The 144,179-nt window shown below is 43.2% G+C and overlaps 1 protein-coding gene across 2 annotated transcripts; it reads right to left on the bottom strand.

The window, feature by feature from the left end:
• Positions 1-61,347: 61,347 nt before the first annotated feature.
• Positions 61,348-112,283, bottom strand: LOC122545961 (procathepsin L-like). Of its 2 annotated transcripts, none has more exons than XM_087985313.1 (8): positions 112,264-112,283; positions 83,773-83,914; positions 82,756-82,878; positions 78,334-78,513; positions 73,337-73,555; positions 66,214-66,379; positions 64,153-64,255; positions 61,348-61,745 (listed from the first exon to the last, which is right to left on the bottom strand). In XM_087985313.1, exons 2-8 carry the CDS (start codon positions 83,911-83,913, stop codon positions 61,646-61,648), a joined length of 1,032 nt encoding a protein of 343 aa, XP_087841439.1. In that variant the 5' UTR covers position 83,914; positions 112,264-112,283; the 3' UTR covers positions 61,348-61,645. The 2 variants fall into 2 exon arrangements, with proteins under 2 accessions (XP_087841439.1, XP_087841438.1); XM_087985312.1 differs by lacking the exon at positions 112,264-112,283 and adding an exon at positions 95,851-96,170.
• Positions 112,284-144,179: the final 31,896 nt, after the last annotated feature.

Raw genomic sequence — 144,179 nt, 5'->3', positions numbered from 1 at the left:
TCTCTCTCTCACACACACACATTCTCTCTCTCTCACACACACGCACTCTCTCTCTCGCACACACACATTCTCTCTCTCTCTCACACACACATTCTCTCTCTCTCTCACACACACGGATTCTCTCTCTCTCTCACACACGCATTCTCTCTCTCTCTCACACACACAGTCTCTCTCTCTCTTGCACACACATTCTCTCACAGACGCATTCTTCCTCTTACACAGACACTCGTTCTCTCTCTCTCACACGCATGCATTCACTCTCTCACACATGCACGCATTATGTCTCTCACGCACACACGCATTCTTTTCTCTCTTGCACGCACACATCCTCTCTCACACACACACACGCATCCTCTCTCTCACACACACGCATTCTCTCTCACACACACATTCTCTCTTACACGCACACATTCACTCTCTCTCACACGCACTCATTCTCTATCTCACACACTCATTCTTTTCTCTCTCGCACGCACACATTCTCTCTCTCATGCACTCACGCATTCTCTCTCACACACGCACACATTCTCTCTCACACGCACACATTCTCTCTCTCACACACGCATTCTCTATCTCTCTCACACACAAGCATTCTCTCTCACACATGCATTCTCTCTCTTACACACACATTCTCTCACACACGCATCCTCTCTCTTACACAGACACTCGTTCTCTCTCTCACACACGCGCATTCTCTCTCTCACACATGCATGCATTCTCTCACACACGCATTCTCTCTCACACACAAGCATTCTCTCTCTCACACAGGCATTCTCTCTCACACACACACATTCTCTCACACACGCATCCTCTCTCTTACACAGACACTCGTTCTCTCTCTCTCACACACGCATTCTCTCTCTCACACATGCATGCATTCTCTCACACACGCATTCTCTCTCACACACGCATTCTCTCTCTCACACACACATTCTCTCACACACGCATCCTCTCTCTTACGCAGACACTCGTTCTCTCTCTCTCACACACGCATTCTCTCTCTCACACATGCATGCATTCTCTCACACACGCATTCTCTCTCACACACAAGCAGTGTCTCTCTCACACCCGCATTCTCTCTCACACGCACACTCTCTCACACGCACACATTCTCTCTCTCACACACGCATTCTTTCTCTCACACGCACACATTCTCTCTCTCACACGCTTTCTCTCTCTCACACACGCTCTCTCTCTCACACGCACACATTCTCTCTCACACACACGCATTCTCTTTCTCACACACACACGCATTCTTTTCTCTCTCACGCACACACGCATTCTCTCCTTAACACACACGCATTCTTTTCTCTCTCGCACACACACATTCACACAAGCACGCATTCTCTCTCACACGCACACATTCTTTTCTCTCTCTCACGCATACACGAATTCTCACACTCTCTCTCACACACACGCATTCTCTCTCTCACACACGCATTCTCTCTCTCTCACACATATTCTCTCTCTCTCACACACACACATTCTCTCTCTTACAGAGACACTCGTTCTCTCTCTCTCCCACACACGCATTCGCTCTCTCTCTCTCTCACATATTCTGTCTCTCTCACACGCACACGCATACTCTCTCTTACACAGACACTCATTCTCTCTCTCTCACACACGCATCCATTCTCTCTTTCACACATGCATTCTCTCTCTCACACATGCATTCTCTGTCACATGCACACATTCTGTCTCTCACACACGCATTCTCTCTCTCACACATGCATTCTCTGTCACATGCACACATTCTCTCTCACACACACGCATTCTCTCTCTCACACATGCATTCTCTGTCACACGCATTCTCTCTCTCTTACACAGACACTCGTTCTCTCTCTCTCGCACACGCATCCATTCTCTCTCTCACACATGCATTCTCTGTCACACACACACATTCTCTCTCACACACACACGCATTCCCTCTCTCTCGCACACACTCATTCTCTATCTCTCACGCACAAACGAATTCTCTCTCTCACGCACACACGAAGTCTCTCTCTGTCTCACACACACTCATTCTCTCTCTCTCTCTCTCACACACACACGAATTCTCTCTCTCGCACTCATTCTCTGTGTCTCACACACGCATTCTCTCTCTCTCACACACACGCATTCTCTCTCTATCTCTCGCACACACATTCTATCTCACGCACACATGCATTCTCTCTCTCACACGCACACACAAATTCTCTCTCTCTCGCACACGCTCATTCTCTCTGTCTCTCACACACGAATTCTCTCTCTCCCTCGCACACACTCATTCTCTCTCTCTCACGCACACCCGCATTCTCTCTCTCTCACACACATGCATTCTCTCTCTCGCACACACTCATTCTCTCTCTCTCGCACACACGATTTCTCTCTCTCTCACGCACACACGAATTCTCACTCTCTGTCTCGCACACACATTCTCTCTCACGCACACACATTCTCTCTCTCTCGCACACGCATTCTCTCTCTCTCACACACACACTCATTCTCTCTGTCTCTCACACACGGATTCTCTTTCTCTCTCTCACACACATCCTCTCACAGATGCATTCTTTCTCTTACACAGACACTCGTTCTCTCTCTCTCTCACGCATAAATTCTCTCTCTCACGCACGCACGCATTCTCTCTCACACACATGCATTCTTTTCTCTCTCATACGCACGCATTCTCTCTCAGACGCACACATTCTCTCACATTCATGCATTCTCTCTCTCACACACACATTCTCTCTCTCACACACACACATTCTCTCACACACGCATTCTCTCTCTTACACAGACACTCGTTCTCTCTCTCACACACGCATGCATTCTCTCTCACACACACACATTCTCTTTAACATACGCACACACGCATTCTCTCTCTTACACAGACACTCGTTCTCTCTCTCTCACACACGCATGTATTCTCTCTCGCACACATTCTCTCTCTCACACATGCATTCTCTCTCTCACACGCACGCATTCTCTCTCTCTCACACAAACACACATTCTCTCTCTCTCACACACACACGTTCTCTCTCTCTCTCACACATACACATTTTTTTCCTCTCTCACGCACACGCATTCTCTCTTTACCACTCACCCATTCTTTTCTCTCTCGCACGCACACATTCTCTCTCTCACACGCACGCATTCTCTCTGTCATGCACGCATTCTCTCTCTCTCTCACACACGAATTCTCGCGCTCTCTCGCACACACATTCTCTCTCACGCACACACGCATTCTCTTTCTCTCGCACACACTCATTCTCTCTCTCTCACAAACACACGAATTCTCTCTCTCAAGCACACACGATTTCTCTCTCTCTCTCGCACACACTCATTCTCTCTCTCTCACACGAATTCTCGCTCTCTCACGCACACACGATTTCTCTCTCTCGCACACACTCATTCTCTCTCTCACATGCACACACGAATTCTCTCTCTCTCGCACACACGAATTCTCTCTCTCCCTAGCACACACTCATTCTCTCTCTCACGCACACATGCATTCTCTCTCTCTCACACACACGATTTCTCTCTCTCTCTCGCACACACTCATTCTCTCTCACATGCACACACGAATTCTCTCTCTCTCGCACACACGAATTCTCTCTCTCTCACACACACTCATTCTCTCTCTCGCACACACGCATTCTCTCTCACTCGCACACACTCATTCTCTCTCTCAAGCACACACGATTTCTCTCTCTCTCACGCACACACGAATTCTCTCTCGCTCTATCGCACACACATTCTCTCACACGCACACACGCATTCTCTCTCTCTCACACACATGCATTCTCTCTCTCTTGCGCACCATCATTCTCTCTGTCTCTCACATACACGCATTCTCTCTCTCGCACACACTCATTCTCTCTCTCACACAAGTGATTTCTCTCTCTCTCGCACACACATTCTCTCTCACGCACACACGCATTCTCTCTCTCTCTCGCACACACTCATTCTCTCTCTCGCACACACTCATTCTCTCTCTCTTGCACACAAATTCTCTCACACACGCATTCTCTCTCTTAGACAGACACTTGTTCTCTCTCACACACGCATGCATTCTCTTTCTCACACACGCACGCATTCTCTTCTCTCTCACACGCACGGATTCTCTCTCTCTCTCACACACGCATTCTCTCTGTGTCTCGCACATGCATTCTCTCTCTCTCTCTCTCACATGCACGCATTATCTCTCGCTCGCACGCATTCTCTCTCTCTTGCATCACGCATTCTCTCTCTCTCGCATGGAAGCATTCTCTCTCTCACACGCACACATTGTCTCTCTCACGCACGCACGCATTCTCTCACTCGCGCACACATTCACTCTTTTGCACCCACACGCACGCTCTTTCTCTTACACACACACATTCACTCACTCAGTCTTTCGTGCACCCACACACACTCTGGCATACATGCACTCTCTTTCTCTTACACACACACACTCACTCCTTCTTGCACCCACACACGTTAATACACTCACTTCCTCTTACACACACACTCAATCTTTCTTGCACGCGCGCACACTCTCGCACACATGCATTCTCTTCCTCCTATATACACACACTCACTCTTTCTTGCACCCATGCACACTCACACACATGCACTCTCTTCCTCTTACACACACATTCACTCCTTCTTGCACGCGCACACACTCTCACACACATGGACTCTCTTCCTCTTACACAAGCACACTCAATCTTTCTTGCACCCATGCACAGTCTCGCACACATGAACTCTCTTTCTCTTACACATACACTCACGCTTTCTCGCACCCGTGCACATTCTCGCACACATGCACTCTCATTCTGTTATGCACTCACACTCACTCTTTCTTGCACCCACCCACACACTCGCACACATGCACTTTATTTCTCTTACACACACACGCACTCACTCTTTCTTGCACTCACACACACGCTCGCACACATGGTCCAGAACTAGACAGCATAGGTTTAGTGTGAGGGGGGAGAGATATGATAGAGAACTAAGGGGCAACTTGTTCACTCAGAGGATGGTACATGAATGGAATGAACTGTCAGAGGAAGTGGTTGAGGCTGATACAATTGCAACATTTAAAATGCAGCGAGAAAGGGTATGTGAATGGGAAGGTTTGGAGGGAGATGGGCGAAGTGCTGGCAAAAGAGACTAGAATAGGTTAGGATATCTGGTCGGCATCGACGGGTGTAGTGGACAGCAAAGAGGGTTTCCTCATTTTACAACAGGATCTTGACCAGATGGGCCAATGGACTGAGAAGTGGCAGATGGAGTTTAATTCAGATAAATGCGATGTGCTGCATTTTGAGAAAGCAAATCTTAGCAGGACTTCTACCCTTAATGGTAAGGTCCTAGGGTGTGTTGCTGAACAGAGACCTAGGGATGCAGGTTCATAGCTCCTTGAAAGTGGAGTTGCAGGTAGATAGGATAGTGAAGAAGGCGTTTTGTATGCTTTCTTTTATTGGTCAGAGTACCGAGTACAGGAGTTGGGAGGTCATGTTGCGGCTGGACAGGGCATGGGTTAGGTCACTCTTGGTATATTGCGTGCAATTCTGGTCCCCTTCATATCGGAAAGATGTTGTGAAACTTGAAAGGGTTCAGAAAAGATTTACAAGGAAGTTGCCAGGGTTAGAGGATTTGAGCCACATGGAGAGGCTGAATAGGCTGGGGCTGTTTTCCTTGGAGGATCAGAGGCTGAAGGGTGACCTTATCAAGGTTTATAAAATCATGAGGGGCAAGAATAGGATAAATAGACAAAGTCTTTTCCTCAGTGTAGAGGAACCAGAACGAGAGGGCATTGGTTTAGCGTGAGAGGGGAAAGATATGAAAGAGACCTAAGGGGCAACGTGTTCACTCAGAGGATGGTACATGAATGGAATGAACTGTCAGAGGAAGTGGTGGAGGCTGGTACAATTGCAACATTTAAAATGCAGTTCGATGGGTATATGAATGGGAAGGTTTCGAGGGAGATGGTCCAAGTGCTTGAAAAAGAGACTAGAGTAGGTTAGGATATCTGGTCGGCATAGACGGGTTGGACCAAAGGGTCTGTTTCCATGCTGTACGTCTCTTTGACTGTATGACTCTGCGATTTTGTGACTCACTCCTTGTTATCTGTTATTCTGTATGTAAACCACCCTGAACCCCTCGATTAGATTCCAGGCTGTAACTCACTCCTGGGTATCTGGTTTGCCGTATATAAACCACCCTGAACCCCTCGATTAGATTCCAGTCTGTCCCTCACTCCTGGGTACCTCATATGCTGTATGTAAATCACCCGAATCCTTCGATTAGATTCCAGCCTGTCCCTCACTCCTGGGTACCTCATATGCTGTATGTAAACCCTAAACACCTCAATTAGATTCCAGTCTGGAACTCACTCCTGGGGATCTGTTATTGGATCTGTGAAATTATCCTTGTTGGATGTTAGACTGAAGACAAGATAAACTAAATGGTCAAATGTCACATTGGGAGCAGGAACACAGAAAGCTGCTGTTTCATTTCTGTCCTGTTACATATCTCCAAGTTTCAGATTGGGGCTGAATTTCTGTTACAATGGGGAAAGTCTCAAAAGCTATTTACTGTCCTGCTTGAATGCAGCATCATAACATGAATTCCCTTGCAAGATAGGAAATGGAGACAGCTTCTGGAAGGTGTCTGTATCTCTGTGTGTGTGATTCTGTGTGCATGTTCAATGTTTTGTATATTTTCAAACTGTATTGATGTTGCCAGTCTCTCTTGCTTTTCCTTATTTATAAACTCAATGTCATCGTTTTGCTGATATAAAATGGTGGCTGTGGACCAATCTAAAATGTCTGCCTGACTGATTTGTGTCAGGAATACATTCAGCAAGGGAGAGGGGGCAATGTGTCAAAAGCCATTTCCATTCATTGATGCTAGCAGAGATAGGAAATGGAGACAGTTCTTTGAAGGTGATTAAAATGCAAATCCCAGAACCTGTTTACAGTGAATGCGGAGAGACAATGTGACATTCCAGTAAGATCTGCTTTACTTTCCAAGCTCCTAATATATGAGAGAAACATAATATACAAAAACTGAAAGAGCTCAGCCACTGAATTGTAGATTTGCAGCGTTGGATCAGAATCCTGCCTGGCCAGGCCTCATCCCAAATTGAAGGGTTTCTCAAATACCACGCTGACGTTCTGTGGGTTCAAATTGGGAATCCATTGACGAGATTCAAGGCTGTAAATCACTCCGGGCTATCTTTTTTATTCTGTACATAACCACACTGAACCCCTCGATTAAATTCCAAGCTGTAACTCAATCCGGGGTATCTGTTATTCTGCATATAAACCACACTGAACCCCTCGATTAGATTCCAGGCTGTAACTCACACCGGATTACCTGTTATTCTGTATAAAAATCACCCTGAACCCCTCAATTAGATTCCAGGATATAACTCACTCCGGGCTACCTGTTATTTTGTACATAATCCACCCCAAAATCAGCGATTAGATTCCAGGCTGTAACTCTTTCCGGCCTTTCTGTTATTCTGTATATAAACCACCCTGAACCCCCTCGATTAGATTCCAGGCTGTAACTCACTCCGGGGTATCTGTTATTTTGTATATAAACCATATTTAACCCCTCAATTAGATTCCAGGTTATAACTCACTCTCGGGAATCTGTTATGTTGTATAAAAACTACCCTGAACCCCTCAATTAGATTCCAGGATATAATTCACTCCGGGCTACCTGTTATTTTGGACATAATCCACCCCAAAATCAGCGATTAGATTCCAGGCTGTAACTCTTTCCGGCCTTTCTGTTATTCTGTATATAAACCACCCTGAACCCCCTCGATTAGATTCCAGGCTGTAACTCACTCCGGGGTATCTGTTATTTTGTATATAAACCACACTTAACCCCTCGATTAGATTCCAGGTTGTAACTCACTCTCGGGTATCTGTCGTGCTGTATAAAATACACCCTGAACCCCTAGATTTGATTCCAGGCTGCAATCATTCCTGGCTATCTGTTATTCTATATATAAACCACTCTGATCCACTCGATTAGATTCCAGTCTGTATCTCATTCTGTGGCATCTGTTATTCTGTGTATAAACCACTCTGAACTCCTCGATTAGATTCCAGGCATTAACTCACTCAGGGCTATCTGTTATTCTGTATACTAACAAGCTTGAACCCCTCAATTAGATTCCATGCCTTAACTCACTCCAGCGTATCTGTTTTTGTATATAAACCACCCTGAACACCTCGATTACATTTCAGGCAATAACTCACTCCGAGCTATCTGTTATTCTGTAACATAAACCAACCTGAACCCCTTGATTAGGTTCCAGGCTGTAACTCACCTGGGGATATCTGTTATTCTGTATATAAACCACACTTAACCCCTCGATTAGATTCCAGGCTGTAACTCACTCTCGGGTATCTGTTATGCTGTATAAAAACCACCCTGAACCCCTCGATTTGATTCCAGGCTGCAACTCATTCCGGGCTATCTGTTATTCTGTATATAAACCACTCTGAACTCCTCGATTAGATTCCAGGCATTAACTCATTCAGGGCAATCTGTTATTCTGTAAAAAAACAAACCTGAACCCCTCAATCAGATTCCATGCCTTAACTCACTCCAGGGTATCTGTTTTCTGTATATAAACCACCCCGAACCCCTCAATTACATTCCAGGCTTTAACTCACTCCGGGATTTCTGTTATTCTGTCACATAAACCAGCCTGAACCCCTTGATTGGATTCCATGCCTTAACTCACCCTGGGCTATCTGTTATTCTGTATATAAACCACTCTGAATCCCTCAATTAGATTCCATGCCTTAAGTCACTCCGGGCTATCTGTTATTTTGTATATTAACCACCCTGAACCCATTGATTTGATTCCACTTCCTGTCATGTTAAACTCATGTTGCCAACACAATCTAATCTCAATAATGATCAATGTATCGCGGGTTCTCCTATCTGCTGGCACTACCATCATGTTAACTTACTGATGTTTACGTACATGAGCAGCTGTAGCATCTGAACAATACTGTTTCAGAATTTCTCATCATTTTACACAGAAACTTTCAGCTTTTTCTATTCTTATTGCAAATCACCTTCCAGAATATTCTCTTGCACCTGCCAATGTTTTCAATATAATTCACAAAACACTGACAGCAAAGTAGATGACATGACGGGATGTAGCAAACTGTTACACTCAGTACCTTCATGTTGCAATGTAATAATATCCAGTCAGAAACCTGCCCTGGGTCAGGGACAAAACCTCCCTGGGTCTGGAAGTGGGGACTGGGCAGAGAACGGGGTTTTCGTCTGTCACTGAGTTAGTTTGGAAATCTGTGCTGCACATGGACATTTCTCCACATTATATTCAGTTTCTGTGTGTGGGTGTGTGTGTGTGTGTGATGGAGAGAGTTTAAACAGAGTTTAACTCTGCGTCTCTGCTTAGGGATTCCCTGTCCTTCAGATATTTGACTGCAACATCATAGAGAGTGTGGGTATCTGCCTGTTTCTCTCCCATCTTTCAGAACACATGGGAACCTCCACATACAGCAGTTGAATGTTGTGTGACTTAGCTCATTGTTGAGTTGGTCCATGGTGGGAACTTTCTCCTCTGCTTTCTCTCCTCTCGTATCCCGTTGCTCTGTCCATAAATCGCCCAATACCCTCAATTTGGATGCAATCTGCAGTTCACTCCTGGGTATTTGTTATTCTACACAAAATCATCCCAAATCCCCTTGATAAAATTCCAATCTGTAACTGACTTCCAATTTTAAGGGGCTCTGCACATTAGCCACCTCAATCCTTTGATTAGATTCCAGTCTGTATCACACTCCTGGGTGGCTGTTATTCTGTATATTAACCATCCAATCCAAACCCCGTTAAAATTGCCCATGGTATTCAGGGATGTGTAGGTGAGTTGCATTCGTCAGGGGTAAATGTTGGGAAATGGGTCTGGATGGATTATTCTTCTGAGGGTCAGTGTGGTCTTGTTGGGCTGAAGGGCTTGTTTCCCCACTGTCGGGATTATGATGAATCACCCGGAACCCTCTCGATTAAATTCCAACGTGTAACTCACTTCCATGTATGTGTGACTGGCATGTTTGAAAAACACCCCAAAACCTTCAATTCTATTCCACTTCGATAAACACGAGGTGCTGCATTTTGGGAAAGCAAATTTCAGCAGGACTTACACACTTAATGGTCAGGTCCGCGGGAGAGTTGCTGAACAAAAAGACTTTGAAGTGCAGGTTTGAAGCTCCGTGAGAGCAGAGGGGCAGGTGGATAAGATAATGAAGCCAGCGTTTGGCATGCTTTCCTTTATTGGTCAGAGTTTTGAGTATAGGCATTGAGATGTTATGTTGCGGCTGGACTGGACATGGGTTAGGCCACTTTTGGAATATGGCGTGCAATTCTGGTCTCCTTCCTATTGGAAGGATGTTGTGAAATGTGAAAGGGTTCAGAAAAGATTTACAAGGAGGTTGCCAGGTTAGGGGACTTGAGCTACAGGGAGAGGCTGAATAGGCTGGGGCTGTTTTCCCTGGAGCATCAGAGGCTGAGGGGTGACTTTATCGAGGTTTATAAAATCATGACGGGCATGGATAGGATAAATAGACAAAGTATTTTCCTTGGTGTAGGGGAGTCCAGAACTAGAGGGCAGAGGTTTAGTGTGAGAGGGGAAAGATATGAAAGAGACCTAAGGAGCAACTTGTTCACTCAGAGGGTGGTACATGAATGGAATGAACTGTCAGAGGAAGTGGTGGAGGCTGGTACAATTGCAACATTTAAAATGGAGCGAGAAAGGGTATGTGAATGGGAAGGTTTCGAGGGAGATGGGCCAAGTGCTTGAAAAAGAGACGAGAGTAGGTTAGGATATCAGGTCGGCATGGTGGGATTGGATCAAAGGGTCTGTTTCCATGCTGTACATTTCCACGACTGTATGTCTCCATGGTTTTGTGACTCACTCCTTGTTATCTGTTATTCTGTGTGTAAACCTCGCTGAAGCCCTTGATTAGATTCCATTCTGTAACTCACTCTGGGCTATCTGTTATTCTCTATATAACCCACCCTGAACCCCTCGATTCGATTCCAGGCTGTAACTCTCTTCGGGCTATCTGTTATTCTGTAGAAAACCACCCTGAACCCCGTGATTAGATTCCAGACTGTAACTCACTCTGTGCTATCTGTTATTCTGTATATAACCCACCCTGAACACGTCAATTCGATTCCAGGCTGTAACTCACTCCGGGCTATTTGTTATTCTGTATATAAACCACCCTGAACCCCGCGATTAAATTCTGGGCTGTAACTTCCGGTCAGAGATAAATAGGCAAAGTCTTTTCCTTAGTGTAGGGGAGTCCAGAACTAGAGGGCATTGGTTTAGCGTGAGAGGGGAAAGATATGAAAGAGACCTAAGGGGCAACTTGTTCACTCAGAGGGTGGTACATGAATGAACTGTCGGAGGAAGTGGTGGAGTGTGGTACAATTGCAACATTTAAAATGCAGTTCGATGGGTATATAAATGGGAAGGTTACGAGGGAGATGGGCCAAGTGCTTGAAAAAGAGACTAGAGTAGGTTAGGATATCTGGTCAGCATGGACGGGTTGGACCAAAGGGTCTGTTTCCATGCTGTACGTCTCTTTGACTGTATGACTGTGCGATTTTGTGACTCACTCCTTGTTATCTGTTATTCTGTATGTAAACCACCCTGAACCCCTCGATTAGATTCCAGGCTGTAACTTACTCCTGGGTATCTGGTTTGCCGTATATAAACCACCCTGAACCCCTCGATTAGATTCCAGTCTCTCCCTCACTCCTGGGTACCTCATATGCTGTATGTAAATCACCCGAATCCCTCGATTAGATTCCAGCCTGTCCCTCACTCCTGGGTACCTCATATGCTGTATGTAAACCCTAAACACCTCAATTAGATTCCAGTCTGGAACTCACTCCTGGGGATGTGTTATTGGATCAGTGAAGTGATCCTTGTTGGACATTAGACCGAAGACAAGATAAACTAAATGGTCAAATGTTACATTGGGAGCAGGAACACAGAAAGCTGCTGTTTCATTTCTGTTCTGTTACATATCTCCAAGTTTCAGATTGGGGCTGAATTTCTGTCACAATGGGGAAAATCTCAAAAGCTGTTTACTGTCCTGCTTGAATGCATCATCATAACATGAATTCCCTTGCAAGATAGGAAATAGAGACAGCTTCTGGAAGGTATAAAATGGTGGCTGATATAAAATGGTGGCTGTGGACCAATCTAAAATGTCTGCCTGACTGATTTGTGTCAGGAATACTTTCAGCAAGGGAGAGGGGGAAATGTGTCAAAAGCCATTTCCATTCATTGATGCTAGCAGAGATAGGAAATGGAGACAGTTCTTTGAAGGTGATTAAAATGCAAATCCCAGAACCTGTTTACAGTGAATGCGGAGAGACAATGTGACATTCCAGTAAGGGGTCTGCCTTACTTTCCAAACTCCTAATATATGAGAGAAACATAATATACAAAACCTGAAAGAGCTCAGCCACTGAATTGTAGATTTGCAGCGTTGGATCAGAATCCTGCCTGGCCAGGCCTCATCCCAAATTGAAGGGTTTCTCAAATCCCACACTGACTTTGACGAGATTCAAGGCTGTAAATCATTCCGGGCTATCTTTTTACTCTGTATATGACCACACTGAACCCCTCGATTAAATTCCAAGCTGTAACTCACTCCAGTCTATCTGTTACACTGTATATAAACCACACCGATTCCTTCGATTAGATTCCAGGATGTAACTCACTCCGGGCCATCTGTTATTTTGTATATAAATCACGCTGAACCCCTTGATTAGCTTCCATTCTGTTCCCCACTCCGGGGTATCTGTTATTCTGTAAATAAAGCACCCTGAACCCTTCAATTGGATTCCAGACCTTAACTCACTCTGGGCTATCTGATACTCAGTATATTCTCAAATGTACCAGCAGATTTCTGTGTTCCTGCTCCCAATGTAACATTTGACCCTTTAGTTTATCTTGTCTTGAGTCTTATATCCAACAATGATCACTTCACAAATCCATTAACCCATAACCAGGAGTGAGTTCCAGACTGGAATCTAATTGAGTGGTTTATGGTTTATACACAGCATATCAGATCCCAGGAGTGAGGGACTGACTGGAATCTAATCGAGGGATTCGGGGTGGTTTACATACAGAATAACAGATATCCAGGAGTGAGTCACAAAATCGCAGAGTCACACAGTCATAGAGATGTACAGCATGGAAACAGACCATTTGGTCCAACCCGTCCATGCTGACCAGATATCCTAACCTACTCTCGTCTCTTTTTGAAACACTTGGCCCATCTCCCTCGAAACCTTCCCATTCATATACCCATCGAGCTGCATTTTAAATGTTGCAATTGTACCAGCCTCCACCACTTCCTCTGACAGTTCATTCCATTCATGTACCACCCTCTGAGTGAACAAGTTGCCCCTTAGGTCTCTTTCATATCTTTCCCCTCTCACACTAAACCTATGCCCTCTAGTTCTGGATAATGTGAGCGAGAAAGAGTGAGTGTGAGTGCATAAGAGAATGAGAGTGCATGTCTGCGAGAGTGTGCGTGGATGCGAGAAAGAGTGAGTGTGTGTGTGTAAGAGAAAGAGAGCACATGTGTGCAAGATTGTGCATGGGTGCAAGAAAAATTGAGTGTGCTCCTGTAAGAGGAAGAGAGTGCATGTGTGTGACAGTGTGCATGGGTGCAAGAAAGAGTGAGTGTGTGTGTATAGAACGAAGAGAGTGCATGTGTGTGAGAGTGTGTGCACGTGCAAGAAAGAGTAAGTGTGTGTGTAAGAGGAAGTGAATGCATGAGTGTGTGTGGGTGCAAGAAGGAGTGAGTGTGTGTGTAAGAGAAAGAGAGTGCATGTGTGCGAGTGTGCATATGGGTGCAAGAAAGAGTGAGTGTGTGTGTGTAGGAGAAAGAGAGTCCATGTGTGCCAGAGTGTGTGTGGGTGCACAAAAGACTGAATGAGTGAGTGTATGTGTAAGAGAAATAGAGTGCGTGTGGTTGCAAAAAAGAGTGAATGTGTGCGCGAGTGAGAGAATGCGTGCATGCTTGAAAGAGAGAGTGCGTGCGAGAGAGAGAAAGGGAATACGTGCAAGAGAGAGAGAATGCGTGCGCGTGAGAGAGTGAAAGAGAATGTGTGCGTGCTAGAGAGATAGAATGCGTGCGTGCAAGAGAGAGAGAGAAAATGCGTGTGTGCGAGAGACAGAGGGAATGTGTGTGAGAGAGAGAATGCGTATGTGTGTGAGAGAGAATGCGTGTGTGAGAGAGAGAACGAGTGTCTGTGTTAGAGAAAGAATGTGTCTGTGAGAGAATGTGTGCGAGAGAGAGAGAGAATGTGTGTGTGTGTGAGAGAGAGAATGCGTGTGTGAGAGAGAGAGAGATTGCGTGTGCGGGTGAGAGAGAGAGAATGCACGTGTGTGTGTGAGAGAGAGAGAATGCGTGTGTGAGAGAGAGAGAATGAGTGTGTGTGAGAGAGACAGAATGCGTGTGTGCAAGAGAGAGAGAATGCGTGTGTGTGAGAGAGAGAACGAGTGTCTGTGTAAGAGAAAGAATGTGTCTGTGAGAGAATGTGTGTGCGAGAGAGAGATAGAATGAGTGTGTGTGTGAGAGAGAACGAGTGTCTGTGTAAGAGAAAGAATGTGTCTGTGAGAGAATGTGTGTGTGAGAGAGAGAGAATGTGTGTGTGTGAGAGAGCGAATGCGTGTGTGAGAGAGAGAATGCGTGTGTGTGAGAGAGAGAATGTGTGTGTGTGAGAGAGAGAATGAGGGTGTGTGAGAGAGAATGCGTGTGTGTGAGAGAGAACGAGTGTCTGTGTAAGAGAAAGAATGTGTCTGTGAGATAATTCGTGTGTGCGAGAGAGAGAGAGAATGAGTGTGTGTGAGAGAGAACTAGTGTCTGTGTAAGAGAAAGAATGTGTCTGTGAGAGAATGTGTGTGCGAGAGAGAGAGAGAGAATGAGTGTGTGTGAGAGAGAGAGAATGCGTGTGTGCAAGAGAGAGAGAATGCGTGTGTGTGAGAGAGAGAACGAGTGACTGTGTAAGAGAAAGAATGCATCTGTGAGAGAATGTGTGTGCGAGAGAGAGAGAATGCGTGTGTGCGAGAGAGGGAGAGAATGCATGTGTGCGAGAGAGAGAGAGAGAATGCGTGTGTGAGAGAGAGAGAGGGAATGCGTGTGTGCGAGAGAGAGAGAGAATGCTGTGTGCGAGAGAGAGAGAGAATGCGTGTGCGCGAGTGATGGGATTGCCTGTGTGTGAGAGAGAGAGAGAGATGTGTGTGTGTGAGAGAGAGAGAATGCGTGTGTGTGAGAGAGAGAACGTGTAACTGTGTAAGAGAAAGAATGCATCTGTGAGAGAATGTGTGTGCGAGAGAGAGAGAATGCGTGTGTGCGAGAGAGAGAGAGAGAATGCGTGTGTGCGAGAGAGAGAGAATGCGTGTGTGAGAGAGAGAGAGGGAATGCGTGTGTGCGAGAGAGAGAGAGAGAGAATGCTGTGTGCGAGAGAGAGAGAGAGAATGCGTGTGCGCGAATGATGGGATTGCCTGTGTGTGTGAGAGAGAGAGATGTGTGTGTGAGAGAGAGAGAATGCCTGTGTGCGAGAGAGAGAGAATGTGTGTGTGCGAGAGATGGGAATGCCTGTGTGTGTGAGAGAGAGAGAGAGAGAGAATCCGTGTGTGAGAGAGAGAATGTATGTGCTTGAGAGAGAGAATATGTGTGAGAGAGAGAATGTATGTGCGAGAGAGAGCGAGAATGCGTGTGTGTGAGAGAGAATGTGTGTGAGAGAAAGAATGCATGCGTGAGAGAGTGAATGAGTGTGCGAGAGAGAGAATGAGTGTGCGAGAGAGAGAATGCGTGCGTGAGAGAGAGAATGAGTGTGTGAGAGAGAGAATGCGTGCGTGAGAGAGAGAATATTTGTGCAAGAGAGAGTATGTGTGCGTGAGAGAGAGAATGAGTGTGCGAGAGAAAGAATGTGTGCATGAGAGAATGAGTGTGCGAGAGAGAGAATGCTTGTGTGAGAGAGAGAATGAGTGTGCGAGAGAGAATGAGTGTGCGAGAGAGCGAATGCATGCGTGAGAGAGAGAATGAGTGTGTGAGAGTGAGAATGCATGCGTGAAAGAGAGAATGCCTGTGTACAAGAGAGAGAATGCGTGCGTGAAAGAGAGAATGAGTGTGCAAGAGAGCGAATGCGTGCATGAGAGAGAATGAGTATGTGAGAGAGAGAATGCATGCGTGAGAGAGAGAATGCATGTGAGAGAGAGAGAGAGAGCATTCGTGTGTGTGTTACAGAGAGAATGCCTGTGTGCGAGAGAGATAATGCGTACGTGAGAGAGGGAATGAGTGTGCAAGAGAGCAAATGCATGCGTGAGAGAGAATGAGTGTGCGAGAGAGAGAATGCTTGCATGAGAGAATGAGTGTGCGAGAGAGAGAATGCGTCCGTGAGAGAGAGAATGAGTGTGCAAGAGAGAGAATGCGTGCGTGAGAGAGAGAATGAGTGTGCGAGAGAGAGAATGCTTGTGTGAGAGAGAGATTGAGTGTGCGAGAGAGAATGCGTGTGTGAGAGAGAGAGAGAATTCATGTGTGTGTGACAGAGAGAATGCCTGTGTGCGTGAGAGAGAGAATGAGTGTGCAAGAGAGCAAATGCGTGCGTGAGAGAGAATGAGTGTGCAAGAGAGAGAATGAATGTGCGAGAGAGAGAATGCGTGCGTGTGAGAATGAATGAGTGTGCGAGAGAGAGAATGTATGCGTGACAGAGAGAATGCGTGCATGTGTGAGAGAGAGAGAATGCCTGTGTGCGAGAGAGAGTGCATGCCTGAGAGAGAGAATGAGTGTGCAAGAGAGCGAATGCGTGCGTGAGAGAGAATAAGTGTGCAAGAGAATGAGTGTGCGACAGAGAGAATACGTGCGTGAGAGAATGAGTGTGCAAGAGAGCGAATGCATGCGTGAGAGAGAGAATGAGTGTGCGAAAGAGACAATGCGTGTGTGAGAGAGAGAACGAGTGTGTGTGTGTGTGAGAGAGAATTTGTGTGTGTGAGAGAGAGAATGCGTGCGTGAGAGAGAGAATGCGTGTGTGAGAGAGAGAATTCGTGTGTGTGTGAGAGAGAGAATGCCTGTGTGCGAGTGTGTGCATGAGATAGTGTGCGCGCATGAGATAGAAAATGTGCGCATGTGAGTGAGAAAGAGAGTGAGCGTGTGTGAGATATGATGTGCTCATGCATGAGAGTATGTGTGAGTGCGAGAAAGAGAGTGTGAGAGTGAGAGGAATGTGTGAGTGTATGTGAAAGAGTGAGTGCATGCGAGTGTGTGTGTGCATGTGAGAGAGAGAGAGTGCACACGTGAGAGAGAGGGCATGTGTGAGAGACTTTGCAAGTGTGTGTGAGAGAGAGACAGAGTTTTGGAGAGAGAGAGAGCGAGTGTGTGAAAGTGAGCATATATGAGATGGTGAATGTGAGTGTGTGGGGGTGCGTGTGTCAGAAAGTGTGTATGAGATTGTGTGTATAAGAGTGTGTGTAACTGAGAGAGTATGTGGAAGCGAGTATGTGAGAGAGAGAGTGTAGAGAGAGAGAATGAGTGAGTGAAAGTGTGTGTATGTCAGAGAGACAGAGCGAGAGAGTGTGCAAGTGTGTATGTTTGTGTGTGAGTGTGAGAGAGATTGTGATAGTGCGTGTGAAAGTGTTTGACTATGCATTTGTGAGTGACTGCGTGTGTGTGTGTGCATGCCAGTGTGGATGTCTGCAAGTGTGTGAAAGGGCATGTGTGTGAGGGACTGAATGTGGTGGTGAGGGTGTGTGTACACGTGTGAGAGTGTGAGTAAATGAGAGTGAGGGACAGTGTATGGTTTGTGAATCATTACTGGGACAGGGACATAAACACGTGGTTTATACACAGTTACATTATGGAGGGATAGCACTGACACGGAAACTGGGCACTCTGATGGAAACACACACATGGTCTCACTCTCACACACACACACACACACACACACACACACACACACAGAGGCTTGGTCTCACTATCTCACACACACACAGAGGTATGTTCTCACTCTCTCTCTCTCTCTCTCTCTCTCTCTCTCTCTCTCTCTCTCTCTCTCTCTCTCTCACACACACACACACCCCCCCCCAGCATGGTCTCACTATCTCTCTCACAGACACAGAGGCACGGTCTCACTATCTCTCTCTCACATACACAGGCATGGTCTCACTATCTCTCTCACACAGAGACATTTCTGTGATGATACTTGAGCTCAGACCCTCACTGACTCTACCCCCCAGACTAAATCTGTGCACAGTGCCCATGTCCTGTGTTGGGGTGTGTCTGTGTGTGTCGGTGCGTGTGTGTGTGTGTGTGTGTGTGTGTGTGTGTGTGTGTGTGTGTGTGTGTGTGTGTGTGTTTGTGTGTGTGTGTGTGTGTGTTTGTGTGTGTGTCTGTGTCTGTGTGTGTGTCTGTGTGCGTGTGTCTGTGTGTCTGTCAGTGTGTGTCGGTGTGTGTCTGTCGGGGTGTGTGTGTGTCTCTGTGTGTATGGGGAGGGTGAAGGCAGGGGAGCTGTGCAGGTGAAATGTGGGTGTTGAGGGGCAGGCACGTGATCTATGATTTAAATTCCCAAACTCGGCCAATATTTTTGAGAAAGGGAAAGGAAATAAAAGACTCAAAATCAAGTTAGAAATGGCTGGATGTAGAGCAGGGCAGGGAGAGACAGAAAGAGAGAGAGAGAGACAGAGAGACAGAGAGAGAGAGAGACATACAGGGACAGAAAGAGAGAGACAGAGAGAGAGAGACAGACACAGAGAAGAGAGAGACACAGGGACAGAGAGAGAAGACAGACAGAGAGAGAGAGAGACAGAGAGTAGGACACACAGGGACAGAAATAAAGAGAGAGAGAGAGGGACAGAGACAGAGACAGAGAGAAAGAGAGTGACAGACAAAGACACACACAGAGACAGACAGTGACAGAGACAGAGATTAATTCTAGGAATCACACATACAGCCAGAAAATCCCAAGAAAACCTCAGCAAATATCCCCCTCTCCATTCCCAGCCCTGTGTGTCTCAGGAAGCCTACCTACAGTCAGGCTCTGAAACGCTAGTGTGAGAGTAATTTTTAATATTTTCAAACTGCACTGACACAAGTAATAAGGCTTCAATAAAAAAGAGGGTTGAAGCAACTGGGAAAGATGACACTTTGTTGCCCCAGAATTAACATCTCAGTGGGCAGCAAGATCCCACAAGGCTCCTGTCAATCAGACAGAGCCCTCCCCAGGGAGCAGACTGACAGACGATGAAACGTGTCTGAGAGGGCAGGGGTAGGCCGCACTAACCCCTCACCCAGAATAAATGTGCGCAAGGGATTGGTCAGATTCATTCTCCAACCCTGTTCTCTCTCTGTATGGGGAGTGAGCAGCCCTCCCTGTCTGGTTGTGACTGTGTGATAGTGTGTGTGTGTGTGTGTGTGTGTGTGTGTGTGTGTGTGTGTGTGTGTGTGTGTGTGTGTGTGTGTGTGTGTGTGTGTGTGTGTGTGTGTGTGTGTGTGTGTGTGTGTGTGTGTGTGTGTGTTTAATAATGTTTCAAGCCTCTGGTTAATTGCTTTCTTATGATTTGTTTGTATTTTGATGTTGCTGTGAAGTTATGAAATGCATTGGGGATGGGGGAAGGGAGTGGTGGGATTGTGTTTAAATTGGGATCTTGCTGTGTAATTTTGCATCACACTGCTCTCGCTCCCCCGCCCCCCCACCAACTCATCTCTTCTTTCTTTTATCCCGAGGAACTTTTGTGGGAAAATCAGGAAAGTGAAGATCCAAAATGCCTGGGGTGGCAGGAAAGCCTTGGACAAGAACAACCTCCAGAGGGCGGGGAGCACAGGCCTGAGGTCTGTTGGCCAGGCTGCAGCCCGTGGGGCCCAGGTGAGGGGGGTCTGTTTCCTTCCCCGAGGTTTCATCTCCTCTGGAGGTGGGGTGGGGGGTGGGAGCCTGGTTTGTCGGGACCTCTGGTTAACCGGGACCTGTCAGATCACAGGTTTGAAGCCTGGGGTTAAAGTAACCGGGGCATTGGTGACACAAACAGGTGAAACCCCCAGGATCTGGGAGAGGGGACTCCCTCGGGAGGGAACTCTAACCCAAAATATCTGAGCCTCTGGATAGAATTGTCACACTGTCAGAGGAAAGTGGGTCATAGAGAGGGCAGGATGATCGAATTGGACATGGAGAGAAAGAGAGTGAGAGAAAGAAATGGAAAATGGTGAGAGCAAAAGATACAGGAGAGAGGGGGCAGTGTGGGATTGTGAAAAAGCTGCAATATTTGATTCTGGGGTGACAGGAAATAATTAAACTCGAAATAAAAATGATCAGTTTATCGAGCTTCTGCAGCACTGTCACTTGTGGGATCTTGCTGTGCGTCAATTGCCCTAATGCCATCGTTGCAGGCAGTGAGTGGTTTTAATCGGCTAACCCGTCATTTCAAAAACTTTTCAACATGAAAACTCAACTCATCACCCGACGTGCTGGTGTTTGGATATTCCTGAGAAATTGTCTGCCTCACTGAGAGGGGAAAAGCTGGGATCTTGCTGTGCTATCTCCCTGTGAAAGATTTTCCTGCTCGGCCTTCCCATTAATGCTGGCTCTTTCCTCGCAAAGGGATCTTCCTGGCCACCTGAGGATTTGAAACGTGTGTGTTTCGGAGCAGGAAACCATCAAACAAGAGCTTCCTCCAGAGGGGGAACGCAGTCCTGAGGCCTGTTTGACAGGCTGCATCCTGTTGGGCCCAGGTGAGTTTTGTCTGTGTATTCCCCTGAGCTTTAATCTCTTTTCTCTGGGGAGGGGGGCTGGCTTTTACCAGGACCTCTGGGAAACCGGGTCCTGTCGGATTGAGGCCTTGTCGTTTTTGAACAGGTTTGAAGCCTGGGGCTAAGGTAACTGGGGCCTTGGGATTTGACACAAATAAGTCAACCCTTAACCAGCATCACCCATGATGTGTGTGGGATTAGATTGCTGCTTGTGGGATCTCGCTGTGCGTACCTGTTTATTAATGTTTCAAGCCTCTGGTCAACTGCTCTGCGGTGATGTCTGTGTATTCCAATGTCACTGGGATGGTCAGCAATTCATTCATTCATTCTGCAATAATTAAACTGAACCAGGGTCACGTGGGAGATTGGGGAAGGCAGAGAGAGCTGTGGGATCTTGCTGTGCTTTTGGTGCCACAGTTGTATTTTATTTCAAATTGATTTGTTTTTATTTCTGTGTTTCACCCCCCACCCCCCCACTCCCCCTAACCCTGAGGGTGAGGAGGACATTGGATCCAGGAGCCGAAGCTCGGGACGACGCAGAGACAGAGAGAATTAAATCACTTCTGCCGCGAGGAATCATCAGACACAGAGAGAGAATAATCAGAAACTGTCCTGTCTCCTTGTCGTTCATTTACACACACACACGGGGAAAAGAATGGTGGGGTTCAGACTGTCTCTGGGAATTTTACCACAAGGGGGTGTGTTCTGGTCTGGACTGGGGGAGACAAAGGGGGGAAAAGATGGAGGGGGAGCTTCTGCACAGTCTGATCCCACAGATGTCACTGCCTCCCTCTCTCTCACTCCAGCTCCAGGGACAGAGAGAGGGGTGGAGGGAGAATGGGGGTGTGAAGGGGGCGACAGAGAGACAGAGTAGTGAAAGAGAGCACTGACTATCCCATTGGAAGGTTCATTTGTTTAAAATGGATTTGAGGCCTGGGGTTAAAGGAACCAGGGCCTTGGGATTGTGACACAAACTGGTTACATCCCCAGGGTCTGGGAGGAAGGACTCCCGGAGGAGGGAATGAATATCTTATCATGAGAAACTCTCTCCAAAGCCCCATTCTAATGTCAGAGTCATGTGCATACGCCAGGGGATAAAATGTGAGAAATCTGAGATGCAGAGAGAAAGATCTTCGAGATGGAGACAATGAGAGGGGGGAACACAGAGGAAGAGATTTCAGAGATAGAGGGAGAGAGGGGAGGAACAGAGACATCTCGGAGATGGAGAGAGTAAGGGGAGAAAACAGAGAGAGGGAGGGAAGAGAAATCAGATATGGAGACAGTGAGAACAGAGAGAGAGAGAGATCTCAGATGGAGAGAGCACAAGACGGAGATCAGAGAGTGCAGGACACAGAGCAGGAAGGGGGAAATGTTTGGAATTTGTTCAACAGGAGGATTGCTCCCTCTTGTCCAGGACAGAATCAAACCCTTAACCAGTATCAGAGACACACACGATCTGTCTGTGGTTGCACTGCTGATCATGGGATCTTGCTCTGTGTGTTTCAAGCAAGCATCTGGTTAAAAGCTCAATGGTGATCTTAATATTTCGATGATGGAGTTGCCAGTGTTGGACTGGGACAACAGCACGTTATCGTGTAACAGGATTCTCTGAAAGCTAGTGTTGTGTGATATATGTAGACACAGAGGGGAGGAGGGGCTTATGTATTTTTGGGGGCGTTTATGTGAAGGTCCTGTTGTATTTGGATGGAGAATCGAGGGGGGGGGAGATGTCGAGGGGGGATGTCGAGGGGGGGATGTCGAGGGGGGAGGATGTCGAGGGGGAAGATATCGTGGGGGGAGGAAACTAATGTGCAGCGAAAATGAACCAAAATGAAATGCATAAGTGGTTTCATTGAGAATGACTGCGACAGCTTCTGTCGCCTTCCCTTTTAATCTCATGGTTAGGAGTTGGTGCACTCTCCGAAGGGGAAAGGGTGATTCCTGGTCAGTGAACGGGCGATGTGTTCTGCAAAGATATCTTGCTAACAGTATTTCTGACCGAGTTTCTGAAGCCGTCAGGTCATTGGTTTTGTCTCAAACGTTGTTAAGAATAACATGAAACAAAGAACTGCAGATGTTTGAAATCTGAACCAAAACCAAGATTTGATAGAAAAACTCAGTAGGACAGTGGAGAGAAACAGAGTTAATGCTTCATATCGGCAGAGCGAGGTTACTTCGACATTTCTGTATTATATTTTTGGTAAAATAATCAGTTTTCCCTGTCAGGGTATTTAACAAAATCTTTCATTAGCTTACAACGTCAATGTTGAAAATCCAAAATGATTTTGTTGGCTGTAAGAATCCTTCCGTTGCCCGGAGCTGGTGAAAGGCTGTGCTTAATAGTTCCCTTTTTTATATTATTTGTTTCTGTCAGTCAGCAGCCATGTCGATTGGAGAATTGGCTCTTTCAGTATCTCCCGCAATATGCGTCTCCATATTTATTTCTTTCTGTGTGAATGCACCTGACCCTCTTTCACATTCTCGGTCTCTCGGTCTGCCCATTTTCCTCATTTCCCATTTCTGCTCTTTGAAAAGTCTGACATTCGGAGACAAATTGAGAGTGGCCCAGCTAACAGGCTTTCTGCCCCCTCGGTAGCATGTGGGGGATTCGGCTCACATTCTCCGAATAATGTGTCTGGCCCTTATGCCTGAGGTGAGGAGTCATTCCTTCCTCCAAATATTATGATCCTTTCGAGATGTAAATAGACTTCATAATCCACAAGAAAAGAAACCGCAATCACAGTGCAAACCACAACGATAGGAGTACAATGAAGTATTTCCTGTTGGTGTGGAATGAATGAATGTTGACAGCAGAGAATTAGGGTGAACAGCTCTTGGTGTCTGCGCCATCACTGCAACATCACTGCAAGTCTACCATGTCTCCTGGCTCACCTCGTTATTCCCAACAAACTGGAAGTGAACGAGGCGTAATGAAGGAGGAGTAGAAGCAGAAGTTCTTGTCAAACACAGGAAGGAAACTCCAGATTGAATTAATAGTTCGGAAGTAACTATATCTACTGGGTGAGCTAAACCAAGGAGCAGATCAGGGTCACAAAACAGGCTGACACTCAAACAGGACGCATGGTTGTCTGATGAGCAACACTGACTTGGGAGATTTTGAAACAACGATGCATTTGGTAAAATACACAGGCACCATTCCGATGTGAAATCTTGGTGGGCTGTTTATGATGTATTCTGGATCAGTGGTGCTGGAAGAGCACAGCAATTCAGGCAGCATCCGAGGACAGGCAAAATCGACGTTTCGGGCAAGAGCCCTGCATCAGGAATCAAGGCAGAGAGCCTGAAGCGTGGAGAGATAAGCTAGAGGAGGGTGGGGGTGGGTAGAGAGTGGCATAGAGTACAATAGGTCAGTGGGGAAGGAGATGAAGGTGATAGGTCAGGGAGGAGAGGGTGGAGTGGATAGGTGGAAAAGGAACTGGGCAGGTCGGACAAGTCCGGACAGGTCAGGGGATCGAGTTGCTGTTGGTTAGAAGCTAGGATGAGGTAGGGGAAGTGGAAATGAGGAAACTGTTGAAATCCACATTGATGACCTGGGGTTGAAGTGTTCCGAGGCGGAAGATGAGGCGTTCTTCCTCCAGGCGTCTGGTGGTGAGGGAGCGGCGGTGGAGGAGGCCCAGCACCTCCATATCCTCGGCAGAATGGGAGGGGGAGTTGAAATGTTGAGCAACTGGGCGATTTGGTTGATAGGTGCGGGTGTCTCGGAGATGTTCCCTAAAGCGCTCTGCTAGGAGGCGCCCAGTCTCCCCAATGTAGAGGCGACCGCATCGGGAGCAACGGATACAATAGATGATATTCGTGGATGTGCAGGTAAAACTTTGATGGATGTGGAAAGCTCCTTTGGGGCATTGGATAGAGGTGAGGGAGGAGGTGTGGGCGCAGGTTTTACAGTTCCTGCGGTGGCAGGGGAAAGTGCCAGGATGGGAGGGTGGGTCGTAGGGGGGCGTGGACCTGACCAGGTAGTCACGGAGGGAACGGTCTTTGAGGAAGGCGGAGAGGGGTGGGGAGGGAAATATATCCCTGGTGGTGGGGTCTGTTTGGAGGTGGCGGAAATGTCGGCGGATGATTTGGTTTATGCGAAGGTTGGTAGGGTGGAAGGTGAGCACCAGGGGCGTTCTGTCCTTGTTGCGGTTGGAGGGGTTGGGTCTGAGGGCGGAGGTGCGGGATGTGGATGAGATGCGTTGGAGGGCATCTTTAACCACGTGGTAAGGGAAATTGCGGTCTCGAAAGAAGGAGGCCATCTGGTGTGTTCTATGGTGGAACCGGTCCTCCTGGGAGCAGATACGGCGGTGGCGGAGGAATTGGGAATACGGGATGGCATTTTTGCAAGAGGTAGGATGGGAAGAGGTGTAATCCAGGTAGCTGTGGGAGTCGGTGGGTTTGTAGAAGATGTCAGTGTCAAGTCGGTCGTCACTGATGGAGATGGAGTGGTCCAGGAAGGGGAGGGAGGTGTCAGAGATGGTCCAGGTAAATTTAAGCTCAGGGTGGAATGTGTTGGTGAAGTTGATGAATTGCTCAACCTCCTCGCGGGAGCACGAGGTGGCGCCAATGCAGTCATCAATGTAGCGGAGGAAGAGGTGGGGAGTGGTGCCGGTGTAATTACGGAAGATCAACTGCTCTACGTAGCCAACAAAGAGATAGGCATAGCTGGGGCCCATACGTGTGCCCATGGCTATCCCTTTGGTCTGGAGGAAGTGGGAGGATTCAAAGGAGAAATTGTTAAGGGTGAGAACCAGTTCGGCCAAACGAATGAGAGTGTCGGTGGAGGGGTACTGTTGGGAACGTCTGGAGAGGAAAAAACGGAGGGCTTGGAGGCCCTGGTCATGGCGGATGGAGGTGTAGGGGGATTGGATATCCATGGTGAAGATGATGCGTTGGGGGCCGGGGAAACGGAAGTCTTGGAGGAGGTGGAGGGCGTGAGTGGTTTCTCGAACGTATGTGGGGAGTTCCTGGACTAGGGGGGATAGGACAGTGGCGAGGTAGGTAGAGATGAGTTCAGTGGGGCAGGAGCATGCTGAGACAATGGGTCGGCCAGGGTGGTCAGGCTTGTGGATCTTGGGAAGGAGATAGAACCGGGCAGTGCGAGGTTCCCGGACTATGAGGTTGGAAGCTGTGGTTGGGAGATCTCCTGAGGTGATGAGGTTCTGTATGGTCTGGGAGATGATGGTTTGGTGATGGGGGGTGGGGTCATGGTCAAGGGGGCGGTAGGAAGAGGTGTCCTCGAGTTGGCGTTTGGCTTCAGCGATGTAGAGGTCAGTACGCCAGACTACCACTGCACCCCCTTTGTCGGCTGGCTTGATGGTGAGGTCAGGATTGGAGCAGAGGGATTGGAGGGCTGCGCGTTGTGAGGGTGAGAGGTTGGAGTGGGGGAGGGGGGTCGACAGGTTGAGGCGGTTAATGTCCCGGCGGCAGTTGGAAATGAAGAGGTCGAGGGCAGGTAATAGGCCATCGCGGGGTGTCCAGGTGGATGCAGTGTGTTGGAGGTGGGCGAAGGAGTCCTCGGAAGGTGGGCGGGAGTCCTGATTATGAAAGTAAGCTCGGAGGCGGAGGCGACGGAAGAATTGTTCGATGTCACGGCGTGTATTAAATTCATTGGTGCGTGGACGGAGGGGGACGAAGGTGAGTCCTTTGCTGAGGACTGACCGTTCGTCCTCAGTGAGGGGGAGGTCTGGGGGGGATGGTGAAAACTCGGCAGGGCTGGGAGCTGGGAGCTGGTGTGGGTGTAGAGCTGGGAGTGGGGTCGGAGCCAGTACCTGGAGTGGGTGTGATGGTGGGGGGAATGGGGGTAGAGTCATGAGCAGGGGTAGTGTTCCCCTCGGGGTTCTGGGGGGTGGGGATAGTGACAGTGGGGTCTGTGGGGGGCGTGTCAGCAGAATGCAGGTGAGTGGCGCTGGTGTGGACGGAAGTGGTGGCAGACACGGCAGTAGGGGTGGCGGAAGTCACTGAGCGTGTGGCATCGGCAATGATGTGAGGGCCGGAAGTGGCTGTGGGAGTGGCCATGATGGGGGCAGAAGTAACATCATCAATCAGCGTGGGGGTGGTAGCTGAATCAGCCGCATGGCTAATGGTGTTTCCGAGGCCAGGGGAATCTTCTGGAATGTTCAAGGAGCGCTGGTTATGGAGCTGGGTAGATAAAAGTTTGTTGTACTTACAGTTTTTGATGTTTGAGATGGAATTGAAATACTGTTTGTTGAGAGTATGAATTCTCCTGAGGATGTTGTACAGAGTGGGTAGGCAACTTAACAAACTGAGCCACGGCACCACACCACAAGTGGTTTTCTCATCCCAGTTCCTTAACCAATTGATAACAGTAACTCGGAATTGTGTGTTTGCTGTATTAATGTTGCTCAGTGAGAATTGCATTCACCCCCCCCCCCCCCCCCCCCCTTTTGCAAAGACAGTTTATGGCTGAACGTTCTGCACTGAAATTGTACCGGTGTTGGACGAGGGTGGACAAAATTAAATAATCACACAACATTAGGTTATAGTCCAACAGGTTTATTTGATAGCACTAGCTTTTGGAGCGCTGTTCCTTCATCAGGTGGTTGTGGAGCAGAGCATCACACGACACAGAATTTATAGTAAAAGATTACAGGGTGATGCCACTGAAATGACATATTTAAAAATAAAAGTGCATTGCCTGTTCAGTCTGTATACCTTTAGAATAACCATGTTAGATTTTGTTCTTTCATATGTAAACCGTATGTAAAAATAGCTAAATTCTCAGGTAAATCTTTAACAATAGGTGCCACCTCAGCTCAGATTCAGCCTTGAAGGTGTGAGGTTGAAATCTGCCTGTGTCCCAATGTTCTGTCGTGGCAGAAGCTGGGGGTACCCTTCCTCATGGCTTTCAAGATGCATTTGACATCGGCAGTGAGTTTCACACATCGGGTCCCATTGCCTAATATGATGGGACATCCTGGTGTGTTGGCTTTGTGTACCTTCAGAAGGCAGTAGAAGTCGCCTGTTTGAGAAGTGCATGATATGAGATTGATGGAAATCTGAAAGAGGGCATTTCAGTGCTCAGATCAGAGAGGTGCTGGAAAAGCACATCAGGTCAGGCAGCATCCGAGGAGCAGGAAAATCGACGTTTCGGGCAAAAGTCCTTCATCAGGATTTCGGAGGTGCCGAGCACAGAAACAGACCCTCCATTCCAGCTAGTCCCTGCTGACCAGATAACCGAAATTAATCCAGCTATATTTGCCAACAATTGTCCCTTACCCCTCCAAACCCTCCCTGTCTACATCCCATCCAGATGCCTTTTAAATACAGTCATAGAGATGTACAGCATGGAAACGGACCCTTCGGTCCAACCTGTCCATGCTGACCAGATATCCCAACCCAATCTAGCCCCACCTGCCAGTACCTGGCCCATATCCCTCCAAACCCTTCCTATTCATATGCCCGTCCAGATGCTTTTTAAATGTTGCAATTGTACCAGCCTCCACCATTTCCTCTGGCAGCTCATTCCGTACCACCCCCTGGGTGAAAATGTTGCCCCTTAGGTCTCTTTTATATCTTTCCCCTCTCACCCTAAACCTCTGCCCTCTAGTTCTGGATACCCTGACCCCTGGGAAAAGACTTTGTCTATTTATCCTTTCCATGCTCCTCATAATTTTGTAAACCTCTATAAGGTCACCCCTCAGCCTCCGACTCTGCAGGGAAAACAGCCCCAGCCTGTTCAGCCTCTCCCCATAGCTCAAATTCTCCAACCCTGGCAACAATGTTGTGAGTACACCAGACTTTGGTAAATCATTCCGCACACCCAAAACTTTCTGTGTATAAAAATTGTGTCTCAGATCCCTTTGTATGTACCTGTGTCTACCTCCAGCTTGAAACCCTCATTCCCCTTTACCCTGTCTGCTGTCTCTGAGCCAATGGTGTATTCATTCTGTTACTGACCCTTCAGTCCCACCGGCATCAATTTTTCTCACCATTCCAATTGGAGACCTTCTCTCATCCACGTGAAGGAATTGGACCCTGACAATTCCATTTACACTGTCTCCCATCAATCTTCATAGGATCCATATCGCAGAGGTTAGACAGTGCTCCCAGCAAACACTCCCAGGGCAGAGGGAGCACAGGGTTCCATACAGCGTAAAGCTCCCATTAAACTATCCCCATTTAAATATGCAGGGCAGGTAGAGAATACAGTTAGATGCAGAGTAATTCTCCCAGTACACTGCAGCTTTTCACATTCCCAGGCCATGTTCAGCATGTCGTTAGGCACTGATCAAATCTCCCACTTCCCCCATCCTATTCACATCAAACACACTCAGGGCAGTTCCATCACTGGGTTAGATACAGACTATGTGTTCAGCGGCAATTTCTCCATCTGAATCTCCCAGAGTCTGGGGAGAGTGGGGTTCGATAAAGGGCCTGTGCCCGAAACGTCGAATCTCCTGTTCCATGGATGCTGCCTGACCTGCTGTGCTGTTCCAGCAATAAAGTTTCAACTTCGATACAGAGTCAAGATCTGTCAATATTGCTCATATCGGACACTCCCAGGACAGGGACAACATGGGGCTACATACAGAGTAATTCTCCCTACATACTGTCCACGTCAAATACTGCCCCTCAGTAACTCTGTACATGTGTGCGTGTGTTTGTCTGTGAGGGAGAGAGAGAGAGAGAGGGAGAGGGAGTGACCGGGGCCCTGCATTCGTGGGTCAGGTCCTCTTGACTCCAGTATTACACATTATTTTCTGGATCCCTGTACAGAAATCACAGAAAGCTAACGTGATGTTCTCATCAAATATTAGGATGGTTTGCCAATTATTATCAGGACATGGGACTAGGGAAGTGAGGAAGCCTTGCTGTGTCTGCAGACTCAGTCTGCAGGGGCAGTGAGTGATCAGGAAGGCAAAGGGATTGTTGTTTTCATTCGTTCATGGGATGTGAGCACCACTGGCTGGGCCCAGCATCTATACCCCATTCCCATCAGCCCTTGAGAAGGTGGGAGGGAGCTGCCTTATTGAACCGCTGCACTCCATCAAATTAATGTTTCTGGAGAAACAGAATGTAGCAGAAATTAAACTCCAGCTTTCTCTGTTCCTGCTCCCAATTTAATATTCAACCATTTAGTTTATACTGAGTTAGAGACTGGAATTTCATCGATGGTCTCAGCGAGTTTATGTATTTCAGAACACAACAGGGAGTGAGTTTCAGTCTGAAATCTAACAGGGATTTGGGCTACTTTCTATACAGAGTAACAGGTACCAGTGAGTGAGTTACAGATCGGGGTATAGTCGTATGGTGCAGAATAACAGATACTCATGAATGGTGTACAGACTGGAATGTAATCAAGGGGATTGGGGTGCTTTACATGTGTACTAACTGAGAACCCAATACTCTCTCTCATGCACAATCTCACTATTTCTCTCTCTCATGAAGAATCTCATCATCTGTCTCATACATAATCCCAGTTTCTCACCCTCTCTCATACACAGACTGACCATGTTTCCCTCTCATACAGAAACTATTTCTCTCTCACATGCACAGTCACACTGTCTCTCTCTGTCAAACACAATGTCACTCTTTATCATACTCAATCTTGCCAACTCTCTCATAGACAATTTCACTCTCTCTCATACTCAATCTCACTATCACTCTCTCCCACACACAATCTACACCATTATGTTCTCGGCAGACAATTCATGTAAGCACAGCACGAGCATGGACTTTACAAAGAGGGAAAAGCAAGAGAGACGAGCAACATCAGTACAGTTTGAAAATATTAAACATTGGTCCCACACTAACATGTAAGAATTTCTCTCCCCCGCCCCCAGCCCGACACAGAGGACTTGGCAGATGGTCGGTTTATTAGCTGAGGGTTTGTCTCAGAATATTCTTGCTGCTCGTGTGACTCCCAGATATAACTCTCTATATCCATCTTCTATTTCTATATTTCCATCAAATGTGCCTATTTGTGTCTGTGTATGTGTGTGCGTGTGTCCGTCTGAGTGAAAGGTTTGAGTGTCAATGATTTTATGATGGAACTCCTAACTCTCTCTCACATACATACACAATCTCACACATGAGCTGACACCTACACAAGCACTAACACATGCGTTAACAAACAGTAACACAGAAACACTCACACATACATGCTCATACACTCACACGCTCTCATACACACACGTTTTCACACACCCACACACATGCACACTTACGTTCTCTCACTCGTTCTCACTCACTCTTCCACTCAGTATGGGTTCAGGAGGTCTATAACTGGGGTTCTTTCTGGGGACGGTGGGACCTCTATAAACAGGATGGTCTACACCTGAACCTGAGTGGCACCAGTATCCTTGGGGGGAGGTTTGCTAGTGCTCTTGGGGGGGGGGGGGGTTTAAACTAACTCTGCAGGGGCATGGGAACCCAGATTGTAGCTTCAGGGTGCAGGGCCTGGAGTGTAGGGAGGTTAGGAACATGGCATCAATTTCCAACGAGGGTGTCTGTAAACAGGAAAGTGGCTTGAATTGTGTATACTTCAATGCAAGAAGGATACGAAATTAGGTAGGTGAACTTGCAGCGTGGGTTGGTACCTGGGACTTCGATGTTGTGGCTATTACGGAGACATGGCTAGAACAGGGACAGGATTGGCTGTTGCAGGTTCCAGGATTTAAATGTTTTAGTAGGGTCAGAGGTGGGGGTAAAAGAGGGGGAGGTGTGGCATTGCTTGTCAAAGATAGTATTACAGTGGTGGAAAGGACGATGGATGAGGACTTGCCATCTGAGGTAGTTTGGGCTGAGGTCAGGAATAGGAGAGGTGAGGTCACCCTGTTAGGAGTCTTTTACAGGCCTCCTAATAGTCCTAGAATCATTGAAGAAAGGATAGGGAAGGTGATTCAGGAGATGAGTGACAGTAATAGGGTGGTTGTTATGGGGGACTTTAACTTTCCTGATATTGATTGGGAAAGCTATAGCTCAAGTTCGTTAGATGGGTCAGTGTTTGTTCAATGTGTGCAGGAGAGTTTCCTGACACAATATGTAGACAGGCCAACAAGAGGTGAGGCCATACTGGATTTGGTTCTGGGTAACGAACCAGGCCAGGTGTTAGAATTAGAGGTAGGTGAGCACTTTGGGGATAGTGACCATAATTCGGTGATTTTTACTCTCGTGATGGAGAGGGATAACTGTGTACTACAGGGCAAGAGTTATAGCTGGGGTCAGGGAAATTATGATGCGGTGAGGCATGACTTAGGATGTGTGGCTTGGAAAAGTAGACTCCAAGGCAAGAGTGTAAATGATATGTGGAGCTTGTTCAAGGAGCAACTATTGAGTGTCCTTGATAATTATGTACCTGTCAGGCAGGGAGGAAAGGGTCGTGCGAGGGAGCCGTGGTTTAATAAGGAATTGGAATCCCTTGTTAAATGGAAGAGGGCGGCCTATCTCAAGATGAGACGTGAAGGTTCAATTGGGGCGATTGAGAGTTATAGGGTAGCCAGGAAGGACCTGAAGAGAAAGCTAAGAGCAGCAAGGAGGGGACATGAAAGCTCCTTAGTCGGTAGGATTAGGGAAAACCCTAAGGCTTTCTATAGGTATGTTAGGAATAAAAGAATGACTAGGGTAGGAATAGGTCCAGTCAAGGATAGTAGTGGGAAGTTGCGTGTGGAGGCGGAAGAGATTGGGGAGACACAGAATGAATACTTTTCTTCAGTATTTACTCAGGAACAGGGCATTGTCGTCGATGTGAATACTGAGTCACAAATAAGTAGAATGGATGGCTTTGAGGTATGTAGAGAAGCGGTGTTGGAAATCCTGGAAAAAGTGAAAATAGATAAGTCCCCTGGGCCTGATGGCATTTATCCTAGGATTCTCTGGGAAGCAAGGGAGGAGATTGCAGAGCCATTGGCCTTGATTTTTATGTCCTCTTTGTCTACTGGAGTACTGCCTGAAGACTGGAAGATAGCAAATGTGGTTCCCTTGTTCAAAAAGGGGAGTAGGGATAACCCTAGTAACTATAGGCCGGTGAGTCTCACTTCTGTTGTGGGCAAAGTCTTGGAGAGAATTGTAAGGGATAGGATTTATGCACATCTGGATAGGAATAATGTGATCAAGGATAGTCAGCATGGTTTTGTGAAGGGCAGGTCGTGCCTCACAAACCTTATTGAATTCTTTGAAAAGGTGATGAAGGAGGTTGATGAGGGGAAAGCGGTAGATGTGGTATATATGGATTTTAGTAAGGCGTTTGATAAGGTTCCCCATGGTAGGCTACTGCAGAAAATACGGAGATATGGCATTGAGGGTGAGTTGGATGTTTGGATTAGGAATTGGCTGGATGGAAGAAGACAGAGGGTAGTAGTTGATGGCAAAGTTTCTTCATGGAGTGCCGTCACTAGCGCTGTTCCGCAAGGATCTGTTTTGGGACCATTGCTGTTTGTCATTTTTATAAATGACCTGGAAGAGGGGTTAGAAGGTTGGGTGAGCAAGTTTGCGGATGATACGAAAGTCGGAGGAGTTGTTGACAGTGAGGAAGGATGTGGCAGGTTACAGCAGGATATAGAGAAGCTGCAGAGCTGGGCAGAAAGGTGGCAAATGGAATTCAATGTAGCGAAGAGTGAGGTGATTCACTTTGGGAAGAATAACAAAAAGATGGGGTACTGGGCTAATGGTCGGATACTTGGTAGTGTGGATGAGCAGAGGGATCTTGGTGTCCATGTACACAGATCTCTGAAAGTTGCCACCCAGGTAAATAGTGCGGTGAGGAAGGCATATGGCGTACTGGCTTTTATTGGTAGAGGAATTGAGTTCCGGAGTCCTGAGGTCATGATGCAGTTGTATAAGACTCTGGTGCGGCCGCATCTGGAATATTGTGTGCAGTTTTGGTCGCCATACTATAGGAAGGATGTGGAGGCACTGGAACGGGTGCAGAGGAGGTTTACTAGGATGTTGCCTGGTATGGAAGGAAGATCGTATGAGGAAAGACTGAGACACTTGGGGCTGTTTTCATTCGAGAAAAGAAGGTTTAGGGGTGACTTGATTGAGGTGTACAAGATGATTAGGGGGTTAGATAGGGTTGACAGTGTGAACCTTTTCCCGCGTATGGAGTCGGGTATTACAAGGGGGCATAGCTTTAAATTAAGGGGGGGTAGATATAGGACTGAAGTTAGGGGTAGGTTCTTCACTCAGCGAGTCGTAAGTTCATGGAATGCCCTGCCAGTAGCAGTGGTGGACTCTCCCTCTTTATGGGCATTTAAGCGGGCATTGGATAGGTATATGGAGGATAGTGGGTTAGTATAGGTTAGGTGGGCTTGGATCGGCGCAACATCGAGGGCCAAAGGGCCTGTACTGCGCTGTATTCTTCTATGTTCTATGTTCTATATATCAAATAACAGATACCCAGGAGTGAGTTACCGCACGTAACCTAATTGAGGGTTCCGTGGGGACTTACACAGAGAGTAACAGGTACCGGGGCTTGAGTACAGACAGAAATCTAATTCAATTCTGGGCGATTTATATATGGAATAACATAGAGTTCAGAAGAGAGTTACAGACAGGAATCTATTCTGTGTTGGGGTGGGGAGTGGGGAGTGAGGGGTGGGGTGATGTGGGGTTCGGGAGTAGACGTTGTATACATGATGACAGATACCGGAGAGTGAGTTACAGACTTGGATCTAATCGAGCTTTGGGGGTTGGTTCAGTAACTGATGCCTGGGAATGAGTTACAGGCAGGGATCTAATCAGGTGTATTGGGGATGGTTTATACACAGAGTGTCAGATACCCAGGACTGTGTTACAGACTGGAATCAAATTGAATAGTTCATTGTGGTTTTATACAGAGTAACAGTTATTCAGGAGTGAGTTATCGAGATGATAGAAATTATAGAGTCATACAGCACAGAAACAGGTCCTTCGATCCAACTGGTCCATGCTGACCTGTTTTCCTGCACTGGGCTTACCCCGTTTGCACCATTTGGGGTGTTTCAGAACAGGAAGCACAGACTTATGGAAGTGAGTTGCACCTTGGAATCTAATTGATTGGGTTCATGGTAGTTTTTCTACAGAATTAAACATACCGAGCCATGAATTGCAAAACAAAATCTGACTGAGGATTTGAGGTGGTTTATGTAGAGAGTCGTAGATAAATGGAAATCAGTCAAAGATTGGAATTTAATCAAGGGGTGCGGGGTGTTTATATGTCGCATAACAGATCCTCAGGAGTGTGTTACAGACTGGAATCAAATCGAAGGTTTTTGGGTGGTTTATAATTGGAATAACAGATAAACAAGCGTGAGTTACAGATTGGAATCGAATTGATGGATCAAGAGGTTTAATTATAAGAAGAACAGATATCCAACTATGAGTTACAAACTGGAATCTACTTGTGAGCTTTGAGGAGGGTTATATGTAGAATAACTGATACCCGGGAGTTACGTACAGGCTGGAATCTATTCAAGGGGTTTGAGATGGTCTACGTAAATAGCCACAGATACATGGGAGTGAGTTATATATTGGAATCCTATCGAGGAATTCAGGATGGTTTGTATATAGAACAACAGAAACCCATGATTGAGTCACAGTTTGGAATCTAACTGAGGGTTTTGTGGTGATTTGTGTATAAAATAACAGAGACCCGAGAGTGAGTTACAGACTGGAATTAGTCAAAGTAGTCGGGCTGGTTTACACACAGAATACTAGAAACGCGAGAGTGTGTTATAGACTGGAATAGAATTGAGGGGAGTGGGTTATTTATATACAAACAACTGGATATGAGAGGGGAGAAATCAAGGGAGAAAGAACCCACCATTGACCAACTCAACAATGAGCTGAGTCACACAGCATTCAACTGCTGTATGTGGAGGTTTCCATGTGTTCTGAAAGATGGGAGAGAAACAGGCAGACCCTCAAACAGTGAGCACCAGGCAGGAAGGGACAGAAGGAGATTCGGATTTCCAAATGGCATCAGATCAGGACAGTGTTAGATTTAAACATTGACTCAGCAGAGATAACTTGGAAAGGGAATTGGAGAGACGTAAAATCACAGGAAGTTAACCTGCTCGTTCCACCAACAAATGATGTGTTCCCTATTTTACCAGGAAATAGAGTGGGACAATGACGAAAAGTTATCAGGTTATTGTTAGTCTGCACTGAGACATTTTAATTGATCTGTGATCAGTTTCCTGTTATAGTCATAGATACATAGAGATGTACAGCATGGAAACAGACCCTTCGGTCCAACCCGTCCATGCCGACCATTATGTCTTGAAGTCAGAAACTTCACTACTTTAGGTGACTCCCCACTTGCCTACTTTGAACACCGTCCCCCTCAGTTTTCCACATTCACTGAAGATATTAATATCCTTTTATAATGGGGCGGAAGTGAGAACTGCAGATGCTGGAGGTTGAAGTCAAGGAATTCCTGATGAAGGGCCTTTGCCCGAAACGTTGATTTTCCTGCTCCTCGGATACTGCCTGAGCTGCTGTGTTTTTCCAGCACCACAATCTCGACTCCTTTTATAATGACACTACCATGCTGGTGACAGTGCTGTCTATCTCGCACTGTCAAATTTATCTTCAATCCTGTGTAACTACAATGACACCAACAAACACACAACGTTGCATCCTACAGCTTTGTTTATTTGCAGATGCATTATTTTCTTTTATTTGGAGACAACACACAATTTGAACTCCCAGCAGGTCAGAGTGGGATTTGATAAACACTTGATTTAGGGATGGGGCCTAACCACACAGGATTCAGGCATGGAAACGGCTTTTGACACATCCCCCTCTCCCTTGCTGACAGAATTCCAGAGCCAAATGAGTCAGTCAGACATGTTAGGTGTGTTCCCAGCAGTCAGTTTGTGTTAGCACAGCACTGACGTTGACTTTATAAATGTGGAAAAGCAAGAGAGACTGACAATATCATTACAGTTTGAAAATATTGAACATTGGTCCCACACTAACATGTCAGATTCTCTGGGTCTTTTATTCATTTGTGGGACTTGGCCGTCTCTGGCAGGGCCAGCATTGATAGCCCATCCCTATTTGCCCTTGAGAAGGTGGTGCTGAGCTGCCTTCTGGAATCACTGCAGTCCACTTGCTGTGGGTTCAGCCACAATGTCGATAGGGAGGGATTTCCAGGATTGTGACCCAACAACTGTGAAGGAATACCGGTATATTTCCAAGTGAGGGTGGTGAGTGGCTTGGAGGGTAACTTGCAGCTGGTGGTGTTCCCAAGTACCTGCGGCCCTTGTCATAGAGTCAAAGAGATGTACAGCATGAAAACAGACCATTCAGTCCAACCCGTCCATGGTGACTGTATATCCCAACCCAATCTAGTCCCACCTGCCATCACCAGATCCATATCCCTCCAAACCCTTCCTATTCATATACGCATCCAGATGCCTTTTAAATGTTTCAATTGTACTAACCTCCGCCACTTCCTCTGGCCGCTCAGTCCATCTCACTCTAAAACTATGCCCTCTAGTTCTGGACAACCCCACTCCAGGGAAGAGACTTTGTTTATTTATCCTATCCATGCCCCTCATGATTTTATAAATCTCTATAAGGTAACCCCTCAGCCTCAAGCACTGCAGGTAAAACAGGTCCATCCTATTCAACCTCTCTCCGTATAGCAAGCCAACCGTCACAACATTCTTGTAAATCTTTTCTGAACCCTTTCAAGTTTCACAACATCTTTCCGATAGGAAGGAGACCAAAACTGCACGCAATATTCCAACAGTGACCTAACCAATGTCCTGTACAGCCATAACATGACCTCCCAACTCTTTTACTCAGTAATGTAATGTAATGTAATCTAATGTACTCTGACAAATAAAGGAAAGTATACGAAACACCTTCTTCACTATCCTATCTACCTGTTACTCCACCTTCAAGCAGCTGTGAACCTGCACTTCAAGATCTCTTTGTTCAGCAACACTCCCCAGCATCTTACCATTAAATGCATAAGTCCTGCTCAGATTTGCTTTCCGAAAATGCTCCACCTCACATTTATCTAAATTAAACTCCATCTGCCACTTCTCAGCCACTGGCACATCTAATCAAGAGCATGTTGTAATCTGAGAGAACCTTCTATGCTGCCCACTATACCCTCAATTTCCGTGCCATCTGCAAACTTAAACTGTACCTCTTATGCTCACATCCAAATCATTTATATAATGAAGAAATGTAGTGTACCCAGCAACGATCTTGTGACACTCCACTGGTCACAGGTCTCCAGACTGAAATAACAACCCTCCACCACCATTCTCTGTCTTCTACCTCTGAGCCAGCCAAATGACTAATTCTTCCTGTATTCCATGAGATCTAACCTTACTAACTAGTCTCCCACTGGGGAACCTATTGGACTGCCTTACTGAAGTCCATATAGTTAATAACTACTGCTCTGCCCTGATACTTATTCTGATGCTGATGCTGCCAGGCTTGCTGAGCTTCGCCAGCTATTTCTGTTTTATTTCAACCCAATTCAATTGGTGATGATGCCGGTGTTGTTAAGTGTGTTTGAGAATAGCGAGCACCCAGCTGGCAGGGGGATGGGGGAATAATGGGCAGCATGGCTGCCTTCCAAGCAGTTGGTATGGGTTCGGATCTCAGCCATCGCACGGTGGCACCTTTGAAGTGATGTTCAATGGAAAACCCCGAGATGAAGTCAATGAGATCCATCTGTCAGAAGTTTTCCAAATGTTTTAGGATGGGATACCAGCTGCTGTTACACTTCCAGAGCTGGCAAAACTCTGAGAGATTCTCTAAATGGTTGTTTCAACAGTGAGTGATTAATCCAGGAGAGTCAGCATGGGTTTCTCAGTGAAGGTTGTACCTTGCTCAATTTGAGAGAATTTCATTGAAAGATAAAGATTGATCGATGGAGAAAGTATTTGTGATGGGGATAAAATGGATGATAGGAATCGTGCTGCATTTGCGTGTCTGGAAGAACTCAGTGAGGGGAGTGTTAGACCCTCCGATCTGAGCTGGTTCAAGCATCCTTCAGGCACAACGTTGATGGGGCTTCACTGAGACAAACCCGAAACGCCGTGTGGCTGCTTTCCGTGCTGTCATCTGTCTCCAAGTCCCTGGCTCTATCTGACAGTGTGTTCAACAAGGGAAACTGACAGGTTACATTGATCATGGTGAAAGGTAAGGACGGACTGGTGATGCCTGACAAAGGAACAAGTTGTCAATGAGGAAATAGGATTTGTGCCACAATCTGTCCAACACTGATATTTGCATTCTCCTTTTTTAGCATCGTCTGGTTAATTCATTGTCACAGAATGCAGTGGAGGCCGGGATGCTAAATGTCTTCAAGGCAGAAATTGATAAATTCTTGATGTCACAAGGAATTAAGGGCTACGGGGAGAATGCGGGTAAGTGGAGTTGAAATGCCCATCAGCCATGATTGAATGGACTCAATGGGACTCGGAGTGGACTCGATAGGCCGAATTGCCTTGCTTTCGCTCCTATGTCTTATGGTCTTAACTCAGGGAAATAAAATGGGGAATTACCGGAAATTAGAGCAAATTTAATGAAAGGTAGGTGGTGAAATTAGCCAGGTTGTCAGTGCAGAGAGCCCTCACAAATACAATGTGTGTATTAGTTTGTTCAATACTATAACAGCTGTAGCATTCTATGATTCTGAATTATGATGGATTGTTCCACATCTCCACTTCCCCTTCAACTGCTGTAACGGGCTGTAATTTCTCTGTTCCTGCAGACACAGTTGGAACTGAAGGAATTTGGGCAATTTCAAAAGGCCACATCATGACAATGTCTCCACTAGGGTGAGGTGTTTCTGGCCAGATTGATAACAATGTTAGCTGCCAATTACACAGAGGTAGGGTTCTATTGAGCATTTTGGCACAAAGTCAGAGTGAGGTCATGGTGTTCCCAGTGACTCGCTGATGGGAACAGATCAAATAGTACATTGTGGTGCACTGTGTGTGGCAGTTTGAGAGGAACCACTCCAGCAGAATGACACATTCCCCGGTGACAGTGTCTCGACCTTGAAAGCCCACAATTATGTGTGAACCCGAGCCAGTGCAAAGGCTGTCCCTTACATTCCAATTGACCTGCCAGTCTGAAACAAGTTAATTTCTGTCACTGTTGTACAGGGCACCAAGTGTGTCTCCATCCTGTCCCATTCCCAATGTGGTTCAATGCTATCCGCTTCTCCCGAGGCTGGGAGAGATTCTCTTTGGTTTCTCGGCTTCTGGTTTGGGACATGGAGGTTCCATCTGTGGTCCCAATATGACCTGAACTGCCAAACATTTCTGAGCCAAGACTGATGTCAGCAACTGCTTATGAATTGGGGCCCTGAAGTACTTGGGGATATGCTGCACTTATTGTGTCGCATACAGACCTGAGCACCGAACTTTCCAAGGGATGTGTGAACGCTGCACATCTTTAAAAGAATTGTCCCAGGAATGTGGATATCAGCTATGTTGATAGTTTGGAGAAGCTGGGCACTTCTGTTTCGTTTGGAAGTGATTTTATTTAATAGGTGTCCTCAAAATTGTGGGTCATCTGGCCCAATAAAATGGAGTGAAGCGAACTCCCTCCCAGAGACGAGGAAGGCAAACGGACACTCAGATTATTGTCAAAACAGCAAATGGCAGAATGAGATGATTCCAAAACAAAAACATAGAATACTTTGTGTGGAGCTAAAATGATCCGTCTGAGCCTGGTTTGGAACTTGATTATACCAGAACGGTATTGAGTCAGCAACTGGGAAAAGCAAATCCATGCCACGGCAGGAGGGTGACAATGAGGGGACCTGAATTTCTCCAACACAGAGATGGGACGGACATGGTACAACGACAGGTCAACTACATTCCTACAAGTAATCTAGGATATGGGAATTATCTGAGACATGGATAATGACAGCCCATGGTAGAGCTACTGTAGAGGGCTCGCTAATGTCAGGGATTCATACAATAAATGGTCATGACTGACATCACGGAGACAATGTGAGGTACATTCCCTCAACACCAAGCTGCTGGACAAAAATCCAACACAAATTAGAAAGCAAATTTCGATGTTAGCGGGGCATTAAGGAAGGGGAAATTAGGGTTGATGCAGCAAACAAAATGGCATCCATCCACGAGAAAGCAATGTAATCTCTTTATGTGATGGCAGCATTATTACAACAGCAGGCTGCCTCTCTGCTCATAGGCGAGAATTACGAGTTTTTCTAATTAACACAGATTCCAATGATGATTCTTCCCTCGATGAGGTTATCCCTTCCCTGTCACAATCCAATTTCAGTGAGAAACATCTTCTACCAACTGGGAATGATAAAGTTGTCATCATCAGAGCTGCAACACCAATCTCCCAGTGGAGATCACACAGAATTTCATGGAAACACGCAGAGAATGTAACACCGCAGAGTTTAATGCTTGCATTTTTATGTGCAGAAATAAAGGATTGCCACTCTCAAGGTATGGTAGGAAGATCGTATGAGGAAAGGCTGAGGCACTTGGGGCTGTTTTCATTGGAGGAAAGAAGGTTTAGGGGTGACTTGATAGAGGTGTACAAGATGATTAGGGGTTTAGATCGGGTTGACCATGAGAACCTTTTTCCACGGATGGAGTCAGCAATTACGAGGGGGCAAAGCTTTAACTTAAGGGGTGGTAGGTATAGGACAGATGTTAGGGGTTGATTCTTTACTCAGCGAGTCGTGAGTTCATGGAATGCCCTGCCAGCAGCAGTGGTGGACTCTCCCTCTTTATGGGCATTTAAGCGGGCATTGGATAGGCATATGGAGGATAGTGGGCTAGTGTAGGTTAGGTGGGCTTGGATCAGCGCAATATCGAGGGCCAAAGGGCCTGTACTGCGCTGTATTTTTCTATGTTTCTCTGATCCAAGCCCACCTATATATACTCAATTGTTTTCCCCAGAGTAATAGAAGAAATATAGTACATTCCATAGTGATGTAATTGCTCCTTTTTGGTTTGTTTTTATTTACTTTTAATTGAATAACTTCACTTGAGGAAATTCCTCATGTTTTATCATTCTGTCCTCGTGGACATTTATCACTGATCAATATTATGACTTGCTCTCCAATTTTTACTTCTTCTCTGTATCGCTTGAAGCCTGTACATTCTGGAAAATTGACGTACCTATCCCTCTGCTTGCCTTCAGTGACATTAATGACTTCAATCCCTGTCTCTTAACTTGTGATATCAAATCCTTCGTCCTTGTTCTTCAGACCCGTTGCTTGAAAATCTTAACAATTTCAATTCCGCTTCACCGTTACTGGCTTTCTACATATTAGAACCACCTAATGTCTTTCCGGACTGTCTTTTCTCGATCTTACTCTGTATCTCCCCCTGATGACTCACCCCTCGGGATATCTCCCCCCCTTCAATCTTAGTTTCATCCTGCCCCAACAGAATGAACAATCATTACCGGAGGGATTCAGTTCTCATTCTACTTAAGGTGCAACTAGTATGGCTTTGCTACTACCTGACCAACAATTGTCACAATATCCCAGAAAGCAAATGCACCAAGATAAATTTCATGCATGCTTAAAACAAAAGTATGGTTTGTTCTTATCGAGGTTTGCAAAACAATTTAAGACAAATATAAATAAAATCCATGAGTGGTACAAAGACATCCAAAGGACTTGAGAGATAAGAGGTGCGTCAATGAGAATGATCGGGCAATATTCATCCCCGTAGAGAAGAAACCAACTGTAGAATCCTTAGAAAAAGGATTCTTGAATGAGCATCAGAAAAACCATGACATTCAAGTCAATGGATCACATGCTCAAAAGTGGGAAGAGTTGATAGACCGTAGTTTAGGCAGAGTAGCCTCGATGGTCCAAAGGCCTTATTATTTAGTGGGTGATTCGATGATTATGTGCCTTATGACACGAGGTAAGCCTCCCCCCACCCCTCCGCCCCGCTAACTTAAACGAGCAAGACAGATAAGATTTAATCCATGCGGTAATAAGAAAATTTGAGATGCAAAGAACTATCCCAAAATTCACTATTTAAAGTAAATATTAGCATCTTTGTTTAAAGTCGATCAGGGAATATTAACAAACATCTAATTACAACTCATTTATCTAACCCTATCGATTACCTTCCCCTCTACAATACTGGATGATAAAACACCTGATTAAGGTTTGCTGAAAAATTCAAATTTCAAAAAACAGCCACTGTTGAATCTTCTCTTGGCATCTTCCTCTGTAGGTTTGCTCTCCGGATCGGTGTCGATCTTCTTTTGCTGTGCAACCTCCTTCTCCAGACAGGTAACTCTCAGAGAGTTCTGATGAGCAGCCTACATTTATTATTATTTTGGCAATTCTCTCTCAACTGATCAAGTTTTTTTTCTCCTGGTTTTATACCCCAAAACATTGCATCGCTTCATGGATTTGATATTGTCAAAATACCAAATTCAAATTTGATTAGAATGTGGTGTCTTGGGGCACAATGTAAACTGACTGGTTGAATTTGCATTTGCTTTTGTCTCACAGCAACTCAGCCAGTGCTACCTGTTCTGACCAAGCGTTACATTGTAATCTTGTTCTGGGCTCTGTGCCTCTCTATTTTTGCTAGCTTTCAACTATCTTAAAGTTACAGCACCCCTTACGTCATTAATGATTGCAAAAGAATAAAAATCGTTACAAGTCAATTATTTTTTCAGAAATGTGGAAAACCACAATATTACTCGCTGAAATCACAGAAACCCAAGCTCACACGGACGTTATGTATCATACATCATATTTAATATAGCACATAATTTATTCAACATGTAATACATGTCACACAGTTTACATTACAACATCTTGCAAAGGTGTCCAGCACACTGGCCAGCATCTTGAAACAGCACACTACGTTTCAGTGATGTTGTGAATAAAATATATCAATTTGCATTTCAGCTTGATGAATCCCCATTAGAACTGGAAAATGATTGAGATGTCCCTTTTTTAATGTGGAAATGGAGGCACGAAGAAACTAGTAGAACAAAGGCAAGAAAAGGGCACAAGGCTCTGGTAGGAAGAATGTTGCTGGTGATTATGTGTGGTGAGGGATGAAAACACAACAGAAATATCTGGACAAAGTAATATTTTCTGGAATAGATAAAATTTGCAGGATTCTTTCCTGGAACTACTAAAGGGTGAAGTGAAGTTTGATACGTCCAGTGATCATCTGTGTCACAGGGGAACTTGTCTCATAAGATTCTTCTTATCGAGAAAATGGCATTGTATACATCATTACATCTGTATCATTAATGCACGTCAGAATTGAAGTATGCAGACAGTGTGCCTTATGAGACTTGACAATCCAAAAATCCAGTTTCAAAAACACATTTTTCATAACCTTTGGTTTTTTACAAATACCATGTAGTCACTTGGCAATAATTCATCTTTGGTCAACATAGAGCTCCGTTTCATCAAAGTTTTCGTCATTTCTTTCCACCCAAAATTTGTAAGTTCTGAAACAAAACAACAGATTCATGGCCTATTCCACAGGAGAATATAAAGCTTAGAACTTGGGCTGGCATGATGGGTCAGGGGTTAGCATTGCTACGTCACAGTGCCAGGCAGCTGGGTTCAATTCCCGTCTCGGGAGACTATTGGTGTAGAGTTTACACATTCTTCCTGAGCCTGCAAGGGTGTCCTCCCGAAATCCAAAAGATGGGCAGACCAGTTGAATTGTCCATGCTAAATTACCCGTAGTGTGAGGTGCATTAGTCAGGATTAAATGAAGGGATATGGGTCTGGGTGGGTTTCTCTTTGGAGGATTGGTGTGGGTTGTTGGGATAAATTGCCTATTTCCACACTAATGTACAAAAATACATGAAGGCCCTTCAGACCACTGTGTGCGTGCTGTCCATGTCGTCGTAATAAACATACACCATTTGTCTGCACATGGTCCATTTGTCAATTCGTTGGCTTTTCATGCATCGATCTGAATGCTTTTAAGGTGCCTCTATCGTATCCATTTACCCTGGCAGCATACTCCAGGCCCTGTTCACGTGCTGTTTAAAAAGATTTTTGTGTTGCAAATCCCCCTTAAACTCTTTACTCCCCCCCCCCCCCCCGCCAACTAACATCAAGCTCTGCAGCCCATTATGTGACATTTCCACCCCGGGAAAAAGGCTCTGACTATCGAACCTATCAATTCATCCCACCATTTTCCAATTCTATCAGGTTTTCCTTTGGCCTCTGAACCCTCTTGAAGTCATTAATCCAAGTACATCCCTCTTCTACTGATAACTAATGGATTCCGATCCATGAAATATCCAGGTAAACCGCTTTTGCACGCTTTACAATGACTTCATATCCTTTCCTATATTTGCAAACAGAACTGCACGCAATACTCCAATGTGACTCAAATCTTACATGCTTACAATATTACTGGCCAACTATCGCAGTGAAGGATCACACCGATGTCAAAAAAAACATAGCATTTTCCTTCTTTACTACCTTATGCACTTGTGTTGTCACTTTCGGGTACAAATGGTATTTATCCCACCTCATACTTCATCCACAATGAAAAAGAAATCTGAAGTAAGTTTGGAAAGCGTCAAATTGAATTCGATAAAATCTACAATTAAGTTTAGATTTAATTAAAATTAAACTAGTTTGATGGATATCATGTAACTATTTAAACCGCTGGAAATAACATCGAGTTTACGATCATGCTTCTTCGAAGGAAATTTGCCTGTCTTACCGGGCGCAGACTACATGTTATTAAAGAGATATGAACAATCCGGTTAATTCTGAAATGGTCTTTGAAGCAGATTCGGAAGCCAGTCATGTGTGTAGATAATTGTGAAGTAAAATAGGTTTTGAATTATCATTGAGAATTAAATTATTCATTTCTCTTGTGTGGTCATGTATACATATCACCTACGCATATAAACATAAAAATCAATGTACTTCTCGGTCACAGTTAACTGTCAGAATCAACATAGTGGGATGATTAACCATCGTAGCCCCAACTTATTTTGAATAGTATTACGAGCATTATTGGCTTCGTCGGAATTAATTATTTTCTGACACTTTTGTCGTGTGAAATTCATTTGAAAATTATCACTTCTAATCTGGAAGTTGTGCAGCTCATTAAGCACGCGGACATGGTTTATTAGGGTTCTGAGATGTCACTAATATCGTACAACCTTTGAACATCATTGGTCGAGGTGGACAAATGTGATAATTCCACATTTATTAAGATGTAATGCATCACTTGTTATGGTTGGTCTGAGCACACTGGGCTGAGGAACACCTGAATTGGCAAGGTGTGATAAGTGTACATCCCTATCAAGCATAACAAACTTGTATGATTCCTGCTTTGACAGTCCTGAGACTTCCCGCTGGCTGCAATTGATTTCAGATGCATTTGGATTCTTCGATGTTGTGATTATTCAATAACTTACTCCAGGTCATGGGGAGTTAGCCATAGTATGTGCATTTCCTGATCTCGCTCATCCATATGAGCCAAATGGAACAGAATTTGTTCCTTTCAGCAAGTTCTGCAGAAATTGAGCATAGTTGAGAGGATGGAACGTTGATCAATTTTGCTGAGACCTCGTATAAATGTTACTAATAGGAAACAATTGGACAAACTGATCTTGTCATATTCTTTGTCAAGTAATTGTCATCTTTCCCCAACAATGCACTGCTGCAGACTTGGGCAGTAAGCAAGTCACCCTAAACAATACTTGAGACAATGGGATTGATGCAATTTTCTGCTGTCAGGTCTAAAGCAATTGGAAGATTGACCTCTGTATTAGATGACATGCCTGCACTATTTATAACGTCTGGATTTGCACAAGTTGTTCGGAGGACTGGGTTCGTTAACGGCCATATGTCTGTTGAACATTATCCCATTGTTGGAATTTATACATCACAGATTCATGTCAGGTGGATGTGAAGGTGGTTCAATTTCAGTTACTTTGCTGAATAGTTTGTATCATTGAAGAACCTCTATGGTTTGGTGAATCATTACAGATTGGGGGATACTCTGGAGTTGAACCTCAAGCACTGGTTGGAGAATGTCTGTTTTTTGGATGATATTACTCAATATATATTAGATTGAGGGACTGGGCATTCAACTTACAATCTGATGTGTTGGGGTCATTTGTGTTAATTATACTCATTTCAAAAGTCGAATCGACTGTATTGTTTGAAACATGTGCTTCTTGGAACTGAAGTTCATTTGAAATGTTTTATTGCCTCGAACCTCCGTCGAATCCCTACACTGTGGAAACGGGTCATTTGGCCCAACACATCTATAACGACCGTCTGGTGGGTATTCCACTCAAACCCATTTCCCGACCCCATTTATCTACATTTCCCCTAAAGCACCTCACCTACACATCCTGAACATTATGGGAAATTAATCTGATCTGCACATCTTTGTATTGTGGTAGGAGATTGGAGCACATAGAGGATATCTATACAAACACAGGGAGAATGTGCAAACTCCACACAGACAGTCTCCCGAGGCTGGAATCGAGTCTGGTCCCTTGAGCTGTGAGGCAGCAGTGCTCACCACTGAGGCTCCATGCTGCACGAGGTAGAGATACTGAATGAGTTGATGTCATAGAAGTAGATTCAGATTTTCATTGAGTGTCTGTTTCAGTGTGTGCATATGGAGAGTGTTTGTTTTGTGTGGTTGCAATTGTCTTGCACAGTTGTGAAAATTGCTGCCTCAGAGGACAGCAATTGCTGGAATGAACAGAACTTGACAGGCCTGGAGACAGTGTTTAAATATAGGTTTGTGAAATTGTGAAATAATTCCACCCGTCCACACAAATTGTGAAGGCAGGCTGATTGTAAATATATTCATATCAAAGAGGAGATTTAATGTACTTTATAAATCTGAGATATGAAGCAGGCATCAGTAATATTGATGACAATGGTATGATGGAATAAACATCGATTTACAAAACTGCGGATGCTGTGAATCAGAAACAAGAAGCACAGATATTGCCGGAAAGGCTCAGCAGATCTGGCAGCATTTGTGGAGAGAAATCAGGTTTAACATTTCGTGTCGACTGACGCTTCCTCAGAACTGTTGACTCCTCGGTCAGCTTAGATGCAGAAGATAGTCTGAGGGAGGGGGTAAGGAGTAAGGGAATATAATCCGAAGGAAGAGAAGGAATGTTCAACAAATTGATATGGCCCAGGAAACTGACTTGCAAATTTAGAAACCTGCCTCGCCAGGTCAATCAAGCAATTCTGATAGATGTTGAAAATGTTCTTTGCTTGTGTGATTAATGATCATCAGGTTGTCCATATACACCAGACAACCGAGTAATCCAGAAACAACTTCCTTGGCAAGTCTTTAAATTGTGGCTGATGCAATTTTCATGTCAGATGGTATGTCTTTAGATTGGTATAGTCCGTTATATGCCACAAATGCCAAATTGTCTTCTCTCTTTAAGTTGAAGGTACCTGACAGTACCCACTGAGTATGTCCAGATTGTGTTGCCGATAGAATGAAGAGAGGAAGTATTGCGAATTAAATGTCTTTAGTCATCCAGGATTAAGGAAGATTCAGGCCAAGAAATAGAAGCATTTTATTGTTTTGGATTGTGCTAAGACGCCGTTGAATTTTTCTGTACCTTCATTATGTACCAAGAAAGGCATAGGTAGAAATAAATTCATAGCCTTTGATGTCAATTCCCACATTTCAATAACCTTTAGACGGGTTATAATATATTGTGTACGTCGCCGAACTAAAAACAAAAGTGGGAACCAATATTTTCTAATTGTAATGGGTGTGTCTACCAGGCTTCCAGAGACAATTCCACGATGGAATGTCAGGGCATAAAGATTGTGGCGGAGCTGCTTGCTTTACATAGGAAGATTCAGTCAGACTAAAGGTTCAATTTTACTGCCGAATTCTTCAAGGAGGTGATGGACAGTTCAGGCATCAGTCACTTTACGTCCAGTGTGCACCATCCTGAATCTCAGGGAGTATTGTAAAGATGGCAGCAGGCCCTAAAGCTCACTTGAGCACTTACTGCCAGGATTACCAAATGATCCTATTTATATTATTTACTATTAGGGATGCTTCACATGAAGGGACTCCGTTTACACCACTCGAATTGGCATTCAGACAGAAGTAAGAGGGCATTTAAAATTAATTATGGAAAAGTTGGCAGTCCGAGGTTGAGGTTGGATTAAATTTCTGAGGTGAGAGAAAGATTCAAAACAGTCGATGAATTAGCTAGACAACATTGGACGGTGGCACAGCACCGAATGAAGCACGAAGCAGATAACAAATCTAAAATCCGTATGTTTGACGTTAAAGATAAATAATTTGTGCTGTTAGCCGTGGTAGGAGATTCTTTCAGAGCAAGATTTAATTATCCCTATCAGATTGAGAAGAATTTAACTCAGATCAATTATCTGGTAAAGATACCAAATAGAAAAATAGACTTTCAAGGATATTGTTTGAGCATGGTGGAATTGTACTATGGTATCAAGGAAGCAGGTATTGTTTCCTGCACTCAATGTGAGTAATCCATTAGTGATGATTTGGATTTTGATGTGCCACCGAAAAAGATTGAAGGATGAAGAAGTCCTGAGGGAATTTGATAGGGTAGAGCTCTATCTGTCCCAGGAGAAGAGAACTATATTGAATGATTTTTGTTACCGTGCTATGGGCACCTATGCAGAAATGGAAGAGGGAGGACTATGGCCATAGTCGATGAGGCTGACAAAGGGAAAAAACAACAACCGTACAGGTTCAATCTTTTGAAATAAACGCAGCTTCAGAAGGAAGTGGAAATTCATTGAGATGAATTAAAGCAAATGTAGTTTGCCAAACCTGTTTACGAAATTTGAAGTTATTGAACTATTCTGCTAAGACTATCTGTAGATCAACGCTATGACTAAATCTGACTCACAATCAATTCCCAAACTGAAGATTTGTGTGGAGAAATCTGGACATGACATCACAAAGTTCGACTTCTTTTGTGATTAGGGTCAAAGTCAGAGAGAACAAAAGATGTTTCTGCTTTTGTGATCCCAAACGGGCTATGTTAATTTAAAGTTTTGAAATTAAAACTGCAACAGCTACTTTTCAAAGTCTTGTGAACAGACCTGTTGTAGAGTTGACCAATTGTGCTGACTTAGTGATATTTAGCCATTCGTTGAAATATCACATTGAAAATTTGGTAGAGTTCTTTGAAAGACTATGGCAGGGACGTTGATCATAAACTTGCAAAACGAGGAATTGTGAAGGTGGAAATGGCATTCTTCGGGCACAGCAACGGAAGTGGGTGATAACACTGAGGAACATGAAGGTGAAGTCCATCGAGGAATTCCCAAAACCATCCTCAAAGAAGGAAGTACTACGAGTTTTACAATTGAGCGGATTCTACAGGAAAATTGTTCCAAACATTACTAAACTTTTAGTTCGTAGTTAGGGGGACAACCTCCACTTCATAATAACGTGGATTTCACTCCTGCATACATTACATCATCTGTGACATAGCTACCATTGAAAGCAGCTGCAGCATCACTTTCGCGCTCTTATTCACAAAGGCAAGTATACCATTTGCCTTCTTAACGAGGTCACCCACCTGTTCTGATCACAGACTTCTTATGCAGCACCATTCAAAGCAACGACGTTGACAATCTGGCAGCATAAGGGCTGTCTCACGTTGAAACACTACTCTCTACAATTTCCCCACCACGCCATTATCTAAAACTTCCGTTGTTCTCTTGAATTGTTTCCTGTATTCTGATTTGGTCTATCTTTGCTTGCAGTTGGGTTGCTAGTTCATCATCATGCTTTGGTATACATGGTGAACTGTAAACTTATGCTGGACCAGATAGCCTTATATTTATCTGTACAGTAACTGCAGAAGACAAGTTGGATTGATTCATGTGCTAATCCATGTTTGTACTGGTCCAGGTTCTAATTAGCAAAATAGAAGGACTATACGAAATCCTCAGAGAAAGTTGACAATACTTGTTTAATTGACTGCCAAGACTTTATACGTAATATTAAGTAGTTATTTATTTTGCATTTGAAGAAGATAATCTCATTTCAGACACCAAGAATGCAAGCCCTCTTAGAACCACTGTCTCACACACACACGGTGCACATGCACACATGTTTTCACACATACTCTCACACAAACTTTTTCAAACATTCTCATTATATCAAATACACTAACTCAAAGTCACACACGCAGTCTCTCTCGTTCTGTCTCACTGTCACACACAAATGCAGAAATGCAGAAAGACCCGCTCACTCTCTCCCACATACAGTCACTGACGCACATGAGCAATTCCTGCCTCGCATACATGCGCTGGTCTTTATCCAGGAGTTCGTGTTTTCATTTTAATACTTATATTTTGACGGTTCATGAAGACGTCGGTGCAGCTATAGGTCTTTAAATAATTCTTTGCGGTTACAGGCATCTGGTCTGCTCTCTGTGTCGAACGAAATCTAATTGATCAGTGAATTGAGACAATTTGTGCACTCAATGTGCAATTCAATGACAATTTTCTGGAATAACGGGACTTTCATTTTCAAAGTTTCTCCCTCTGAGGGGTAACGCTACAATACTTTGCTGAGGATTGTGGACTATCGTGGCTGTTCGGGCCATGTGTCCTGTCAGCAGAGTCTTCAAATCTCTACCCTCAATCCTTCACTTCTGGTCTTATTAGTTGAATGGACTTCCGCACAAATTGACAAAATATTTAATTTGTATGTTGATTGCCAGAATTGTGAGGGCCTTGTGGGAAATCATTGCAATTTGAGAAAAAATTATATCCTTCACTCTCAGAAGAGTTTTTCGGTGCTGAAAACAGTGCAAAACATAATTACTTGTCAGTGAGTGCCTCAATGCATAGAGGAAAATGAGAGAACCAGGGCAAACCTATATCAATTTTAGACAGGTTAAGTAAACTAATTATGACAGGTGAATATTCGAAGCCAATGCAACACCAGACACTCTTCGACCTCTGAGAGAGGTTTACACCCTTGATGAAAGTCAAATCTCACCACCTGGAAAAGTATTCAAAGCTGATGCATTTGTAACTGCTTAGCCGGAGAGTAACCCCCTGCTGGTTATGAGTTATTCTCTGAAACTAAATGCTTTAGTTTTATGTCCAGCTCATAAATTGGAAACGAAGCTGGGTACATACAGTGAATGATTGGCAGTTGGCTGAACTGCAATACGAACAAAGGAATATTGTAGTTGGAAACCGGAGTAGGGAATTCATTCCTCTGCCACTCCTCTGCTCGCTCTGCCATTTAATATTTTCAAGGCTGATCTTATCCTGACCTCACCTCCACTATCCTACCAAATGCCTATAGCCCTTTATGATACATTTAATCAGAAACACATCTATTTCTTTCTTGAATCTGTTGATTGATTCTGTCTCCACTTAACTCTGGGGCAGTAAGTTCCATATTAACAAACCCCTGAAAAATTAGTTTCTCCACATCTCAGTGTTGAAGGTGCCTCCTCTAAATCTATCACTATGACCTCATTTTCGAGACTCTATCACAATGGGGAAAATCTGATCAACATATCCAGCTTATAAATGCCCTTTAGTATTTTAAATACCCCAATCAAATCGGCTCAATTTATTCTGAACTGGATGGAGTACAAGCCCGAGCTATTTAAACCCTCATCGTTTCACAGCCCTTCCATCCCTGGGAAATAACCGGATGAACCTCCTCTGACCGGCATCCAATACCACCACATCCTTCCTCAAGCGAGGAAACTCATTTCTGAGTTGATCATTAGTAATGATATCCGAAGGTCCAATATTTGCTTCCACTATTCACTTCCTGTTTATACGCTTATAGAGGCTTTTGGTATCAGTGCTTATGTTTTCTGCTAACTTAGCTTCTCTTAGCTCGATTGATTCTGCTCTGAGTGAATCTTTGCTGACATTTAGAATACTCCCACTGCTCCAGAGCTTCACTAACCTTCACCAATGAAATGTTTAGTGTTTATGCTCTCATTGACTTCCTGGATGATTTTGAACTATTTTACAATTCATATACTTCAATTGAGATATATTTAGCACCTCCCTCAGCATTTGCCACTGTTCTTCAGCTCTTCCAGAGCTTCATTTTTTCCCCAAGCTACTCCGACCAACTCCTGCCTTAGGCCTGCATAACTGCTTTTTCCCAACACTAAAAGTCTCATATAGGACTCTGTCTTCACTCGAGTATGACGAGGTCACTCCCTCCAAGTGGATTGTAAACGACAAGTTCATTTACCAATGTTTCATCGTTTCACAATATCAAATCAAAAAGTGCCAATTCTCTCGTTGGCTCCGTGACATGTTGCTTTAAGAAATAGCACCTTACACTCTGAACATGCCGTCGAGGCTCCCCTAACCACGTTAATTAATCCTATCAATACCTATGTTTAAGTCGCTCATAACGGCCATTGCGCCTTTCTCAAAAGCCCTCCTTTTTTTCCTGGTTTATGTCATGCCTTACTTCATACGTACTCTTCAGGATTATGTAAATTATTCCTATCAATGTGTAGGAGTACCTTGCTTTTTTATTTCCATACAGACAGATCAACCATTTTTGTCCCTCATGTCAATATCAAATCTCAATACAAACTTGATCATATCCTTCATCAATATAGCAACTCCCCCTTGTTTCTTCTTGTCTATCCTTGCAGAATGTTGAATATCCTTGGATATTTAACTACCAGTCCTGATCATCCTGTCACCATTTTTCAATAATCCCAACGAGGTCGTACCTAGTTGTCTCTATTCGTCTCGTCAGCACAAATGTCTCCTTCTGTGCTGCATAAACAAAGCCCTGGGTAGTTGCCGCTTGGAGTACTGTGATTAGATGTGGTCAGTCCACCTTGGGAAGGACATATCGAACTTGCAGGGAGTACAATATACACGTATCAGTCAAAACTAGCCATCTAACTGTTTAAATCCCGTGTGCTCATCCATTGGCCCACAGTCTTGGCATTGTAAGTGCACATCTGAATACTTCCTCAATGCTGTGTCGTTCAGGCATCTAAGAAGGAGTATAGCATAGACTTATGACGATGTTTCTTAAACTTCATGGATCAAGCTATTTCAGGAAAGCATATCGAAATTTTGTCCTTTCCCTGCGAATTTGAAAAGTTATGTTGTGATAGATGTGCTGTAAAGTTTCAAGATATAATACGGAAAAGACTGGGAATTTAGAGATAGAACATCTCCATATGTTGGTGATTCTCGAACTCGGGAGCATGGTCTGAGATTTCGCACCAGACAAGTCTGGGGAGACATTAGAAAATGCATTTCCAAACAAAAGGTGTTCACAACTCAATTCCACAAATGGAAGGGAATAGAATATAGAACATAGAAAAATACAGTGTAGAACAGGGATTTTGGCCCTGTATGTTGCGTCAACCTGTGAGCAAATCTAAGCCAATCCCCCTACACTATCCCATTATCATCAACATTCGTATCCAAGGACTGTTCAAATGCACCTAATGTCACTGAGTTAGCTGCATTGGTAGGCCGGGAATTCCATGCCCTTATCACATTCTGAGTCAATACCTGCCTCTGCGTCTGTCTTAAATATATCCCCCTTCAATTTGCAGCTATGGCCCCTCGAACAAGCTGACACCATCATCCGAAGAAAAAGACTGTCACTGTCCATCCTGTCTCATCCTCTGAGCATCTTGTATGTCTCTTTTAAATCCAATCTAAGCCTTCTTCTCTCCAAAGAGAACAGAACCAATTTCCTCAGCCTTCTCTCATAAAACCTTCCCTCCAGCCCAAGCAACATCCTGGCAAATCTCCTCTGCAACTTTTTCAATGCCTCCACGTCCTTTCTGGAATGGGACGACCAGAACTGTACACAATGTTACAAGTGAGGCCACAATAGCATTTTGTACAGTTGCAGCATTACATCATGGCTCTGGAAGTCAATCCCTCTAACAATCTAACACACCGTATGCCTCTTAACAGCGCTATCAACCTGGGTGGCAATTTTCAGAGATCTATGTATTTGGGCACCAAGATCCTTCTGCACAGCCACACTACCACGAATATTTCCATTGACCCAGTATTCTGCCTTCCTGTTATTCTTCCCAAAGTGAATTCCCAAAGTGAGTCATTTATCTGCATTGAATTTCATATCTACATTGAAATCCATGGCGTTGGAGATTACGGAACTTGATTTTGATTCCTGAAGACGTGAGTCTCCAAGAGGAGGGCTTTGCAGATGTACCAGCACTATGGACTATAGAATGTTGGATAAGTTGTTAATATTATATCTGAGAGAAGGATTCAAATGTTGTTCAAAGTTTAAAGGGGTCTCAGCCAAAGACACTTGCCATTGGCATATGGAGTTAGAACAAAATGCTGAAGAAACACTTTAGGTATGTCAACACCTCTAGAGAGACAACAGAGTTAACTTTTTGAGTGCAGTGATGCTTCTTCAGAACTGGAAGCAGCTTGGAAAATGAGGAATTTCTGCTGCTGATGCGTCGTTGGATGCGGGTCTGGTGGGTGGGAAAAGGAACAATAAGATAAGTAGTGAGGGAGCCGAGAGAGAGAGAGAGAGCGAGATCAAACGACAGGTCGGCCAAGGCAATTTTGATGGTAAGCCAGGCAAGAAGACAAGCTGTACTGGTTACAATAAGCTCTCTGAGTTGGTAACAATGAGTTGGTACCAATGAATGTAACCCATTTCATGATAGTGTGCGTAGTGTTGTTCTACCAAGGAATGGAGAATTAACACTTTGATATTATTGAACTCGATTTTGAATCCTGAAGTCTTTAGGGTCTCCAAGTGGACGGTTGTTTGCAGCTGTACCAGCACTATGGACGATTAAGAAAATTAGCTTTGACAGAAATAGGTTTTATAGAGCGGTTCTCTGATTGTTTCCTGGTTGGTTGACATCTTGTTGGTGTGAAAACTTTGAGGAGAAAGTGAGGTCTGCAGATGCTGGAGATCAGAGATGGAAATGTGTTGCTGGAAATCTGCTCCCAGGAGGACCAGTTGCAAAAACCCACGTCCCAGATGGCCTCCTTCTTCAAGGACCGCAATTTCCCCCCCGACGTGGTCGACGATGCCCTCCACCGCATCTCTTCCATTTCCCGATCCTCCGCCCTTGAACCCCGCCCCTCCAACCGCCACCAGGACAGAACCCCACTGGTCCTCACCTACCACCCCACCAACCTCCATGGACAGCGCATCATCCGCCGCCATTTCCGCCTCCTCCAAACGGACCCCACCACCAAGGATATATTTCCCTCCCCTCCCCTATCAGCATTCCGCAAAGACCACTCCCTCCGTGACTCCCTCGTCAGATCCACACCCCCCACCAACCCAACCTCCACTCCCGGCACCTTCCCCTGCAGAGGTGCAAGACTTGCGCCCACACCTCGCCCCTCACCTCCCTCCAAGGCCCCAAAGGAAACTTCCATATCCGCCACAGATTCACCTGTACCTCCACACATATCATCTATTGCATCCTTTGCACCCGATGTGGCCTCCTCTATATTGGGGATACGGGCCGCCTACTTGCGGAGCGTTTCAGGGAACACCTCTGGGACACCCGGACCAACCAACCCAACCACCCTGTAGCTCAACATTTCAATTCCCCCTCCCACTCCACCAAGGATATGCAGGTCTTTGGACTCCTCCATCGTCAGACCACAGCGAAACGACGGTTGGAGGAAGAACGCCTCATCTTCCGGCTAGGAACCCTCCAACCACAAGGGATGAACTCGGATTTCACCAGTTTCCTCATTTCCCCTCCCCCCAGCCTGTCTCAGTCAAATCCATCAAATTCAGCACCGCCTTCCTAACCTGCAATCTTCTTCCCGACCTCTCCGCCCCCACCCCAGTCTGACCTATCACCCTCACCTTGACCTCTTTCCACCTATCACATTTCCGACGCCCTCCCCCAAGTCCCTCCTCCCTATCTTTTATCTTAGCCTGCTGGACCAACTTTCCTCATTCCTGAAGAAGGGCTAATGCCTGAAACGTCGATTCTCCTGTTCCCTCGATGCTGCCTGACCTGCTGCGCTTTTCCAGCAACACATTTCCATCTTGTTGGTGTGCACGGTGTAGGAAAAGCCTCTTGAAGCAATGAGGTTGCACTTGTCGAGAGCAAATACTGAAGTATTCCCATCCCATATTACACCAATTTTATCCCTGTCCATTGCCGCCATTACTTCAGCTGAAAACTCAATTAAGTTGTCAGATACGACCTCCTCTGAACGAAGCCATCTCTACTATCTGGTATTAACTTACCATTTTTCCAAGTGGATATTGTTTACCTTGGTATCTCAAGTCACATCTAAATGCTTCTTAAATGTTTAAAGGGTTTCTGCCTCAATTACCCTCACAATCACTGTCATGGTATTACAGAAGTAAGTAGGTCAGACGAGGTCCTTCGACCCAAATCTACTAAACTGACAAGAAATACTTACTAGAAATGTAGCCGTTGGGCTACACAAAACTTCATTCTCAAAACAAAATGTGTAAGTCGACACTTGCCCCACTTTCATGCACTAGGCCGATAATTGTGAACTTTCTGACATTTCAAGTCTTCATCTGAAATACTTTGAAATAATCTGAAATGCATTCTCAACTACCCTGCCGGACAGTGCATTTCTGACCGCCAAATAACCCTATATATTTTGTAACATCTACTGTCATTCAAGTTCACCTGATGCTCCCTGGTGCAATTTATCTCCACCACTTTCCCAGGTAGTGCATTCCAAATTCTGATAACTCATTGTGTAAAAGCGTTTTGCTATTACGAGGGGGCATAGCTTTAAATTAAGGGGTGGTAGGTATAGGATAGATGTTAGGGGTCGGTTCTTTACTCAGCGAGTCCTGAGTTCATGGAATGCCCTGCCAGTAGCAGTGGTGGACTCTCCCTCTTTATGGGCATTTAAGCGGGCATTGGATAGGCATATGGAGGATAGTGGGCGAGTGTAGGCGAGCTGGGCTTGGATCGGCGCAACATCGAGGGCCAAAGGGCCTGTCCTGCGCTGTATTCTTCTATGTTCTATGTTCTATGTTTCTCATCAACTGGCTCTTGCTGACAGACTTCATATTGTTATCAGCAAGTTACTAATTATAATTGGAAAACGATATCATTCTTTACACTGTCAAAATTGATCATAGGTTTAAGCATTCCAAACAGGTCACTTATTAATGTTCTCTGCCTCAAGGAGAAAATGACTATTCACTCTATCCTTTCATTGGATCCAGAATTCCTCCATAATTCTTCTAAAACTCCATTTCACTCTCACCTGGGCATTAAGATGTTCCATACTGAAGCTGCCCACAGCTGAATATAAAACTCCAAATGCGTCTTCCAGATAGTTTTTCTAGGTCTGTCACCGCCTCATTGCTTTTATCTTCCACGCCTCGATGTAAAAACCGTAGTATTCTATTCCTTTCTCAATAACTGTTTCACAGTGCCTCACAGCACCAGGTACCCAGGTTCGATTCCAGCCTTGGGCGACTGTCTGTGTGGAGTTGGCACATTCCCCTCCTGTCAACGTGGGTTTCCTCCATGTACCCCGGTTTCCTCTCACAATCTAAAGATTATGTGAATTAGCCATGCTAAAGGGTTCAGGGATGTTTAGATTAGGTGCATTACTCAGGAGTAAATATAAGATAATGGAGTAATGGGAATGGGTATGAGGGGATTTGTGTTTCGAGGGTCAGTGCAGACTTGTGGGGCTGAAAACTCTGTTTCCAAATTGTAGCGATTTCATGATATTCTATGATGTTTCAACTTCCCTGGCAACCATCTGAAATGCAAGCACATTAACCCTGAAGTCTCTCTGCTCCTCTACGTCCAGCGAAGTTGTACCATTCAGTCTGTATTGCCTCTCTGTTCTGTCTATCAAAAAGCATCGTCACCTGTACCTATTTATTGCAATTTATCTGCCAGGTGTCTGCCGATTCTGCCAACATACGAATATTCATTCGAAGATGATCAGTGTCATCCTCATTACTGACAAACCACCTTATCATTTGCGAATCCATGTTCGAGTATTATCCTCTCTGTTGCGTTTGAGATTCTCTTCCTTTTTCTGACAGCTATTATTATCGTGGCATGCATCACATGTCAATCATTTCCTTCCTTATTTTCTCATCAGTATAGTTAGTCATCCAAATTCCTACCATTTTGGATGCCTCAAATTTATTTCTGATGGGCATGCAGTAAGCATGCACACTATCCAACTATATTTCAACTATATTATCCCATTTTTCATGCATTGTTTCTTATCAACGTGCTCCAATTTAGAATTTAGACCCATAACATCGTTCATTTTCCAGATGCAATATTAATCATTGAGTGGTGTTTATATACTTTGAACTGAATATCGAAAATGATTAAGTTGTTATGCTATTGCCTAACTGCTTCTCCACTCTGATGCTCCGCACTTGGCCTGTCTCAGTTTTGTAGGATCAGATACAGTACTGCCCCGTTCTTTGTAGGACTAGAAATGCTCAGTTCTCGGAAGTTCTCCCGCGCACTTTACAGGATTTCACCCCTTCTGACAGCGCACACTCCTGTAATCTATCAGCCACAAAAACAGCCATCCAATCAGATGGAATGCCGGCTGGCGCCAGTGCATGAACTCGTTGCTCCTCACCCCCGCAGCAAGTTGGTCCACAGCAGAAGACAGTTTATTGATCCTTCACGTCCTCAACATTACTAGCCAAAACACCACCTGCACCAAAACCTAGAGAGACTTCCAGACCGACCACTTGAGAATCCATAATGGTATCTACACTATTTTTGGCCACAAAGTCTACCCATCATTATCCTGACCCAGGAGCTGTTATGTTGTATATGCGGTTCAGTGCCATTTGCATATCATTTCCAGTCTGTCCCTTTCCGACGCCACCATATCACAGGAAGCGAAGCCTCACCAATCTTGACCTGGTTCTCTCCATCCTTTCACCCAAATATGCAACCACTCGTTCTAAATAAAAACTCATCAGCTGGCCTCCACCTTGGAGTAGGTAACCAACGACAAGCTGAATGCCAAAACTGTTGGCATCCCCAATGTGACCCTGCAAAACTGGATGATCCAGGATTATCTGCTGTTCGAGAAAGTGGGCGCATGCACCCTCATCGTTTCCGATTGCTGCACTTTCATACCCAACCCCAGTGAGGACATCAGTAACCCAGCCTGGCATATCCAATGCACTACCGCAGTACTGCTCAACCAAAAACCAAAATGGGACCTATGGAACTGGGCAAGAACTGTGGCAGTTTTCCTGATGCACAGCCTTGCTACAGGGATTCATATTGCTCATTACTATCAGCGTCGATATCGCACTTCTTGCATGGCTATTAAAATGTGTTTAAATCGCCAGCGCTTGTGCTTCAAGGTGCTACCCACGTCCCCTTACCATGCATCAATGAAGGCCCACTCGAACAATAACTTTGCAACCGACATGGAATAGGCAGTTTTGGACTCGGACTCCAAATACTACCCAACTGATGCTGGCCCGACCGCGTCAGATAACCCCCTGGTTCTTGCGACACACACCCTTCACCTCAAACCCAGTTAGCAGACAAAAACAAAAAAAGAAGGAATTGTCAGAGAAAAAAAAACTACTCTGCCTGCCCACTAGTTGTTTGCAGAAGCCATGTCGGTTATTAACTAACCACAACATACGCAAAATGCCTCAACTTGACCACAATCAGCTAAGTAACAAAACAGCTAAACAAGCCATTTTCTAAACAGCTTCCAGATTAAATGAATACACTCCTTAGATGATCTGACAAAAGTATTCCTAGCTCACAATAGCATCATCTCTATCGAAGTAATGCAAGGACATCTCCAGTCTCCTCAAGTACTGAACCACACAAAGCCAACCTAGACTGAGTGACACCTGATTCGACGAAGATTGCACACCACCCTGCATAAGCATTGAAACGAGGATACTGGAGATGAGCACCTGCACCAGACGAGGAACGGACAACCCTGTTACAATTACATTCATTTTCCATTCAATATAATTTAATTCATATTGTCTTGGCATTAACAATGCACGACTGGAACACGGATGTAACAGTATGCAAACTATTTATATCTACAACACGGGATAGAGAAACCTGGAATTATCTGTGCAGTGTGTCCATGCTGTACCATTCCTAGCAATTTATCCTGCCCATGATATCGTCAGAAATAAACTAGTATTCGTCTATTTCTCAGATCTGTGTGTGACCTCTTTTAGTCATTGACGATTCTCCACCAATATTGCTTTGCAATACTTAAAATACTCCGTTTACCAGTTTTTCTGTTCAGTTCCAATCAATGGATGAAATTACATTTTCGCATTTGTCTGAACTGAATCTCGTCGGGACACTCCCAGTCTACAGTCAGGCAAGCTTAACCTGTTTCCAGGAGGTTTTCTGGTTAGACTCTGTTCAATTAAGCCTTATTTTCCTCAACAACCCCACTGCATTTATTCAGTCACTGTGCTGGTGTCAAAGAACACAGACTCATCAAATTTTCTCTGCATTTGTTTTCAACGTGGTTTGACAATAGATTTCATAGCAGACAAGACAATTAATTCCGCACAAAGACAAATACGTTCCTTTGGAACAAACAAGCTCTGAAAATGATTGCTGACAGCCTTTATTATATTGTTGGACATCAGCAGTACATGCAGATTATTGTCTTCTACAAGCTGGAGAATGTATTCACTCTATCATTTACAGTGGCTATATGTATCAATCAGACAATGCCATTGGTTTTATATGAAGCGATAGAAATGTGCAAAAATCGTTATTATTTCACTTTTTAAATTTGCAGCAGACAATTAAAGCAATGTCCTTGAATGAGTCAGCATTAACAGAAATGATCCGGTTTATTATTCAGCTGGGATTGATGAAGCTCTGTCTTATCAGTTGGCTCGTTACACGACAGGGTACTGCACAAAACTGGCAATTTCACAGTGATTCCCTCTATCCTTGGCAATTTTGATGTACCCGTCTTCACCCCAGTCTGTTCCCCAGCTGGAAAATAAGAAAATCCGTTGGTGTTGGAATCAAAACGCTAATAAACGAGACATGTTTGGAGAAGCATCTGTTTTAACTCTGGTATACAATTGGAATTATTTTAGGGACTGAATTCTGGAATTACTGAGCTAGATAATTAGATGTAAAGAATAAGTTGCATCAGGCTGGAAAGAGTCAATTGTTTTATTTTACATCAATTGCTGATCTGTACAGTCCGTATGGACTCACTACACAATTTAAAATGGCATGAGGTGAGATCCTTATAAGGGATAGGTCTGCAGCTGGAGTAGATATGAAGGGGAAAGTGAATAGGGACGAGTGAGAGCAGTATATATGGCCTCCTGGAGATTTCCTTCTTGCCGTATGGAGGAGGAGATTTTCTCAGAGTTTTTTTTGCCATCATCGTTCTGAGAGTGCCTGCTACAGGATATAGTCTGTGCAGAGCATGAGTTGATTTGGGCACAGGTTACCCAGTGTCTCCTGAACTGCAACGATACCTCGGCCTTAAAATTTGTTCCATATCCGGTTAACCTGCCCAAATCACATTTCCAGCTTTACCAAACGATTCCAGCACCCATTACACTGTAATACTATCTACCTAATTAAACAACAATGTCTATGCTTTTCTAAGCCACCCACATACTTTTTCCTCTGGGAAATCATGTAGAAATGTGTGTATGTGTCAGTGTGTGTGTGTCTGTGTCTGTGTGTGTGTGTCACTGTGTGTGTATATTCACCCGAACCATAGAACTTATTTAATCAAACATTTTGTATCCAATCTCGCCCTGAAGATGTGACTGCTTCTTCCAAGCCTGACTGCCGTGATTGTAATAACGACAGCCAGCGACGCCTCATGGAATAAATCACTGAAAGGAGTCAGACGGTAGTAGTTGATGGAAAATATTCATTCTCGAGTTCAGTTACTAATGAAGTCCTACAAGGATCAGTTTTGGATCCACTTTTTTTAGTCGATGTTTATATAAATGAACTGAATGAGAGCACAGAAGGATGGTGGATTAATATGCGGATGACATTAAGTACATTAGAGTTGTGGATAGTTACTAAGGATGTATGGATTGCAGAGATAAGTAGATAAGCTGAAGAGCTATGATGAAAGGTGGCGAATGCAGTTTAACGCGGAAAAGTGTGAGGTGATTCGGTTTGGAAGGAATCCAATGTAATGGGCGAATAGTCAGATTCGTGCTTGTGCAGATGAGCACAGAGATCTCGGTGTCGAGGTACATCGATGTTTGAATGTTGCCTCCCAGGTTGATAGGGTTATTGAGATGGCATATGGTGTGTTATCTTTGATTGATAGGGGGATTCAGTTTCGGGAGTAGGAGATCATGCTTCAAGCCGGACTAAACTCTGTTGCAACCACACTCTGGGTAATGTGCACAGTTCTGGTCACCATATTACAGGAAGAATGTGCATGCTTTGGAACGGGTTCAGATGAGATTTACTGGGAAATCGCCAGGTTTGGAGGGAGATATTAAAAGGAAAAGCTGAGGGAGTTAAGGCTGTTTTCGTTAGGAAAAAGTTTGAGAGGTGAATTAATTGAGACACAAAAATTAATTAAAATATTTGATAGGTTGGATAGTGAGTGGCTTTTTTTCCTTGAATGGCGATAGCTGGCAGGAGGGCTTTAGAATCAACAGTGATAGATATTGGACAAATGTCAGTGGTAGTTTCTTTCCTCAGATTGTTGTAGGAGCTTGGAACTCTGCCTGCAACAGTAGAGGTATTGCCACATTTCAGAGTATTTAAATGGTCATTGGTCAGGCATATGGACGAGAATGGAATAGTGTTTGTTACATGGGCTTCAGATTGGTTCCACAGGTCGGCCCAACATCGAGTGTTAAAAGGCATGTACTGGGCTGTAAAGTTCTATGTTCTATGTTCCATAATTGGGGCTGTTAATCTGATCCCATCAGTGCTCTAGTGACAAGTGATTCGAGGTTTGTCATTGTTTCCCTGTGAACAGGTTGTACAGTTGGGTTTGGGATCTGACTTTTCCGCCCATTTCCCGAGTAAATTGTCTTTTGTTGTGTATAGCTGTTAATTTTAACCGTATGTTTGTAATTTGTACTGGTAAGTTTAAAAAATGGTTGTGATTCAGGGATAATGACACTCTGATGCCTGCCTCTGTATGAAGCAATCCTTCAGTCAAGAACCGTACACTTGTAAGTGCAGCGTTACTTGGTGATGGGATACCTGCCTCAGACGTGTTTTTAGATATCATCTCAGACAGCACAACCATTAAGCATTCACTTCCAGATAAACACAGTGTTACGTGCTCGCTGAACAGATACACAGTTTGCAGCACAGAGACAGGAAATTCATTCCATGTCACTGTCCCTTCTCCATCTATGATCAGGTGTTTATTATTTCATACAGTACGGACCTGTTTTTAACCAGCCAATAGTTCATTCCATCCTCAATTCCAAAACCAACCACCAGCACTTCATTGGTTACATATCCATTGCAATTTTCATCATAGTAAACTCCTGTAAGGAGACACATATTAAATGGTTTATCTGTGAAATATTCAATTCGTGTTAATTTAGCTTTGATTAATGAACACTGACATGTCTGTTTTTACTAACTGTCTTCAAATTGATCGTCCTCACTCCGCACCATTACATCTGTTGACTTTAATCAATGTTTCCCAATGACATTGCCTCTGCCATTCTCACTTCCTCTCGGCACATCCTTCAGAGTCATAGAGTTTTATAGCGTAGAAATGCTTCGATCCTTCGATCGAAATCGTCCATGCTGAGCACATAACCTCAACCAATCTAGTCCTATTTTCCAGCACTTGGCCAATATCCATGTAAACCATTCCTGTTCATGTACCCATCCAGATGCCTTTTCTAATGTTGTATTTGTATCACTCTCCACCACTTCCTCTGGTATTTCATTCCAGACACGTACCATGCTCTGTGTGCAAACATTGCTCCGTAGATAACTTTTAAACCTTTCCTTTCTCACCTTAAACATATGGTCTCTCGTTTTGGACTCTCCTTCTCTTTATTCGTCCCATACCCATTATTGTTTATGAACCTCCACAAGCTCACCCTTCAGTCTCTGTCTTACCAGCGAACAAGGCTGCAGCCTTCTCAGCCTCGGGCAAAAGTGAGGACTGCAGATGCTGGAGGTCAGAGTCCAGATTAGACTTATGCTGGAAATGCCAATGTCCTGTGCAGCTGGAACATGACATCCCAAAGCATATACGCAATGCACTGACGAATGCTGCTTTCACTACCCTGTCTCCGTGTGACTCCAAAATCATGTAACTATGCACGCGGGCCCCGAGGTCTTTTTTTTTAAAATAACACTCCCTCAGGCCCTGAAACTTACTGCATACATTTCTTTACTTTCTTTAATTGTCTCCATTCCTTTCCTGCTGGCACTGGACCACCATCCCTTTTCTTAATTAATTTCCTTGTTCCACCCAATCACAGACTCTCAGTTTTTCAATTGAAGGTCCGACCTTGATTACAATCTTCCATTTTTTAATAATTTTTGCTGTTGTTTTTATATCGATGATTGATATAGTATCTTGCTGAGATTACTTTCGATGTAGAAATAATTTACCAGACATTTGCAGAACACACTGACCATGGTATCTGACCGTGTGAAACATCGGTTTGCTGCCATGTGTGTTAACACATTCTGTTAACTTACAAAATCCTACACCTGGAGTAATGAAGGAGCTCCACTCTGCAATCAGTATTTTCCAGTTTGTCTCCAATTGTGGGTTGTACAGTAGAAGTGCTTTGTGATTTGAAATGTTGATGAAGTCAATAGGGAATAGTCCTGCACATGGAGACGACCTGTGTCATAATCACAAGGAAGCTATGCAGGCGTCCACCTCCCTGTTCAGACCACCGTCTTTGCAAGTCATCTCGCGTTGCCACACGAGAGGACATCAAGAACAGAATAGAAACAGCTGCTGAGAGAGGAGGTGGAGCAGAGAGTGAAGGACTCTCAGCAGGACGCGAAGAGATTTCAAGTCGAAGGTCTCGCCCTTCCTCTTAATCCAGATACAGTGAGTGTAGCGTCTTCAGTTTACAATTAATAAAACGCTGACTTGTGCAGACAGTCAGCAACACATCAGGACAGTTACACCTCACTATCAGTTCTCTTAGCTATAGCACAACGTTTTGAGCTATTTGCATTACTCTGAATGGGAGCAGGTCCATTTCTCATTACCATTCATGAGCTCAACTTGTAGCATGGTCTAGCTTTAACTCGATGATATCTGACAGAACTGGACGGCATGTAACAGGGGGGAGTGTAGGCAGGAACAAGGCTAAGGTTCATGGTCCATGGTGAACCTTGCATTAATATTAATACCAAAATAGTGACAGTAAATGTATCTGTAGATGTATGATTTCTAATACCTTTTCTTGAACAGTCGATAATCTGATTCAAAGACATCATCCAGTGCTCTGCGAGTTACCTCCTTTATAATGTTGAAAGGATTTCAGACTTGCATTAATCACAACAGACATCGGTCCTATCTCTCTCACTGCTTGTTCCAATGCTGCCTCGCCTCCCCAAACCCATTTGCGGTCAGTGATTTTAGCAGCAATTTTATCTGGCTGAAATTTGCAGTAGCGTCCATGCTATAATTTAAATAAGATGTTCAAAATGAATACTCATTAAGATCATAACAAAACTAATTTTTCTTTGCTTGACACTTTACTGCATTCTGACTTTGGCTGCCAATTTATTTTCCCAAACCTGTGCGATATTTGTTCACTATTTGTTTAGAAAAATGCACATTTTGCGCGACTTTGCACGAAACAAACCGTTTGTTCCAACTCGTCCACACCAGTCACATATCCTGACGTATTGTCGTCCCATTTTCGACCACTTGGCCCTGAACATTTCCAATCCATATACCCATCGCCGTACCTTTATAACTTTGTAATTGTACCAGCCTCCACCACTTCTTCAGGCAGGTCATTCCATACATACGTGATCCTCGGTGTGAGACAGTTACAACTCAGATCATTTTTAGGGTTTTCTTGAGTCAAACTTAATATTTATTGCTCAATGTATTCGAAACATTCTACAGTGAGACCAAGCAATGGTATTACAAATGACTTGAAATGTGAGAAAATAAAAAAAAGTACTTTGTCTTGACAACTCAATATCCCAATCAAGCTCACCATCTAGTTAGCTCATACGGAAACTACATTAGAAAGAGTTGAGCCTCTTCACAGTTTTCAGTCGATTCATCTGAAACTTGTGATCATACAGTTGTGAATTAAATTCTTCACATGCAGATAAACGTTTCCCAAACCGTCAATAATTACACCATTAGAGTCATTGGATTACAACTAATTCGTATTAGTCTCAGTATCTATTCAAATATTTCCCCATTCATCTTCAGGCTCTGCTTTCTAGGTTTGGACTCTGATCCCATGGCTAAAACATTTTGCTCTTCACCCGCTTCATGTATGTCATGATTTTTTAAACCTTGATAATGTCACCCCTCAGCATCTGTTCCTCCGCTTGGAGAAAAGCCCCAGACTATTCTGTCTCTCCCGATAACTGAAACCCAATCCCAGCAACATCCTTGTCAATATTTTCTGCATCCTGTGAAAGTTAACAACATCCTCCCTTTAACAGAACAACCAAACGTGTGTACAGTTTTACAAAAGTGGCCTCGCCAATGTCCTGTACAGCTGCAATATGACGTCCCAATACCTGTACCAATGTTTTGAACAATAAAGGTAACTGTGCCAAATTCCTCCTTCACCATCCTATCTGTCCTCGGCTCGACTTCCAAGGAACTATACACCTGCACCCCTCGGACTTTCTGTAAATTCTTGCATGTTGGAAATGATGGAGTATATTGATTGTCTAAAGTATGGCCTCGATACCCGTATTTAAACGGAAATTGGAAAATTATAAATGTGGTGACTTTGCTACTCTCTGATGGTCAATAATTTTCAATTACTTCTCACCAATGTTGCAGTTACTTCAGTTTCAGGACACAGGGCAGAACATGACGCTAACTCTGGGGTGAGATTGATACTGGGAGTGATATCGAAATGGGTGGGTGTGTGTAGCAGGAGGAAGTGCCACAAACACCGAGATTTAATTCCAAAATGGATTAAAATGTCGTTGTGGCATTCTGTGTCAGCGTTCATTCAAACTTGGCTTGAAGAAGATGTGATGAGCTGCCTTCCAGAACATTTGCAGAAATTTTGATCGGTCCTATTCTGTCGAGAGGGAGTTCAAGGCTTTTGACCCAAAGTCGGTGATGGAATGACAATAAATTTCTGAGCAGGAATGGTGAGTGATTTGAGGTGATGTTGCAGGGAGTGGTGTTAACTGTATCTACTATGGTCCTTGGCAGAAGTGGTCTTCGGGTTGGAAGGTTCTGTCCACAGTCCATCGGTCAACTTCACAGCTGTAGCTCGTGGATTGTATATACTGCTATCACTTTGTGATGATATTGGAGGGAATAAATATTTGTGGATTTGATGCCAGACAAATGCAGTGAATGTCCTGGATGGTGTCAAATCTGCTCAGTGTCAAACATAGAACATTGAACAGTGCAGCACAGTGCAGGCCCTTCGGAACCCAATGTTGTGCCAAACATTTATCTTAATCTAAGATCAACCTTTATACACACCTCTCAAATTGCTGCCGTGCATGTGCTTGACCAGCAGCCGCTTAAATCTTCTTAATGTCTCTGACTTTACGACCAAAGCTAGCAGTGCAGTCCACGCATCAAAAACTCTTTGCGGAAATAACCAACCTTTGATATCTTCCCTTTACTTTCTCCAGTGACCATAAACAAATTACCTCTCCTGGCAGCCTTTTTCCTGGGTAAACGTCTCTGGTTACTTTCCACTTCTTTATCCAACCCAATTATAAAAAAGCAACAATCCTTAATCAAAAATATTTCTCCATACAATCCAAAATCATATATCTGCGAACATTTTTCAGTACCTTGCTGACCACAGACGTATACCTACCTAGACAATAATTTCCAGGTTTTTTCCCTATTTACTTCCCTGAAGAGAAGTACAATATATGCCTCCCTCCAAACATGAAGAACTACCATGGAGAGGTTGGATTCAAAGATCATTGCCAGAGTTGCAGCAATCTCATTCCGCACTTCTCGTAGGAAATGTGGATATATCTGATCCGGCCCTCGAGATTGAGTCATACTCATGCTTTCCAGAATTTCCACCATATCCACATTCTTAATATGAATCTGCTCAAGCCTATTAAGCTCTTCCCCAGTATTCTCTCTAACATCAAGCTCCCTCTCTCTCATGAATACAATAGCAAAAAACTCATTTTGCTCCTTCTCTATCTCGCCACGCACAGTGCTTAAGTTTATCCACTGGCTTGGATCCAGCTTACGCTCTCTCAGACCATTCTCTTATTCCTAATGTACGCGAGCAAAACATTTGGATTTTTCCAAATCCTTTCGCCAAGGCTTTTTCATGCACCAACCAGCTTTCCTCAATCCATTTTTGAGTTCTTTCCTTTCGACCCTGGAATCTTCAAAATTTGCGCCAGATCCCGCTCTTCTGCTCTTACCATCCAGGGCTCCTTTTCTTTCCAATTCCACACCGGTCTCATTGGGACAAAGTTATTCAACACAGCAAAAAGATGCTCCACATTTCTGTTGTGCATTTCCGTAAAGCAATTATTCTTAATTTACACTCCACAGGTCCTGTCTAAGAGCAGTAAAACATCCCGTCCCCAGAAAAATATCCCTCTCATCCAGTCAGTTCCTATTCCTCTCCATGACGACCGCAAAGTTGAGGCATTTATGCTCTCTGTCACCAAAATGCTCGCCACCGAGATATCTGACACCTGGCCTGCGAATTGCCTCGCACCAAATCCAATATGGCCTCCCCAGTCGGCATATCGACTTCTTGCGTCAGGAATACTTCCTGGAAACACCTAACAAAATCATTTCCATCCAGATAATCTGCACCACGGATGTTCCAATTAATATTGGGGAATTTCAAATCACCCTTATCAGCAATTCTGTTCTATCCGCTCGTTTCCAAGATCTACTGCCCAATCTGTCCAATGGCTATAGCAGACAACCAATAAAATAACTGTTTCTTTCTTTGTTGTCGGAGCTGCAGTCATCCAAGGAAGTGCAAGTATTTCACCATATCCTTGGTTTTTGTTTAGTTGATGGAAAGGCTTCAGAGATGTTGATAGTGTGCGATTCAGTAATGGTTAAATTCTCTCCCATGTTGGATTATGTCATTGTCTGGCACTTGTCTGGTGAGAATGTTATTTGTCATTTATCTTCGCAAGTGGAGATATTGTCCAAACTTTGCCGCATTGTACACAGATTTCATCAAAATGTGATGAATTCAAATGGTGCTGACAATCGTGTAGATTTTCCCTCTGCGTACCTTTTGGATAGAAGGCCAGTGACGAATCAGCTGAAGATGGTTGTACCAAGAAGGCTACACTGAGGAACTCCGATCGACATGGCCTGAGCAGAAAGATATCAAATAACTGCAAACACCTTCCAGTGTGTTCGATATAATTACAACTAAAGGAACCTTTTCTTCCAATTCCCATTCACTCCAGATTTTCTTGATGGAAAGGGGTGTCATTCACACTGTAACTCTTGAGATCATTTCGTTTCCCCAACTGTGGACTGTAAATTAGGGACTAAAGGTTTAATGAAACACAAGCCGAGTATTCGTGCTGGACTCCAAACTGAGGCTGCCAAATTGGCAATTTATAAGACTGAGCAGTTCTGATCCCAATGCCAATATAATTCATTCAGGGGTGAGGAAGGTGCTCAACATGAGAGGAGAGGACAACGATATGCAAATGTGTTCAGCATTGTTTGTAGATTTAGGGGTCGGGAAATATCAAGTACCAGTTGAGGAAGAATACACCTGCTGATATGTGACCTTACTGCACCACACCCCACCCCAGCCAAACACACCCCTACACAAAGCTGTGTTGTGATCGTCACCTCCCCTCCTCACTCAATCACTTACTGTTGGTCTGTTACCCAAGCTCAATACCAGCCCTCAGATTGTTGTTGTACTGAATGTTACTGCATTCCTGTTGAGCAGGGCCACTGGCCTCTGGCTGGTAATGACCACTCCTTGGGGCTATCATTTGTGCAGAGCCCTTCTCTTGTCCAGCTTCGTGCCCGAGTGACAATACGTACACTGGGGCTTCATGAAAAGAGGAGACTCTGTTCATGTTGACTCGCCAGCCAGTGAGTGAGAGGCCATCACCTCCATAAAACATAGCCAGAGAATAGGTTTAGTTTAGAGTGATGCCCAGTCACCAGATCACGTACGCCTGTCACATGAAGAGAGTGTTTCTTTCATTCAGTTGTCTATTTGGCCAATGAAACGCTGGATTTTGGAGAGCAGAGTGGATGGGCAGACAATGAACTTAAACTCTGCGTGGCCTCAGATTACCACAGGAACAAGTAAATAATGTTGACACAAACCCAAAACAAAAGCAACAGCTGTCCTGGATAATAACGCACAAGTCATCTACAATAATCCAGACATGAGAGTGTGGAAGAGCTGGGGTAAGGACTTGAAGAATGAACTGAAGAACAAGCTGAAACTGTGTGGCACTGAGACAAAGAGCTGGGATTTGCTAGCAAGAGGCTGATCCCAATCAAATCCAATACTCGGGGAAATTGTGACGTGTAGAAAGACAACAACAGCTTCTGGTGGAACAACATCAACCGTAAAGCCACTTACACAAAAAAAGTCTCCTGAGTAAAGATTCAAGCCAAGTTTCTTAATTACACACAATATGCCAAATGTCAACCCAGCAAGTTGCACGGTAAATGACATTCCTAAAGAGTAAACACCTCTCTTAACAAAGGACCATATTTACACACAGACCTACCAACGACTTGAGCACATAATTCGAAGATTTCTCATCAAACGTTTATAACTTCTTATAGCTCACACTCCAAACGTAAGTTGTTCCATTTCATGTAAAATTGCAACTTATATTAGAGTGACTGACCAGCCCGATGGGGCATATGGGAGAAGCAGACAGACTAAAATAATTATCTTTATTCCTGACTCTTCAGATCTGTACTTCGCAGTGTTAGTACGTTACTGTTATAGTGGATGGTGCACGTACCCGTCTGAAGGACAGAACATGCTCAATGTTACGTTCATTCAGCTGAACGTCACATCCACATACTAACTCACAGTATCAGAGAATACTCAGAGTGTAGAAAGTGCCCATTCGGCCCTACCTTTTCCTAGTAATCCTGCGTCTCCCATGGCTTGCATACCTAACCTATAATTCCCTGCGCACTATGGTTAGCTTAACATAGACAATCCCCTAACCACCACATCTTTGAACTGTGGGAATGGTGAACATTAATTCACAGAAATGGAAGTACTCTTAACTCCTCAGACCGATTGTCTGAGGGTACGAGGTGTAGTGTCAAGATGTAGGAGAGCATTCCAAGGTCAGGTTGAGATGACTGGGAGTGCTGAAAGATTATATAGTCCTTGCTAAGTGCTCCATCATGAACATGCTGGTCAGGCATGTGTCCCGTTCTCTCTCACCGTCGGAATGAATGTCGCCCAATCTTTGGTAGCATCTTGACTCCGCTGATGCCTTGGTCACAAAGAGGTCTTGATGTACCTCAGCAAAGTAGATGCCACTGATGCTGCTGGGCTTGACATTGGTCCAAACTCGATTCTGTTGTTCCCACGAGGCTGCTTTAGATATCGCTTACTAATGCAGCCACTGCAGTTGCTGCCGGTTCTTGTACTGGGCCGAAGCTCCATTGCTATCTCCATGAATCTGTGATGGCGACATGCACTGACAGGAACCCAAACTCACCTTTTCCAAATCTCCATGAATCTGTGCTTGATACAGATTATGACCGGAACCCGAAAAAACCTTTCCCCTCTCTCCATGAATCTGCGCTGGATAGCGATACTGACAGAACCCAAACTAATCTTCACTCTGCCTCAATTAATCTATGATGGATGCAGTAATGACAGGAAACCAAACTCACCTTTTCTGCCTCCTTGAATCAGAGCTGGATACATATACTGATAGGAAACAAAACTCACCTCCGCTTTGCCTCCATGAACCTCTGCTGGATACAGACACTGACAGAAAACTGACCCACTTGCACCCTACCTCCATGAATCTGTGCTGGATGCTCATGCTGCCAAAATCCTAGACTCACCTCCACAGCTAATTTTGTGAATCTATGATACATACAGATATTATCATGAACAAAAACAGAGCTCATCTGTTGCCTGCACGAAACTGTACTGAATATGGACACTACCAGGGACGTAGACTCATCACCGCCTGAGCAGCCATGAATTAGCGTCAGGACAGGAGCCATCAGGAACCAAAACTCTCTCGGCTATCTCCGTTGTGAGTCCATGCTGCTCGACACACTCACAGATTTCGCTGCTCTTCACTAAGAGGTAATTAAATTAAAAACCCAAGAAAATTTACAAGCGAACGCAGACAGGAGAGAAGAAATAAAATAAAACGAAATGAGAATGAATCCCGACTCCACCACAACCTTACTAGAAGTCTTGGGGATTTACCTTTCCTATGTAAGGGTAAGTTTCAGCAGAGTTGATGCCTTGAAGTTGAATCACCAGAACAAAGGCTTCCAATGCGGTTGAACCAGAGCATCCAATAGGTCCTTTTCTACAATCAATCAGATTCTGTTCACTGAGAGAAATCAGTTTTCCATGCCTTTTTGCCCACTGTCCTTCTATGGCACCAGTTGCACTGAAAGCCCAGTCAGAATGACATTGACCCTAGTGTTGACAGAAACATAACCACATTAAATCATATTGATCTAAAAACGATATCCAGTTTGCATCTACATTCATATGGAACACAGTCTCACACTCATGTTCTTCGTCTAAATGTTTGTTCAAGTTTCTCAGAATTACACAGAATCTGTGAATATCGGTGTGCCTCGGTTCGGATTTGATTCGATTTATGCATTGTCACGTGTCGCGAACAACAGTGAAACCCTTTGTTTATGAGCAATATAGGCACGAGGATGCGAGGATGAAGTAGACGAGGATGAAGAGATCAAAAAAGACTTGGAAAATGGTACATTGCAGAGAGTGGGCACAAGGCAAATTCAATGTCAGCAAGATCAGTATGATTTGAACAAGAGAGTCTCATAACCGTCCAATAACAGCTGGGGAAAAGCTGTTCCTGCACCTGCTGGTGGATGTGTTCAAGCTTCAGTGTCTTCTACCTGACGGAATGCATGTAAGGAGTACATTACCGGGGTGAGTTAGGTCCTTGGTGATGTTGCCTGCAATTTCGTGGCAGCGAGATGTGTAAGTGGAGTTCATTAATAGAGTATTCGATTCCATAATGGCCTGGGCTGCGCACACAACCTTTAGTAGTTTGTTATGATCCAGAGCTTCGCAATTGCCATACATGGCCTTCCGGACCCAGACAGTATGCGCTCAAAGGTGCAACTGTCGAAGTTAGTGAGGGTCCTTATGCACATGCCAAAATTCCTGAGCTCTCTGAGGAAGAAGTGGCGTTGTTGTATATTTTCCAACGGCACAAACACATGGTATTTCCCGGAAAGATTGTCCATTATGATCAGTCTAGGAAATTTGACATTTTCCATTCTCTCAACCTCATTCCCATTGATGGAGATGGAAGCGTGTTGTTCTCCTTTCCTTCTGAAGTCAATTATGTGCTATTACATTTTACCAAAATTGAGAGAGAGAAACGCTATTCTCATTGCACCACGTCAAGGATCTCTCTATCTCCCTTCTGTCTTTTCATTAATCGTTGTCAAATTTCCCTCCTGTTACAGTGCTGTCGTCAGTGAATGTATAGATGGTGTTCGTTCGGGATTCGTGGGTGTAAAGGGAGTACAGTAACTGGTTGAGCACTCATTATTTGGGGGACGCAAGTGGTGAAGGTTATTCGGGAGAAGGTGCAGTTGCCTTTCTTCAATGATTGGTATCTGTGGGACAGACAGCTGCGGATCCAGTTGAAGAGGATAAAATCATGACCAATGTCACAGGGTTTTGAGTTCAATGTGGAGAGGATAAAATTGTTGAAGGCAGAGGGGTAGTCAATGAGCAGGAGTCTGACAAAAGTGTCCTTTTCCAGATGTTCAAGGGGTGCAGGGCGAGAGATATTTCACCCACTGTGGACCTGTTACTTTAAAAGGCAAATTTTAAGTGACCGAGGCAGGCTGGGAGAATGGAGTTGATGTGGACCCTCACCAGCTTCTCGAAGCACTTCATGATTATTGTGCTCAGGCCACTGGTCGGTCGTCATTAAGGAACAATGCATGAGTTTTGTTTCCTCACTTACGAAGATGATGGTGGTCTTCTTGAAGCAGGTTGTGACTTCAGCTTGTAGAAGAGAGAGTTTGAAGATGTCGGAGAATTTCCCGCTAGCTGGTCCACACTGGAGCTGAGTTCCTGGCGGGGACAGTGTTTAGGCCAAGCAGCGTCCTTAGGGTTATTCCCAGGAGGACTGATCTGATTTCTACAGCAGTGACTAACAACTTGAAGCATTGACATGTAAGAGGATTATTTGATGATGTAAAGTATCCTTACTAGCAAAACTTGTCCCATTATTCAATTTCCCCTCTTGACAAATTCACAAAATGCATTGGCTATCTAGGGAACATGGCATGGCTCTCAGAGAGGGACAGGATGAACGCTGTTTCCGATTTGTTACAAACGACCATGGTGTTCGATCAGACCAAATAGCATCTCAGGGCAAGATGCACAGGCTCCTGTTGTATGGGCCTTGCCCATGAACTTTGGCATCTGGCATTTGTTTGTCCACAGTCCAGGGATCGACCATAGTCTGGTGCGGGGGCGGGGGTGCGGGGGGCGGGGGGTGCGGGGGGAGTTGTCTTTGCGTATGCAATCCAGAGACTTGGTTTCAACTCCAAAGTGACCAGTTACCAGTTCGGGGATTGGGAACTGTTGTCACAGGAAGAAGAGTTTGAAATTCTTCACTTCTGAGGGCTGTGCGTTGAGAAGTCTGGGAGATTGCAGTTGTGAGCGAGGATGGGTGATAACACTAGATGCAATGGTGAATAAAATGAATCTTGGATGGGAAGGGATTCCATAAAGTTGTTGGATGAGGTGTGACGGTGTTAGCAGCACAGCCTTACCTCTGCAAACCTTGTTCCTCTACCTTCAACATGCGACACCAGGCTCTCAGTACACACATTGATCCGATGTAACCATGTCATTCGGCATCATGGTGCTGCAGTTATATTAAGCCTTCTCTCCACCGAGAGAGAAACAGCCAAGTGGAAGGTCAAGCTGATACCACTTATCGAAAAGGATCAAATAACGTACGAGGTTTGTCACGCTTGCCACGAAACCTCCCTTTCCTTCATTGTTTCAGATTTAATGAATACCGGTTACTGTGTTGGGCAGGAAGGATCGGACTCCTTGTTGCTGCCTGTTAGCCCTGCAGTGGTTTGTTCAGTCAGCCTCGCAGCATTTCTGTCTGGCGGGGGTGAGGGAGCTCTGGCAATGCTGAGAAGAACTGGGCAGCAGTTTGCAGGTGGAGACTCAGCCACTTCTATGACATCTTGAGTCTGGGTCTTCGGAGTGACCTGTATGTGCTTCCTCCTCCAGCAGGGCACTGTCCCTATTACTTGTGATTAGAAAGTGGCACCTCGACTACAGGCCTGTGGAGCAGTGGGCGATGGGGTACAGCTTTGTGGCCATAGCCAGCAGACTGTACGGGTGCTGGGTCTGCTTCTCCATTGCAACTGCCAAACTGTCCTTGGAGGTTAGATGATTCATTGATTGGGATATCTGGGTTGCTACAGTGTATCTGCATCCCTGTCGTCTTTCAAGTGTACATCTCTGTCTGCTGCATCTGCTGTTCCCTGGTAAATGTCGATGTTTGCCGACACCACGGTCTCTTCTGCCCGTACCGGGTCGCTGGCAGCCCTCCGAGTGCTGTGGGAAATGACACAGTGAGGGGCTTACCAAACTGTGCTCCCACACCCTCAACAGCTCATATTCCCAGGGAGCTGAGGGTGTGTGCTGGACGCAGCCTCACTGATATTTCCTCTGAGACCACAATACTTTCATGCTCAGAGAACGAGGAGGTGTCTTCTTTCCCTGCGGAGCGAGAGGAGATGCTGACGGAACCGACAGAACACGAGAGACAGAAGTTTCAGGGACCAATGCAAAGAGACACTGAAGAATTAATGAGACTGACAGAGCGCAAACAAAGGAGTGATGAGTGGTATTTACTCGCTCAGTGGAATGTGAGTGTATCATGTTTTCTTGTGAGAAACAGGAATCACTCCTCACAGGTTGAGGAATCTGGTGTCAGACACCTCTCCACCAATCGAAGAGCTTTCTGCCCTCCAGTGTTCTCTCATCTCCTGGAATGCCAGAAAGGGAAGGATTGAGTGAGAGATTTAAGTTTTGCATGGCTGTTGGTGTTGGTACATGCGGGAGGTATTCCGAGGTAGTGAAGTGGCAAAGCCGATGTGATGTTGGTTTTGAAGATGAGGAAGACGTCAGTGACAGCATGAATCTGGGTAGGAGGGGGTGCTGGGGCTGGGATAGAGTGTGTCGGAGGGGGAAGGTGAGTGGTCACAGCGATTCTGACACATAGCATTTTTATGGCAATGTTGGTTATTTTTCTGTACCATTCTCTGGCATGTTCGAAAGCATTCCTATCTGAGCAGGGCAAGGTTACCATGCTCGTGCTCATGTGGGTTCACAGCAGCTTTTTCATAATGGCCCAGCTCCCAGGATATCGGGCGCTAATCAGGAATCTATTGAATTGTTCCGGGAAGAATGTGTGGGAAGATTAGACTCGGAGCGGATATGCGGGATGTTAAAGCTGCATTGACATAGCTAATGATAACGGTAGTGAGAAATCTCACTGAGCCTCGTGGCGGTATCCCTCCCAAACATTCAATGCAACTGACATTTAGTGAATTACAGTATAATACGATCTTTTACAACTCCCATTTGTACACAATACTTCATATACTTACCAGCAGGCTCTGCTCTCCTGTCGATCAGCCTTGCCCAGTTTGAAAGAATGATTGAGAGAGGTACAAGGCCCAACAGAAGTGAACTGTGAATGTGGTTTTAAAAGTTGCGGTATCGAGCATATGATCGAATATTCTTTGAATAAGACTGGACACGGTATCACAAGGAAGCTTGGCACTGCAGCCTGCAACATTACCATTGTTGAGTTGTGCCAATTTACATCTGAGCTTATATTTCTTACATCGGAATTGTACCTGTAGACTTCAATTTTACAATTTAATCTAACCATTGAATATGATTTTGAAGTAAAAATTCTCTAGATATTATGAGTAAAAGCACGAACATTACAATTGACACATATACCATGCTCCCTTGCCTGACCATACCAATACCAGGAAACAAATGCAACAAGAAAGCAGGAGAAGCAATTTAGATTAAAAATGATCTACCGAAACGTAGCCTTTCCTAAAATTCCTACAAGCTGATAACAACGTCCAATCCTGTTGAGAAGTTAATGTCTGCACTTAATAAACTTGAGAGATTTTTCTGATTTTTACCTGGTTTTTCACTGGAGTAACTAATCCTTCTCTCCGCCAGTCAACAGTTGCAGTTCTCAATTCAATGTGACTTTCTTCAGATTCACTACTTTCATCTCTTTTATCAGTTTCAATTTCAGTCATGTTGACAGCTTCGATTCGGAGAGGTCCATTCACGAGCTTATTGAACTCTTCATTGGTCTGAAAATTCAAACACATTGGTGAAATGATTGACTTTTAGTGGTGATTATGTCGGAGAAGTGTCAATAACGTAAGAGAGCTACATTCTACATATTCGCTGACTTTAGCATTAAGTGCGGGGAAAGCAATGAGGGCACTCGCTCCTCGTGTTTAATCTTTGACTGATGAGTAGCAGGCAAATAAGTGGCCATCCATTTCGTCCCAATCCAATATAAAGCTGTGTGAAAATCCTCGAGCAGCTCAAATATCTCTGCTCGATCGTTCAATTACCAAAATGGCAGGGGCTTTATAATGTGTTTCATTTTGCAAGAATCAGTCTTCTCCGATCATTAAAACCTGACAGGTCAATTTCATCATGGAAGGATAGGTTAAGTCACCTCAGATTGGTGGGATTTATTGGTGTTTGAGATGAACCTTCCCAATCAGGAGGATTTCAAATTTCATCACCGGCCTGATCTGATTTCCGGATAACACGTTGGTCTTGAGATGGCCTCATGCCCCTTGGACCATTAGATTTAGATGCGAAACTCAGATTGTTCATTTTCATGAAGATACTGGATTGGAATGGTTAGAAAAGGACCAGATTTGATGCTATCCATCATCACATAACTTATCATCCGCAACTGTGGCTGTCTGCATATCAAACTGAGATTGCAGACTGGTATTGAATCATCTGGTGTCTCTTTTTGATGGGGAGGGAGGGGCACATGTCGGTTTGAAAGGGGATTGAATATGTCCCATCCTCTGAGTAATAGCCTGGGCCCTAGGTACATGCAAAAGTCCGAGTTGCGGCTGCCTTTTTGCAGACGATATGGAGCACGCCTTGTTCCAGTCCTACTCTGACCCCTGTCAAAGTTATATCTCTGATGCATTGATTGCTGCTTCCTACTCTCACCCAGAATTAGAAATAGTAATCAATTTTACTTCGAATTTCAACCCTTGTCCCAACTTCACTTGGAATCTCTGAAAATCTTCCTTTCCTTTCTTGATTTTAATGTTTCCATTTAAGGGCTAGACCATCTACTGTCTCCCACAGTTACGTTGAACTACGTCTCCTCACACCCTGCTATCTGCAAAGATTCCATTCCATTTTCCAGGCTATCCACCTGTACTGCATGTTCATTGGTGTCACCACCCACCGGGGTGTTTATCCTGAGCTAAGGACTCCTCTCAATGTCGTTGACAGGCATTTTAGCTGTCTTACTCAGTTTGCGCAATTGTTTCCTCACCCACAAGAACATAGGAAGTAGCAACATGAGTAGACTGGTGCTCCCCTCCACCTCGCTCCATTATGATTGACTGAAAATTGCCCATGTTCCAGTTGCTTCATTTTCATTGTAACACTTGATTCCCCTACCGCTTAAAAATCAGATTAGGCACACAGATTAGGCACACAGAGAGGCGTAGTGTCATAGAGATGTACAGTATGGAAACAGACACTTCGGTCCAACCTGTCCATGCTGACCAGATATCCCAACCCAAACTCGTCACACCTGCCAGCACCCAACCCGTATCACTCCAAACCCTTCCTATTCATATACACATTGCAAATGCCCTTCAAATGTTGCAATTTTGCCAGCCTCCACCAAATGGTCTGGAAGCTTGATCCATCCATGTACCACCCACTTTGAGAAAACGTTGCCCCTTAGGTCTCTTTTTTGTCATTTCCCTCTCATCCTTTACCTATGCCCTCTAGTTCTGGATTCCCGATCCCAGGGAACAGAAATACTTTGTCTAATTATCCTATGCATGCACCTCATAATTTTGTAAACCTGCATAAGATCACTCCTTACCCTCTTAGGCTGCAGAGAACACAACCTCAACTTGTTCAGCCTCTTCCTATTGCTCAATTCCTCAGTACTGCCAAAATACTTAAAAATCTTTTCTGAACCCTTTCAAGTTTCACAACATCTTTCCGAGTGGATTGAGACCAGACTTGCACACAATATGCCAACAGTGGCCTAACCAATGTCCTCTACAACAGCAACATGACATCCCAACACCTGTATTTAATAACATGACAAATACAGGGGAGCATAAAAAACGCTTTCTTCACTATCCTATCTTCCTGCAAAGACATTCAGGCCTCAGGGAGAATGCATTCCTCCACACCTCGATTCAAAACGCTGTTATTGTGATTCGATGATGTCAATTCCGAGCCTCTCTCATTCGCGTCAACATCATCTGTGCACTCACCCTGTCAAACCCAGTAAGAACATATAAATTTCAAAGGGATCACCTGTCATTCTTATAAACCCCATTCAGTAAAGTCCCAACCTGATTAGTCTTTACTCGCGAGACAATCTTTGGTGCAGTTTCTCCCCTCCATCCCAGAAGAAAAATAGGATTATTTCTGTCTTCACTTTCTACCATCCCATTCTCTGTTTCTTTTTTAGCGAACAAATCCTCTACCAATGCCAATATGTTACGCACTAAACCATAAGTTGTTATTTTGTTCAGCAACAACTGATGTGGTACTGCATGACATGTCTTTTAAAATTGCTACTGCAAACAATATATCGGCTTTCCTGTGGTAAAAAAAAAGTTTTGTCTCTTTGTTCACTTATTAACATTTGTGTGCACATAGGTCCAGCAAGTTATTAAACGGCAAAATAAATATTTGTCTTCAATGCATTGCAAAGACAGTATCAAACTGGGGAAGTCTTGTTGCGATTGGACAAACACAGAAGGCACTGTGATGAGCATTGATTTCACTCGTTACGGAGGAATATTTGGAAGGAAATTTGAAGCAGGTTAATCAAAACTATTCCTACGAAGAAGAGGGTTATCCCAAGAGAAACATTTTGACAGACTGGGCCCACTCCACAATAAATTTGAGGAGAATAAGTGCTGATCATACTGAAACAAATAAGATTCGAGGTGGATTGACAGGGCTATTGGTGAGAGGATAATTTTCTTGATGGGAAAGGTGAGTACAGAACCAAGGCCTGACGTAGTCATTGTCGCTATTATTTACTTATCTATGCGAATTAACTCTGTGATCTGCCTGTATTGTTCACAAGACAATTCTTTTCACTGTGCCTCAGTACATGTCATATTAATTTCAATTCGATTCAATTCAATTCAATTCAGTTCCGTTCAGTTCAGTTCAGCTCAGTTCAATTCAATCCAATTCAATTCAATTAATGTATTTTCAATTCATGGAAAGCTGGTGTAATGTTGATGTCATTAGTCACATTTGTTTGAGATGCCAAGATTAGGGGAAATGACCAATTGTCATTAGATTACTTACAATGTGGAAACAGGCCCTTCGGCCCAACAAGTCCACACCCACCCACCGAAGCGTAACCCACCCAGACCCATTCTCCTACATTTACCCCTTCACCTAACACTACGGGCAATTTAGCATGGCCAATTCACCTAACCTGCACATTTTTTTTTGGACTGTGGGAGGAAACCGGAGCACCCGGAGGAAACCCACGCAGACACGGGGAGAATGTGCAAACTCCACACAGAGAGTCGCCTGAGGCGGGAATTGAACCCGGCGCTGAACACGTCTCTGGCGCTGTGAGGCAGCAGTGCTAACTGCTGTGCCACCGTGCCGCCCAGAGTCATGAGGAGCAATAATACAGAGAGCAGGATCATGTACTTCAATTTGATTGGAATGCAGACTAGTTTAACTGCTGTGAGATAAAGTTTAGTCAGCGACAGGTAGGGCGGAGCCAGAGATCCAGCAGACTCAAGAAGAATATTGTTGCCGAAGGGAGCAGCTTCCACAGTACAGAATGCAACTCCGGCTTCCAGACGTCATAATGGTCAGTATCTGTGAAGACTTAACAACATCGAGGTGTATCCATAGTGTGACTGCCGTCCATAGAGGGAGCTCAAGCCAGCCAGTGTTGTTTAATGCAATTTAGTTGTACAGAATCTGATCGTGCAAGTGAGCAGAAATGATCGAATCAGGGGATTGTTCGTCATTTGAGTTCTCTTCTGCAGAGAGAAATGGAGACTTGAGTCATTGAATATACACAAATTTGAGAGAGATGTTTTTGATTTCCAGAGGAGTTACGGGTTATGGAAACCTGGAATGAGAAGGAAGGAATCAACAATTTGGAGTAAAGTGAGATCAGTCATTGAGTGTACTGAATGAGTGAGTCAGCTTGGAGGACCAAATGTCCAATTGCTGCTCCTGTAGCTGAATATAACTTCACAATTATATAGCTTCACATTTTCACAATGACCAGCATCAAATAGATCCCAGCCGATACATCCTGTACAGACCAGAGCTGCAAATTTGTTCATTCCCACTTTAGATGTGCGTTTTCCCAATGAGTGTTCGATGTTGTGTTGTTCGATGTATCTCATATTGTCCTCCCATATCATTCTCCTGTAACTCTCCTCATCCTGAATAAAGAGATTAATATAATCAGGCTGCAGCATCTTTCATTTAAAAATTATACAGAAGCATTAAAATCCGCTTGTGAAACCTGAAATAACATTTTGCTGTCAGGGTCCATCCTCCCACACAGATCTGAAAATTATTAATCAGGTTCTCCTCACCCCACTCAAAATAACGCACTCATAGCAAAACCTGTCGAGCTGCCAGTCTGACAGATTCATGCTGAAAGTGAATTAAGAATAAAATAGCTGAACAAGAGGATGGTTTAATCGACCGTCATGAATGACGTTGACAATGGATATGTTCTCTCGACTACCAGCTGTCCCTGTCTGAAGTAAGGTTAAGCCAGTGGCAGGCAGGGAATTCAATAAGCCACGTCCTTGCGAAAATGCCGAGGCCAATACATGGGCAATTACTGTGCATGTATAAACCTTCTTAACCTGTTGTGTGAGAGACCTGCCTGAAGCTGCCAGCAGAGTAAAGTCGGTGTCGGCAAAGAGACACTTCATTGAATGGGCCGCTTGGATGATCAGACGGCTTCCCCATTCCTCTGTCTCCAAGTTGCCCACTTACAATTGCCTCTTCAACACCAAGAATGGATCTTAATCTTCTAGAGGCAGGTTTGTGGTCTTTGTAGTAAATCCAACAGAACTGCAGCGGGATCCTAGTAAATTAAGATACACCAAGTCGCTACTGATTCACTTTGTGTTTGATCAGTTCTCTAATGAAGTTAGAAACTTGGAGAATACCCATTGAATTTCAAGATCAATATTTTCTCAATGTCACTTCACTCAACAGATACCTCTCATTGACTGCAACTACATATTCTCAATCTATGCCAATTGTGTGCAGACCATTCCTATTCTGAGTGAGATTAACATTACAGACTCTCCTTTTACCTTGGTGTACTGGTTCCCATGTTGTGATTTCCAATTTTTCCAGTCTTCATCCAATTTCGAATCAAATGTGCCTGTTGAGGCTACAGCCAGAATAGATACCGCCACACTGCCCAGAAAGAGCCAGAAGTTCATGATGGACATCCTAATAGGCAAAACCAATGGGCTTTAGATAGGGAGTGGGTAATTTTCAAGTTAGCTGTTTCGTTATTCTGAGAAGGAACAAAATAAATTGTACAAATAATACAAACAGTAAAATTCCAACAATTCATCCGATGCTGAAAGTTTAATGTAATTCACCTTCATGAGGCATCGTCAGTGGATTGGAATCTTCCAGCACTAGACTGATCAACTTAATTACGTTTCAAATTTAAAACCAATTATTGGAAAGAACACGGTAAAATGAAATCATACTTTTCCATAAATTGCCTTCTTGTGATGAAAGTTATTTGACTCACGGTCCACAGATTTAATCAGTCAACAGCTCATGTCGTAATGATTACATTGCATTCAACCTGACATTGAGCAATGAATCCTCAGAAGGTATGACTGTAGGATTAGCAACAGGAAATAAAGAACAGGTGGACATATTTTATATCGTTATCTTCTGTCACTTTAGACAATGCAAAAAAAAAATCTGAAGACGACATGTAAATCGCGAGTTGAAAAGGAAGGAAGAAATTGAACCAATGCAATCAAAATGGAAAGATACAGGAAAAAAAATCAAACTGAAAAAACTCGTATGTCCTCAGTAAAAAGATAGAATTAATGATAGAATTCCGAAATTGAATGTGTGCAGCATTTTTAAAATGTTGATGTAAAAAGTTACAAAACAATGTGCATGACATGAAAGTTGTTTCAGAGGTGTGGTTCCAAAATGGTCACGGAAGGGACCATTCAACTGATTATTCAAGAATCCTTCATGTTTAACAAGTAAACGAACAAGGCAGAGGGAATTTCGCCAGCTCGTTTGATAAGCTTCAATGTGAAAAGGGAAAGTTGAAACGAGAGGCAAGCATTTGTGTTTTATTTTACACAGAGGCTGGCACATGCCTGGAATATGCTGCCAGTTGAGGTGCTAGAAGTAGATGCAATGTCGAAGTTAAGAGAAATTTAGACAGACACATGAACAGGCAGGATATGGAGGATCACAGAACATGTGAAATCAGATTAGATTAAATTAGAAAGGCATCATAGTAGGCGCAACCATGGTGGTCTGAAGGGCTAGTTTATTTGCTGCACTGTTTCATGTTTAAAACCATCGCATATCAGTGAAATAGTGAGAAATGGTTTTCTGGATGACTATGTGTGGTGATGAGAAAGGAACATAAGTGTCTGGTGGGTCTCATTCCTGTGTTTCTTAAGAGCGTAGATGGAGAGCACAAAGCAAGGAATAGTGGGACTTTGTAAGAAAGGTATCGAATTAGACATTACAATTTTAAATTTCACGTTGATTGCATGAATCAAATTGACAATTACAGCCTTACGGTTGAATGCATGGGGTGTAATTATAAGGGTTTTTCGAAGAATACGTTCTAGAATCAACTGGAGAACAAGCTATTTTCGTCCTGGTATGTATAAAACGAGAGAGGATCAACAATAATAATATAGTAAATGATTCGTTCAACAAATCTGGTCACAGCTTTCCGGAATTTCATATGCAATGTAAAATAGAAAATCTTGGATATCAAGCTCGTGCCTGAAACTGAAAGAAGATCAAGCACAAGAAGGTGATGACAGCGTTTACCGCAGTGGGAGATGGGAAAAAAAGGTGAGGTAAGAGACTGGATAAACAGTGGGATACAGTTAAGGTAATATTTAGGTATTCATATCAAGGAACTATTCAATGATGTAGATAGTAAGAGAAGAATGTACCATTTATGGCGAACTACCAAATTCAAGTCTCGTCTAAAGAAATTGATCATCATCTGTGCAAACATCGATTAGGAGACAAACAACATAGAAACTGACAAATGACAAACAATGATGAAGAGAACAAGAATATGAATGTTAATGACAAATAAAAAAATAAGCAACTGAAAGCAAGGACTTTAATACTTATTGAAATGAAGAAGCTAGCTGAAATGTTGATTATTTCGATGGTGAGATTTGCCCATGAATAATGGGAAAGACTGATGTCGCAGCGAGTTTGAACAAATATCCAGTTTCATGGTAAAAATAACAAAACAAAAAGATTCAGAATCAAGAGGTAAAGGGAGGGAATTACGTTGATCACGGAAGGAACAATTACTCAGAAAACAAATGAGATTAAAGTCTGACATTCACTTGGATCTGGCTGATTAGATCTGAACGTTTTAAATATAGTTACTGCAATAATAATGGGTACAATAGTGGCAATATCATTGCGGTTCAGGAATTGTTTTCACTGATAGAATTCTGCAAATAGGGAAATTCACAAAAAGGAGGAGAATAGAAAATTGAAAGATTTATGCAAGTTAGGAAACATGATATCATTGGCTAAAATAGAACAGAGAGTAACAGCAATAGGCCTATCGGCCCTCCAAGCCTGTGTTGTCACATATTGTCCGTCACCAATGAACTGCCTTTACTTAGGGGACCCATGACCTTCAACCTCCGTTCCTATTCTTGTTTTCGACCAGGTCCGTCTTGAATACTGCCATTGTGTCTGCTTCCTCCAACTCTTTCGGAATACGCTCTTGGCACTCATCACTTTTTGTGAAATACTTGCCTTTTTTAACATGCACGTCCGCTACACATGTTTCCCCTAGTAACTGACCCCTCCACCCTGGGAAAAAAGTCTCCTACTCACCATTGGATCCATGCCATTTATGTCCTATTATCTGATAGGTCACCCCAAAAAGCAAACTCAGTCTCCGTGATAATGAACATAACACATAGAAAATTTCAGCACAGCCCTCGTTGAACAGACCTGTGGAACAAAAGTAAAGCACATCTACCCTACACAATAACAAATTCATCCGTAAGTTTTCCAAATGAACATATAAATGACCTTAACGCTGGCTGGTCAGCTGTTGTTGTAAACAATGCATTCCACACCTTTTCTACTCTCTCAGGAAAGAAACTATCTCTCACACTTGTCCTATATCTAAGATACAGCCCCACAAATTAAAGTTGTCCCGTCGTGCTAGCCATTTGAGGAATAAAGGCTGTCAGTCTCCACCCTGTCTACCTCTCTAATTATACCTTATGTCTCAATTAAGTCACCTCTCAACCTTCTTCTCTCTGACCAAAACAGCCTCAAGTGCCTCAACCTTTCCACACAAGACCTTCCATCCATACCAGGCAACACTCACGGAAATCTCGTCTGAAGCCTCTCCAAAGCTTAAACACGTTTCCTCCAATTCGGTGAGCAGAACTGTATGCAATATTCGAAATGTGGCCACACCAGAGTTTTGAACAGCTGCAATATTTCCTCGTGGCTATGAAACTTAATCCCTCTGCCAAGAAAAGCTAATTCTGGATTAGTGGTGCTGGAAGAGCACAGCAGTTCAGGCAGCATCCAAGGAGCTTCGAAATCGACGTTTCGGGCAAAACCTCTTCATCAGGAATCAATAAAAGCTAACACAGCCAGATGCCTTATAAACAAATTTATTAACCTGCATAGCTATTTTCACGGAGCTCTGTACATGGACACCGAGATCTCTCTGCTCATCTACACTTGCAGGAATCTTACCATTCGTCGAGTAAATTTATTCCTGTTACATCCTCATACTTTTGCACGTTAACCTACATTTAGCTCCGCAGCCAGGCTCTACAAATAATTTTTCTCCGTCTGTACCTTGTAATATGCATGAGCACGATCCACAACTCCAGCGACCTTAGTGTCACCCGCAAACTTACTATCATCTACTTGTCCAAGGATAAATCCCATCCAGTCCAGGGGACGTATTTATTTTCAGATTTTCCAGAATTGCTACACCTCCTTCTTGTGAACCTCAGTCCTGTCGAAATTCTTAACTTGCATTTCAGTATTCTCGACAGCCTTTCTCCAAAGACAAAAAGTCCCCCATGCCAGGCAACATGTTGGTAAACCTTTTCTGCCCACACTCCATAGCAGTGACATCCTTCTGGAAGTGAGGTGAACAGAAGTGTGAACAATATGCTGAGTGTGGCCTTGAACAAAGTTCTATAAAGCTGAAACATAATCTCTCCACCCTTGCATTTACTGCCCTTTCAATGAAGCCAAGCATGCGAAAAGCATTTCTTTAAATACCTATCTACCTCCGCTGCTGCCTTCCATGATCTGCGGACCCAGACCCCAGATCTCTCTCCATACTAACTGTCCTAATGATTCTTCCATTCACTATATAATTTTCATCTGAACTTGACTTTCCTTAATGCATCAACTGACTTTTTTCCAAATTCAACTTCACATGCCATTTTTCTGCCCATGCAGTAACTGATTTATATCCTGCTGTCTACTCCGAAGGTCATCCTCACTGCCCACAAAACCACCAATCCTTGTCGTCTATAAATTAACTAATTTACCCAGCCATGTTTTCCTCCAAATCATTTATGCAGATCACAAACGACAGATATTGAACCACTGAATAATGTGGAATTTCACTTCTGCGAACCTACCATTTTGAAATGAATTTTGATTCATTCCACAGCTACCTCTTCCTTCTACGAGTAAGCAAGGTCTATTTCTATCTTGCTATTTCACCCCTGAGACAATGTGACTTCAGCATTTTACCAATCTGTCATGAGGGACCCTATCAAAGCTTTTATTGAAGTTTATGTCGACAGCATCAACTTATTTTCCCTCATCAATTATCTTTCTCAACACCTAAAAAAATCGTTCACGTTCGTGCAGTGTGACCTTCCCACATATATATAATGAGTCTATCCTTCATAGGTCCATTTGCTTCTAAATTCCTACAGATCTTACTCTGAGAATCTTTTCCCATCGTTTCTCTGTAACCAATGTGAGGCTCACAGGTCCATACATATCACTCTGACCTTCCTTAAACAATGGGATAACAATGGCTACTCTCCACTCCCTTGGATCCTCACCTGTGGCTTCCCCTGGTGGAATCCATTACAGCACAAATATTAAGTAAAGTCACAAAATGCCTGAGGATCATGGGTTTCCTCTCTCTCTCAGTGGACACAGATGGTATGTCGTGGTTAAACATAGGGATCACCATATCTCAGGAAAGGGCTTAGGTCGAGAATGTGGGACTTTCAAGGTCACCGTATGCGATATGGAAAGTAAAGAATAACAGCACCTTTAAATATCACACTAAAAGCAAGGTTAATCAACATCGTTTTCTGAAAGGAAATTTCATTTGTTCAAACGATTCTGAGGATATAACTACAGGTTGGAATTCGTAGGAAGCAGTACAGTATTGTGTTTAGGTAACTAAAAATGTTCGAAATTGTTCGAGATGAAAGAAACAAGAGTTCACACTGACAGAGTTGTATATCAGCGGAAACAGAGAGTTAGCGAACTAATAGGTGACAGACAGATGGGATGAATAGATAACTTCTAAGTTGGCAAGTTGCAATGCGTGGAATGCCGCAGCGATTGAACATGGAACATCATCTGTCTATCAGCTCTCGCGGTGACATAATGAATGAACAGAGTCTTTAACAGCCAAATCTGCAGAAATATTGTTTGCAATGTAAATTGGGAAGAGGACACAAACTGTTTGCAAAGTAACGGAGAGAATTTCGCGGCAGGCAGATATTTGCAAGATGGAATAAAATATGGCAAAGTGTCGATTCTCCATTTCGTTAAGTAAGCAGGAAAGCAGAATGTTATTAAATGGAGAGGAGAATGTAGTTGGACTGAGGGATGCAGGACAGCCCCAAATACATTCTGGAGAAACTCAAAAAGTCTACACAATCTATGGAGTGAGAAACAGAGTTAATGTTTTGAGTCTGGTTTGACATTTTCAGAACTGAAAAGGGCTGTATCTCCATGCCGTTTTTTAAAAAATACAGTCATAAAATTATGTGTATTGAACTTAACTGACAATTGTTTGTCCATTTTGCGCATTTTATTTAAACAGTTCCCATAATTTACGGTTGACGACTTCGAAACTATCCTCAAATTTAGAAATTGTGCTTTTAATTCCAAAGAAGAATCTGTTAAAACCAACTAGGAGAAAGTGAGGGCTGCAGATGCTGGAGATCAGAGCTGAAAAATGTGTTGCTGGAAAAGCGCAGCAGGTCAGAGCAGCATCCAAGGAGCAGGAGATTCTCCTTCTCCTTGGATGCTGCCTGGCCTGCTGAGCTTTTCCAGCAACACATTTTTCAGCAACAATAAGTTAAACCAAAACTTGAGTGAAATGGCAATCATCCTAGTCTTTAATTCGTATGTCTCGAAGGAGCTCTTCATTTCAGGCAGAGATCTCTTAATCAATCATTCTCCAGAGCATATTTTTAATCAGAGTTTATTATCATTGTACAAGACTGTGGTGGAAGTCTTGGTCATGCACATTTGTATCTCACTGGTTCTGCTTTCTCGTATTTTCAGAGATACAGAGAGCAGGTTTATATACAATGTGTGCGTGAAGTCTTCAGTTCACATATGATGCGGGGCGAGAGAGACACGTCAGTTGGAAGCTGGGTTTGAGGGATTCGCTCGTTGATGCATTAAAGATTGGTGGGGGTGGTGAAGAGTATACAGTGTTAAGGGTCGAAAGTCAGGCTGAAAATGACGAGGAATGCTGGGAACTGCAACATTTGATGGTTATTGAGGGTTACGATTGTGACTTCAGGGGGTCATTTGCCACACAGCGAGTAAGACCTTTGTGTCAGTGTGAGAGATGGTGCGGGTTCTGCTGCGATTAGCTGCAGGAAGGATAGTTCTGTTGGATGGGTGGTTTTGTAATTTGGTAGATGACCCAAATTTAGGGGTGCAGTGGAGAGTGAAGACTATCTCCCAGTAAATGGGACGTTGATCAGATGTGTCAATGGGCCGAGAATGACAGATGGATTTTAATTTCGCTCAATGTGAGGTGTTGCATTTTATTAATGAAGTCGAGGGCATGTCTTATACACTAAATAATATGCCCTGGGGAACTTTGTTGAACCAAGAGACCTATGGGTACAGATGCACAGTTCCTTGAAAGTGGAGTCACAAGCAGACAGCATGATCAATGAATTACAAAAATGTCCAACATGGAAACCGGCCCGTCGGTCAACTTTTCCGTGCTGAACAGGAAGCCTCAATTAATCTAGTCCCAGTTGCCAGCACTGAAACATACCCTTCTTAACCCTTCCTATTCATGCACCAATCCAGATATCTTCTAAATATTCTGATTGCACCAAACTCCACCACTGGTATTTGTGTTCATGCCTTATTTCACATATGAAATACTCTATCGCAGCCGATAAACAACCCTCCTACCAAATAATTTCTTTCCATTAGTATTTCATATGTTTGTTATCTACATCTATGTCAACTCAGCATCATGATTTCCCTGACCAATATCCTACATCAGTGATGGATTTATGTGAATCCTTTCCGAACAGTGCCACCCTACCACCTTTCCACTTTTGTTTGACGACTCATGAGATATTCAGCTCCTATATTTGGTCACTCTGCAGTCATATCTATGTAAGCATAACTACACCATAACCATGCATATGTATTTGCGCAACTGTTAAATTTACTTTACTGCAAATGCTCATCACAACAAACACAAAGTCTTCGCACTTGTCTTTTCAATGTTTTTTCATCTGCTTAGCTTTATGTTGTACAATGGCCGATTTTCGTACACCATGTATTTTCAGTTTTCCACTTTCGTGAACAACTGTTACATTTGAAATTTGGCTTCTTAATTTTGTACGAAGTTCCTCAGAATAATTGTACAGGACCTATTCCTTGTTCTGAATGTGTTATTAGTACGTACACCGAGAGTGTACTGCTGGAAAAGTACAGCCGCTCAGGCAGCATTCGAGGAGCAGGAGAATCATCGTTTCGGACACAAATCCTCCAACAGGAAGGGTTGACACGATATGTTTTTTTCAGCACACACTCTCGACTCTGGAAGCCAGCAACTGCAGTCCTCACTTTGTCATATTTGGTACTCAAATGTCAACTTCAAAATGATGAATCCTCCCCCCTTCCATTGTAAGTTCCTTTTCTTCCCTGAGCAGCTTCCCTAATCCTATCAATGGCTGGACAAGAGTCTGGACTCTTGTTCAATACTGCAGAAAAAAATCAATAACCATCGCTATACTGCCTCCTCCTCCTACGTTTCATTATTCTTCTCCAGAAGGTAATGTCTTACTCAGTGGTGCAGTGATCAGTGAGCTCATCTAACCCTCAGCCACAAAACTCCTCCAAAGAAGGTGGAAGAACCAAACATCCGCTGAATAACAGGAAAGGCGGTGCCTCCTCCACCTCTTCGGTCCCCAGAGCTATGCCAGCTGCACCCTACCTTACATCAATATTGATCAAATTGTAAGACCATAGCCTTAAGACTGTGGCTGCCACCTCAAAAAAAGAATGAAATGTATATTGAAACCGCACTGGTGCACGGCATTGTCTTCATCTTGGTCAGTAATTTATGAACTCTAAGGAGAATATCTTCAAGATTAACTTATTCTGTATACAATAGATCGCATAAATCCCACACCCGACAGTCACCACACATCACCTGTTCTGCCATTGACATTTCATGAAACTTATTTTTTTAATGTAATTGATGACGAATAAACTAAGTACTCTCACTCAAAAGTATTAATGTTCTGAAAATTAAGAAAACATAAGGGAAAAAGTATGAAAATATTTCCTGGATTTTAAAAGAAAAAGCAAGTGAACAAACAATCGCCTTTTAATCACTAACCCATTTCTGTGAGATTCAATGTTATTTTTTTCTTAACATCATGCTTTTGGGGTTTGGAAGTGTTCACAGAGCTGACTCTTGATGGCTTTCTGAGAGTCAACTTTCAGCTACTGTTCAGCTGCAGAGTGACCAATTAATAAAAGAAAGGATTGTCTGAAATCCCTCACTCACCAAACTCTCCAATGCGCACTCGGTTTGAGATGTACTACGCAACTGCTTTGGAAGACTACAGATTACAAATGTAGGGAGACAAAAAGTGTTAATTCGAAACTCCATTGGTATGTTTGCTGAATCTGCACCATGGTTGAGCAGAACTGATAACTAACTAGTTAATATATTCACATTAAGTTTTTACAGTACACCTGCCCACAAAAGTCTCTGACTGTAGCCGTTATACAGCATATTTTAATTCCACATCCTGCACAGACAACCGCAGAGAGGTAGCAGCATTTTAGAACATAAGAGGACTGTGTCACCAGGGATTTTCCCACAAACCAAAGTGCCATCCATGAAAGCCAGCAGCTCTCCAATACTCAGTGTGACCAGATGAATGGTTTCTAAATTAAAAGGTGAAAGGAATGTTCTCTGGGAGGCCTGAGAAGCTGTCAATGTGACAAAGCAACTGAGCCAAATAACTAAGATTAATGAAAAAGTCAACAATGCAAACATTCCACATGAAGTAAACAGAGCGATAAAAGAGATTTGATGACAGTATTCATCTCGCATGAATGTGAAAATATTGTATCTTCGATTTAAATACTATCACTTGTGAGATCCTTTAAATCTATGAATAAAGCCTACCCAAGACGCACATGTTCGGAAAAAGGATCACCGACCACAAAACATTATCTCGCATTTCTCTCCATCGATACTGACAGACTTCCTGAGTTTTCCAGCAAATTCTGTTTCGGTTTCCACTTAAAACTGTATTCACTTTCCCCTCTAACAGAAACTCTTCGTGTAATACCACAGGCCTTTAAAAAGTGTAAGGTTGACTTTGAGCTGACTTGATATTTCTGCTTCAGAAAAGCGTAAAATAAACTTTTCAGCAAAAGATGCCGATCACAAAAGATAAGTTTGATACAGACAAAACGTGAACACGCTCAGAATATTAAACGCCAAAGACTGATTTTCTGTGCAGTGCTACCCTTACACATATAGCAGAGACCTAAACATTCTATTCTGAGTCTGTGATTGCGCTGTGCGACTCCAGTTCAGTCAAGCTCACCTTTAGAAAGTCAAAGTTGTTTTTTCACAACCCGAAAACTTATCAATGCATTCACTCAGGGCAACTGAATGCCACGAGAACCTATATATTCATATGACTTGCAGCGAGCGGATGTCACCGCTGAGATAATGAATGTGAATAAGCTTTGAAAAGGAACAGTAATCATTATTAGTGCAGAGGCACTCTCATTATACAATACCTTCATATATTCAGAATGCTTATACTGCTGAAGGAATAATTGTTGTTTTGTTTTCTACCTTTAATCAAGGGCTTCTCTAACTTATACATCATGGGATATTTCAATTTACAAATCCTCATTCAATAAAAACGCAAAAATACTGTCGCTGTAAGAGCAGGGCAGAGATTGGTCATGTTACAACTATGAATTGCACCCCCTGTGTCCCCAAAGCCTGTCCATCATATAATAGGGACAAGTGAGCCTCAATGACGAATTATTCCCCACTTTTTCAGACAGGTGCAGTTCGAAATCCACTCAGCGGCACAATGGCACAGTGGATACCTCACAGCACTAGGTGTCCGGCTTGACATTCCCGCCTCGGGTAAGTGCCTGTGCGGAGTTTACACATTCTCCCCGTGTCTCCGTGGGTTTCCTCCGGGTTCTTCGGTTTCGTCCCACAGTCCTAATATGTGCAGTTTAGGTGAATTGGCCATGCTAAATACCCGAAAGTGTTGGGTGAAAGGATAAATTTAGGGTTGTACTTTGGAGGGTTGGTGTTGGCTTGATGGGCCGTAGGGCTTGTTTCCACACGGTATAACATCTAATCTCTAAATAAAAAAAGAATCAGAAGTTGCAGGAAAAACGTAGATCTGGCTGCATCTGTACAGTGAAATCCATGTTATGGTTTGTGCCCCGAAACACGTTTTGAGAATCCACGGATATTTGACAATTTGCGACCATTCATGCAAAAGCAGCTGACTTAGTTGGCAACATTTCCACAAATATGCATGCCTTCCACCACCGATACTCAGCACCAGCAACATGTACTGTCTACAAAACGCACTGCAGAAATTTGCCTGAGATCCTGATACAACACATTCCAAACTGGACACCTACTTCAACTTAGAAGGACATGGGCAGGAGGTGTAGATGGATACCACTAGTTGCAATTCACGTCTAAAGCACACAACAACCTGACTTGGAAATAAACATTGCTCCTTCAGTGTCACTGAGTTCAAAACCTGCATTACACTTCCTAATAGCATAGTGCATTTAACAAGCTCATCGCCACTTCCTCAGGTTTAAAAGAGGAAAGGACAATAAGCATCAACCAAATCAATAAGTCCTAAATCCTGTGAATGAGTATTCAGGAAATAACAAATGGACTGAGACCCGATATTCACGGGATCTTAAAATGTTGGTTACCGTGACATTAAATAGAACTCTTTCCTTCAGTACTCCCTCACTGAATGAGCACCTTATCCCAGAACATCTCATATTGCTGTACCTGAACACAGCTGAAGCTGATTCAACCTGAGACGTAACATCCCTTAGACATAAATATCCACACTGATCCAAACAAATCTACCTTTAAAATAAAGATTTAAAACTGGAAATTTGTCAAAAAGTAGATAATAGTTACTATCGTTAAAAGTAGACAACTATCAAGGAAAATATCGACATGAAATGATTAGGCTACGTATGTTGAAATATCCAGATTGAAACTTCCCAGGTTAAATCTGTGCAGTAAGAATATGTCCAGTTTTGCGACCTGTTAACCACTGTCAGTTAGTACAGAGCAGGAATGGGAGGATTTGGAACTCCATCACCTCCCAGATCAGGGAAAATAAAAGAGCAGACTGAGGCAAAAATCAGAAAAGCCCCTCAACGAATCGGGGATAGTTCGGTTGAGGATGCCTCACAACTCTCTCTATCGTGGCTGGATACACTTCAAATCACAAATCTGAAAGACACGATCCCATGTTTCATATGAAACATCATATTCTATTCCTAATCTGTCCTGGTCCATCTGTCGACCCATCACTGAAGTCCAAAAGGAAAATAATACCTTGCATGAGTAAACTCACCTTTGAGTGTTCTTGTCCATCGAAGTACAGCTGTCCCTCAAACTGGTTGAGTTCTGAATTTGTGTCACTGGTGCGACTTTATTTCGACACAGCTTCCAATATAAATCCATCCTTCAATTCTCTGATTAACAAATAGGACAAATCATCTTATGAATGATTTCAAATGTTGATGTGGAGGAGTTGGTATTGAACTGGGGTGGACCAAGTTAAAAATCACACAACATCAGGTTAACGTCTGACAGATTAGATTTCTATAAACTGGTGTTATCTGCTTTTTAAGTATGCTCAAATCAGTTAGTGCAAATCATTTGGAGAAGTGCTTAAGAATTTTCCAACATCGCAAGCTTTAAAAGAACACTGTGTTCCAATGTGATCATATGATACGTCCTCTTTTTCTGTTAACATTTTTATTTTCCACAAATGGTTGCACTCGCAGAATGTGGAAACAGGCCCTTTGGACCAGCAAATCCACAACTACGCTTTGAAGAGTAGCTCACCCAAACCAATTCCCCTACCACACATAACTTTATCCCTGACTAATGCAATTAACTGACACATCGCTAAACTCTATTGCCAATTTAGCATAGCCGATTTACTGAAACTGCAAATTTTTGGAATGTGGAAGGAAAGCGAAGCACCAAGAAGAAACCATGCCAATGCAGGCAGAACATGAAAACTCCTGTGGCTGTAAGCGAATAGGGATCACTGACGCTTGGAGATACCTTGCTAACCACTGAGCCACCACACCATCTCAAAAACCACTGCTGATGAAGGAGGATCGTCAGCATTGCAAAGGGGAGATTGATCGAAGTGTCACCTAACTGTCAGCATCAAACATTTTTTTTTATGGAACAAAAAGGGGAATAAATCTCCTTCTACCCTGCATCAACCTTCAATTAGATCCCCCTGTGGAAAAGGATGGTGTTACCAGGGGCAGCGTGACATCGCCATGCCTTAATCATGAGGACAGACCAAGTTCATAATGACCAGTAAACAACTTTCCATGTTTCCCAAAATAATCTTCCAATTTTAGTGGCACTCTCGGTTAGACAACCAATTGTTGCCGTTTCCAAATTGCCAGTAAAAAATAACAACAACCGCCTAGCTATTCTGATTCCATTTTCTAACATTTCATCCATAGTCTTGTAAGCGTTGACATTATAATTACCAAGTGAAAACAAGGTTGGCTTTCAACTGAACCCTCAAATTGACCCCTGAAACTGACCAATATTCAGACTACATGTCTGGAAACTTACACGAGAGGAATTGATTCCTTTTATGATCACCACAAATGAGACTCGCATTGGAGAAATAATTTCATAAATAGTCTTATAACTGATTGAACTGAAAGTCCATCGGTTATAGAAGTGGGGTTTGAATCCATATTCCAAACTGAAAGAGATGGACTGCAGGAGCCACAATTTTCAAGGTACCACCTGAGGGTTCTGGGTAATCAAAGATGGAGCACGAGAGAATTTGTGATTGTCAGTGCTGCAGCTTTGAGACGCTTGTCAATGTTAGATTTGATTTCCTCGGTTTTTTTCGGAAGAGTATCACTGCTTTATAATTTTTTGCATTGGTTTATTAAGTTGGCAAAAGAATATCAGTATATAAACAGACATTGCTGAAAACTTTCAGCAAATATCACAGCATCAGAGTTAAAGTTTCACAACGGGTGATTCTTCCTCAGAATTCCAAACCTCCAAAGAAGCTCAAAGCAAGTTACTTTAAAACAAAAGAGGGAGCAGGGGCCATATGAGAGGTGAAAAATAAAGGATCATTTCGTGTTGCTCAGTCAAGACCATGGATTACACTGCCGAACAACATTGCGGGTTTCCCTACATGACATAGACTGCAGTGATTTAAGCTCATTGCCACCTCCTTATGTTTAACTAAGACCGTGCACATCTGACGAACCAGACAGTGACTTTTCAGAGCTGCCTAGCTCTGCTATTACTTTCATGTATCACTGGACAGCAGATTTCAGCCGAAGACAGATATAAAATGAAAGTAACAGTTGGCCTTCAGAAAACTCGTAATGGGGATTTCCTCGCAGCACGGAAACTGCGAGGTGGTTATTTTCTCTAATCATTCTCTGTTTGTTTGTAAACTACTGCGTAGAGAATTTTTTAAAAAGATGACCTTCGTCCAAAGCTGGAATTGGAACAATGACTCGCCCGAACTGTAAGGGGCAAGGTTACATTTTAAAGAAAGGTACCCAGTAGGGTGACTTCTTAAATTATATTTGCAAGTGGGCACGTGTGTTTTGCCTCACTATCGCATTAGACCACAAGTTCGTAAGCTATAGGAACATAAGTAGGTCATTCAGCCCATCAGGTCTGCTGCACCATTCAATCATTGCTGAGAGCGTCTCGACCCTGATGTCCTGACTCCATCCCTTTACCCTTGATGGCGTTGCGAATCATAGACCAATCTACTTTTGTCTTCACTCCACTCAATGCCGTTCCCTCAACAGCCTTCGGTGGAAATGGGTTCCACAGATTTACCACACTCTTCCAGCAGAAAATCCTACTCTCTCTGTTCTAAAATGACGTCCCTTCATTCTGAGGCTGTGCATTCGAATGTTCATCTCGCCAACTCGCCGAAAACTATTCACCATGCCAACGTTATACATGTCTCTCAGTTTTCTGTAACTTCCAATGATATTCTCTATCATCCTTGTTGTGGTTCTGTTCTCCGATCTGGAAGTTTTTGTTGCAAACGTTTCGTCCCCTGGCTAGGCGACATCATCAGTGCTTGGGAGCCTCCTGCGAATCGCTTCTTTGATGTTTCCTCCGGTGTTTATCGTGGTCTGTCCCTGCTGCTTCCGGTTGTCAGTTTCAGCTGTCCGCTGTAGTGGTTGGTATATTGGGTCCAGGTCGATTTGTTTGTTGATGGAGTTTGTGGATGAATGCCATGCCTCTAGGAATTCCCTGGCGGTTCTCTGTCTGGCTTGCCCCACGATAGTAGTGTTGTCCCAGTCGAATTCATGTTGCTTGTTGTCTGCGTGTGTGGCTACTAAGGATAGCTGGTCGTGTCGTTTCGTGGCTAGTTGATGTTCATGTATGCGGATTGCTAGCTGTCTTCCTGTTTGTCCTATAACAGGAAAAACAGGCAGACAGAACCACAACAACGAGCACCCGAGCTACAAATCTTCGCACAAACTTTGAATCTATCATCCTTATGTACGCAATTGTGCACAGTCCCAGATACTCTAATCCCTTGTTATATGACAAGCCCTTCGTTCTTGTGATTATTCCTGTGAATCTCTTGGGAACGCCCTACAAGCTCAACATATCTTTCCTTAGATAGAACACAAAAATGCTCACAATATTTCCAATGCCGTCAGACCTTGGCTCAGAAAGCCTCAGAAGTGAACCCCTGCTCTTATATTTATCATTGCCTGGAGGAATAGTGCCAGAATATTGGAGGATGGCAGATGTTGTCCCCTTCTTCAAGAAGGAGAGCAGAGACAGGCTAGGTAATTACACATTAGTGAGCCCTACTACGGTTCTGGGTAAAGTGTTAGAAAAAAAATGTTGAGATTGAAAGGTTATATTTCTAATCAACTACAGCTGAATAAGTTGATTGGGAGAGTCAACACGATTTCATGAAAGTTAGTTCGTGCCACACAAACCTTATTGAATACTTTGAGATGGGGACAAAACAGGAGAATGACAGTAAAGTGGTTGTTAAGGTGTATATGGATTTCATCATAATGTTTAATATGTTTCCCCACGGTAGGCTGTTGCACAAAATACGGAGGCATGGGATTTCGGATGATTATGCGGTTGGGTTGACTCGCTGAAAAAAGACAGTGGCTGGTAGTTGATGAAAATTGTTCATCCTACAGTTCCGTTACAAGTCTTGTACCTTACATCAAGGATCAGTTTTGAGCCCAATGCTGTTTTCATTTTTATGAATGACTCAGAATGCGGGCATAAAGGAAAGTGTTAGTAATTTTGCGAATACGCTATGAGGATGAAAATGAAATATTAAACGACAGATAAGCTTCAGGTTCGCTCAACAGTTCTGCACAATGAGAGCTAAAAGGCCTCTCCTGTTTGATGTTCTATGTTCTATTCTAGCCATCTCCAAATGAATGCTAACGTTGCGTATGCTTCCCGAAATATGAAGACAACTTGAATGTTAAGCTGACAAGCGTATTCACTCGTATACTAAACTTCTACCTTTCCTACCGAAATGCCCACTCTCAAGCATTCCCACATGCATTTTATTTGGATTTTGCCTGGTATGGAGGGAAGATCGTGTGAGGGATGTGACACTGTTTGAGGGAAGAAGGTTGAGAGGTGACTTAATAGGGATAGACAAGATAATCAGAGATTTAGTTGGGGTAGATACTGAGAGCCTTTCCTCTGTTTCTGATGGCTCTCAAGATGGGTAGTAGCTTTAAATTCAAGGTTGACAGACACAGGACAAATGTCCGAGGTCGTTTCTTTCCTCAGAGTGAAGTAGCGGCATGGAAAGCATTGCCTGTGACAACAGTAGACTCACCTACTTAACCGTCATTTAACTGACAATGGATTGACATGTGGATGAAACTGAAATATTAAACGACAGATAAGCTTCAGGTTCGCTCAACAGTTCTGCGCAATGAGAGCCAAAAAGCCTCTCCTGTTCTATGTTCTATATTTTATTCTAGCCATTTCCAAATGAATGCGAGCGTTGCATTTGCTTTCCGAATTATGCAGTCATCGTGAATGATAAGCTGACAAGAGTATTCACTCATATCCTACACTTCTACCCTTCCTACCGAAGTACACAGCCTCACGCGTTCCCACTTTCATTTCTATCTGCCACTTCTGCACACTCTCCTCGGCTGTCCGAGTCCACCTGCAGCCTTCCCGCCTCCTGAAGACGACATATTCTTCCAACTATCTTTGTGTCATCTATGAATCCAGCGACATTGCTTTCGGTTATTTCATCCCCATTATATCAGGATCTGTAAACTTCTGGTTTATGTGAGCAAATCGGCGCAATATGTGAGAGAGAGGAAACAGCATGGGTCCCATCGAGTCCGTGGTGACTCCATCGCAGACATAATCAAATTCATCCCTTTTGACCTTTTATTGATATAACAGATTTCTAAGTTTTGGAAAATATGTTTTTTCTGCCCAAGACAGTATGCACTTGACAAGCTAAAAGGATAAACTGAGAGTAGTCTGGATTATGCAGTATCTCTTGATATCCAGGCTTATTTCAGGATTAACTTCTGGATTCTATCCAGTTATGACATTGATAAGAACATGAATACAACTTTTTGGAGGGGTATGGGCCAGCCAAATGAGACTAATTTAGTTTGTGATTACAATCAGCATAGATTAGTTGGACCGAAGAGTCTGTTTCCATGTTGTATGACTCTCTGAAACTTCGTTAACGTTGTGAAAGATGAAGTCAGAATCTATTCCGTCAGCATTGCTTTTAAGGAAAAACTCAGTCAACCAAATCTATAAGCATCATTGAAAGTGTAAACCTGTTCGGAATCCCATGATAAGCACAGAGCCGAGCATGCAACGCAGAGCATGTTGCAGCTTGGAGATCATGTTATGAAAATAAGATAAATTCTGTAACAGAATGGAATGGTATGTTCCTTTGGATTTTGAAATTTCAGGTTGAAAGTGTGACCAATGACAATTGATTATCTTTCTGAAGACTCTTCTAAACTACAATAACCAATAAGAATTTATCTCAGCAACGGTGGAACAGACGACTTGTGGTGAATGGCCTCCATCTACTCCTGTGTTACTAAACAGGGTTGTTTGCGAATGTTGCAACAGGCCAGTGGATAGTTACTCCACAGTAGGACTACGAGGGACTTGTTGAATGCTGACACTCAAGTGTTCTCTGTCTACACAATCTTCCTAGTACTGACACTATCTCTACAAATATGGAAACGAATGAATATCGTGACGAAAGCGAGTACCTAATGTTACAATTACATGTTAGATCTGTGTTCCTGTGAAACTGTGCATTGCCTTTAACTGAGATGACATATAATTCAGAAACAAAAAGGAAGCGAATGTAATAATCTTTCACATTACAAAAAGTTCTGCTTATCATGCTTGTTTTTGGGAGGAATTGGATATTTTAGCAGCATACTGACGTGAACGCTCTTGACACGTTCATTACATTCCCAATTACGAGTCTGAATATGTGGACCCTCCTGGAAGACTGTGTCCACATAATGTGGGAGTCCAGTTGTTATTTGCTGGAGCTGCACTCACTCACTCACTCATTCACTCGCTCACTCACCTTCCGGTCTTCATTGATAAATTGGAAGGCAAGGGACAGACCAAGACTCATTCGCTGTGGTATGTTCAGACTTAACAGGGCATAAATACTTCTGTGCTGAAAATACATTGCTGGAAAAGCGCAGCAGGTCAGGTAGCATCCAAGGAACAGGAGAATCGACGTTTCGGGCATAAGCCCTTCTTCAGGAATGAGGAAAGCCCTTCCTGAAGAAGGGTTTATGCCCGAAACGTCGATTCTCCTGTTCCTTGGACGCTGCCGGACCTGCTGCGCTTTTCCAGCAACACATTTTCAGCTCTGATCTCCAGCATTTGCAGTCCTCACTTTCTCCATAAATACTTTAGTGTCAGCATTTTGGAGAAATGATAAAACTTATTGTACATCACCAGCTAAATGAGTCCTTTTTCCTGTTTGTTTTACTATTTACCATTAGATGTCGACAATGCTGTATTTTCAGTATATATCAGCCACCACATACTGGCTTGAGAGAGTGGTCTAGAATCGTCAATGGAAATTGCTGCTTTACTTGTGGGGACAGTGTTCCCACAATGGTCTTACGGCTTCTGGAGACAATGACACTGACAAAAGAGCAGCAATATATTTCCAGGATGGTGTAGAGTATGGAGGGAAATGTGAATGTGGGGATTGTACACAACTCAGTTTTGGTCTCGCCTCTTCAGTGATGGAGTTTGCAACGGAAGAAGTAAGCTCGGTGACTCACTGCAGATCATCCTGTAGACAGTACATACTGCAGCTGCAGGGTAGTAGATATTGCAGGAGAAACATAATCGAGGAGCGGGAACCTCAATCAAGTATATGGCTCTGTGTTAGACGGTTGTTGTGTTGTTGTGGCTTCGACATCAGCACGAGTGTGGTTTTTTCCACCATGGTGCTGACATGAAGATTGTTGGTTTTGCGGAGTTTCTGAAAAGTCACGAGTTGTGGCAATTGTCTCAGATTCCCCAGCTTCTGTCCTGTGTCGGCAATCATTGTGTTAGTCTCGGTGCTCCAATCCACCTTCTGGTCAGTGAGGAGCACGATAAACTCATGGTTGTGACTGTTCGGGTGGTTCTATTTTCAGACAAGGAAACCACGATGGAAGCTGCGTATCCATGAAATGGTAAGTTGTGTTTCTAAATAAAGAAAAACAGGAAGAGGAGGTAACTCGTCCCTGCAATTGCCTAGATGCATGAGTTGTCTCTCTGGAATGGAAAATTGCAAACGTTACTCTGCTTTTAAAGGAGGATGAAAAATGAAAATCGGGGAATGACAGACCAGTTCACTTAACATCTTTGAAGTGAAATTATCGTAATCTCTAATCAAGGATGGAGAACTTAATTGAGCAGAAAGCCAAAATTCAGATTCCTAAAGGTGCAATGTTATCATTGCCTTTCCCAAATTAAAAAGAAATTGATCGGATCTCGTAATTACAGGTATCAGGACACCTATTGTTTGATTTTGCTTATCATTGGAAGACCAAGTCACAGGAATTGCGTTGATATTTTCCACATAATTTCTCCCAAAATAGGGCATGATGCAGTGACGGTGGGTATAAAAGAATGGCAGTCACTGGGTGAGGATGACCACTGTCCAGAACTGGTAGAAATAAGCCAGAATAAAGTATTTGTCCCCATTCAGTGTTTCTGAGGTTTGCATGCGATGTATGTTCGCATTGACATTGTCATTGTACAAACCAATCAGAACACATCTGGAAAGTTAATTGAATATTGGAGACAAAGTCTAACAGGTGAAATGTAGTCTTCATTGGTTATGATTATAACCTTTCCTTCTCTAAATTAATTTGTAGCTTCTTCATCATCTGGTGTGTGGATTTCTTTTCATTATTTTTCCCTTTTGAGAGATTATACCTTGAATGTAACAAATTCATCTCAGCTTTGAAGGTAGCCCTTTGCTGGACTGCTGTTTTTGTTTTCTGCTAACCACGCATTCCATTCTAACCATCACAATGCCGTTCTTGAGACAATGATGTCTGTTCACCCTCAGTTGGTTATTCTTACTCGGAAATGTTCATCCTCATTTTATCTCTTCATTCTGAATTCCATGAAACATTCCCATACTGTCATTTAATCCATTTAGAGCTGAAAAATGTGTTGCTGGAAAAGCGAAGCAGGTCAGGCAGCATCCAAGTAGCAGGAGAATCGACGTTTTGGGCGTAAGCCCTTCTTCACGAAAGGGCTGAAGAAGGGCTTATGCCAGAAACGTCGATTCTCCTGCTCCTGGAATGCTGCCTGACTTGCTGCGCTTTTCCAGCAACACATTTTTCAGCTCTGATCTCCAGCATCTGCAGTCCTCACTTTCTCCGACTTAATTCATTTAGCACAAATCATTTTGCAAAGCTTCCTTTACCGACGATAGGCAATTCTGTTTAATACACACTTGGAAAGTTAATCCCTCACTTCCTTTGATAATGTCACTGATACTCCTTCTACCCTTTTTTTTGGTGCGTGGATCCCCACAATCTGTGCATGGCGTTCACTTCCCGAGACTGGTGGTTGGTATGTCAACACAATGCCCGTTGCGTGAGGAAGCTCAGTGTGATTGTGCAGCTCACAGAGGAAATTAACTATTACTATCCCAGGAAATGTTTGAGTTATTGTAGTGCTCCATTTTATCTACTCGATAATATTAAATTATAGCTGCAAGCTCCGACATATTCTTCGTCTATATCCTTCCCACTATTCAGTGGTCGTTAGATCGCACTGAGCAATGGAATTATACATTTTCTTTCTCCAGTTTTAATGAAAGCACAGAATCGAAAGAAAAAAATCATAAAATACCTGGAGAAAATCACCAGTTTTGTCAGCATCTGTAGATGAAAACCAGTGATGGCATCACTCAACTCAAAAACTTAAATCTGTTTCCTCTCCACAGATACAGCCATGCCTGCGAAGTTTCTCCAACGAGTTCTGATTTTGTTTCATTTTTCCAACATCCAGAACCCTTTATTTTCTCTTTATTCATCCGATTTTGGGAGGCCGTTCGACTGCACTGAATTACAAATTAATCTCACCGAATATAAATGTTCACCACAACTCGCACAAAGTCTTCACAATTGTCTCTTACTTTTTTTTTAGTTTCCTTAACTTTATTTTGTACTCTGGCCCATTTTATCTCCCATGTCTTTTCAGATTTCACTTTTGCAAACAACTGTTATCTGTGAGGTCCGGCCATTTAATTTCGTGCAATACTTCTCACAATAAGTGTGCAGAACATCTTCCTTGTTCTGTGTTCATCGTACATGCTGACATGTCAACCTCACGATGACTGAATTCTCCACTTCCGCTGGAAGTTGCTCGTCAGCTATGAGCAGCTGTTGCAAGCCCTGTCAACGAGTAGGCAAGAGTGTGTTCTGGACTCTTGTTAATTTCTACAGAATACATTGTCAATACCCTTCACCATGTTATATTGTAATGCTACTGCACTTCATTCTGCACCAGATGTGAAATCCTCCCTGTATTACAGCGCAGTGGGCAGTCCGCTGAACAATCCTGCAGTCCTCGCCTTCATCTCAATATGATGCAAATACCAAAGATCGACTGGACACCAGAAAAAGAGGCGTCTCCGCCACTTCTTGGGTTCACAGTTCGACCACAGCTACACTCTCCAGTACCTCAGCACTGATCAAATTGGAAGACCCTGTTCTAAATTCTCTGAATGTCAATTCAAATAATGTATCGAAGTAATATTACATTGGTGCACCACAGTGTCTTCCGATTAACCAACAGCTCATAAACTCTAAGGTGAATATTGCGAGATGCTTTTTCTCTGCATGAAAGACATCCCACACCCAACAATCACACCCATTAACTGCACTGCCATTATCTTTGAATCCACCTTTAATTTTGTTACTTAATTGACAACTAATAGACCTTACTTGTGTCAGTGAGAATTATTAAATTTCTTAAACCTAACCAATATATACAAAGCCTTAAAATTGCCGAAAGATATCTGAGATTAAAAAAACTTAAACTATCACCATTTTTCTGAGATGCTCTGCTATTTATCTCATCTACATCTTTTTTTAGGATGGAGAAGTGCACACATCAATTTCCTTTCAACTTCTGCTCAGCTGTACAGTGACAAATTGTAAAGGAAACTAGCGTCTAAAATCCCTTAGTCATCGAAATCTCTGGGTTGTACACTATTTCAGATGTACTACAAAACTGCACCTGAGCACTACAAATTACAAATGCGTGACAGCAAAGTGACGTATGAGGTCATTCCAATCTGCATTGGTTTGTTTGCTCAATCTATGCAAAATTTGGGTCTGAGTAATAACGAACTAATTGAGATATTCACATTATGTTTCGACATTAATTCTCCACACAATGACTCTGACTCGACCTGTTATATAACGTTTTCCATTTAAAAGTTCATTTTACTTCACGAACAACTTCACACAATTAGCAGGAGAAAAGGACATAAGAGGACCCTGTCACCAGAGATTTTCCAACACACAAAGGTTTCATTCATGAAAGCCAGCAGACCTGCATCACTCTGTGTGGCTACCAGCAGCTGTCAACCAGCCAATAAACAAAACTAAAGAACGAAGATTAAGGTATAAATTAATAATGCAGGAATTTCCCCATGAAGTAGAGTAATGGGGAAAAAAAGGTTTGATGATAGTATTCCTCCTAGGTGAATCTGAGACTATTGTAACTGTTACTGTATTCATGAAACTTCTTCGATCTTTTATGTATAAACTATCCATTACACACATGTTCACGATTCGGAGAAAATGACAAACTTGGTACAAAGTTAAAAATCACACAACACCAGGTTATGGTCGAACAGGTTTTATTGGAAGCACACTAGCTTTCGGAGCGACGCTTCTTCATCGGGTGATTGTGCTCCTACCTGATTTTTAACTTTACACACATATTCAAAGAAGTGTCGCTGGATCCAAAAAAACTAACTCTGCTTTCTCTCCAAAAATGGTGGTAGACATCCTGAGTGTTTGCAGCAATTCTTGTTTGCGTTTCCCACTGCAGACTATATTTATTTTTTCTGTATCAAAGTCACTTCGAGAAAAAAACATCCTAAGATTCATTTTGAGAAATAACTACCAGAGGCGAGAAAGAGCAAAGGACTTGTTATTTTTGCTCCAGACCAGACTCAAATAAAAGTTGAAGTAAAAGATACCTTTCACAACAGACAAGAAAAATATAAAGGAAGAATGAGAAACATCCTCTGCATTTCTCATTCAATGGAAATTCGTTCAAAAATAATCTTGGTTTTTCAAAGCCCAAGATTGATCTGCTGTGCAATGCTACAGTTACTCACACAGCAATGAAAACGAACGATTCTATTCTGGTTTTACTTTTGTGCTCTGGGACTCCAATGCAAACATTCGCTCAAGGTTACCTTGAGACAGTCAAGTTTTTTTTTTAATTCAACCCGAAAACATATTAATTTGTCCAGTTAGGATACTGAGTGTCACCAGACGCTGCGTGATCATCTGAGTTGTACAGTGCCAATTTCATCCTTGATATTAAATATATGAACAAGCTTTAAAAAGAAAAGGCAATCACCGTTAGCGTGGAAGCACTGTCAATATAAAAGAACTTCATCCATTCAGAATACATAATCTTCAGATGGAATATTTGTTGATTTTACTAGTTTTATTCAGTTGATATTCCTAATCCATCGGGAACTATTTTCTCTATCAAATCCACATTCAACAAAAGCATATAAACACTATGACTACCAGAGAGGGCATAGCCGCTAATTTCACAATGAATAACCCACCTCCAGACTTCCCAAAACCTGCCCAACATCTAATAGACACAAGTCAGGCCTATGATGGACCGTTCCCCATTTGCATGTATCGGTGCAGCCTCAAAGACACGCGAAAATAAAAACAAAAAATGGTGGAAATATGAAGGTCTGGCAGCATCTGTGTGCGGTGTTTGGGTCCAGTGACACTTCCTCAGAACTCTCGAATAATGGACCATATGATGTCATCTATTACAAAGCAGCCTGCTGTTTGGCCTCATATCTATCAATATGTATGCCATCCGCCACTGATGCTCAGTCAAAACAAGATGCATTGCAGAAATTCACCAAAGGTCCTGAGACAATACATTCCAAACTCCGTGACCACTTCCAACTGGAAGCAAATGGACAGCAGATACATAGGATCACAACCACCTGCATATTCCCCTTCAAACCATTGTGCATCCGGACTTGGAAATGTATTGTGGTTCCTTCAGTATCACCGATTCCAAAATCTGCGTTACACACCTGAACAGCACTGTGTGTTTTCCTACTGCACATAGACCTCAGTGATTTAATCTCATCACCACTTCCTCAAGTGCAACTCGTAACAGACAAAAAATTAAGAGCTAAATCCTGTGAATGAGTAATGAAGAAACAGCAACTGGACTGAGACTTGATATTAGGAGAAAGTGAGAACTGCAGATGCTGGAGATCAGAGTGAAGAGCGTGTTGCTGGCAACCATAGCAGGGCAGGAAGCATCTGCAGTTACGCCGCCACCATCCACCACCTGTTGCTCCGCTATATCGATGACTGTAGCAGCGCCAAATCGAACGAGGAGGCTCGACAGTTCATCAATATAACTAACACCTTTTACACAGACCGCAAATTCACCCGGCGCATCTCATACATCTTCCTCCCCTTCCTGGACCTCTGCATTATTGTCTTCAGCGACTGATTAATCATGGACATCTCCTAAAAGCCAACCAACTCCCACAGCGACCTAGACTACATTTCCTCCAAACTACGTCCTGTAGAAACGACATCCAACTTCCCAATTCCACCACGTCCAGGGTGACCAATTCCACTTTCGAAAATCCCGGATGACTTTCCTTTTCCAAGGTCACAATTCCCCTTCCCATCTGGCCAGCGATGCCCTCCAGCACATGTCCTCCATTTTCGGCCCCACCGCCCTTGTACCCCACCAACCCATTGCAACAAGGACAGAACACCATACGGTCCTCACCTTGCTCTCCACCAACCTCCCATATATCGCAGCATTCTCCACCATTTCTGTCATCTCCAAACGGATCCCGGTACCAGAGATATATTTCGCTCCCCACCCCTATGAGCGTTCCGGAGTGACCATGTCCTTCACGGCTTCCTCGTCACGTCCACGCCCCCAAACACCCCACTCCCCACTCTTGCTACATTCCCTTGCCCCCACAGGAATTGCAAAAAATACACCCACACCACTCCCGCATCTTCGTCCAAGGCCCCAAAGTACCTATCCACATTCGACAGAAATTGGCCTGTACCTCTAGCAGTGTGCACATTCGGCCCAGCCTCACCCCCTCCCATTTATCTCTAAGTCACCCAGCCTACAAGCCTCATTTCTCATGAAGGGTGAACGCCCGAATCGTCAATTCACCTGATCCTCGAATGCTGACTGATCGGCTATGCTTTTCCAGCACCAGACTCTTGATTACGTTATAAAAAAAGACATGTTCCAAGTTAGACAGATTAACTGTCATCAAGAGAGTAACTGCTGTCGAGGAAGACTGTCTATCAAAAACACTCAGTATCAAAGGTATTTGTTTGACATGAAATATCTTCGCTGTAAAAAAATAGAAGGAAGACGACACAGGAAGATCTTCCAGCCAAATGAAGAAAGGTACTCCTGACAGCAACCGTTGTTTGATTTTGAAATTAAGTTGGTGCGTTTTTTTAAAATTGGAACAATATATTGTTATCGAGTTGAAAGTAGATAAAAGCAGTTAAGAGAAAAGATGCTTAAAGTTTTAAATAGTTGTAGTTTATTGATAAATTGATTGAACTTTCTTTAACCAGTGGAAATTGGAAATTATCTATCACTCATATTTTTACAGATTTCGACGAGTGGTAAGCTTTTCCAGATGTTTAATTTAATTAATGGATGGGGTCATGACCTTATCGTAACAAGTGTGTTCAAACTTGTTTATGCTGAACCATAAATAGCTCGACGAAATTTCCAAAATAAACTCCAAATTTGGGGGCAATGTTGGCAAGACAACGAGTTGTTGCCGTTCCGTAATTGCCAGTCGAGAAAACAACCACCTAACTATTCTGATCCCAACTTGCTTAAACTTGGCCCGCAGTCGTGTAGAGGTGTCAAGTTAAAACAATATTATCTTCCGAATGAGCCATGAATTCGACCAATCCATAAACTACAATTCTGGACACTTATACATTGGAGTTGAATCCTGGAGGTACCGGGTGGGCAGGGGAGTTGCATGAGGATAGGAAACGAAGAGAAATGGAACTATTAATGAATGGAGGCATGATGGCGGGTAGAACAGCAGATCTCTGAGTTCAGGCAAGATAAAACTCGGCAACAGGCAACTAATTAGAATGGTGCATTTTACTAAACCCATCAGTGTGAACTATGTACAATATTAGTTTCTTTCATTCATAATTATTTTCTTCCAGCCAACAACTTATAAATCAGTGATTACCACATCAAAAAACGAAGAAATCAACTCTAACAACGAAATAAACCTCAATAAAGGAAAAGCTCTTACAGCCAAAGGTTTCCTCCGTCCTCCATCTTCGATTACCCAAAAACCTCAGTTGAAATATTGTAAATTGTGGAGACTTCACTACACCTGATCTAAGTTGTTGGAAACATGGATTCAAATCCCAACTTATACACAAGGAATTAGTATTTAATTCTTCCTCTGACCTATGTTTTACAGATTTCACAATAAAATTGGATTGTTTGCTTTTTATTCGTTGATTCTCATTTCTATTGGGGACAAGAACCATGCAGCTGTCACTATTATCTTGTTAACTTCTCGACTCTTTATCTAACATTTTGTACTTTCGTACCTTGTACTAAAATGCCAGGTGAAACGTGGACGTTGCAAACTGTTCAGTTTACTCCTGTATTCCGTACTTGAGCATGCATGTCAATAAAATCAAATTTGAATTCTATATTCCAATCTTTGCCACTCACTTTCTATTCCAGTTCTCAAAATTATCTTGTGTTTTCGCAGATACATTTTCAAACTAAAGTGATGAACAAAGGAACTTTATTTTTGTCCATTTTTTCCAAACCAGTGTATATCGACCTTATCCCCCTTGTATTTCATGTTGTATGCTTTACATTCAGCTTAGCACGAGCTCTCTCTGTGTTGTCTTTCTGAGGGAGGCCAAGGCAGACTTAATTGGTACTGAAGCAGAAATTACGTTCGAAACAATACAACTCTTTCTATGTCATGCACATCATTGGCAATGCCAGTCTTTGTTGTCTATCCCTAATAGCTCCGACTGATTGCTTGCTTTCAGAGGGCAACAAAGAGTTGTTGCGTTGAACCTGAAGTCACGTATAGCCAGAACGGGGCAAATGGCCCGTTTACTTTCATTCGCAGGTATATCTTTATGACAATTAAGTTTAGATTTATGATAACCATGAATGAGACTGGCTTTTGATTCCTCATGTGTTCAGAATAGGCTGATGAATAAGTGAATTGAAATCGCCTTGTTTACGAGATGTGATTTGATTTAAGTTGCCAACAAGTTTGATCAGATGGAATACAGAAGCCACATTTTCCAATATATCATCTGAGGTTTCTGGGTAATTAAAGGTGTAGGCCGGGATAAAATGGTGGCTCTAAGAGCTGCTCCTTTATTGAGGTTTGTTTCAGTGTTAGATTTGATTGCTTCTTTTTTTGAAGTAGTACCCACTGATTTATAATGTGTTGGCTTGTTTGCGAACATTGGCACAAGGGGATTAAAACGGAAACACAAGTTACTGGAAAATCTCCACAGATCTGGCAGCAATCCGAGTTTTCATTTCGGGACCGTTGACCTTTCCTCAGAAAACTATAACTCTGAAGAAGAATTAAACAACATACTTAAAGAAATAGGGGGAGCAGGGAGAATGCGACAGATGAAAAACAAATGCCTTTCGTGACACTGAGTCAAATTCCTGGAGTACACTCCGTGAGAACTTTCTGCATTTATTTCAAGCACTTAGACTGTCATGATTCTAGCTCATCACCATTTCCGCAAGTGTAACTGAGAATCTGCACAGGTGAGTGGCCAAGCATTGACGTTTCAGAGCTGTCTACCTCTTCTGTTAATTTCAAATATCTGGACATCCGCGTTCTGTCTCAGAAAAATAAACAGTGAAATTGACAGCTTACCTTGAACAAAATCATTAGCGAGCTTATCACAGCAGGGGAACCGGAAAGTGGTTTATTCTGTCTAATTATCCTCCAAATCTAAATCTAAAATGACGTGTAGATTATTAGTATTAAATATGCTCTTTGCGATTCGTCTACACATTATTTAACACGTAAAGCAGCTATCAATTAACCCGCAAGCAGTTTGTTTAGAACAATCGGGGTGCTCTATTTTCAGGGTTGGTAGATTGTTAAATTTGCACAGATGGCCTCAGTAAAGCTTTGTGCTATTCCTGTAGGAAGTGGGATGTTAGGAAAAATTTCCCGTTCACGATGATTCTGTGTGCAGGAAGTATGTGCATTTGCAAATTGGCAGTGAGGTGCAATGACGAACTTACAGGAACCAGGGTAAGTGACGTAGGATAGTTTTGGTAAGGCAGGAAAACGCAGATAGAACATAGAACATGACAGAGCAGTACAGGCCCTTCTTTTCTTGATGTGGCAATGATCTGTGAAACTAATCTGAAGCCCATCTAAACTAAACTATTCAATTTTCGTTTTAAGAAAGTAATAAAGAGGATTTATGAGGTCACAGAGGTAGATGTGACCTATATGGACTTCAGTAAGGCATTAGACAAGATTCCGCACGGGAGACTGATCGGCAAGGTTAGATCTCAAGGAATACGGGGAGAACGTGCCATTTGGATACAGAACTGGCTCAAAGGTAGAAGACAGAGCGTGGTTGTGGAGGATTGTTTTAGAGCCTGTAGGTCTGTGGCCAGTGGATTGCAACAAGGATCGGTGCTGGTTCCTCCACCTTTTGTCGTTTATGTAAATGATTTGGATGCGAGTGTAAGAGATACAGTTAGTAAGTTTGCAGATGACACCAAAATTGGAGGTGTCATTGTTGTTCTGTTCGCCGAGCTGGAAGTTTTTGTTGCAAACGTTTCGTCCCCTGGCTCGGCGACATCATCAGTGCTTGGGAGCCTCCTGCGAATCGCTTCTTTGATGTTTCCTCCGGTGTTTATAGTGGTCTGTCCCTGCCGCTTCCGGTTGTCAGTTTCAGCTGTCCGCTGTAGTGGTTGGTATATTGGGTCCAGGTCGATGTGTTTGTTGATGGAGTTTGTTGATGAATTCGACTGGGACAACACTACGATCATAGGGCAAGCCAGACAGACAACAGCCAGGGAATTCCTAGAGGCATGGCATTCGTCCACAAACTCCATCAACAAACACATCGACGTGGACCCAATATACCAACCACTACAGCGGATAGCTGAAACTGACAACTGGAAGCGGCAGAGACAGACCACGATAAACACCGGAGGTAGACAGCGAACTGGGTTACCTCAGATTACAACAGGATCTTGACCACATGGGCCAATGTGCAGAGAAGTGGCAGATGGAGTTTAATTCAGATAAATGCGAGGTGCTGCATTTTGGGAAAGTAAATCTTAACAGGACGTATACACTTAATGGTAAGTTCCGAGGGAGTGTTGCTGAACAAAGAAATTTTGAAGCGCAGTTTCATAGCTCTTTATAAGTGGAGTCGCAGGTGGATAGGACAGTGAGAAAGGCGTTTGCTCGGCTTTCTTTGTTTATTGGTCAGAGTATTGAGTACAGGAGTTGGAAGGTCATGTTGCGGCTGTACATGACATTGGTTAGGCCACTGTTGGAATATTGCGTGCAATTCTGGTCTCCTGCCTATCAGAAAGATGTTGTGAATCTTGAAAGAGTTCAGAAAAGATTTACAAGGACGTTGATACGGTTGGACGATTTGAGCTATAGGATGAGGCTGAACAGGCTAAGTCTGTTTTCCCTGGAAGCATCAGAGGCTGAGAAGTGAACTTATAGAGATTTACAAAATTATGAGGAGCATGGATAGGATAAATAAACAATTGATGTAAAACGACTGTGATTATTAAATGTAATAATTTTGCCATAGAACCTGGAATAGCGAACATCACTGTGCAGTACAGGCCCTTCGATCCTCGATGTTGCACCGACCCGTGGAACCAATCTGAAGCCCCACTAATCTACACTATTCCATTCTCGACCATATAATTATGCAATAACTATTTAAATGCAATTTAATCTGGCGAGTCTACGACTGTTGCAGGCAGTGCGTTCCATGTCCCTACTACTCTCTGAGCAAAGAAACAACCTCTGACAACTGTCCTATATCTGTCAACCTTCAATTTAAAGCTATTTCCTCTCGTGCTGGATATTGCCATCTTTGGAAAAAGGCCCCCATTGTCTAAACTACCTAACCCTCTGATTATCTTACATGACTCAACTAAGTCACCTTTCAATAATCTAATTCCGAACAAAAATAGCCTCAAATCCAGCAGCCTTTCATCGTAAGACCTTCGCTCCATAACGGGCAACATCCTCGTAAATCTCCTCTGAAATATTTCCAAAGCTTTCACTCCCTCCTCTAATGCGGTCAACAGAACCGTACACAATGCTCGAAATGTGTCCACACCAGACATGATCTGATGGTTCCGAAACTCAATTCCTCTATCAATAAAAGCGAACACACTGTCTTCTAACCAATTCTAACAACCTGGGTGGCAACTTTCAAGGATCTATGTACCTGGACACCGTGATCTCTCTGCTCAACTTCACTACCAAAATTCTTACCGGCACTCTGCCTTCGTTTTACGCCTTCCAAGGTTAATCACGTCACACGTTTCCGCATTAAGCTCCATTTCCCACCTGTCACCCCAGCTCTGCAGCTTATCTATGTCTCTCTGTAACCTAAAACATCCTTCATCACAATCCACAACTCTACTGATCTTAGTGTCATCCGCAAATTTACTAACCCATCCTTCTACGCCCTCATCCAGGTCACTTATAAAAATGTCAAACAACATTGCACCCAAAACAGATCCTTGCGGTACCCCACTCGTAACTGACTCCAGGATGAATATTTTCCATCAACCACCACCCCTCCAACCGCAACACGGACAGAACTCCCTGGTCTTCACCTTTCAAACCACAAACCTCCGCATACCTGGTCTATTCCTTTGCCATTTGCGCCAGTTGCATACACACCCCACCACGAGAGATATATTCCCTCGCCACCCAGATCTGTGTTCTGTAAATTCCTCCGCGACGCTCTTGGTAAGTTCATGCCCCCACCAATCACTTTCTCCTCCCAACACCTTCTCCTGTGAATGCAAGAATCACACAACCTGCACACACACTTTCCCTTTGTTTCCATCGAAGGCCCCAAAAGAGCCTTTCCCATCCGTTCAGAGATTTACCTGCCCTCCCATACATGTCATTTACTGTATTCATTGCTCCCAATGTGGTCTCCTCTACATTGGAGAGACAGTATGCCGACTTGCAGTAAGTTTCAGAGAACATTTCTAGGACACACGGATGAAGCATCCCCACCGCCCCGTGGCCGAACACTTGAATTCCCACTCCAACTTCTCCAATGACATGCAGGTCCTGGGCTTCCTCCATTGTCAGACACTTACCACCCAATTCCTGGAGGAATAAGTCCTCATCTTCCATCAAGGGACCCTCTCACCACACGGGATCAACTTGGATTTCGCCAGTTTCCCCATTTCCCCTCCCTTCCACTTTATCCCAGATTCAACCTTCCAACTCGGCACCACCCTCTTGAACTGTCCTAACTGACCATCTTCCTTTCCACCTCTTCGCTCCACCCTCCTCTCTGACCTGTCCATTTCACCCCCACCTTTATCTCCCTATCATACTCCCAATTACCTTCCCACCACCCCAGCCCCATGCCCCTAACATTTATCTCTCAGCTCCCTTGGTCCACAAGCCTCGTTCCTGATGAAGAACTTATGCTCGATAGGTCGATTTTACTGCTCCCTCGGATGAATTTGTCGGGATATCCGTTCTTGGGGGAAAGAAAGCCTTTTTCCAAGTATGGGAACGACAACAACGAGGGGACACAAACTTAAAGTGAGGGGGGTTATGTATAAGACAGATGTCAGAGGTAGTTTCTTTACTCAGAGAGTAGTAAGGGTATGGAATGCTTTGCCTGCAACGGTAGTAGATTCGCCAAGTTTAAGTGCATTTAAGTCATCATTGGACAGGCATATGGACGTACATGGAATGGTATAGTTGTGATGGGCTTCAGATTAGTATGACAGGGAGGCGCAACATCGAGGTCCGAAGGGCCTGTACTGCACTGTAATGTTCTATATTCTATGTTCTGTGGAGGTGTTCTTCTTCTTCCCTTCGCAGGTCGGGAGGGCTGCAATATTTTATAGCCATATTTAACATGGTCCTTATATAACTTCTCTTGCGTGTACAAAGTTAAAAATCAAACAACACCAGGTTAGAGTTCAACAGGTTTATTTGGAAGCACTAGCTTTCGGAGCGCTGCTCCTTCATCAGGTAGTTGTGGAGTGTAAGATCGTAAGACACAGCATTTATAGCAAGGTTTACAGGGTGATGCAACTGAAATTACATATTGAAAAAGACCTGGAATTATATATTGAAAAAAGAGAGAGAAGCTCTAAAATAGTCAAAAATGACAATAATATCATCATAGTGTCAGCGGATAATGGCGGAATAACGGTTCTTCGGGACAAGCCCAATACATTGAGAATGCAGGGAAACTATTTGTAGATAGCGACACCTACCTACAGGGTGACCCCACGCCACGTCAAAACAATATAATCAACAAAAAAAACTACAGAACCAATTAAAAACACCTAAAAAACAATGCACCTCCATGAACACCATGTAGCCACGAAATGTCACGACCAGCTGTCCCAAGCAGCTATTCACACAGATGACAAGGTCCACAAATTCGACTGGGACATCGCAACGATCACAGCACAAGCTAAATAGAGGACAGCTGGAAAATTTATAGAGGCATGCGAATTATCCACGGATTCCAGCAGCCATCGAATAGACTTTGACCCAATAGACTGGCCACAACAGTGAACAACTGGAACAGCAAACCAGAAGGAGCAAAAACGGAGACAAAACACTTCCAGAAGGCACAGTGCAGCAGCTCTTCACAGGAGGATCCAAAGCACTGAAGATATCACCTGGACAGGACGGTACGTTTGCAATTCCATTTGCCAGCTTGGTGTACACGCATACAAACACGCCAATAAAAGGCTCTGTTGCATTGCAAATTATGATTTTTTTTCCAAAATATCGCAAATTCATCAACGAATCAATGCACAGTGCTGGATGTGACTAACAACAAAGTCCAACTCCTGTAGTTACGCGTGAACTCGCTTGTAACTCTGTCGGAGGACTTTCTGAGTGAATCCTTTCCCACACACATTTCAGGTGATCAGCCTCTCCCAAGTGCGAACTCACTAGTGTGCTGTGATGTGAGACGATTGTTTGAAAGCAGTTCCTCAAGCAAACAGACTCTTAAAGGTGTGCCTTGTGTGCGAACACCTTTATGTTTCATCAGATAGCCAGAACTCGGAAAGCACTTCCCGAAGTCCAGGCATTTAAAACGTGTATTGTGTGGTGTGATGACCAAGGGAATTCACTGCCACACGCACTGCATGTGAACAGGTTCTCTCCAATATGAATTCACTCATAAATAGTACTTTCATATTTGATTATTTGCCTGCAGGGAAAGCATCTGAGTATTCGTTCTTCAGGATGCATCGATGGGCCGTTCTCACAGGACATTTACAACTCTTCCCACAATCTGTACATGTAACTGGTGTATCCCCACTGTAAACCCAATGGAGGATCATGAGGTGGAAAAGTGAATGACTACTGTTCCACACAGGAAGGACGTGAATAGTCTCTCCCCTGATTTTGCCAATGGACCCACAGTTCAGACAAGGGTCTGAATCCTTTGTCGCAGTTCTCACCCCAGTGTAACTGTCCTAATATATTTCCACCTCAGACTAGACTACATTCCGTCCCAAACTATCCAAATTTCCATGGTCTCTCCTCGGTAAAATTATATTTATTTCTCGACAGACCAGACGACTGGCTGAAGCCTTGTCAAGACACAGAACACTTGTTAGGTGTCTATTCACTTTGTACTGTGACCATTCCTTCCATGTTCAGAATCCAGTTACATTCTAGTTGTGATAAATTGAACACTTTGATCAAATTCTGAGTTGCTGCTGGATCTGTGATCCCTGACTGTAATTGCTCCTCGTCTGGCTGCCTCTGAAGCTGTTTTAAATCAGAAAACAAACAATGAAATAGCACCCACAGAAAAACAAATGTCGACTGTGACATTGAACTGAATGAATATGCTAACTGATTTTCCGAAGAAGGGTCACTGGACCCGAAACGATAACACTGCTTTCTCTCCACAGATTCTGCTAGACCACTGAGCGTCTCCAAGAATTTCTAATTTCATGAACGTGAAACTTGTCAGAATGGACTGAAAAAAGGAAGAGAAGCTGCCACCCATTTTTAACATGGAAAAACCTCTAGCCTGTCAAGGATAAAACAAGGAGAGAAGTGAGAGAAGCAGTGGCAAAGGAGGGAGATTGCGTTTAGTTACAACTGAGCCATGTATTGACTGAAACTTCTAAACTCTCAAACCTCACCATCTGGAACGACGAAGGGAGGCGATATTTCTGGACACCATGACTCCAACGTTCCTGCAAATCTCACACACCCCTGATATGTCTGATATCTAAAACTGAATGATCAGAATTAACCTTCATTGAAACACTGGAAAGATGAAAGCAGCAGTGTTCCGTCTCTGTTACAAACTCCAGTCAGAAGAAAGGTGTGATGCCCAATCTACAGCAAACAATATGTTCACGTCATCGCCAAGGCCACCTCCTTCCAACTCAGTGATATCACGCAACGCCACTCTCGACTCAGCTTCTCTGGTTTTGATTCATCTCCTTTCTCCTTTTGTTTCTGGAATTAATCATTCCCCTGCCCTCCCTATTGGCCTCACTCATTCAACGTCTCAGTAATTTAGAAGAGATCCAAAATAATGCTATTTGTGTCTGACATCAGGCTGCAGCAAATACTTCATGCCCATCCAACGTTTGAAAGGAAACTCTGAAAATTCCAGAACGTAAAGTAAGAAGAGGCAAAAGTTGCTGAAAAACTGAACAAAGAACATGCTGAAAGTGTTCATTGATACTTGGCAGACAGATGAGCATTTCTTAGAGGCTGAAGTAAATGGATTTAGTGAAACAGCTTCACCGTCTGACAGTCACAGCTCGTCACGTGAGCTACTCAAACAATGAAACAATAACATCAAAGTGTTAACATAGAATGTTAAATCCCACAACAAGTACTGAAAATGGTTTTTATTTTCTGAAGGTGTAACAGCTGAGAAGTGGAAAATAATTAATTTTTTTTTATTTTTCATTTGGAGGGATAAACTGGAACCTTGATATATTCTCAGTCTGTGAGCCACACAGAAAGCGAGGTTCCAGGTGGATTTGACTAAATGTAAAATATGAAACGAAGGAACTGCTAGCTGTCGGTATAGCATGAATTCCCCCGGTTGGGGAATGGTGGGCTACAGCCCCACGATGGTAGCTGTCATTTTCGACTTGACTTTCTGAGGCGTAACCCAGCTCATCATTCCGTCAGCAGCGTCACGACAAGAGACTGTTTCCTGCTGCCTTTGTTCAGAAACAGGTTTCTGAGTAAAAACCATCTTCCCTTTGATGAAAGTGCTGCAGACAAGTATATAGGTGCAGACGAATGTACAATGAATGATAGCTTTTTCAAAGGTACATGTTCCACTTTAACACTACACCAACAAAACTGTCCAGAACCTTAGAGTGAGAATGGCAACTTCCTGAGTGCGACTGGCAGTATTGGTTTCATGTCAAATGGAGCTGAACCAGAATGAACTGATTCTGAAGACTCCGACAAAAAAATCAGCAAAACCGCCCTGACAATTATCAGTACACAAGGCAACTGATCTTCTTGTGTGACTTTATGGGGTTATGCAATATTCGAGGCGAACGATTATAAAGTTTCAGTGAGGAACAAAATTATATGGATAAACGGAGAAGTGACATGTTAGTCGAACAGAGAGTGCTGTTTGATCCAAGATGGCTATCCCATCTTCTATTTCTGTCAGAAAACATAGCAACAATCTAAAAAGAGTCTCCAAGCAAATGTGGAGGGAAAGTAAACATTTCAGTTCCTGTGATCCTTCTCAGAAAACCTGTTTCTTAATTTATTCCTTTCACATCTCCCCCAGCCTGTCACCACCATCACTTTTATGGTTGACTCTCTGTTGTCATTTCCCACCACTGATTTTCCCATGTATTAATACCTCCTCTTTCCCTTTTCTCGTCTCTAGATTTGGTTGAAACCTGTTTCCTCTCCGAGTTTCGCAGGTTCTGATTGCGGGGAATGTGGGATCATCAAGCTGAAAATTACTGTGTGTCCAGACAATTTTCGAACATGAAACATAGGAGCAGAATCCATGTTATTCGGACAAGCGAGTCGAGTCAACTTTTGAAAAATTGCTGATATATTTCTCAACTACATTTTCTTCATAAACCATGATGACCGCATTCACTTTTGTTTAAAATGTGACATTAAAGATATTTGCCTGTGGGAACGAGCTGAGCCAGTGGTGTATGAACCGCTTGATCTCATGGTCATGTGTTCAAATGCATGTTGGAACTGTTCTTTCTGAGTTGAAGCCCAGGTCTTTATTGCTGCAGCAGTGTGACCTGCCAAGCAAGCTGATTGTCCTGCGGTTATTTTTCATGTCCCTGTTGCTGGTTTCCCATTTAAAATTATTTCTGTTTTATTGGAAGTACCAGAGGCAAGTTTATAAGTGCAGCCGAATGCAAAATAATTGTTGGGATTGGTGAGCATGGCGAACTATACATAAAGCATAAAATACGGAAGCAGAATTAGCAAATTCCGACCATTGAGTCTGCTCTGCTTTTCGATCATAGCTGATATGTTTCTCAAATCCATTTTCTTGTCTTCTCCATGTTATTTTGTTCCCCTTACTACATTATTTTCCAAAAAAGGGGAGATGAAGCTCCCCCGATCAGCCGAGCTACTTCAGTCAATATCACATGTGAATATCAAGTGCAGAGATGTCAGTTCAAACTCACTACTGTGTGCTTATCGCATGAAATCTGCTTTCTGAGCTTGAAACCGAATGGCCTTTTTTTTCTGACAGTGTCACCAATCAAAGTGGTGATTGTCTAAATACCTGTATATGCCAAATGCAGAACTTTGTGATTGTAAAAGCTGTATCTAAACCATATAGAAGGTTTGCAATTAGCAATAAGACAAGCGGATTGATTTTTGGTCAGGAGATTATGATCAAGGAAACTGAGAAATCCCAATTTACACAAGAATTCTGTTTAGCATCTGTTCAAGGCTTCAGGAGATGCGCACAAAAGGATGAATATAGCAACGACAACAGCAACACATCAAAGATTTTCTCTCCGTTGCTGCCAACCATTTATTTTATCTACTCTCTCCCCACCCCCACCCTCCTCTAGCTTATCTCTCCATGCTTCAGGTTCTCTGCCTTTATTCCTGATGAAGGGCTTTTGTACGAAACGTCGATTTTGCCTGTCCTCGGATGCTGCCTGAATTGCTGTGCTCTTCCAGCACCACTAATCCAGAATATTTTATATTCTATGTCAATCATCAGTCATGGATCATGAATGGAGTTTCTTTTTTCTTCTTACTTTACATGACGAATAATGAGAAGTGAGACTATGCATTGAGACTGAAAATGATGTCATTTCTTCTAATAAAACCATTTCACTCAGGCTTTTTATTTTCGCAGTGCCGTGTCATGGGCATCAAATGAACAAGGAAAGCTAGAAATAACAGACTATCTTTCCTTAAATTATTGTTAATCCCAGTTTTCGGATTTCTGATCATCGTCCTGGAAGCCGTTTATTCCATGTCTGCTCTATCAAACAAGCCACACAGCTCCTCCACCATCATCATATCCCCTGCGTCTCTGCCAACCATATCCCCAACACATTCACTCAATGATTATCACCAATTCCACAAAGTCTCAGTTTCAACTTTTATTCGATCTAAAATGAAGAGGTCCAATCCCAGGAATCTTTCTAGAAATCCTCATCAGAGAAGTACGATGGAGTTTTAAAAAATATTGTCAGTTGTATGTTGGGAAATTGGACGGAAGAAAACAGAAAAACAATCTCTAGATTTCTGAATCTTTCTAAACTCGGTGGAAAACGGAATAAGAAGAAAATTGGCCATTGACCACAAACATTAAAATGACCTTTCAATTTCTTCAATATGCTGGAATATTGTGTCTGATATTCTCAGTCACATTGATTAAAATGTGCATTTGAAATAAAACATTCTGTTTCCTGCATGTCGGGAATTGTAAACTTGTCTCGACTTCTGGACACCAGGATGATTGGGAACAGAAAAGACACTGAAAGACTTGAAGTTAGACTGCCCCGGTTGAAGGGGAAAGCTGGATCCAGGAGACATGAATGTGTCTGCAGTCGACATTATCAGCCTGTTCCCATTGCTATGAAGTTGTGGACGTGTACAGTTACGTTGACAGAACTAATATAACTGCCTGACACAGAGTATGCTGAAAGATTTTAAAATGTATCAGTGTGTTGAGACAAATACCTGGAGCTGTGTAGCCATGACAAATAAACAAATCCAAATTCCGCCCATCATTTGAAATTATGCCCCATATACCAAGAATGCAACCAAATGTCAATTTAGTATTTCAACAGCATCGAAGCAATTAAATGATCCGACGTTTTGGGTTATAATATCGTGCATTTTGAACAGTCAGAGAGAGAGAACAGCAAAGAGCGCTATAAAACACAGGTGACCTGCTGAGTCGCTCTCTGTAAGGTCGTTGTTCTTATGGAGACCTGTGAAGCAGAATACTGAAGAGAAGACAACCGAGAGAAATTCACAAACAAAGTTCGACATCCAAAGACGACAATGGGTTTGGAAATTGGATGCCATAAATGGGCGGCACGGTGGCTCATTGGTTAGCACTGCTGCCTCACAGCGCCAGGGACCCGGGTTCAATTTTCGCCTTGGGCAACTGTCTGTGTGGAGTTTGCACGTACTCGCCGTGTCTGCGTGGGTTTCCTTCGGCTGCTCCGGTTTCCTCCCACAGTCCAAAGTTGTGCAGGTTAGTTGAATTGGCAATACTAAATTGCTCGTAGTGTTAGGTGCATTAGTCATGGGGTAATGGTTCTGGATGGAGGGTCAGTGTGGTTTTGTTGGGCCGAAGGGCCTGTTTCCACGTTGTATGGAATCTAATCTAAATTTAAGAAAGGATTGATCGGACAAGCCTTGTGTATTGGGAAGTAGAAATAAGATTAGGAGAAAGGAGTTACAAATAGTTGCTATTTAATTTTCTCTTCTGCATTTAAAGAACAACATTGTTAAAGTTTTTACTCAAGAAGTGAATTCCAGGATAGTTCTTTGACTCTTAAAATTTAATGGATTATGACGTGCGTTGAGCTGTTTCACTGTGGCTGGTTTAAATTAGCACAGGGGTTTACGCCGTGTTGTAACAAGTTGGGGACTGGTCGTCAGGATCTGAAGAACTGGGATCGTAGATTCGTGGCGTTAACAGGTTTAGACAGATCCTGTCTGAGATTTGGACAGATTTGAATTGACGTGGGATTAAAAAAAAAAGAACAATAGATTTAAACACTTGCTGGAAAGTGTCCGAAATCGTTAAATAAAACGTAGGTGAGACAATGTTTTTGATCTCGGTGATTTGTGGTTGCTTCAATTAAAAGTGAGGTAAGTGCCTCCTAAAATTGTTAAACAGGTTCCGGAGATAGAAGATGATTCTCAAATTTATGAAGAATGTCGGAAGAAAAGCAAAAAGGCCATACTTTCAGAATTACCAAAGAAGTTAGATTTGGGTTTAACCAAGGACAAAAGTAATGCTAAAATTGTAACTGATTTTCTCAAAGACTTAGGTGTGTAGGACAAACAGACAAGTGTAGTAGAGTTAGAAAAAAAACTTAAATTACAACTAAGGAAAACGGAATTAGATGATAATCAAAGGGAGAGAGAGAGAGAAAAAAAGACAGAGAAAGGAAAAAAAAAACAGAGAGAAAGGTTCTTACCTGAGCAAAGAGAGAGAAGAAATGAAGAGAGAGGGAAGAAAGGGAGAGAGAAAGAAAGAGAAGGTTCTTAGCTGAGCAAAAAGAGAGAGAATTTGAAATTGAGCAGTTGCGACTTACTTAGCAAAATAAAGTTAACAGGATGGAGATTAAAAGTGATATACACAAATATGTCAAAACTGCCTCATTTTGATGAGAAAGATGTCGAAGCCTTCTTTAGTTCATTTGAAAATTTGGCTCGGCAGATGGTGTGGTCCAATGATTTATGGGTCATGTTCGTTCAGACTAAACTGGCAGGTAGAGCTATTAAGATATTTGCCGCTCTGTTAGATGAGGGTTGAACAGAATATGAAAAGGTCAAACAGGCTTCTTTAAGTGCTTATGAATTGGTTCCAGCAGCATATATACAGCGGTTCAAAAACATAAAGAAGGAACCAGGTCAGACTTACGTTGAGTTCAAAAGAATTAAAGGTAGACATTTTGATAGCTGGGTGTGGACCTTAAAGGTCGACAAGACCCACGAGACTCTGAGAGAGATTATTCTGCTCGAGGAGTTTAAATACTCTCTTCCAGTGATGATACCAATTCACGTAGAGGAACAGAAATTTCAGAAGGTGAGAACAACAGCAGTTAGAAGAATAATACATGTTTGTGTGTAAGACAAGCTTCCAGCCAGAATTTTATCCCGTGAGGGACAGAATGTGGGAGAATGGCAGATTCTAAGAGAGCCAAAGAGTAGAGAACACTGGTAATTGATTGCCACAGGTTAGAAAAAAGCCCAAGAAGGTGGAAAGAAGCTGAAAGGCCTCGTATTTTTCCATTGTGATAAAGCGAGACACGTAAAGTCACATTGCTGGTTGTTAATGAAAGGTACTGTGAGATAAGATGTGGAAAAAAAAACAAGCCAGTTGCTTTAGTGAAAGCAGTAAAGGAAACCCAGTCAAGAGCCGAGGACCTGCAGGAGAGTGCACAGACACGGCAGGGGCTGGGTATAGAGTTAGTACCTGATTTCTATAAAGTATTCGCCTATGTGGGGAAAGTTTACTCAGAAAGAGCAAGGGATGATGGGCAAAAAGTTATAATTATGAGAGATGCAAGATCTAACCATTCGTAAACGTAAAGAGATGAGCAAATTTACACTCTTTCTGATCTGCTACCTGTCAGAGTGGCAATTTGTGGGATAGATGAACCGAGATTTCACCGTGGGGTGGGCTCTGGTTTAGCTGTTAACACTACTGTCTCGCAGCACCAGTGACCTGGCTTCGTTTACAGCTGGGGGGGCGGTCTGTGTGGACAATGCACATTCTCCCCATGTGTGCGTGGGTTTTCTCTAGGTGCTCTTGTTTCCTCCTACAGTCCAAAGATGTACAGGTCAGGTGAATTAGCCATGCTCAATTCACCATAGCGTTAGCTGCATTAGTCAGAGGGAAATGGATCTATGTAGCTTAATTTTCAGAGGGTCGGTGTTGACTTGTTGGGCCGAAGAGCCTGTTTCCACACTGCAGGGAATCTTAAAAAAATAGCGTTCCCCTGTATAATATCAGTTTGGAGTGCCAATTCAAGACTAAGGAATTAACAATTGGTGTGATCGACAGGGTGTCAGTTCCAGGAATCCAGTTTGTACTTGAGAATGATTTAACAGGGTCCAAAGTGAGAGCGACACTTCTTGTTGTAGAGAAGGCCAAGGAAGACCTGGAAACTGGAGAGTAAAAACAGAAATATTCTGGCATTTTCCGAGACGATGTAGTCCAACATCCCACCATCATAACTCACAGCAAGAAGCAAAAACTAAAGGGAAAGATGAAGGAATTGAGGTTCAGTTAGCATACACCCTTCTAGAAGCAATGGTGCAGCAACAAAAACCTGAACAAGCAGTGAGTCAGATAGAAGTGTTTATTCCTGAAAGGTTAAGGGACGTGTTACAGAAAGACGAGAAGATGAAAGCTATATATGTGGATGTGTACTCCGAAACAAAGGCATAGAATACTCCAGCGTGTTGATATTTGATAGATAAAATCCGAAGATGAAAATGGAGAGCACGGCAGGTTTCTGCAGAGAAGTGGGCCGAGGTGTACCAGTTTGTGTTACTTGTAGCATACAGACAGTAAGGTTACGTGTGTCGCATGAATTACCTCTAGGATGTCACCTAGGTGTTGGAATAACTCAGGCTAAGTTGCAAAAAACGTTTTTATTGTCCTGTAATGCACAAGGATGTGGTTAACCTTTGCTGTACGTGTTATAAATGCAAATGGTAGGTAAGTCACAGTCAGTAATAAAACCAGAATCTCTGTTGCCAATTCCTGCAATTGAAGAATCTTTCATGTGGGTGATAATCGATTGTGTGTGTCTCCTCCTGATAACTAAAAGTGAGAAGCAGTGCTTATCAATCACAATGCATGTTCTACCAGATTTTTGAAGGCAAGTCCATTGCGGAGTATCAAGGCAAATCGGGTGGTAGAGGAGTTAGTCTCTTTCTTTACAAGGTACGGGCTACCCAGAGAGATTCAGTTGCACCAAGAGCCAAATTTTTCTGCTTGGCTCTTTAAGGAGGTTATGGATCGATCGGTTTACAGCACGTTAAATCCATTGCGTATCATCCTGAATCCCAGGGAGCTTTAGAAACGCGGCATTAAACCTTGAAGACCATGTCGAAAGCATACTGTCAGGATTACCGAATGATTGGGATAAAGGCATCCCATTCGTATTTTTTGCCATTAGAGATGCCCAAACCAAATCTACTCTGTCCACTCCCTTCGAGTTAATATTCGGGCATGAAGAGAGAGGCCCTTTCAAATCCATTAAAGATAAATTGATAGGACTGAATTCGGATATCTCGCAAATAGATTATGTAGCTGCGGTGAGGGCGAGACTAAATCGAGTAGTGAGTTAGCTAATCAGCACCTAAAGAGGGCACAATATAGAATGAAACATGTGGCAGATAAAAGCTCGGCGACGTGGACGTTTTCTCGAGAGGTTAATGTGTATGTACTGCACCACTGATAGGAGATCATTTTAAAGACAAATTTGTGCTCCCTATCAAATTCAGAAAAGTTTGAGTCAGATGAACCATCTCGTAATGATGCCAGATTGAAAAGAAAGTATTCCGTATGTCATGTGAACATGTTGATACTTTATTATACTAGGGAGAAACAGTATAATACAGAAACATATGTAGAAACAGATGTTAGTTACTGTACTGCAGTGTTCGGAAATAAATGCAGATGGTATAGATTTTGATGTGCCCCAAAATTGATTAAAAATGAAAACGTCCTTGATGGTTTGGATAGGGTTGTAAACTATGTGTCTCAGGAGTATAACACACAGTTGAAAGGTTAGTTACTGCAACATAAGTACGGATGTAAGAATCTGATGAGGAAGACTAATGCTATTGTACATGAAGTAGACGTAAGGAATACTTCTGTGATAAAACAGCACCCTATTAGTTTAATCTTTTCAAAACCAGACAGGTCCAAATGCATGTGGAGGACATACTCTATAAAGACATCTTCGGAGCAAGACAGTTCGCTGATCATCTTACCCAAACCGGCAGGACCGATGGATTAGCGGAATGTCAACGTGGTTACAAAATTTGACTCATATCCAATTTCGAGATTGGAGGACAGTATCGAAAAAGTAAAACAAGTCAGTTCGATCAGCAAGTAGGTCTAAATTCGTGGTTACTGGCATATACCTTTGTCAGAGAAGGTGAAATAAATTTCTGCATTTCTAACGCCAATGGGTTATATCAAATGAAAGCGATGCTCTTTGGAATGAAGAACAAGCTCGCCACATTCCAAAGAATCATGAACAGATTTACGACTGGGTTAACAAACTGTGCAGTCCATTTGGACAATATCGTGATCTTTAGTAATTCCTGGAAAGTTCACATGATACAGTTGGCAGAGCTCTTGGAATGACTACGAGAAGTTTGACTGGTGATAAACATTAAAAGTCTGAATGCCTAAAAGCAGAGGTGACGTCATTGGGACATAATATCGGTCAGGGAGATTTGACCCCATGGAACGCAAAGACGGAGACCATTGTGGAAATTCCTCGACCAACCTTAAAGTAAGAGGTGCTTCGATTGTAAGGAATCAGCGAATTCTATTGGAAGTTTATTCAAAACTTCAGCAGAGTCGTGGCACCGTTGACTGATTTTCGAAAGAAGGACATAAAGTTTCGTTGGAATTCAAGAGTCGTGAGGTGATGTTGCAACTGTACAGAACCTTGGTAAGGCCACATTGAGCGTACTGTGTGCAGTTCTGGTCGCCTCACTTTGGGAAATATGTGGAAGCTTTGGAGAGGGTGCAGAGGAGATTTACCAGGGTGTTGCCGGGAATGGAGAATAGGTCGTACGAGGATAGATTGAGAGTGCTAGGCCTTTTCCCATTGGAACGGCGAAGGATGAGGGGTGAGTTTATAGAGGTTTATAAGATGATCTGGGGAAGAGATAGAGTAGACAGTCAGAAACTTGCCAGGTACAACAGAGTGTTACAAGGGGACATAAATTTAAGGTGAAGGGTGGAAGGTATAGGGGGGATGTCAGGGGTAGGTTCTTTACCAAGAGAGTGGTGGTGGCATGGAATGTGCTGCCTGTGGGAGTGGCAGAGTCAGAATCATTGGTGACCTTTAGGTGGCAATTGGATAGGTACATGGATAGGTGCTTAAGCTAGGACAAATATTCGGCACAACATTGTGTGCCGAAGTGCCTGTTCTGTGCCGTATTGTTCTATGTTCTATAGAACAATTCAAGGACCCTTTTAAAGCAATATTAGACACCAAACCAGTTTTTGCATCACCAAACCTTTCATAACCTTTTGCAGTTGCCATAGAAGCTCGTGACATAGAAGTTGGAGGTACTCGAGGAAGATGAGGATAGGAGTGAACTGCCAGTTTGTTACTTTTTAAAGAAACTCCACATCCACCAGAGGAAATGCTCCACGATTGAAAAAGGACTATTGAGTTTGGTACTATTTTAATGTACATGTCATGAATAATGTGTCGGAGATGGTTGTGTACACGGATCACAATCCTCTTACATTCTTGTAACACTTTAAAAACAAGAATATGAGACGATTTCTTTCGAATCTTATGTTACTGTTTCAATGCTGTCGGGTATATAACCTAATCTATAGTTTTGTTGTTAAATGTAAACATTGTGCATATTGCGGGTTGTAAGAATGGAATTGCAGATATATTATTGCGAGTTAACTGGTGAAGTTTGGATGGGAATTGCATTTATACCATGTTCCCATATATGAATGTTAAGGTGAACTCAGGTTAAAGTTAACAGCATGTTATGACAATCTGATTAAAGTATATGACCTTTTTTTTTTCTTAAATGGTGTGGTGTTATAAGGTTATGGGTGTACTGTACCTTTAAGGGAATTGAACTTTCTGGTGAGCACAGTGTTCCGAACAAGATAACAATGTAACACTTGTTCACTCAGCTAGCTAAGATCTGTGTTGCCTGGATACAAAAACAAACTTAAATTCAAGCAGTTCGAATTACGCCCCAAGATACCAAACTCCAAAAGTATTTTGACAATATTAAAACTAATGAAAAGATCTGATGCTTTGAGAGATAAATGTCAGAGATTTTGAACAGTTACACAGACCGGCAAAGAGCACTAACCAAAACAGAACAATGCAGGTTGCCTGCGGAACTCCTCTCTTAAAAGTGTCAATGACCTGTGAAGCAGGATCTCTGAGGAGAAGAAAAGAAGAGCGAGGAAAATATATAGAGGACACTCGGATAAGCTCACTTTTTTTTGTTAATCATGCTCGTGATTTCTTTTTATATGTTCAGTATTGTAGTGGCAAGTAAAAGATGGGTTTAGAGAAAGGATTTGTGACTCGTTGCTAGCTAACTATTCTCTGTTCGACTGAAAAAAAGGTTGTTAATTTAACTTTACAATTTTCTTTGTTTCTTGAACATTAATACATTACAGCACGGGGTGAATCTTTTCTGTATTTCTGATTAAACTTAGCAGAGGGCTTTACTCTATGTCGTAACAAATTGTACAGAACGTTGGTGAGGCCGCATTAGGAGTGTTGTGTTCAGTTTAGATCACCTTACTATCATAACGATGTTATTAAACCGGATATACAACTGAAAAAAAAAGTTACAATGATTTTGTCCGACTCAAGGGACGCAGTTATGGGGAGAATTTGGACAAACAAGGGCTGTTATCTTCAGAGTGCAGGAGACTGAAAGGGGATATTACAGAAGTGTGTAAGGTCATGACAGGCATGGATAGGGTTATTGCACTCAGTCTGTTTCCCAGTTTTAGGAATCGAGTACTAGAGGATATCAGTTGAAGGTTAGAGGGGAAAGAATAAATGGGAAGCTGAGGGGAAATGCGTTTCCACTGAGGGAGATCCACATTCAGAAGGAACTACCAGCGAAAGTGGTTGAGGTGGGTATTTTAAGATCAATTAAAATCATTTGGACAAGTACACGGATAGGAAAACTTCAAAATGCAATTAGCCAAGCACAAGGAAATGAGGTTAGCATGGATTGTCAATTCTGGCCGTCATGGACCAGTATGGACCATAGATGCAGCATTTGTGTTTGAGGACTCGATGACTCAATGATTCTATATCTTTTCCCTTTCCAGATAATGAACTAGATACGTCACTGCGCTTAGCTAAAGTAGTGCAAACAGTCAATTTCATGAGTTTTTGTGATGGACGTTGAGTAATGATTTCATCATGGAATCCTTTATCACAAGAACTAGTTTTGATTGACCCTATCTCAACATCAAGACTGCACAGTTGGAGGATGGTGATGTCCATATTCATGAAGGTCCCCACAAGTTTGGTGCTGTGAGGGTGCAGTGCTAACTGCTGAGTCATCATGCCTCCAGAAAGGTTAAAAACGAAAAAAAGATAATGTTTGATGAAACAGGCACAGATGGTACGTGTAGGTTTAATTTTTTTATGATTTGCACACTGGTAACTAAGCTGTCCATGTTAAAAGTACACGTTGGCATGCTATCACACTCAATATGTCGCACTTATATGGTCTTAATGAAAGTGAGGGAATCCTTCACTGCGAATGTGGAAACCACATTTGGACATGATTGCAACAGTTTCACGAAGCATTTGTCAATAATGGATACAATAGGATGTAACAGGGATATCAATTTTGTGTGTCCAATGTAACCTATAATTGGTGGGTGCAGTGAGCCGTGAGAACAAATTTTATCATGGACATCAATAGGCAGGTTAGCACTTTGCACAAGTCCAATAAGTTATTCATAACTGAATCCCATTACATGGGTTTCAGTGCTAGTGAGATACCAGATATGTAGTGCCGATATCCTGACGACTGGTGGGCGGTATCATATAACATTAACATGTCAATTTGACCATTTTCTGCTGGCAGCAACCTGCCCGTTCACAAACAGCCAATTAGAAGTGATTCTGCTTTGGAAATCAGTTATTAAATAGTATGAACCTTGCTGAGAGTGAAAATGGAAACGAATTTAAGATCAACAACTGGGGTGGCAGCGTGATGCATCTGTGCATGAAATAGAAGCTGCAAATATAATTACACATGGCTCATGTAGGCAGAAGGAGTGTTTTACAGATATTTTACTTCTTTGATAAGAAAGGCATTGTGGAAACAGCCAAACTCTGCTGTAACCTCATGGCGACACCCTGACCAATCAGAGTCCACCTATCTGGCCTGAGAATTAAGATGGACAGCTAACGGTTTATGCTGAATCTCCATGGTAATGATGGCTCAGCAAACTTGCATCCTCTTCCCATTTTGTTTTGAAAGCTTTAATACCTTTTACAATGTTTTTTTTTAGATTTCTATCTGTATGTGATTCACTTTACTGACAGAGTTTTATGGAAATGCTGGGATTATAGTTTGGGATACAGTTGACCAAATTTGTTATATTAAAAATATAGATGAAACAGAGAGGCTACAAGTTATGTGAGTTAAGTGAATCTCTTTCTAAACGTTTAAATTTGTTTGACTTTAAGACATAACAGCTCAGATTTAACAAACTTTCATTCGTGCACAAAGCCCATCTATTCAACAGCCCAGCTTTGGCACCTGTCCTATTAAGAAATCACCATAATTGCAGAAATACTGCAATTTCATTTTCAAATTCATTTTCAAATTCAGATACACAGAAAAATCAGTTTCTTCTTCAACAACAAAATTATTCCAGGAGAAAACGAGGACTTCGTTTGCTGGAGAACCGAGTCAAAAAAGCACGGTGAGGCAGCATCCGAGAAGCAGCTTCGAGCAAAAGCTTTTCCTGAAGAGTTGACTCTCCTGCTCATCAGATGCTGCGTGATCAGCTGGGCTTTTCCAGCACCAAGCTTTTTGGGCAAAACTATTCCATATAAATTTCAGAATTTATGGCACGTCGGACCACAAGTAGTAAACAAAGTAGCGTCACAGTGCAGAGGAAGCATTTTGGCCCAGCATTTCTATTCCAGCTTGTTAAATGTGACCTTTTTTATACATTTGTTGGGCAAAGGCGATGCTGGCGAGGGTAGCGTATATTGCCCATCCCTAAATACGAACTTGATTGAACGCATTGAAGCGTAGTTAGGAGTCAACCACATTGCCGTGGGTCTGGAGAAACATGGAGGCCAGACCAAATAAAGATGACAGCTTCCTTCCCTAAAAGACATTAGTGAACAAGCTGTGATTTTCCAACAATCGGCAATGGATTCATGACCATCATTATTCTTTTAATGCAGATTTTTATTGAATTCAAATTCCATGGCAGGATTTAATCCTGGGCCCCCAGCGCATTACATGGGTCTCTGGATTGACAGCCCAGCAATGACACCCACGGAGGTATCACCTGACCTAAAATATTAGATTATAGAGAATAGCATTTTCTGTCTATATTGCAGGGATCAGCATATTATAGAGAACAACAATCCCTGTGTATGCCATGCTAAGCTGCAATTTCTGAGTGTATGAAACAGAATAGAAGTCCCTGTGTGTATTGTAGAAAATAGCAAATCTTGTGAATATTGCAGGGAACATTAGTTCCCGTGTATTTTCTCAACTCATCCAACGGTCACGACATTCTTCGAAGAGGACAGAGAACAGAACTGCACACATTATTCCAGGAGAATCCTAAATAATATCCTGTTCACCTGCAACATGACCTCCCAACTCGTATATTAAATACTCTGTCCAATACAGGAAAAAATGCCAAACGCCTTTGTCAGTATCCTATCAACCTGCAAGTCCACTTTCAAGAAACTATGAACCTGCACTCCAAGGTCTCGTTGCTCAGCAACACTCCATAGGATCTTACCATCGAGTATATAAATCCTGTCTTGATTTGCCGTTCCAAAATGCAGCACCTCACATTTATCGAAATTAAAATCCATCAGCCTCTCCTCAGCCCATTGGCCCATGTGATCAAGAGCCCGTTGTACACTGAGGTAACCTTCTTCGCTGTCCATGAAAAGTCCAATTTTGATATCAAACTTAATAACTCCTGTGTTTATTTATATAAATCCCAATCATTTATATAAATAATGAGCAGTAGTGGACCCAGCACCGATTCTTGTGGCACTCCACTGATAACAGGCTCCAGTCTGGAAAGCAATCATCCACGGCCACACTCTGCCTTCTACCTTCGAGCCAGTTCCATATCTAAATGGCTAGTTCTCAACGTATTCCATGCAATCTAAACTTATCAACCACTGTTCCTTGACGAACCTCGTCGAACGCCTTACTGAAGTCCATACAGATCGCATCCACCACTTTTCCCTCATCAATCCTCTTCGTTATTTCTTCAATGCATCCAAGCAAGTTCGTCAGACATGATTTCCAACACACAAAGCCATGCTGACTATCCGTAATCAGTTCTTGCCTTACCAAACACGTGTAAGTCCTGTCCCTCAGGATTCCCGTCAACAACTTGCCAACCACAGATGTCAGGCTCACTGTTCTATAGTTCCCTAGCTTTTCCTTACCACTTTCCTGAACTCGTGGCATCACGTTAGGGAACTTCCAGTCTTCCAGCAACTCAACTGTCACTATCAATGATATAAATATCTCAGCAAGGGGCCCATCGATCACTGCCCTAGTTTCGACAGAATCCTTGGGTACGTCAGGTCAGGTCCTCGGGATTTATCTGTTTTTATACGTTTTAAGGGATCCAGCACTTCCTCCTCTGCAATGTAGACATTTTTCAAGAAGTCATCATCTGTTTCCTCACATTCTATATCTTCCATGTCCTTCTCCATAGTAAGCACTGATGGAAAATACTCATTTAATATGCCCCCCATCTCCTGTGGCTCCACACGTAGGCCACCTTGCTGATCTTTGAGGGGTCCTATTCTCTCCCTAGTTATCCATTAGTCCTTACTGTATTATAAATTCCCCTTGAGTTGTCCTTAACCCTATTTGCCAACGTCATCTCATGTCACATTTTTGCCCTCCTGTTTTCCCTCTTAATTATATTCCTACTCAGGTTGAGGTTCTGGATTTAGGTTTGCTCGCCGAGCTATATGGTTCATTTTCAGACGTTTCGTCACAATACTAGGTAACAACTTCAGTGCTGACAGAAATATACTGTCTCTGGAATCTCGTTATCGCAATTCTGAAGGTTTCCCATTTTCCAGCCCGCCTTTGCCTGCGAACATCTTTCCCCAATTAACTTCTCAAAGTTCTCACCTTATACCGTCAAAATTAGCCTACTTCCAATTTAGAACTTCAACTTGAAGATTCAATATATCCTCTTCCATTGCTATTTTAAAACAAATAGCAGTATGATAACTGGCCCCAAAGTGCTCCCTCACTGACTCCTCAGTCACCTACCCTTCCTTATTTCCCAACAGTAGGCCAAGATTTACACCTTCTCGAGCAGGTATATCCACAAACTGAATAAGAACATATTCTTCCACATACATAACAAATTTCTCTCCAACTAAACCCTTAACACTAGTGTATTCCCAAAAACTATGTTTGGAAAGTTAAAATCCTCGACCATAACCAACCTACATTTATACTGCTGACTGAGCTTGCCTTAAAACAAACGGTTTCTCAATTTCGTGCTGAATATCATGGAATCTATAATACTATCACGGTATGGTGATATCCCTTACTTATATCTCAGTTCCATTCAACTAAATTCCCTGGATGTATTCCCACGATTATGCCTCCCCCCGTCTCAATACCGCAGTAATGATCTCCCTTATCCGAAGTATTACATCAGCTCCTACTCCTTTTTTGCCCCCGCCCCTTGTTCTATCCTTCCTGTGTCATTTGGATCCTGGACCATTAATCTGTCAGTCCTGTTCATTGCTGAGCCACATCTCTGTAATAGCTATGGTATCCCAGGCCCATGTCCCGAACCTGCCTTCATCTGCATTCCGTGTTATGCCTCTTGCATTGAAATAAATTGAGCTTATCAGTCCTACCTTCCTCTTTGCTTTGCCCTGTTTGGTTCAATCCCTTTCATGACTGGACTTGTTTCACATTGATCTCTTTCCTCACTGTTCCCCCAGCCCCACTCACCAGCCACCTTACGAGTTTAAATCCTCCTGAGCAGTTCTATAAAATCTCCTTACCAGTATGTTAGTCCCCTTCCAATTCAGATGTAATCCATCTTTCTTGTACAAGTCGCATCTACCCGAGAAGAGATTTCAATGATTCAAAAATGTGAACTTTTCTCTTCTTCACCAGGTCCTCAATCAGGCCTCAATCTACTCTATCATCCTCTTCTTCCACTCACGTAATCCATATATTTTACTCTTGAGAACTTCCTTTTTAACTTCCCGCCTAACTATGTATGTTCTCCGTTCAGAATCTCATTATTTTCCCTTCTTATGTCATTTGTTCAAATCTATACAGCTGGTCCTTCTCCCCTTTGAGAACATTCTGCACCCTCTCCGACATATCCTTGATCTCGGCACCAGGGAGGCATCACACTATTCTGATTTTTCGCTGCTGGCCACGGATACTTCTGTATGTCTCCAATCGCATTTCATCAATTGAAACCCGACGTACTCTCATTAAGTGAGAGCCTGTCTTGAAAACATAAACTTGGCTGTTCGAGCTACATTCCCCTGAGAATCCATAACCGCCTACATTTTCCGAAACTACATAATCGTTTGAGATGGAGATAGCCACAGAAGGCACATGCACTACTTGCCTACCCCTCTTGCCTTTTCTGGAGTTAGCCCATCTACCTGACTATATCTGCGGCTTTTCCCCTTCCTATACCTGCCATCCATCACACACTCTAGTTCTTGTGAATTCCACATTGCCTACAAATGTCATTCCAACCCATCCATGTGATCTGCTGGGATTTGAAACCAAAGACACTTCTTGCAGACATAATCATCAGTCATATGGGAACTCTCCCTGAACTCTGACATCCAAAAGGAAGAGCACATCACCCCATTAAAAGCCACCGTTGCTCTCTCACAACATGCAGACCCGGAAAATAGTCCCAATTTCTGCTCTAAAGTGCTGTACTCCATGCCAACTTAGAATTTATGGTTTATATTTTTAAAATTTAATCAAGAGACTGATTTCAATAAAACATACACTGTAGAAAGAAGCCACTTCACTGACTACTGCAGACTTAGAGCAAGGTTACAAGTTAGAAACTATGCACTTCCTCTGCATCTTGTCAATCTCAGTCTGAGACTGTTTACAAAGACACTCTGCTGACTGGGAGGTGTATAAATGATGCCATGCTCATACTGAGATTGTTTGCAGTGACACTATACTAACTAGAACGTGTTTTAACGATGCTAGCCTCAATGTGAGATTGTTTACAGTGACGGTATACTGACTGGGAGGTGCCGATACGGCCACGCTCAGTATCAGACTGCGTACGGTGACATTATACTGACTGGGAGGTGTGTAAACTGGTCCGGCATCATTGTGAGACTGTTCACAGTGACATTATACCGACTAGGAGGTGAATACGTGAGACTGCGCTCATTGTGAGAACGTTTTCAGTGACTTCCTAATGAATGGGATGAGTGCAAATAAGGCCACACTCACCGTAAGACTGTTTATAATGACTTTATAGTGACTGCCCAGTGTGTAAATGAGATGATGCTCATTCTGAATATTTTTACAATGACTTTTTCTGACTGGGAGGTGTGTACATGAGGTCACGCTCACTGTAAGAATAAGTGACCAAGTTGATAGATGAAGGAAGGGCTGTTGATGTCATATGCATGGACTTTAGTAAGCCGTTTGCCCATGGTAAGCTTCTAGATAAAGTGAAGTCACATGGTGTTCAGGGTGTTCTATTTCCGTGGATAAAGAACTAGATGAGCAACAGGAGACAGAAAGTAGTAGTTGAAGGGAGTTTCTCGAAATGGAGAAAGCTGACCAGTGGTATTGCACAGGAATTAGTGCTGGGCCAACTGTTGTTTGTGATATGTGTCAATGATCTGGAAGAGGGCACTGTTGGTATGATCAGCAGGTTTGCAGATGACACGAACATTGGTGGAGTAGCAGAAAGCGCGAGGAACTGTGAAAGAGTACATGAGAATATAGATACACTGGAGAATTGAGGGGAAAGGTGGCAGACGGAGTTCAAACCAGACGAATGTGAGATGATGCATTTAGGAAAGTCTAATTCCAGACCGAATTATACAATGAAGGGAAGAGCCTTGGGAAAAGTTGATGAGCAGAGAGATCTGGGAGTGCAGGTCCATTGTACCCTGAAGGTTGCTGCACAGGTGGATAAAGTGGTCAAGAAGACATGTGGCATGCTTGCCTTCATCGGATATTGAGAAGAAGAGCTGGCAAGTCATGTTAAAAGTGTACAAGGCTTTGGTCCCGCTGCATTTATAATACTGTGTACAGTTCTGGTCTCCACGTTACCAAAAGGATGTGCTCGCTTTGGAGAGGGTGCAGAGAAAGTATACGAGAATGTTACCTGGTATGAAAGGTCCTAGCCATGAAGAGAGGTTGAGTAGTTTCGGATTGTTTTCATTAGAAAAGGGGAGATTGAGCAGGGAACTGATTGAGGTGTACAAAATCATGAAGGACATGGACAGGGTAGAAAGCTGTTTCCCACGGTGAAGGGTTCAATAACGAGAGATCACGCTTTCAAGGTGAAAGGTGAAAAGTTTAAGCGGGATACAAGCGGCAAGTACTTTACACAGAGAATGGTGAGTGTCTGCAAGCAGAGGTGGTAGAGGCAGGCACGGTAGATTCATTTAAGATGTGACTGGACAGATGCATGTGTAGGTGGGGAGCAGAGGGATACAGATGCTTAGGAAATGGGTGACAGGTTTAGGCAGGAGATTTGGATCGGCTCGGGTTTGAAGGGCCGAAGGGCCTGTTCCTGGGCTGTAAATTTTCTTTGTTCTTTGTAATTATTGTGGCATTACACTGACTGGGAGGTATGTAAATGAGTCCACACTGTTTAATGTGACATTTAGTGACTGGGAGATATTTAAATGATGCCAGGCAATGTGTGAGACTGCTAACAGTGACTATATACTGACTAGGAGATGTGTAAATAAGGCCAGGCACAGCCATATGAAGCGACATATCCTGAATGTGGAAGAACTTTCAAAGCCAAGATTTCACTCATAAGCCACTTGAGAGCCCATAAAACGGTCAATGGGACCAAGCCCATCATCCTCCACCTCGAGGGATAGCCTCGACGATGACGATTTTTCTTCCATAACTATTTTGAAACTAATAAATGCTGAGTAACGGACTCAAAACTTTAAAAGACCTCCTTCTGTCTCTCTGTAACAGGCTCGACGGATAGATGACCACCCGTGTTCCTCTGTAAAAGGCTCGAGAGGATAATTGATCTGGTACTGTTCCTGTGTAACAAGATCGAGAGGCTAACAAACCTCACGCTCTTCTCCTGTATCAGGCTCGAGCGGCTGAATTAGCTGGTTGTTTCCTCTGAAATAGACTTGAGAGGCTAAATGGTCTCCTACTCTTCCCCTCAAGCAAACTGAGGAAATGGAATGACCTCATCATTTGCACCAGTGACAGATTCCAGAAGCTGATGTCCTCCTCACGTCCCTTTGTAACAGACTGTGCATATTAAATAACGCAGCAACCCGTGGATTATGAGCAGCCGTTAAACAGTAGCTGATGGGTGTCCCTCATTTCTCAGTTAAGGAAGCACAAAGAACACAATGTGCTCCAGGTGCCCTCTCAGTTCCACCTCATACAGCTCCAGTAACTCTTCTCTATGTTTAAAATATTCCCTTCACATTACGTACCAATACTCCAGCTTTCCATCCCTTCCAGTGGTAATAGTCGATTGTGGACTGAATTCCTTCCTCATATAACTCTGTAAATGACACATGGGGACTAAATTGTTTCGTGTTGTTCCAGAGCAGCAGTCTCAATGCCTGAAGATTAGGAAATGATTTGTTAATTGGGCACTTAAAATGGAAAAGTAATTGAGCAATAGATATTGTTCCCCTTATTTATGGTCTCTAGAAATGTCCTCACCAGTCATTTTATGCAGCTGTTCCGTTAATTTCTTCCTGCATTCTTTGTTTAACAGTGTGGGACATTGAAAACTCTCTAATGTTCTGACACGACTCCCACATACAAAGAAGAAAGATGAAAAATATTGATTGATTTACGATCCATCCCTCAGCAGTCCTCATACATTCTATCCAGATTAAGTAAATGTTCCCCTTTATTGTGATATGAAAAGTGTTATACAGAAGTGGTTAACTGAGCATGTTTGTTAGGAGACCGTGATTAATGTCAGTCTCCCTGTATTCCAATTATCCCAGTGGAGTCTTTCCATCTTTTAGTGTTAAATGTGTTCCATCAATGTGTTATTCCATATTATGAGAGGGAGCATCACCTTTAACACTAACAGAATCAGCAGATTCATAGACATAGGGAGGAGAGATCAGAACTTACGAACAATAGACTGGATTGTTCCATCAATGCATCAGAATCCAAGAACATTGGACTGGAACGTTCCATTAATGGACTAGAACCTGAGAACATTAGATTGGAATTAGCCAACAATGGATCAGAACCTGAGAACAATAGACTGGAATGTTACAATAATGGATAGAAGCTTGTCCCACTTTGTCTGGAAAATGTTTACATATTACGATCAATGGCCATTAACAGTCCGGATCCTATGTTCACTTTACATTATTCAGTATTTTTATTATCCTATGCTGGCTATCGTTGGTTTCTCTGGTAAGTCGCACTGTCAAGTTATTATTTCTCTAAGCCATGTATGACTTTCTTACTGTTCTTTTCATTTACTTTATAACTTTGCCTACTGTTTTGTTTCTGCTGAGACTCTGAATCCAGATAATCAAACGACAGAGCAGTATAAACTCATAATTGAAATTGAAAACGTTCAACCACTGTCTCCATCTTTGCTTCGACAGTGTCCCTCGCAGGTCTCTCTGCGGAACTACTCAGTTTCATTTCTGAATCACAATTCGTTGTATCCCTATCCTTGTTATTTAAATATTGGGAGCATGGAACTCACTGTAATTTCCTTTCTCTGACTGTATCGCATCCCTGGTCAATATCCGAAGCCGAAATGGATGAGTCTCAGCTGTGGTAATCTCTTGGTCATGAGCTGATTCCTGACATCGTACCATGACCACTCCTAACGTTAACACCAAAAGCGTTTAGCATATACCTTGCTGGCTCATTCCATCTGCTGAAGAATCTTCAGCTATAAAATACAGACTTCACCATGTCAATAACCTGCTGCTGACGCTCCCAGCTTCAAGCCTGTTGAAGCAAAACTGAGTCAATGTTTGATGGCTCGGATCGGAACTCATCCCCAAATTCCATCAACTCTTCACTGCTGTGCACACTCATCTATATCGGCGTTGAGTCGAGGAACGATTTTATGTTTATATTCTCAAGTGTAATATAATGTTCGTCCAAAGAATCGTCTCTTCGGTTCTCTCTGTCGATGACCAAAACCCCAACCAGTTGTTCATATTTAAACTGATTTCCTCCATGCATGTTATCTCTCAAACAATGACATTCAAACCAAATACACATAGAAACATTAAACCGCTTGTCTTTTTTCTGGTACAATGGAGATGTAGAGACATTAATTTGTGGGACTTCAAGTAACTGTCACTCACGTGGCTGCCTATTTCCTCACCCTGGCAAAAGTTTGTAATGCGCAACATCGAGGCCGAAGGGCCTGTACTGCATTATAGCATTCTATTTTCGATGTTTTAATGATTGGAGTCCTGGACACATAGGCAAGTTCTCTAAGCAATAAACTGACGTATGCTGTAAAGCTCTTCATGCTGGGCTATCATCATGTCCCAGTTTATACTGTGTGAGCTGGTGCTGTCAGTCCGATTTGGAAATTGAGGAAAGGAACCTTCTGAGCTGATGTAGCTGATGTTGTCATTCTTGTGGTTTGGACTCACCAATATCTCAACCATCCAGTTTGTCACACTTCTCTATCTTACTTCTTGATGTTCCCATGTGTTCTCAATTAATGAATTATCCGTTGCCATCTTTATTGTGAATCATTCTTCGTGTTTTCATCTTTCCTTTGCTTGGTGTTTGGCTTGATGCTGACGTTACGAAGCTCAGAAACAATGCAATAGTGCGTCTTGGGCTATTGTTCATTTGCTGGTCTCTCCCATGTGGTGCTCCATGATGGACAGGGAATTCAAACAGCTTTGAGGCACAGCTTTGAGACTTGGTCTGTGCCTGTCCACTGAATCCTTTGTTTCTCCCTCTCGGCTGATCGTGTGCTCGCAAAGACGAGGAAAGCTTTTGAGTTTTATTGCAAAGGACTATGCTCAAGGGATTCTGACTGACTCCTGATATTGAAAAGTTAGTGGAGTTACTGGCGATAGTTTGCTGGAAGTAGCGTTCAAGCATTCAGGGAGACATGGGGATTTGGGAGGACATGTTTTGCTTGAGAAGTGAGGCAAAATCTCCAACCCCGGCAAAATTCCTTCAAATCTTTCCTCATCTCTTTCAAGTTTCACAACATAATTTCAAAATAAAGGAAACCAGAATTCAATGCTGTATTCCAAAAGGAGCCTTACGAGTGTCCTGTCCAGCTGTAAAACATGACCTGCCAACTTCTATTCACAAAGCACTGACCAATAAGGACAAGTGCACAAACATGGTTGCTCAGAGGTGAGCACTATTGCCTCACAGTGCCAAGGACCCAGGCTCGATTCCAGCCTCGGGTGACTATCTGTGTGGATTTTGCACATTCTCCCCAAATCTGCGTGGGTTTCCACTGGGTGATCTGGTTTCCTCTCACAATCCAAAGATGCTCAGGTTAGTTGAATTGTCCATGAAAAAATGTCCATAGTATTCAGGGTTGTGTAGGCTCGGTGCATTATGGTGGTGGATAATTAAACAACTCACCGGAGGAGCCGGCTCCACAAAGGGATCTGGGAGTACTAGTCGAGGATTCTCGAAAGGTAAACGTGCAGGGTGAATCCGTGATTACGAAAGCGAATGCAATGTTGCCATTTATCTCAAAAGGTTGGAATATAAAAGCAGCGATGTGCTACTGAGCATTTATAAAGCTCTGGTTAGGCCCCATTTGGAGTACTGTGTCCAGTTTTGGCCCCACACCTCAGGAGGGACATACTGGCACTGGAGCGTGTCCAGCGGAGATTCACACGGATGATCCCTGGAATGGTAGGTCTAACATACGAGGAACAGCTGAGGATCCTGGTATTGAATTCATTGGAGTTTAGAAGGTTAAGGGGAGATCTAATAGAAACTCACATGGCTTGGACAGGGTAGACGCTAAGAAATTGTTTCCGTTCGGCGAGGAGACTAGGGCCCGTGCGCACAGACTTAGAATTAGAGGGGGCAAATTCAAAACAGAAATGCGGAGACATTTCTTCAGACAGAGAGTGGTGGGCCTGTGGAATTCATTGCGGTGGAGTGCAGTGGAGGCCGGGACGCTAAATGGCTTCAAGGCCGAGATTGATAAATTCTTGCTGTCACAAGGAATTAAGGGTTAGGGGGAGAATGCTGGTAAGCGGAGTTGAAATGCCCATCAGCCATGACTAAATGGCGGAGTGGACTCGATGGGCCGAATGGCCTTACTTCCACTCCTATGTTTTATGGTATTATGGTCTTAAATATCCACATGATCAATGATGGAGGAGCCCAGCACAGCTTTGCAAAAGATGCGGTTGATACATTCATAACAATCTTCAGTCGGAAGTGCTGAGTGGATGATCCATCTCGGGCTTCGACAGTGGTCCCCAGCATCGCTGATGCCAGGCTTCATCCAATTTGATTCACTCCACATGATATCAAGAAACAGCTGGGGGCACTGGATACTGCAAAGGGAATGGGCCCTGATAATCTCCCTGCAATAGCACTGTTCTATAATTTGCCGCTCATATAACCGAGCTCTTCCAGTGCAGCGAAAGAACTGACATCCAACCGGCAATGTGGAAAACTGCTGAATAATGTCCTCTGCACCAAAAAGTAGGACAAATCCAACCTGGCCAGTTACTGCTCAATCATCAGTAAAGTGACGGAAGAGGTCATCAACAGTGCAATCGAAAGTCGCACCTTTTTCAGCAACAACATGCTCAGTGACGCCCAGTTTGGGTTGCGCCAGGGTCACGCAGGTTCTGATCTCATGACAGCATTGGTTCAAACCTGGACAAAATAACCAATTCCATGACTGAGGTAAAAGTGACATGACTGGACATGAAGGCCGCATTTGACCGAGTCTGGCATCAAGGAGCCCTGGCCAAAACTGGAATCAATGGGTATCGGGGCAAACACTCCAGTGGTCAGAGTCGTACATGGCACAAAGGAAGGTGCCTGTGGTGTGGAGGGTCAGTCATCTCAGCTTCAGCGCATCTCTGCAGGAGTCCCTCAGGGTAGTGTCCAACAATCTTCAGTTGCTTCACCAGTAACCTTCATTCTGGCATAAG

This window comes from Chiloscyllium plagiosum, unplaced genomic scaffold (assembly GCF_037043375.1).
Source record: "Chiloscyllium plagiosum isolate Xiang-an unplaced genomic scaffold, Cpla_swu_hap1 HiC_scaffold_52, whole genome shotgun sequence".
NCBI classification, from domain to species: Eukaryota; Metazoa; Chordata; class Chondrichthyes; order Orectolobiformes; family Hemiscylliidae; genus Chiloscyllium; species Chiloscyllium plagiosum.
The sequence above is the reverse complement of the archived record's forward strand: the minus strand, read 5'-3'. Positions and strand labels throughout refer to the sequence as shown.

Excerpts from the sequence above, each read along its gene's own strand:
- LOC122545961 (XM_087985312.1), bottom strand. The coding sequence starts at position 95,960 with ATGGATTTATATTGGAAGCTGTGTCGAAATAAAGTCGCACCAGTGACA. Across the intron at positions 82,879-83,772 it reads ATGGGAACCAGTACACCAAG|GATGAGGAGAGTTACAGGAG; the intron begins GTAAAAGGAGAG and ends CTCTTTATTCAG. Across the intron at positions 61,746-64,152 it reads TATTGGCTGGTTAAAAACAG|CTGGGGAACAGACTGGGGTG; the intron begins GTCCGTACTGTA and ends CTTATTTTCCAG.